The 116660-nt window shown below is 55.2% G+C and overlaps 6 protein-coding genes and 1 non-coding gene across 26 annotated transcripts in view; 4 read left to right on the top strand and 3 right to left on the bottom strand.

Moving 5' to 3' along the window:
- Positions 1-4969: 4969 nt before the first annotated feature.
- Positions 4970-11647, bottom strand: CABP7 (calcium binding protein 7). The gene is made up of 5 exons (XM_062504576.1): positions 11539-11647; positions 7666-7809; positions 6245-6357; positions 5254-5407; positions 4970-5097 (listed from the first exon to the last, which is right to left on the bottom strand). The coding sequence occupies exons 1-5, from the start codon at positions 11645-11647 to the stop codon at positions 4970-4972; spliced, it is 648 nt and encodes a 215-aa protein (XP_062360560.1).
- Positions 11648-18492: 6845 nt separating this feature from the next.
- On the bottom strand, positions 18493-65859 carry NF2 (NF2, moesin-ezrin-radixin like (MERLIN) tumor suppressor). 11 transcript variants are annotated; one of them, XM_062504141.1, is made up of 16 exons: positions 65731-65859; positions 53923-54048; positions 52784-52906; positions 50524-50607; positions 46124-46192; positions 45896-45978; positions 45210-45285; positions 44849-44983; positions 42309-42383; positions 40733-40846; positions 37924-38046; positions 37349-37566; positions 36620-36725; positions 31454-31584; positions 29100-29259; positions 18493-20106 (listed from the first exon to the last, which is right to left on the bottom strand). In XM_062504141.1, the coding sequence occupies exons 1-16, from the start codon at positions 65842-65844 to the stop codon at positions 20056-20058; spliced, it is 1788 nt and encodes a 595-aa protein (XP_062360125.1). In that variant the 5' UTR covers positions 65845-65859; the 3' UTR covers positions 18493-20055. The 11 variants fall into 11 exon arrangements, with proteins under 11 accessions (XP_062360125.1, XP_062360126.1, XP_062360130.1 ...); XM_062504142.1 differs by having other exon boundaries at positions 31454-31581; XM_062504143.1 differs by lacking the exon at positions 18493-20106 and adding an exon at positions 27395-27430 and having other exon boundaries at positions 31454-31581.
- Positions 65860-70538: 4679 nt separating this feature from the next.
- Positions 70539-73793, top strand: NIPSNAP1 (nipsnap homolog 1). Its single transcript, XM_062504512.1, has 10 exons — positions 70539-70621; positions 71974-72101; positions 72227-72272; positions 72538-72632; positions 72737-72807; positions 72899-73039; positions 73186-73217; positions 73326-73420; positions 73505-73588; positions 73675-73793. Exons 1-10 carry the CDS (start codon positions 70539-70541, stop codon positions 73737-73739), a joined length of 840 nt encoding a protein of 279 aa, XP_062360496.1. The 3' UTR covers positions 73740-73793.
- Positions 73794-75028: 1235 nt separating this feature from the next.
- Positions 75029-88027, top strand: THOC5 (THO complex subunit 5). 7 transcript variants are annotated; one of them, XM_062504258.1, is made up of 21 exons: positions 75029-75048; positions 75827-75878; positions 76244-76324; positions 76705-76848; positions 77455-77568; positions 78137-78234; positions 78833-78979; positions 80673-80787; positions 81222-81354; positions 82242-82319; positions 82501-82541; positions 83781-83880; positions 84018-84126; positions 85430-85531; positions 85628-85724; positions 85968-86082; positions 86783-86886; positions 86969-87056; positions 87176-87291; positions 87451-87641; positions 87839-88027. In XM_062504258.1, exons 2-21 carry the CDS (start codon positions 75843-75845, stop codon positions 87900-87902), a joined length of 2073 nt encoding a protein of 690 aa, XP_062360242.1. In that variant the 5' UTR covers positions 75029-75048; positions 75827-75842; the 3' UTR covers positions 87903-88027. The 7 variants fall into 7 exon arrangements, 6 of the variants coding, with proteins under 6 accessions (XP_062360242.1, XP_062360239.1, XP_062360245.1 ...); XM_062504255.1 differs by having other exon boundaries at positions 75037-75048; positions 75827-75938; XM_062504257.1 differs by lacking the exon at positions 75029-75048 and adding an exon at positions 75127-75141 and having other exon boundaries at positions 75827-75938.
- Positions 88028-89364: 1337 nt separating this feature from the next.
- Positions 89365-94173, bottom strand: NEFH (neurofilament heavy chain). Its single transcript, XM_062504345.1, has 4 exons — positions 93381-94173; positions 92028-92227; positions 91176-91300; positions 89365-90868 (listed from the first exon to the last, which is right to left on the bottom strand). The coding sequence occupies exons 1-4, from the start codon at positions 94171-94173 to the stop codon at positions 89365-89367; spliced, it is 2622 nt and encodes an 873-aa protein (XP_062360329.1).
- A 6022-nt stretch (positions 94174-100195) lies between these two features.
- The window catches only part of AP1B1 (adaptor related protein complex 1 subunit beta 1), a 27479-nt gene continuing 11014 nt past the window's right edge, over positions 100196-116660 (top strand). For 2 of the 4 annotated variants that reach the window (XM_062504162.1, XM_062504161.1), the window contains exons 1-18: positions 100196-100310; positions 101446-101508; positions 102397-102502; positions 104908-105043; positions 106370-106615; positions 107362-107552; positions 108012-108233; positions 109231-109351; positions 109523-109618; positions 110434-110549; positions 111184-111349; positions 112199-112297; positions 112811-113070; positions 113462-113663; positions 114819-114848; positions 114954-115103; positions 115240-115385; positions 116528-116657. In XM_062504162.1, coding sequence (XP_062360146.1) covers positions 101472-101508; positions 102397-102502; positions 104908-105043; positions 106370-106615; positions 107362-107552; positions 108012-108233; positions 109231-109351; positions 109523-109618; positions 110434-110549; positions 111184-111349; positions 112199-112297; positions 112811-113070; positions 113462-113663; positions 114819-114848; positions 114954-115103; positions 115240-115385; positions 116528-116657 — 2454 coding nt within the window. In that variant the 5' untranslated portion in view covers positions 100196-100310; positions 101446-101471. Of the gene's footprint in view, positions 100311-101445; positions 101509-102396; positions 102503-104907; positions 105044-106369; positions 106616-107361; positions 107553-108011; positions 108234-109230; positions 109352-109522; positions 109619-110433; positions 110550-111183; positions 111350-112198; positions 112298-112810; positions 113071-113461; positions 113664-114532; positions 114554-114818; positions 114849-114953; positions 115104-115239; positions 115386-116527; positions 116658-116660 lie in introns of all 4 variants that reach the window. The other 2 variants (XM_062504164.1, XM_062504163.1) reach the window with 2 other exon arrangements.
- Positions 115481-115585, top strand: LOC134051157 (small nucleolar RNA SNORD125). Its single transcript, XR_009933765.1, has one exon. It is a non-coding gene; the product is annotated as a small nucleolar RNA SNORD125 (small nucleolar RNA).

Here is a 116660-nt window from a genome sequence, read left to right as displayed (position 1 = left end):
TGATAAATTCAGGGTGTGACCCTGCCTGGGTCCAGGTGCTGGAGCTCCCAATGGAGAGCCTGGGGAGTTTCCCTCAGCCCTGCTCCTGTTGTGCTGGAGGCGAGGGGCAAAGAGGGAAAACAGCCCAAGGTTTCTCCACAGTGAGAGTTTGAGTCATCTCTCCTTGCTGGTAGTGTGGGGTGAGGGAGGCCCTTGGCTGTCTCAGGAAGGGAGTGGGGTGCTACAGCTCCAGGGGCAGGGGGGGATCCTGTCCAGCAGCATCCTGGGAGGCAGCTCAGGCAGTGGGTTTGTCCAGGAGGGCTGTGCCTGCTGCCAGAGCATTCCAGGTTTGGCTGGGCAGGGAGGTGGTGGGTCCAGATTCATGAAGAGCACAGGCAGGAGCCAGCTGCCTATGGCCAAATCGTGCCTGGATCACTCCAGCAGGGCAGGGCTCCCACCTCGGGACATGATGGCAAATTATCACAGGAGCCTCAGCCCCATCCTGAGATGGGCTCTGACAGGAGCAGGGACTGGATGTGACAGCAGCCAGCCTTGGCTGGAGCCTGGATGAGCTTTAGGTCCAGCTACAAAATGTTTTTATCCTTCTGGGTGGGAGCCCTGGGCTTGGGCTCGGAGGACACAGGATCAGCCCTGTGTCCTATCCTCACTTCCACATGCAGGACAGGGGGATTAATAATAGTACCCAGGTGGCTCCTCTTTGGAATGGATGGAAGTCCCTGCAGCAAGGGAGCCCTATCCCCAAGGAAATGGGAAGTGGGGACCCACCAAGGGCTGCAGGATGCTCCAGAGTAGGAGCTGGGCCTGCTTTCTCCAAGCTTGGATGTCCGTCCCTGTGCCCCAGCCTGGCACAGGGGAAGAGTCCTGGGGAATGTTGAGGGGCTTCACTGACTGGGAGGGGGGAACAGTGGCTGCTCTGCTGTTGGCAGCCAGGACATACTCCCAAACACCTGAGGCCACCAGCACCAACAGATCAAGGAACTCCCACTCCAGTCCCTTCCATGGATATTTTTTACCAGTTAAAATAAAAATCCTTCTCTGTTCCACACGTTGAGCTGTGATTTGACCCCCAGGTCTGTCCCTCCTCTGTGTGCTCTGGTCCTGGTGGGTTTTCCAGCTGATCCAAGAGGGGTTGTTTTACCCACCACTCTCAAACTTCAGGGCTCCCAAGATCCAGCTTAAATTAGATAAGAGTTCTCTGGGTCAGCTCTGGAACCAAACTGTAAATGAAAATTCCAGTGTAAAACACAACAGCTGCAGCTTTTCCATGTTCTTCCTTGCTCCCAAGGAGTTGAGTTGCTCTGGAAGCAGAAATTCCAAATAAAGGCTGAAAGGCAAGAGCAGGAGCATTCCCTGCTGAGCTCAAGCTTGTCCAGGGGGAGGTGAGAGGAGCTGGCAAGGGGGATTCGTTAAAATCGGGGTTTTCCCATAAAAACTGCAGGATGTGTGGCTGACGGGCTGAGCCCAGCGTCACCTGCAGGATGTGGTGGATTTGTGGAGCTGTGTAACTCCCCGGGCGTGGAGGAGGCTGGGAATTGCAGGGTTTGTGGGGTGTGTGTTACAGGGGATGGCAGGAAGTGTGACAGTGCCGTGGATCACCGGGGTGGGACACAGCCAGTGTGGGCTCATCCATGGGAAAAGGCTGCCGGAGGAGGACACCAAAGCAGGATGGGGCTCTGGGTCCTTCCCACAGGGATGGCTGGTACCTGATCCCAAGGGATGCTGCAGGGATGGACTCACTGTCCCCACGGTGGGGGTAAGGAGCTGTTGCCCAACAGTGAAGCCCGAGCCAAAGTGCCTTTGCTGGAGCAAGAGCCGGAGTAATTTATCGGGAAGCTTTTAGGGAAATGAGCGGCTGCTGGGCCCCTGCCAAACACAGCCCTGCTGGGCTCTGCCCATGTCCTCTGGCAGCTCTTGCTGGGAGAGAGGGGGATGGGAACGGGAGTGGGAATGTAGACAGGATGTGGACTGAGGTGAAGACAGGACAGAGAGAGGGGTGGAAAAAAGAATTGGAATGGGGGTAGAGATAGGGTCAAGGATGGGGATTGAGGGAGGGGAGATCAGGGTTGGAAATAAGCATGGGAATGGTGATAGGGAGGAGATGGGGATGGGGATGGAGATGGAGATGGGATGAGGGTGGGACAGCAGTAGGGATGGGGAGACGGGAAAGGGACAGAAAGAGAAATGGAAATAAGGATGGGAATGGGACAGAATGGGGTTGGGGATGGAGACAGAGACTGAGACAAGGACAGGGATGGGAATGGGACCAAGACAGGGATGGATCTGAGCCCATCCCACACTTCTTGCAGCACGAGAGAGAAACAACCATTACCAACTTCTTCCCTTCCTATCCCAAACACTTCCCAGAGCTATGGAATCGCAGCCCTGCAACCCCTGCCAGGTCGGCTGCCACTTCTGCTCTGTTGTCCCCATGTCCAGGGAACCTGTGCAGGGTCCTGCTCCCTCCCACCTCCCCTCACCCGCGGCAGCCCCCACCTCCCGGCACATTTCCTTTGTTTTTCCCTTTCCTGGCGGTCCCTTAATTGAATTATCCCGGAGCATTTCTGTTGCAGCAGCCGCAGTGATCCGTCGCCGCTGCGGCAGAGCAGGGACCCCGCTCCTGCATCCCGCCCGCTCCGGGATCGGGAGCTGCCATTCCAAACCTGCCCCAAGAAATCCGTTCTGCCGATTCCCATTAAAATTAATTGAGCAGCTTTGAAACGCTGAGCTTGGGGGATGGCGTTATTCCTTTTATCTAATTTTTTCTTTTATGTTATTGTATTTTCTGGCAAATTAAATTGTCTCTTTTTTTCCCTTCTCTTACGTTTATTCACAGTGTCTATAATAGACCTGGTTAAAAATAAGTATATATGTGTGTGTATGTATGTGTGTATATATATATATATATATATATATACACATGTCTCTGAGGCCACGTGGCTCCTTTGGAAATGCCAGTCCATAAAAAAATTCAAACTTTCTGCAGGGGAGATGGATGAAATTTCATTACGGATGCGGAGCCTCCTGCACTTTGCCAGGCAGCTGGAATTATTTCATTGTCGTGGAGCACTTCCCATTTCCATTTCTCATTTGGACGTTCACTTCAATTTGTTTGATAAATTAAAGAAGATCAAAAAAAGGCCCCACCCAAACCCAGAATCGATAAAATGACACCAATTCCTCTTGGCATCCCAAAAATGGGGTGTGTTGTTCCCGCCCCCTCCCCCCTCCCCCCCCGTGGTGCTGCAGGGTGGGAATTCCCATGCCCATGCAAGGAAATGCATTTCCCCCATGGGAGCAGCCAGGGAGGTGAAGGTGGGGATGTCCCAACCCCAATGTCCTGGGATGAGCTCCTCCAGCCCCGTTCCCAGTGGGACGTGCCCCATAATGGGGGAGCAGCAGCTTTGCCCGATTCTGTCCCAGCCCCAAGCACTTCCCTGTTTTTATTTATTCCTTTAATCTCTTTGCCATTAAAAATGCACTGCTGGGGGCTCAGGGAGGGCGATCCATTAGGTGGGAATGGGCTCCCACAGCACACACAGATGTGAGGTCCTGAGATTCCTTATGTCCCTCAGCTTGGAGGGCTCACACTGGGGCCAGGCCCCAGTGGTGTAAATCAGGACTAACAGGGTGCTCCCTGCCACTAGCCTTGGAGCAGGATCCCCAGCTTGGCCCAGGAATTGTGACTGTGTGGAGCCTCTCTGAGCACTCCAGACAAACCCTGGTTCCTGATGGAAATGTTAATCCAGGTGAAAGCACTTCTGGGAAGGGGCTTGGGCTGAGTGTCCTCCCCATGGAGGCAAAGTGGAGTGAAACATTCATCAAACCCAGCATAAATTATCAGAACACGAGAGGTGGAGAGAGGGATAAAACCACTGGGATCCATGGGAAAAGGCAGGACATCTAGCAGGATCCACAGCTAGAGTGGGATGGGGGCCGTGGGAGCTGCTGGAAAGGAGCCAGGTCCTGCTGCCCCAAAGTTTAGGGATGCTCCAGCCCCCAGAATCCTGGGGGTCACAGCCTCACAGACTAGTGCCAACCTCGTGTGCCAGGAGGACTCGGCAGCACCCACGGGTGCTCCCAGGGTCCCATCCCATTACCCTCCACCCCAGCGTCTCCAGGAGCCTCTGCAGCCCAGAGTGCTTCAGAAATCCCAGTTTTATTTCAGATCGGAAACAACCAACCAGGAAGAACAAAAAAGAAAAAAAAAAAAACAAACAAAAAAAAAAACAAAAGCAAAAACACCACCCCAAAACCTCCAAATAATGAGAAACGGCCCCAAATCCGAACCAGTCCGTGCCCAGATGGGTGCTACATACAGGCTGGGGGGTTCCGGGCTGTGTGGGGCTCCCCGGCCTCGGGGTCGCTCCGGCTCTTCCCAAGGGGGGTCGGCTCAAAGTGCATCAAGCAGGTCAGGAATGTCCCCGCCCCGGGCAGGTGGGGAAACCGAGGCACGGCACGGGGCCGGAGCTTTGGGGGGAACAGGGGGGGGGGCTTTGGGGGGGTGGAAATCCAGCCCTTGGCAGCCAAGTCCATGCAAACGCTCCCGGCTCTAGGAACCATCTCAGGCGCGTGTATTGCTTAGGGGATGATTTGGTTTATCCTAAATATGAGCTCTAACGCTAGATCGGAGAATCCGACGGGATCCGCCGCGGGAGGGGCGACCGGCCCGGCGCGGGGAGGGGGTTCACGGGGCTCCATGCACGTCACATGCACTCACGGGTCGGTTTTGGTCTGGCGAGGGGGGTCGGTGTGTCGGTACCAAAGTCTCCGTGCTCTGCAAACAGCAGCGACGGCAGCGCCCGGCACGGCGGGGCCCCGGCGCGGCTCTGTCCCCTCGGCTGCCCCCCTCCCGAGGGGGGGGGGGTCACGTCTCTGGGCCACAGATGGATGTACATAGAGATATTTATAGATATTTATAGGTGTCTCCTCCTCGCTGTCACTGCGGGTCCCCGGCGGCGGGGGCCCCCCGTTACTTCATCCCGCTGCGCAGCACCTGGTTGGCGGCGATGAGCATCACGCTGATGATGAAGGCGATGGCGAAGGCGCAGATGAGGCTCTTCCGCACGCAGGTCTGGCGGATCTGCTGGCTGGAGCAGGCTGGGATGGGACAAACACCGCGTTACCCCAACCCCAAAGACACTCTCCGATTGTACTAAGGAGAGAGGGGAAGCAGTGCCGTCCCCATGGTTTGGCATCCCCGTGGAGGGTTTGGCATCCCCACGGCTTTTGGCATTCCCGGTGCCCAGCACTCACTCTCCACGTCGACGGGGCACTCCTCGGCTGTGCCCATGTGGCTCTCCTCCTCCGTCATGATGATGTTCTCGATGTCCTTCATGGACAGGTGCTCGCAGAAGGTGTCGTACAGCAGCCGCTTCAGCTCGTCCACTGTCAGCTTCTGCATGTCACACTGCCAGGGAGCAGGACGCTTGGGGTGACCCCATGGCCGGCAGCACAGGGGGCTCTGGGGTCCTCCAGGGCCTTTGGATGTGGTGGTTTGGGTGGATCGCCCTGGAATTATCTGGGAAAGGCCTGGTGTCCTGGTGGCCCCCAGCAGAGCGAGGGGCACCAGAGGGTGCTGGCACCAAATGTGGCCCATTTGTGACAGAGCTCCAGGGGGTGCACCCTGACACTGATCCTGACACTCATCCTCATCCTCATCCTGACCTTGTCCCCAACCATGGCCCTGAGCCTTTTCCTGACCCCAATCCTGACCCTGGCCCCACCATTAAACTTGATCCCCACCCTCATTGTAACCCTGACTCCAACCCAAACCCTGATCCTAAACCTAGCCCTAAACCCGACCCTTAAACCAGTGCTGACCCTGACCCTGACACCAAGGCTTATACTAACCCTAAACTGGAGCCTGAGCTTGGCCCTGAACTTGACCCTTAAACCTAATCCTGACTCTTAAACCAACCCTAACCTCATCCTTGACCCAGTGCCTGACTTTCATCCTCAGCCCAACCCCAATTCCAGCCTTGACCCTCATCCTATCCCTGCTCTCAACCTCAGCCTTGGCCCTGACTCTGAGCCTTCCCTGATGCTCTCAGTGCAGGTTCTGGGCTGCTGCCCCTGAGAAGAGGCTGGGGGTGTCCCTGCCTTCCTGTGGGAGCTGGGGGTGTCCCTGCCTTCCTGTGGGAGCTGGGAGTGTCCCTGCATTCCCATAGGGGCTGGGGGTGTCCCTACATTCCTGTGGGGGCTGGGGGTGTCCCTACATTCCAGTGGGGGCTGGGGGTGTCCCTACCTTCCAGAAGACAGTGTCGAAGTCCGTGCCGTGGAACTTCTCCGGGATACCTGACGTGGAGAGCTTGGGCCCCAGCAATGTCACAAACTCCTCGAAGTCCACCTGCCCGTCACCTGTGGGACACAGGGGTGGCTGTCACCCCCTGCCTGGACGTGGGGCACACAGGACACTACCCGTCCCAAAAAGGGCCCCGTGGGTGGTCACAAATCCCCAAAACCAGTTGGGGACCTCAAGATCAGCTGGGAACCTCCAGCAAATTTAGGGAACTTTCAGCTTTGGCCAGGATGCCCAACATCGGATAGAGTCCCCAGTGCCAACTGGGGACACCCAGTGCGGGCTGGGGACACCCTAACACCACCTAGTCCCCCCACAATGTGATCTGAGACTCCAGTGCTGGCTGGGGAAACCAAACATCATCCACGACATGAACATGGACTGACCCCAATTCCAGCTGGGACCTCAATGCATCTGGAGGCCTCCCAGGGCTAACCTGGGGACCACAAATATTGGCTGAGGATCCCCAAAACCAACCAGGGACTCCAACACTGGGTGGAGACCTCCAACAAAATTTTGTGCCCCCAACACCAGCTGGGATAGCAATACTGGGTGGAGTCCCCAGTACTGGCCGGGACTTTCACTGCTATGTAGGGACCCCCATTGTTGGCTGGGGACCCCCAGTGCCATTTGGGCACCTTTCCAATGGGACCTGGGGACACCCAATGTCCCCTGAAGCCCCTAGTACTGGCTGGGGAAGCCAAACACTGTCTAGAACTCTGAACAAGAGCTGGACCCTGAATTCCAGCAGGGACCCCAATTCCAGCAGGGACTCCAGTGGTGGCTGTGCCCCCGGGGGTGCTTGGTGGCCCTTCTGGCCGTGTCCCCTGGCAGTGGGGGACACTGGCGTGGGGCTGTCAGGGCAGCACTAACAATGAGTAATGAGGGGAGCAGTGCCTTGGCAGTGCTGCAGGAAAGGCTTTTAAATGGGGGAAAAAAAGGAAAAGTAATAAATTAAGGAGCTCTTTCAGGTCCTGATTGGTGAGGGAGGAGCAGGGTCAGGGTGACGGTGGCAGCGAGTGCTGGAGGGTGATGGGTGCTGAGGACAAGAGCGAGGGTGCAAGATCCACCCTTGGGTACAGGATCCAGCCTCGGCAGCATGATCCCAGCAGGTTTAGTGATCCCACAAGCATCCAGGATCCTTAAATCTTCCCAAACAAAGCTGCAGTGGAAGTGATGATGATGATGATGATGATGGTGATGATGATGATGATGATGATGAGGCTACAGCGGGAGGCAGAGCCTGGGTCAGGCTCATCCCACATCCGGTGTAGTGTCCAGCATGTGGGGTGGAAATATGGGAGAACTGTGTGTTTCTCTCAACTGGCGGTCCCGTGGATCCTCGTCCCGGGTTGCCGTGGTCCTACCATCCATGTCGAGGCGCTGGATGATGACCTCCAGCTCCACCTCGTTGGGCATGTACCCCAGGGAGCGCATGGCTGTGCCCAGCTCCTGCTTGGAGATGAAGCCGTTCCCATCGCGGTCGAACACCTTGAAGGCTTCCCGGATCTCTGTGGGGGGAGCAGGAATAAGTCCGGCTGAGCTCCAGCACCCACAGAACCCCTTGTGCGGATCCCTCCTCCCCAGCCTGCCCACAAGGGTCCGACCTCCCCAGCAGACCCCCAATATTGCTCCAGTTCCCGTCACCCGCTCGCCGCACCCACCCCGCCCTTGTTACTGCCACAGCCGAAAAGGCGGCGTCCTGCCCTAAAAAAAAAAAAAAAAACCCAAAAAAAACCACCAAAAAAAAAAAAAAAAAAAAAAAACCAAAAAAAAAAAACCACATCCCTTGGATGCGCCTGAGCTTGGGGTGCCACCAGGTGGGCACTGCAGTTGGGGGCATCCCCACGGTGCTGCAGCATCCAGCCGGGAGCATTCCTGAGGATCCACGGGGTGGATCGTGCCCTATCTCAGGGTCTTAGGGTGGATCTGTGCCCCCATCCTGGGGTTCAAGGGTGGGTGCTGGAACTGTGCCACATTTCACCCCCAAAAAATCCAAAATCTTGGCAAAATTGCTGCAGTATTCAGCCCTGTCTGGTGCAGAGGAGGATGGAAGTGGGAGGTTTGGGGGTTTCTGGCTCAAAATGAGCCCCTGGGATGTGGGGGAAGATTCCTTCAGGGTGGCAGGGGGAGGCTGCAGGGAAACTGAGGCACAGCCTGAGTCCATTTACTCCATCCTACCTCCTGATGCACTCAGGATTCAGCTCTTTTTGGGGTGGTTTCTGGCTTTTTGATACCACCTGATGTGTGAAACTGGAACCAGGCTGATGAAAAAGAAAGATCAGGGAATTTGTACTGGGGGAGAGTGGGAAGCTAGGCCAAGATGTTGATGCCTCTTCTTTCTCCATGCGGGTGCCAGGGGATTCATGCTGGAGGAGCCCAGGAGGAGAAAGGGGCTGTGAGCTTTGGGTTTGGGGGGAAAAAAACCCATATTGGGTCATAGTACTGACCCCAAGTGCTTGGGAACATCCCTGCCTGGATGGTGTCTCACTGGTGACATCTTCAAGGTGTTTTGAGGGAGTTTTGTGGAATTTTGGCCCATCAGTCTGAACCTCTCCATGGCCAGTGTCCCTGCCTGGGCAGGGAGATCCTGCAGCTTCTCCCTGTGCTCCTGGGGGACCTCACTACACTCCAGGTACTCCCAAAATTCATCCTTCAAGGATGCTCATCCCAAAGAGCTCCAAGGTGGCTCCTCATCAGATGGTTCGGGGTGTTAGGGGACAGGAAAGGACATGTCCTGACAGTGGCCAGAGCAGGGTCCTGGCTCCCCATTGAGCTCCCCCTGCCCCAGCTGCGCCCCGAGTCTGCTCAGCCCCAGTGTGAAGCCGTGTCAGGATGTCACTGGTGTCCCCCAAAGCAGGGGGACAGGGGGAGGGAGGAGCCCGTGGATGTCTGGCACCTTGTGGGGTCCCCCTGGGGCTCCCAGCACTTCCATCAATCCCCGCTGCTGCAGGTGGGTGCTGAGGGAGGAGGGGACACGGCACTGGGAGCCCAGGGACTGGGTGAACTGGGACAACATCCAGTGCAGGGACACAGGGAGGGGACACATAGACACCATGGAGAGGTGTGAGCACACACAGACACACAGACAGGCACAGACATACAGACAGAGACAAAGACACACAGACAGAGGCACTTGCACAGACACATAGACACACATGGACACACGGACAGACACGCACATGGACAGACGCATGGACAGACATAAACACACCTCCCTGCACTGACACTGCACACACACACAGGGACACAGCCAGCACCATGGCACAGTGACGCCGCACCTGTGTGGGCACACACAAACCTTGCATAGGTGTGAGTGTGCAAACACACCCCCAGCACCTTGGAGCAGTGTGCTCATGCACACACAGACACACACAGACACACACGTGCACTCACAACCCCCTTGCAGTGACGTGCTGTGCTTTGGATGTGCACACCAACACCTCGCAGTGATGCTGTACCTGTGTGCACACACCTTGCACAGATGCATCTGTGCATGTGCACCCACACACCAACAACTTGCACTGAGGTACTCTTGCATGTACACAAACACTTTCCTTGCAGGGATGCTGCACTTGTGCACACGCACAAACGCTTATAACCACAATGCAGTGGTGCTGCACCTGTGTGCACACACAAAAACTGGCACAGCTACATTTGTGCATGCGCACACACACACACGCAGATGCACACACAACCCCCCTGCAGTAACATTCCTGTGCCTGGACACCCACACCCCCTTGCAGTGGTGCTGCACTTGTGTGTGCACATGCATGGATATGCACAAGCACGTCACAGCAATGCTGCACTTGTGCTCACACAAACACTGCACACAGCTGCACTTGTGCCTGCACACAGACACAGCATCATTGCAGCACAGCTGTGCTTGTGTCTGCACACACACACACACACACACACACACACACACACACACCATTGCAGCGGTGCTGTACTTGTGCACAGGCACACAAACACCCTCTGCAGCAGGGCTGTGCGTACGAGCCCGTCCTGCTGTGACGCTGTGCGTGTGCACGCTCACACAAACACCTCCTGCAGCCAGGCTGTGCATGGGCACACGCACGTGCTGCAGTGACACAAACACTGGCACAGCCACAGGGACTGTGATACACACACAGTGACACTGGCACAGCCACACACACACAGTGACACTGGCACAGCCACAGACACGGAGCCACCCTGCAGCAAGGCCGTGCATGTGCACACAGATGTGTGCACACAGATGTGTGAGCACACCTGCAGCACGGTGTGAAGGGGGTGTGCCATGCCTGTGCACACACACACAGCCCCTGCAGTGAGTCTGTGACGGGCACGTCAGCGCACACGCATACCCTGCAGAGCTGCACACGCACACACAGCCCTTGCACACTGGTGTGAGCGCCTGCTCGGGGGTCCCAAATAGATTTTGAGCTTCCCCTCACCCCCAGCCCTGCGACTCCTCACGGGGATGGTGAGGGCTCCAGGTTTGGTGCTGGGCCAAGGGTGCTCTCCCCAGGCAGAGTGGGGACACGTGCGGGGTCACCCTACCGTGGCTTAGCTTCCCCCCTGGTGCCAGGTCTGGAGCCGGGGGTGCTGCACTCCTTTCCCCCAGGTTCCCCAGGGACACCCCAAAGCCTGGCACCGCCAGCGCCCATCCCGATGCCCCGGCAAACTTTTGGGTTGGAAAAAGCCATTCTGGTGGCAGCGAGCTGAGCTCGGCCCCTCTCATCGCACGGGTGGGCAGAACCCCGCCGGCCGCTCCTCCCGGCCGGAGTCCGGTGACACCGGGACTGCGTGGAGCTGCCGTGACCCAGGGGGTGACACGGGTGACAGCCACCCCTCGGGTCCCCCGCGCCACCAGCCAATGTCATATTATGACAGCGGGGAGGGGGTGACCCCGCCGCGCCGCGGAGGGGAAATCGGCCCCCCGCCACTACCGCCGGTCCCTGCTGTGTCATATTGCCACAGCCGGGGGCCCGGGACCCCCGCACATCTCCCCGCTTCACAGCTTTCCTTCTTCCCCTCCTCCTTCTCCTCCTCCTCCTTCTCCATCCATCCGCATCCCGCTCGCCCTCAGCTTCCCCACGGAGCCGGAGGAACGCGCACCCCGACTCCCCCACAGCCGCATCCCACGGGATGGGCTTCCCAGTGCCCCAAACCTCCTCACCCCACAATCCCATGGGATATCCCCCTCGTCCCCCCTGGTCCCCAGCCAGCCCCCGCAGCCCCCCAAACCCGCTCACCCTCCAGCTCATCCTCGGGGATCTCCACGGGGCGCTGCTCGGCGAGGATGTTGGGGACGGTGTAGATCCCCCGGTACATCAACGCCGCCGTCACCGGGTGGAAAGGCATCTTCGGGGCTCCCCAAAACCCAAAGTTTAAACCCAAATCTCGTCGGGTAAAGGGGGGGCTCCCCCCAGTCGGTACCGCCGGACGCTAAACACAAGTTGCCGGTACCCGCCGCCCCCCGCCCGGTACCCACCGGCCAGGGGGGGCCGGGGCGGGCGCTCCCCGTCCTCCGGGGCCGGCGGCGGGACGGGGCTGGCGGCCGAGCCCCTCACCGTGGAGTCAGGGCGCGGGGGGGCTCCGCTGGGGGTGGCCCGCTTCCTCCGCGCACATGCCCTCCCGAAGTAGAAACGGGAGGTGAAAGCATGCAAACCCCGGTTAAATCCCGGTGGAAGCGGCGGCGGTGGTGGGGACGGGGCTGGCCATGCCGCTCGGGGCCCCCTCTCCACCCGGAGCGCCCCCACCTCCGCCCGGGGCCCCCCCTTGTGCCGGCCCCGGGCCGCTCACAGCCCCCGGGGAGCCGCTGCCACCGGGCCACGCTTCCAGGTGGGGCCCGGCATGGCGGGGCCGAGGCTCAAAGCGGCCTCTTCGTCTTCCACCTCCCTCCTCCTCCTCCTCTTCTTCCTCCCCGCCAAGTGTCCCGGGCAGGCCGGGGCTCGCTGCCGCCGCGGTTCAGCCCCCGCCGCGCACCCGCCGCCCCCCCGCCGCCGCCGGCAGCCGGAGCATCCTCGGCCCCGGCCCCGGGAAGCGGCGGCGGAATCCGGGGAGCGGCGGCGCCGGGCGGGTTTTGAACGGTCCCGCCCGGGAAATGGGGCTGGGGGCGGGGGGGAGGTGGGGCCTCTCCCGGTGGGGGGGCTCGAGGGGGGGGGCAGTGCGGCAATGAGGGGGGAGCGTCCCGGGTCGCGGGGAGGGGGAGTGGGAGATGCTGGTACCGCGGGGGGAGCTCGGGGTGTGGGGGGGGACTGGGGATCGGCAGGCAGGGCTGGGGGGTCCCTGTGGCACCCCCTGTCCCAGCAGGTGTGGCCCCGGGGTCCCCACACGCAGCATTCCATGCCCAGGGAGTTGTCACCCCGAGGTTCCCGCACACGGCGTCCCAGGCTGCCACCACCCTCAGGTCCCTGCACATGGCACCCTGTTCATGGGGCAGTCACCGTCTCAGGGTCCCTGCAGGTTTCTAGGACTGTCACCATCCCAAGAGGCCGTGACCTGCACGTGGCACCCCAAGTCCAGACAGTCTTCACCCCCAGGCCCCTGCACATGGTACCCCAGGTTGTCGCTGCCCCGAGGTCCCTGCAAGTGCCATGCCTGGGCAGTTGTCACCCGTGTCCCCACACTTGGCGCCCCAGGCTGACAGCACCCCAAAGCCCCTGCAGTGCCACCCCGGGACAGCCATCGCCCCGCAGTCCCCAGGGCGCTATGGGGTGACAAGGACCCCATGGACAGACGTCCTGCTCCCACACCAAGAAAAAAAACGAGCCGTGGAAGAGTCAGGAAGTGGCACCAGGAGAGAAACCCTCCATCCCCGTCACCTTTTCCAGTCATCTCCTGTTTCCCCCCAACCTTGGTCACATTTTTCACCTTATTTCTCACTTGGGCGTCGATTGAATCACAGCAGGGCTCCTGTGCCAGGGCAGGTCCCCACCGTGTCATGTCCCCACGGCATCCCTGTCCCTGTGACATCCCTGCACTCAGGCACATGACAAGGAATGCTCCCAGGACCGGGCACATCTTCCCAGTCCCGCTGTCCACCTTCCCTGTCCCAGCAGACCCACTGGGAGATGGGGGACCACAGTGGCCCCTGTGACCGGGTGGCATCCCCAGAGGTAGGGACAGTGGCACAGGGAGGCTGCTGAGGCTCCTGCTCCGCACATTTGGAGGTGCCATGGTGAGAGGGAAGGGTCTGGGGGCCGGAGGGACGTGGTTCCCAGAGCTGGAACAGGATGGGAAGAGAAAAGGAGAACAGTTGGCACCTCCAAGGTTCTCACCGGATGCTAAAGATGCGTCAGTGCGATGGGGAAACTGAGGCACAGCTGGACAGGCTTCACATGTGCCTCTCATCTTTGCATTGTGACAAGAGCCCCAAAAATCTTGGAATAGGATTCCTGCTGCTCCAACCAAATGCTTCTCTAAGCCCACCCTCGCCTCCTGCAGTCGCCGCGGACACGTGCTCAGCCTCATCCAATTCACCGCTGCCGGGAATTTTCGGGCTGCTCCAACCTCCCGTGTGCTGAAGTCTCCATCTCCCCCCGGAGCATCAGCCAGGACCCGGCTCCGGGGCTTCCCAGAGCCCAGCGCTGCCTCCCGAGCGCTGCCGCTGCAGCCGCCGTTGGGTTTAACCAGCTGGGGTCCCCTTTAAGCTATTTTTTAGTTTGGAGAAATTTCCCTCTCTGGCAGCAGAAAACCACCACGGCCGCACTCCCGAGAGGGGATTTCAGGGATGAGCAATTCCCGATCCTGTGGGGTCTCCTCTCTCAGGGCAGGGTCGTTCCTCCCGGGCAGTTGTGGCTTGGGGCTGGATTTTTCCAACTCTGCTAAAATTCCCTCCTTTTCTGGAGCTCGGGATGGGGCTGGGGCACATGGATCTGTGCCCCACGGGGAGTCTCCAGTGTCTGATACTGCAGTTGAGATCCCAGCACTCGAAGGGGAAAGTGCTGATAATAACAAGTGGCTTTTTGGGAGAAACAACCGCCCAAAAAGCAAAGCCTTATTGAAAATTTTCTCCCTTTTTGTTTTGTTTTGTTTTGGTTTTGGTTTTGTTTTTTAAACAGATCAGCTTGCTCCTCGATGTTAACAAAGTTCCCTCCTAGTTAATTCTCCAGAGGCCCTGGGGTGGAAACTCATTAATTTGTCACCACCCGAATCCCAGCAGGAATAACGGGGCCAATTTCTGCACTTTTCCCCTCAAATCCCCAGCGGAGCTCTCTGTGCAGCATCAGGGGCGTCTTGGAGCCTCCTTCCCCAGGGATGGGGCTGCTTGTGATCCCAGTTCCTGCTCCCAGGGGATGGGGGTGGGCAGGAGGCAGAGGAAAATTAAGTGGCTTAATTGCATTTGAAGCCCTGACTGGGTTTTTGTTCATCGGGAGAGCTGGAGCTCTCCCCATGCTCTCCTGGAGCCCAGCTCAGCCTCACTGCTCTCTTCCTCATGGGATGAAGGCTGGGACGAGCCAAGCTGGCTCCCTCTGCTCTGCCCCACGGTCCCAGTGTTGAATTCCCTCGCTGATTCTGTGGGGTTTCCTCAGAGCTCAGTCCTAAGACGATGGGGTGAAGGCAGTGGCATCCCAGGGATTTCAGCTAAAATCCCAGTCACAGCCCCTGGGATGTTGGGAATGTTCCTCTCCACAGTTCCCCCCTTATCTCACCCGGGGCTTGGGCCAGCCCTGCCAGCAGGTCAGTGTCACCTCTCCCTTCTGTTGCTGTCCCTCTGGAGACAGCATCACTTTCCCAACACTCCTAGGTGTTTTCTTAATTATCTGATCCCATCAATGAGGCTGGAGAAGCCAAATCCAGGCCTGGTGTTCTGTGGTTTATTTGCAGCTTCAGAGCAATCTCACTGTCAAGGACCCTTGCTCTGGGTTCACATCCCACCATCAGCATCCTTATTTCTTTCAGGAATTCAAGGGAATGGAAGGGAAAAGAACTGGAGTGTCTCTGGCACAGGGAGGGGACTGATTGAGCTTTAAATAATCTGCTTCTTGTTTATCCCTCCCGTGGCAGCACTGAGGGGCCCTTCTGGCTCCCTCCTGCTCTCTGCCCAGCTGAGACTCCCGGGTTCTTCCTGCCCTGAGGGATGGGATGGGGAAGGGGGTGGAATGAAAGTGAAGATGAGAATGGGAGGAGGATGAGTATTGGGATGGAGATGAAATGGAGTGAGATGGGGATGAAAATGGGCATAAAATGAGGATGAGGATTGGGATGGAGATGACATAGGAACAGGGATAGAGATGAGATGAGATGAGGATGGGGACAGGGGTGGAAATGGAATGGTGTAAGAGCCAAAATGAGGGTGGGATGAAATGGGAATGACAATGAGATAGGGATCCTTCACAGGAGTGGGGAATGGGAGGGATGGGATTGGTGATGGGATGGGGATGTCCCAAAGCCAGGGGAAAGCTGACAGAGATGAGGAAACCTTATGGCTGTGGATGGCACAAATCTGTGCTGGGTGCTCCCAAATCCCTCAGGACAGCCCCGGGGACCTCCTGGCAGACTGAGAGGACTGGGATTTGGATTGGCAACACAGCATCCTCCGGACCTCCCATCACTCCCCCGGCCCCGGGAGGGGACGTGAGCGCCCCGGGGGTGTCGCTGTGACATTTTAAAGTCGCTGGCACCGAGCCCTCAGAGGCGCCGGAGGCATCAATCTCCCGGGGCCGTGCTGTCAGGTGGGTATTTAGTGAAATGTTTCCTAAATGAACGCTTGATGGGAGAAGAGGGATGGCTGCAATGTTCCGAGCCACAAGGTTATCCCGGCCGCCGGCTGCCAGCTCCCAGTGCCCGCTGGAAACCCGGGAAAGGCAGCGGAGAGAGCCCCTGGGGAGGGGTCAGGAGCGACCTCCCGGCGTGGCCGGGACTGTTCCCACACTTCAGAGCAAATCCCACCTGTAATGGGGAAACATTGGGCACAGCTCCAAGCAGCTGATGTGGGCGGGGAGGGAAGGGTGAATGGGTAAAGCTGGGAGAGCTTTGCTGAATTGGGGTTCTGAAGGGGAGAAATAGCCCTGCCAGGGGAGGAGGCAAGAATTCTGCCTAGGAGAATTTTTTCTTTATGGAAAAATTGCAAAAATTCAGATGAGCTTGTTCTTAGCATCCCTCCAAGGGGATGCAGCCCAGGATGCTGAGGGCAGTGGTGCCTCTGCTTGCTCGTGCCAGGAGATGGAGGAGGAAACAACTCCCAGAGATCTCAATCAGAAACCCTCAAGCTCATTAAGAGCATCAGAACCAATGTTTTGGACAGCACAGCCTGCCCAGGGAGGAGTGCTGAAGCACAGGGAGGGATCTGGTGTTTTCAAAAGGAAAGGAGGAGGAAAGGAAAACTGGAGGGAGTTTTGCCTCTGGCACACCAGGCCTGGGTCTGCTCCCATCCTGCTGCTGGTACAGAGCCACATCAGCTCCATCACTCCAGCATGCTGTGACCTGTTGCAGTGGGATGCCCTGTGATGCCAGAATCTGGTGGTACCCACTGCCAGGATGCCAAAATCTGGTGGTGTCTGGTGCCAGAATTCCAGGATGTGGTGCTACCCCATGCAAGGCTTCAGTGGTACCCAGTGCCAGGATGGCCAGAAAGGGGCAGCAGGCACACCCCTGCAGGGCTGTGACACAGTGTCCCTGTGGCCAAGCAGAAGGTAATGGCAGTGGGACTCCAGCATTCCTGCTCCAGATACGCCCCCAGGGCAGGGATGGCTGCACCCCCTGCCTGGTCCTGCACCTCACCACGATCCCACACCCATCACACCTCACCCAAAACCCCACACTCGGCTCCAGAGATTCACCCTCTGCTCGCTGTGAGCTGGAGCTCCACATCCTTTTGATTCCACAGCATCCATTCCCTATCCTTTCCTGGGGCTGAGCAGGCAGCTCCAGTCCCAGGCTGGGGTTCCAGCTCCGCAGCTGTGGCTTTCCAGCACAATAAATCCCTGATTAACCTGGCAGAACATGCAGAATTTGCCAGGTCTCCATGGGGAGTGGAGTGGCCCTGGATGCCCATGCCTATCGTGGCTGCCTCTCCCCTCCCTTCTCCCTCTTAAATTCATTTCCCACCCCTTTTTCTCTCCCTGGAAGGCAAAGGTGGAAGGGTGCAGCCAGTGACGCTGTGCCAGTCATCAATGGGGATGGATGGGGATGATGGGGATAGATGGAGTGGATGGGGATGATGGGGTGAATGGGGATGATGGGGATGGATGGGGTGAATGGGCATGATGGGGATGATGGGGATGGATGGGGATGGTGAGGGCAGCACTGAGCTGGCAGCTCTCAGCCGAGAGGGAATGAGGTCCCCATGTCCTCAAGGAAGCTCAGAAAAGAGCAGGATCCAGCTGGCTGTAACCCCTGGGAACAGTGTTTGACCTCCTCATCCTGCCTGGAGCAGTGGGTGCTGAGCACCCTGGGGTGCCTCTGGGAAGGGCTGAGGTGTCTCATGGGCTGCGTCCCCAATTCCCATCCTGATGTGCATCACCTGGTGCCTCCCTCTACATTCCATCCTTGCACATCCATCCCTCGATGTCCATCCCTGCACATCCATCCCTCTACATCCCATCCCTGCACATCCATCCCTCCATGTCCATCCCTGCACGTCCATCCCTCTACATCCATCCCTCTGCATCCCATCCCTGCACATCCATCCCTCCATGTCCATCCCTGCACGTCCATCCCTCTACATCCCATCCCATCCCATCCCAGCACATCCATCCCCTGTGCATTCCCAGTTTATCCCTCCACTCTGCTGCCCTGCCCTGTGCTGGAGAAAGCTCTTCTGGATTAATTTCAAGATACCAGCGGTGCAGGTAACACACCAGTTGAATTCCTGTCACTGGAGGCCACGTGGGAAATCAGGTCACCCTCCACATCCCTCACCGGCTGCCTTCAGCTTTCCCGAAATTCCTGTGGGTATCCCACTGGCATCCCTCTGGCAAAAGAAACCCCCTCCCACCTCCCTCATCCCTGCTTAAAACAGTAAAAACCGGAAAAAATTCCCCAGGCCACCCGCGGGGATGCGCTCTGGTGAGAAGCTCCGGTGAATCTCCCGGGAATTTGCTGCCGGAGAGCGGATGAAAAGCACATCCAGCGCCGATCCCGGCGGGGCCCGGGAGCAGCTCCGGGGGTCGGGGCTCGCTGGGCTGGGCCGGTTTAATCTGTGATTAATTATAAAATTGAGGTCAATGCAGCAGACTCTTTATTTATTCCAGGCAGGACGGGATCATGAAGCACCAGTGATGGCAAACACCGGACTCAGCCCCTCTGGGCACCCCAAACCCCTCTTCTCTCAAGGAGAGATTGAAAGAACCCCGAGGGACCGGGGACAGCATGAGCCTGGAGCCCTCCCGATCCCGCAGGAACCGCCGGAGGGATCCCAGCACTGCAGCTGCGCTTCCCATTAATCCCGGCACCGCTAACTGCGGCAGCCGGGCTTGGAGCAGCTTTTCCCAAAGAAAAAAAAGCAAAGAAGCCTCAGCTCCCCTCCTAGTGCTGTGAATTTTTATTAAAACAGGAGAAAACAGTTATTCCTTCAGAGTACAACAATCCTGGGAATGGGAAAGCGGCTGTGCTGGGCCACAGCCATCCAAACTGCAGCCACGTGCAGAGAATCGACCCCAGGGTTTAAATAAACAGGATTGGGATGGGATTTACTCCACGCCAAGTCCCGGGCTGAGCCTCCGGTGGGGCTGTGGGTCAGGTGAGGTTGTGGGCAGGAGGAACTGGGGATGCTGAGGGGATGTGAGGGATCCCCGGGGCAGCACCGGCTCTGCTGGAGGGTAAACGCAGCTGGAAGAGGATTCAACCCAAGAGGGGCACGGGATTTGGGACGGAGACAGGAAGGGAAGGTCAGGACATCCCTGTTCCCCTGCCGGGGGGACAGAGCAAAGGCACCCACGATGGGACAGGTAGGAGCAGGCAGCCCCGGGCCAAGCCCAGGATAGCGCCATTCCCGGTGGACTCCAAGGGGCTGGGATGCCCTGGGACCCAGGGAAAGCCCAGCCCAGAGCCCCTGGATCCCCCCAGCCTGAAGCTGCCCAGGTTTGTCACAGTTTGCAGGAACAATAAGGTTTCATTTGGTTGGCACTAGCTGTTCTCCCACTCCCTGTTGCCAGCAGGGAGGAGGAGCCCTTCCTCCCACCTCTCCCCAGGGAAGCAGCCCAGGATCCCCCCAGCCCAGGTCCCTGTCCTCCCGCTCTCTGCTCCCCTCCCACCCTAGCGGGCGCTGGGAGATCCAGCGCGACGTTCCTGATTTACAGCACTCCACTGGAACATGCTCGGGATCCTAATGGAGCTCCCGGCACCGCTGCCTGCACAGAGCTGGAGCGGAGCAGGGGCTCCAGGGTCGGCACGTGGAATTCCAGACCGGCACAAGGGGCTCCAAAGCCAGCAGGAGAAGGCAACCCAGAGGGGTGACAACCCCTCCAAGGGAGACCCTCGGGCACACTCCTCTGCTGGCTGCCAGCGTGGGAAGGCACAGCCACAGACCTGACCCCAGCTCCAGGGAAAAGCCTGGAGGGCCGAGCCTGGAAGCAATGCTAGAAAAATAAAGGAAAAAAAAAGCTGGAAAATCCAGGAAAACAAAGTGTCAGGAGGAGGATGACAGGCTGCTAAGCTAGAGAACATCACACAGTCCGTGGACAGCTGGCCCCGAGTCTGTGCGAGTGCAGAGGCTGGAGCAGCCAGCGGGGTCCGGGGTGATCCCTCTGGGAGCCCCCGGCTCCGGGCAGGCTCCGGCTGGGCGGAGCCGTGGAGAAGCAGCAGCGGTGCGGAGCAGTTGTTCCCTAGAGCTCCTCGAAGAAGGCCACACGGGACTTGGTGCTCTGTAGGGTGAGCTGGAAGAGAGCAGAGCGTGATCAGGAGACACCCCAACCTCCCACAGGGCACCCCCCGGAGGGAGCTGCTGCCTGCATCCCTCTGAAAACACCAGGGAATGTGGAAGTCCAGGGGGTGCAGAAGCCGGGGGTCATGCAGCCCTCACCACAGCAAGCACAGCCCGAGGGAAAGTGAGGGTCACTGGCATGGCTGAGGCTTCCAGGATGTGGAACACATGGGAGACTGGATCCAAGGAGCCCCTGACAAGGAGGACATACAGTGGGTCTTGGGAAGCTGGAGGAGAAACACCTCAATGAGCTGAGGGAGAACCCAAAACTCTGACAGGCACCAGACACGTGTCCTCTCTGTCACCAAAGGGGGCTCATCCTCTCCGTACTCACATCCAACCCCATCCCACCACGTGTGAACCATGCAGCCACCCTGAGATCTCATCCCATCCCACCCTGCTCCATCTGTTCTGCCAGAGGACAGAGCTGGAGAGCCCTCACTCTCAGGACTGTCCTTGCAGGCTCTGCAGGACTCAGAAACCCTTGGAAAGCTTTCCACAGCCATCCCAAAAATAATACCCCATGGAGCAGCCGTGAGCCCGTTTGCTAACAGGCCAAAGAAGATAAAAGAAATCCTCAGCGCGGGGAAGAAATCCCAGGATTTACAGACAATGACCCAATGGAGTGCAGCAGGAGAAGTGCCACCTTCCAGGCAGCTGCTGGATCACCAGGAGTTTGCCAAAGCAACCGGCTAATTGCCAGGGCTTTGTTTCAGCTGGATTAAGCACAGTGATTTCCGCTGGGGATGCCGGTTTTGCTGAAACAGGAATCCTGGGATCACCTTACAGTGAGTTAAGCCCCTCCATGGAGCCATCGGGCACTTTCCCCTCTCCCTGCTTCTCCCCCCTGGTTTTTCCTCAGTAATTCCTTCACAGCTCTAATGTCAGTCAGAAAAAAATCTGTATTGCAGAGGAAATTTCTGCAAGGGCTTAATAATCTTTCTTGGCAGCAGCTCCCAGGCCAGAGCTGGCACCCCTACTCCTCAGTATCCCCCTGGCTGCTCCAGTGTCCCCTCCAGAACTGGCTGGAAGGTGGGTGAGGTGCGAAAGGGATTCTGTGTGCTACAGGCAGCGTTTTTTCTAAGGTTGGTGAGGGAAGAAAGAAAGGAGCAGAGAGCCTCAGGCTGCTGCCAGACCCACTGCTGGGGCCATCTGACAGGAAACCCCATTCGTGGAAGTGTTCCAGTGCCTAAAGGGGTCCAAAACAGCTGGAGAAGGACTTGGAACAAGGCCTGGAGCAACACGGTAAGGGTGGAGTGTCTTAGCACTGTCAGAGGGCAGGGCTGGATGGGATATTGGGAAGGAATTGTTCCCTGGGAGGGTGGGCAGGCCTTGGCACAGGGTGCCCAGAGAAGCTGTGGCTGCCCCTGGATCCCTGGAAGTGTTCAAGGCCAGGTTGGACAGGGCTTGGAGCATTGTGGAATAGTGGAAGATCCCTGCCCATTGGCAGGGTGTGGAATGCGATGAGCTTCAAGGACCCCCCCAATGCAAACCATTCCATGGTCTACCTGCCATCCAGCTTCCCAAGGCTGTGCCTCCAAATCCATCCTTTCTGCAGCGTGGCTGGGGAACCAGAGCCCCCTCCCAGCCTACAGGAGCTCATTCCTTCCCAGCATAATGAGGGGAGTTACCTGCAGGATCCTCCTGGCAAAGCCAGCACTCCACTTGTGGGAGAACAGAGCCAGCTGCAGCTGCTGATGGAGCACAGGGAAGATGTTTCCCTCAGGCTTATCAAGGCATCCAACTGTTTCAAGCCTGGCTCTCTGCCTGTAGCTACACACAGCTCTCCATTAACCCCCAACCTGTTCTGGGGGTCCTGGGGTACCCCGAGGGCAGTCTGAGCCCAAAGCTGTGCCTGCCTCAACCCAGAGATTCAGGAAGCAGGCAGAGGCAGAGCTCCGGAGCATCCAGTACAGGCACAGGGGGAAAGGAGAAATGCAGCCCTGCTCCTCTGCTGCATGCCTTCATCCACAACATCCAAAGGCTCCTAGAGAGGCACAGTGGTACATTTACCTATCCAGGAAATCTGAAGCATGGGAAGAGCAGCCATACGGGGAGTCAGAGCAAAGGTGGGTCTTGAGGAGATGGGATCCCATGGAGAGGAATGAGCACAGACTTCCCAAGAGGGCCATACCCTGTGGGTCACTAGCTACCACCAGTGGCCAGATTTTGCCACCTGAAAAGCAAATGCCACCAGGATTCTTCCCTGTGAGGATGGGCAGGCCCTGGTACAGGGTGCCCAGAGAAGCTGTGGCTGCCCCTGAATCCCTGGAAGTGTCCAAGGCCAGGCTGGACGGGGCTTGGTGTCCCTGCCTATGGCAGGGGGTGGGACTGCTCTTCACTGCACCCTGACTCTTCACTCAGTGCCTGTGCCAGGTGGGAAACTCTCCCCTGCCCTTTTTCCTACATTTACTGTTGTTTTCCTCACTGTGGAGAGCAGGTGGGGCTATCGTGGCTCCCACTGGGAGCACCACACTGGCCAGTCCTGAGGGATGTGCTGGGGGAAGATGGGAAGAACCGAGGGGAGCTCCGGGGCCATCCTGACTCATCCCAGTAGGCGCCTTGCGGGCTGTGGGAGCAGACTGGCACAGGGAGCTCTCTGCAGGGAAATCCCACTCCCTCAACTGGTTCTCCTTTCTTTTCTGTGCTGGGATGTGAAAGCAAGGAGAAGAGCACCACCCTGTGCTGGTCTCTCCATTATCTGCTGATGGGGGCAGGGGGGAAGCCTCCAACACCTACAAAAACTCTGCAGTCTTCACATCCCCTTTTCCTGGCCAGGCAAGGAGAAATAACTATCCCTCCCCATAGCGTAATGCTGTGCAGGGTGATTAAGAGGGAGTTATATCTTCGTCAGTGCAGAGAAAAGGAAAAAAATTGATTTACAAGCAGTATTATGATAATCTCCTTCCTGCAGGAGGGAGGGTGGGCTCCCGATGCTCTACCAGAGCCATCAAGGAAAATTTAGAGGGAGAGAGAGGCAGTGCAATTAGGCAGCCTGAGCTCAGATGAATCAAGATCTGAGAAGGGAAGAGAGGGAAGAGTCCTGCTCTCGGCATTCCTGCACCGGGGCTCCTCCAAGCCTGCTGCTACCCAGGGCTGCTGGACTGATTTGATTTAGGAAACACAAACAAACCAAAGCAACCCAGTAAGTGCGTGGCAAGCACCGGCAGTTTGGAGCAGGTAACTGCAGGCACAGCACTGCTGGGGCTGGGCAAACTCAATCCAGGGAAACCCCCCAAGGCTCTCGTGAGCCCCCGGAACTGGGGCCATCCCCATGCACCAGGGAGGGGAAGGGGCTGCAATTCACCCCAACCTGCCCCAAGCCTCCCCCAGCAGGGACAGGTTTAAGATGTCTCATTTCTTTGCTGTTTCCTTGTTTATCCTGTAGTATGGCCAGGCTGGAGGAGAGGGGGACCTGTGCCACCCTCACCCTGTGTGATGCCAAGATGTTTTCCTGCTGCTGGGAAGATCTGCAGTCCTTGCTAATCATCACCGAGTGCTCCACACACTAAATCCCATTTATTCCCTACTCGCTGCCCTGGTGCCTTTCTATATCCCTGCTCACCCTCCAGTCCCAGTGGTCAGGTGGACCTTTCAATTCCCACTGTTACTTTTGAACCCAAACCCTATTTTCCTGTGATTCTTCCCATTTCCCTCCCAGCTCCTCTCTTACTCCCACGCTGCCGTTTATTCTCTCCAGAGCACAACTGTCCCCCAGCCCCCGACGCTTTGATGAGCCCATTTGAAAGGAGAAGATGACGTTTCATGTGAAGGAAACGCTTTTCAAAGGCTGCCACAGAAATAGCTGATAGGCCTGACGTTTCCTACTTTCCTCTTGTTCCTTGTAAACAAGGAAAAGAGGCTGCTGCGTCCCAGTTTAACTGCCTGCGAGTTTCACTTCCCAGCTCTGAGGAGAACCGGGGAGAATATGAACCTGGAAGGGATGTGGTCTCTCACACGTGGGGGTGTGTAGGCAAGATCCACGTGGGATGAGCCTCCATCTCCTCCTGCACTTGGAAAAAGTGTTCCCAGAGCTGCTCTGCCCACTGCGTATCTCCTGGCTCCCACCTGCACCCCAGCCAGGTGCCAGGCTGAGTGAGAAGCTGGCAGCCTCACTCATCTTCTCCAACCTCACAGCTCCCAAGGAAATGGGAAACTCCGGTGCTGCTGCTCCTGGGAAGTCCCTTGCTAGTGGTGCGCCTGTTCTGCCTTCCCCTTCCAGCTGGGACTGGGTTCTACAGCCCTGCAGGACACTGAAGAGCACCTCATCCCTGTCCCAAGATCCACAGGGAAGAATGGCAGCTCAGCCTGTTCTGTCCCACCCAGGCTCCCTCCTTTTGTCCTTCCCAGGGCATTCTGTTTGCTGGTCCCTTCCCTCAGCAAATCACTAGAGCAAAACAGACCTATTCCAGAGAATTTGCAGTTCCAGAAGGGGGGAGATGAGGAAGGGAGTCCCCAGGAGGTGACAGGAACCCCACAGGAACTGTGATGTCCTCAAGTGACATGTTTCAGTGATCCCTAGCATGCTTCTTGCCCGGTGCAGGTGGAAAATAGAGAAAGTGCCGGCCCCAGCACCAGACTCCCAAAATCCTTCTACCTGTCCAGATGATGAAGGAGCCTTGTGACATTTGGGGGTGGCACATCCTGTCTGCATAATGAGACACTCAGGCAGCAGTGCCATCACCAGGCACCAGTGTCCTCACAAGGACAGACCACAGCTTAACCCAAAGGTGGCAGGAGGGAAGACACAGCTGCAGAACTCCCCTTGGGTCTGCCCCCCTCACCCTTCTGTGTTTCCAACTGAAACTGTACATTTGGCTATATCCAAAGGGGACCTTAAAGCTCATCCAGTGCAACCCCTTGCCATGGGCAGGGACATCTTCCACTAGCCCAGAGTGCTCCAAGCCCTGTCCAACCGGGCCTTGGACACTTCCAGGGATCCACGAGCAGCCACAGCTGCTCTGGGCACCCTGTGCCAGGGCCTCACCACCCTCCCAAGAGAGGAATTCCTTCCCAATATCCAATCTAACCCTGCCCTCTGGCAGTGGGAAGCCATTCCCTGTGTCCTGTCCCTCCATCCCTTGTCCCAAGTCCCTCTCCAGCTTTCCTTTAGGCAATGGGAGGGGCTCTAAGGTCTCCCTGGAGCCTTCTCTTCTCCAACCTGAACACCCCCAGCTCAGACCTCAAAGCATCTCCACAAGGATCATTATCCAAGCCAAGGGCAACACTGTACCACGTCCAGGATCAGAGCCAGGAGAGGAGCCAGCAGGATCTGCATGATCTCCATGAGCCCCAGAAGTGATCCCCTGGGACTGAGCTCAAGCCCTGGAGAAGCTGCTCTCAGCCACGTGAGAGCCTGGGCAGGAGAGGCCAAGGCTGCCTGTGTAAGGACCAGAGGCTCAACGACAAAGCTGCTTGTCTGAGAACAGGCATGGAGATTTGCTCCTTGCCTGGATACTTCAAAGGGCTTAAATCCCAGTAAATAAGCATGACTGTGCAAGAAGAAAGCAACTGGAATCAAAGACCTGATTGTGTTTTAACAGCCTGTCCTGGGAGCTTTCCTGCAGTGGAGGAGATGAGGAAGAAGTGGGTTTTTCACTCTCTACCACAGCCTAAGTGACAAACCTTCCTGAATCGGAGCCAGCTGGAGCCACAGCACCAGCCCACGGCAGGGAGCTACAGAGAAGGGAGAGCAACTTCCAGATGAGGTGTCTGTGTTGTGCCCACAGAGCTCATAAAAAGGGATTAGCATGTTAACCACATAATTAAACATGAAAAACTTAGCAGGCGCTTCAAAGTCAGGCACCAAACCCCAGAGGTCACACTGCAGCACTCACTGTGCAGCTGCTTTAATTATGGGGGTTCCTCCTGGGCACTGGAGTGCTCCCAGCTGCTGGAAGAGTCTTCCCACAACCTGCCAGGGCTTCATTTCACCTCCTTGTGCTGTGGCCACAAGTGGGTTTCACTCCAAATTTACCTGCCATGGAGCTATTCCAGGTGGGATGGGATAATGAGTTTTATCCACAAGAGTCTGGAGATACCCAGCACCTCCCCCATGGTAGCCCAGACTGGCAGGGTCACCCCTTTTAGCCTCTTCCCCATGGAAGTGCTTAACAATGAGAGCAGCCTATTTTGGGGAACACCTGCAGCTCCCCAGAGCTGGCACAGACCCCATGCTCCAGGGATTTACAGCCCCTGGAATGGTTGGTGCAGTGAAGAACAGCACAGCCTTGTGTTGAGCTCTCCTGGGTAAAACAACCTCCTGCCTCTGCTCCCAAGCTCCAAAGGTGCTGGGAAATTGCTCTATCTTTTCTAAAAGCATTTCCTACCAGCTCTGCCATCTGTGAGTGTGGTATCCCAGTACTTCCCTGAGTGCCACCGACTCCAAGCTCCCGAAACCCTGCGGCAATGCAAGAACCTCACCCCAGGGCAGAGCAGGTAAGCTTCCCCAAATCATCTTCCCAAAGGAGGGAGTGGATGCTCAGCACATACAGCCTGCAGGTGGAGGGCAAATCCTTGGAAGAAAGCAGGCTCAGGGAATAAGAGATGTGGCAATAAAGGAGCTGGACCCCCAGATGGGAGGAGGTGAGGGACAGGCAGAAGCAGTACAGGGAGAAGGACAACTCCTGTCCTCAGGTGTGCTGGTGACCCTCCCCTGGCACAAGGGCCACCTGCAGACACCAGCTGTCCTCAAGCCTCTGCTTTCCTGTCCTGGGATGCTTCTCAAACAGGCAGAGCATCCTTGTGCTGCTCCACTCTAAGACAAAGATGCGCATTTTTAGCCTGTTTTGACAGTGTTGGCAGCAGAGTTGATGGGGTTTGGCTGTTTGTTTGGGATATTTTTTTCTACATCCTGAATTTCTTTCTGCAACAAACAAGGGGGGAAGGTGCTGGTTTACTTCATTAAAGGAATCTTCAAAGGCTGCCCTGCACCTCCGATAGACTCCCAACCACCGGTGCAAAAACAGGCTGAATTATTTAAGTGCCTCTACCTGCACTCCCCCCTCTGAGGTTACCAACTCAACTCCTGCCAAGAAAGAAGCTTCCCAGCATGGAGGATCAGGTGTAGGAACAAATGCAGAGAGGCTGGGAGTGCTCCTGAGGGAGGGAGAGCCGGGCTGGATGGGCGACTGTGGGCACGGGGCCCGCTGGAGCGCAGGCAAGCTCATGCACGGGTTAGTGCCACAGCCAGATCCCAGCACCCCCATGCAGAGTACCTTGGAATAACCTACTTGGAATTCTCAAATGCAGATAGGTCTTCTGCCCTGGGCTTGAGGCTAAACCAGCAAAATAAAACGAACAACAAACAATAATAATAACCCCCCCCCGTGTGTGATACAAGGGCAGGTGATTTGTGGGATCTTAGGGCTTGCCTGGAGCAATCAGCAGCGTCCAGGTAAGGTAGAGGGCTGGTGCCATTGAAATATTGCTGGACTGATATCCCATTCCCAGTGCCCTGTGTTTCCTTGCCTTCACCACTGCGAAGACAAAAGCCCTGCTGACCTCCCTGAGCAGAGCAGGCTGTAATTTCCCTCTGATGTCTCCACTAATAGTCTATTATTTGGGAGCCTTTGCTCCTTGCTGAGATGCAGCAGCCTGGCATCCCCCACCCTGTCTAGAAGGGAGGGGACAGGACAAGACTCCATCTACAAAGGGAGGCAAAGTGATGGCACTGTGACAAGCACCATGACAAGCCTTGACAGACATGGAAATGATGGCCCAGCCACCCTCTTTAAGGGGAGACAAATGGGACCATCAGCTCTCTATGAACTCCTCTCTGTCAGAAGTGAAAATTTAGCAGTTTCTGTTTAAACCAAGGACTTGGAACACAGAGACAAACCCTAGCAAAATCTACTGGGAGTAGAAACGCCTCCAGATTCTACAATGACAAAAGGAGTTGTGAAGATTTTTATTTTCTCTGCTCTAGTGTGACAGGAACCTGAATAGCTCCAGGCCAGCACGGGGAAACTGGTGAGTGAGCCTCGCTAGATTCACTGTCCTGCCCCAATTCAGTGATCACAAACTCCCAGCTATGAAAGTCAGCAAGAACTGATATTTCCAAATCCTTTCAGATATTACTCTTGGCTGGGAGTAGTAAAGAGAGCAGGATTTGTTTTTCAAGCCTGCATCCCGTGCCGCACGGATTTCGGAATCCTTCCCCAGGACAGCTGCTAGTGGAAAGCCAGCCAGGAAAAAGCCTTTGCAAGGAAAAAAGCCTTTGCAGGTGAGTGGGGCTGACCACCACCATCCCAATCCATTGTGGATGTGCCCCCAGCCCCTTGTTCCAGAGCCCAGCACCGAGGCAAAGGAAAAAGATGGGATGTAGAAATAAAGAAGGGGTTTTGTTGTGAGCTTTCAGGTGACCCCCGGGTCAGCAGACCTAGGCAGCCTCAATTTTTTGGCTGAAGTTCCTCATGTCAGCCCCATTTCTGGAGGCAGGTGGCTCCAGGGAGCAGAGGTCTCACACCCTCTGCCAGCAAAGGCTTTGCTGTTAGTGCCTGCAGCTGCACTACAGGTTTCTTTAGAGAGATTAAAAGAGAGGAAGAGCTTTTGGGTTTTTCCAGGGAGAGCTCCTAAGCCAGGAGTATTTCTGCCCTCATTATTCACCAGACAAGCTCAGTGCTTGTAGGGAAGGGCTGCAATAGGCAGGGAGGGCTTTTCCTGTTCACTAGGGATGCAGAGCCATTCCAACACCATCCTTGTACAGCTTGTAAGGTACAGCAAGACCTTCAGCCCTGGGAACCTTCACATCCTTTCCCACAGCACTGAAGAGAGCAGGCCGGGTGAGGACACCAGGACCACCAGAAGCTGGAATTCTCTGATCAAAGCTAAGCAGCTGGGGAAGAAAGCCTAGATCCAACAATTTTATTATCAAAAGCAGGGTGATTTTAGGGCTCTTTTTAAAGGGTTTCATCAGGGGAGATACAAGCTGGGGCCCTCAGATACCTTTTTAATTGTGTTGTGCTTGCTGTTGCCCCGGCTGGAGTTCTCATTGTGCAAAATATCCAGAGCTGTCTCTCTCTCCTTGAGCTTCAGTGCCTCAATTTCTGTCTTCAGCTCGTTGAGCTGCTCCTGCAGGTGCTTGCTCTTCTCCATGTACTCCACCCTAAAACACACAAAGAACAGCCCTGGGTTAGCGTTGACCAATTGCATGTGCTGACGTGACACCTGATAATAGAATTATAACAGATTTTTTTTTTTATTAATTATTTTTAACGTGTGGAACTGATAATATCAGTTTATAGCACACAGTGAGCTACACAGAGCAATTATTTGTTCCTTATTAAAGGGACCCAGACAGCCAACCCAGCAATAAAAGTAAGTTACATTATTATACACAATTAAACCCAAGTTGAGTGGTATTTTAAGTCTCCCAATTTGCAAGTGAAGCTGACAGAGGTTTACACCACACAGTGGTTTAAGCAGCTGCTCAGGAGAGCTCTATACCCCTGCACCCTTTCCCAAACTTGCTCCACAACCCAAATCCACAAATCTTTCCATGAGGAAGGATCCTGATGTACTGACTTGTCATGCTTTAGAGGGATACAGCTTGTAAACTGTGTGGGAGCAAGTGCTGTCCCCAAAATATCAGGTATCTTGTAGACAAAGAGCATCCCTGGCAAAGAGAAAGCTCCCCCCCAAAAAAAATAAAGAAAGAAAGGGAAAAAGCCAAGCCCCAAAGCCAGCTATTCCCAGGACTTGTCCTAAACTCCCTTCCACAATGAAAAATCAACTGGAAAAATCACCCCATGAGTTTTGTACCTGTGATTAACCCCCTGAGCCAGTTCAGAAGGCCAGCAGGGTAATAGGAACCCTTTCCAGTGCCAAAATTTGTAGAGAGGTTTATTCCAGCACCCGAGGAAAGAGAACAGCCCCAGAGAAGACAGGAAAAACATCCTATTGCTTTCAGCATTTGGCAGAGGCAGCTCTGCCTGCTCTGGAGAGCAGGATGACCTAGATAGCAACCTGGGTACAGAACCAGGAATTATCCTGTTATTTTCAGCTTCTATATTTTTCCTTCTGGCTTTGGAAAAAGTTTTTAGAAGTTCTTAATCTCCTGTCTCTAGGATGGTGATTTCATACATGGGAGAGGGCAGTGAGCAGAGGCAAACCAAAGCACCCTGTGGGATCCAGGAGTGTGCCATTCCAGCTTCAGGAAGTTTTGGACAGAGCAGGATGACAGAGCCATTGTGGCTTTGATCTCCGACCCAATAGATGAACAAAGCACATCATCACTACAGAGATTAAAATCTGATCTGCTTTGATTTCTGCTCAATTGGTAATTTCGAAGGCTACACTTACACCCTCAGGAAAACACAAGATCAAAGCTCATAATCACATCCAAACTTGATGGGAACACTTTTTTTTATCCAGGAACAGTGACACAAATTCCAAGGAAAAGGGGTTAAAGCCCTAGTACAGGACCTTAACACACCTCAGCTATCATCACATTCCCTGGACACCTGCAAAGCCTCAAGCTCAGGCCTGCAGCAATCAGCCTACTGTTAACCCTTTCCAACCACCGTGGGCAATTCCAGCCTGATTCCTACACAGAGAGGAGCTGCCTAGAGCAGGGCCCTGAGCTCACCTGTGAGCAGGTGGCAGGGACAGGTCTGTGATACCAGGTCCCCACCAGGGAAAGGCTCAGCCAGGACAAGCACAGAATTGTTCAGACTGGAAAAGCTCTCTGAGGTTACCAAGTCCAACCATCCCTAGCACTGCCAGGGCCACCACTGTCCCATGTCACATCCACATGGCCTTTACATCCCTTCAGGGATGGGGACTCTGCCACTGCCCTGGGCAGTTAGGCCAGGGCTGGACAGCTCTTTCCATAAAGAAATGTTCCCTAATATCCAACCTGAGCCTCCCCTGGCCCAGCCTGAGGCCGTTCCCTCTCCTCCTGTCCCTGATCCCTGGAGCAGAGCCCGACCCCCCCGGCTGTCCCCTCCTGTCAGGGAGTTGTGCAGAGCCACAAGGTCCCCCCTGAGCCTCCTTTTCTCCAGGCTTTTCTCATTTTCCCAGCTCCCTCAGCCCCTCCTGGTGCTCCAGCCCCTTCCCCAGCTCTGTTCCCTTCCCTGGACACCCTCCAGCCCCTCCAGGTCTCTCTGGTCAGGAGGGGCCCAGAGCTGCCCCAGCACTGGAGGTGCCCCAGCAGTGCCAGCACAGGGAACGGGCACTGCCCTGCTCCTGCTGCCACCCCAGGGCTGGCACAGCCCAGGTGCCCTTGACCTTCCTGGTCACACCTGGCTCATGTCCAGCACAAATCCCAGCCCAGCCCAGACTGAATGAGTGCCACATACTTCTCCTTCTCTATTTCCATGGACAGCCTCTTCATGTCTGTATCCTTGAAGTCGAAAGAGAGGCTCTCACTGATGAGGTTGAAGCTTGGCAGGTCAGTGGACAGTGCTGTGGTACTCGAGTTCATGGACTGCTGAAGAGAGAGCACAAGTTAATCACTCTGGGCCACACAAGTGTCACTACAGCAAACGTTCTGCAACGCTGACTTAAAATCAGAGCAACACATGAGCCCAGAGTTCTGAGCACAAGATCAGCCTAGAAATCCCCTTGCTCCAGTCCCAATTTGCTCCTCAATTCAAAGCCATTGCTCCTCCAGGACTCTGCAGCCCTAAAGAGGAGACAAATACCATCTGGCTTCAAAATCTATTGACAAAACTCGGTAAAATCAAGGCTTTATCACTCCTGTGTCACTTTAAGTTGGACAGAAGCTGCCTCTTGGGAGTCATCTGTCTGCTATTTAACATTCAATCAGGTTTATAAAGTTCAAGCTGTGAGCAGAGACAATGTAAGACCCCGTGTGACAGCAGAGTCCTGCACTCCACAGCTCCCCAAAGCCTGAGCAAAGACCAATGTGACCCCAAGGATGCCATTCCAGCAAGGTCCATGGAGATGCACTGACCCATTTTTACTTCCTCAGTAATTTACAGTTCCAAAGGTTTAGAAACCAATTCTAGATTCGGTTGGAAATGGAGATAACACAGCAAATTACTCCTGGAACACCTGAGCAAGGATTTGGGACTTTCTTCCTCCTGCAAAAAGCTTTGCTATCCTCCAGTGACACACACTGCCAGGCCCTCAGATTTTATCTTCTCCTAAAAAATGACCCTTCTTCCTCTCAGTCAAAAATTCTGTCACACCTCTAACAAATGGGCTCATTAGGAGGAGAGGAAAAGCCTGCTAGAGTCATGGCTCTGCTCCTGCAGCACGCTGGATGAGGTGGCAAACAGGGCACACGTCAAGGGTGGCACAGCAGCATCAGATGGGGCTGAGTCACAGCTGCTGCCAGCCTGTTCAGCCCTGCTCTGGGATTTGAGAAATCCAGCCTAGCATCCCAAAGATCCCCCACCTCCCTCCTGGATGCTCCTTCTTGAATTAAGGGATTCCTGTAAGGAAAACAACGTGCCCAGACCCGAAATGGCACTGCTGGGTACCTGCTCTAACAAACGAGAGTTTGAGCTTCCATTGGCTCTTTCTTTCCCTCATTTCTCCTATTTGGGATACTCCAGGCAGTGTTTTCAGTTATCTCCTCTTCAGCAAGACCTGTAAGCACTGGGGTGACAGATTTACTCTGCACAATAACCTGCCTCTTCCCTCACCACCAGACTGGAATTCACAAACAGCCAGGGCTCGTTCCCAGCTCGGACAAATCTGAGAGGGACAACATTTCATCGACCAGCGAGGCTGGAACACAAACACCTCGTACAAGCATAAACAAGGGGGTGCCTCAAACTGCACTTGGCCTGGCTGGAGCCTTCCAGGTGAGTTAAGACCCACATGACAAGGAAACCCAACTCCTTCCTCCCCCTTTGCTGCCAGCACGGAACAAAGCCACATTAATTCTGGAGCAGGCGCTGGAAGGGACAGCTCAGTACCTAAATTCCAGTCTCGAAGGAAAGGGGACAGGTCTGCCAAAGCACTTAACTGATTTAAATACTTGCATCCCATTGACATTCAAGTCCCTTCCCTATAAGGAACACAGACATTCCCAAAGCCCTTCCCACTTGAGGTTCTCCTGTCCCTGCAGCACAGGGGAGTCAGGAGCATCTGAGCCAGCCCGCTGGCCTTCAAACAACCTTTGCTTGTTTTTTTTTTTTCAGTACAAGCTTTGTTGGGTTTTGTTTTAAAAACTCCCAACAGCAGCAGTAACAGTTGAGCACGAATTTCAGTTGCTGCAGCCATTAAGGCCTGAGCCAATTTATCAGGGTTGCTACAGCCATTACTTCCTTCTCTTCCCTTGGCACTACTCTGCCATGGAGCAAGCTAAAAATTGGTGGAGAAGCCAGAGAGCAGTAGGAGTGAGGAAGAGTATGGAAAAATCAACGAGTGAGCGGGTTCAGGGCTCTCCAAGGCACAAGGTTGATAGCTGGAGCAAAGCATTTAACAGAATCGTGGAATGGTTTGGGTGTGAAGAGATGCTAAAGCTCATCCAGTGCCACCCCTGCCATGGACAGGGACATCTTCCACTATCCCAGAATGCTCCAAGCCCTGTCCAGCCAAGCCTTGGACACTTCCAGGGATCCAGGGGCAGCCACAGTTTCTCTGGGCACCCTGTGTCAGGGCCTGGGCACTCTCCCAGGGAACAATTCCTTCCCAATATCCCATCCATTCCTGCCATTCCCTGTGTCCTGTCCCTCCAGCCCTTGTCCCCAGTCCCTCTCCAGCTCTCCTGGAGCCCCTTTAGACCCTGGAAGGGGCTCTGAGCTCTCCCTGGATCCTTCTCTTCTCCAGGTGAACACCCTCAGCTCTCCCAGCCTGGCTCCAGAGCAGAGGGGCTCCAGCCCTTGGAGCATCTTTGGGGCCTCCTCTGGACTCTCTCCAGCAGCTCCAGGTCCTTCATGAGCTGGGCCCCAGGGCTGGAGGCAGCTCTGCAGGTGGGGTCTCACCAGCGTGGGGCAGAGGGACAGAATTCCTGTTGCAGATTCCCTGCCATTTGCAACAATCCTGGGCAGCTCTTGCAGAAGGTGCTGTTATTTCTAATCCAGAGCCATGGGATGATAAAAGGGAGAGGGAACTTTTTCCATATGTGTTTCCTCACCTGAAACAAACTGCAAAGCCCTGTTTCTGCATTACAGCAATTTCCTGCTGTTAACAGAGCAAGCACCGTGCTGGCAGTGGTCATGCCTTGGATCCCTCTGGAATACAGAGCAAGAAGGAGGATCCAGAAGGAGGACACAGCAGGTCAGGAGGCTTCCCCTGCAGGGCAAGCTCCTCCTGGTGCTGCCACTTCCTTTATTTTGCTGCTCAGGAATTTGGGCAAGCCCAAACCAACCACTTACAGCTCCCACAGGATCAGAGAGAAGGTGATTGCCTTTATCTGGCACCTGAAGGGCACTGAGGGAAGCAAAGAGCTGCAGCCAAGTCCGTAAGGAATGAGCTGTTCTCCAAGCCCTGACGGCCTGAGACTCAGATGCACATCTCACTTCTCATGCATCACCTACCAGTGACATTATAAAAGCAGCCTGGGCTTCAAGGACTAAAAAGACACTGAAACAAGCTTTAAACAACCAGCATCGGAGACTGTAAAGTTGAAAAGTATATGTATTTAACTGTTTCTTTTTCCTTTACTGCAGCACAGATGTCAGGGATTGGATTCGATCTCTTAAGAGTCTTTTCCAACCTAAATGATTCTACATCCATCCACTCCCTCCTTCCTCTCTAGCTCTTGTGAAGCCCTGCTGAGCTCCCAGTGTCAGGGGACGACACAGCACAAGTCTGGGACCATGGAAAAGAACAAGCCCAATGTTACACCCTTGTTCAGGAAGAGAAAACTTGGAATCCTGCAGCGTTCATTAGAGCTGAGGAACTCAAGTCTCTCAAAAACAGCTTTCAAAACAGGGTCCCTCCATGTGCTGGCAATCCAGGGAAGTGTAACAGAGTATGGAAGAGCCAGCAAGGTGTTTTCACCTGGATATGGACATGCTGGTCACACCAGTCTCCTCCTGACCTTGGAAAACAATAGCCATGGAGTCTGGGCAGCACAGCCCTCATTCCAGGGCAGGCAGAGGGACAGGAGGAGCAGCAGCCACATGAGGGACCCAGCCACTGAAATGGGGAGGAAAAAAGCATTTCCCTTCCCACCAGGCACTGGCAGCCATGTCTGGAAGACCAGGGCTCTTTAGGGAAGGCAGAGGACCATGCGTCTGGAAGTGGCAGCTCTGCCTCCAGGCAGATGCAGCTGGAGGGGTGGAGCTGAGCTCCATGCAATCCCACAACATTCCCCTAATGAGGCTCTAATTCCACAGGAAGGGAACAGAGAGCAAAGCCACCCAGCTGCTCCCCTGCACCAGGATTTTGGCACAAGGGCTTCGAGCTGGAGCTCTGCTGGTTTCACTAAGGATGGACATAGCAACACGAGGGAACATGGATGTGGAAGAGCTGCCCAAATTTTACACTGGCTGGTGTAGCCACACGACACAGTTCCATTGTTTCAACGAGGACAAGTGTCTCCCTGTGCATATGTTAAAGTGAGAATTAAGAAGATGATGCATCCCAGAATTCTAGTGACTTGTAAAAGGAGGAGCACTCCAAAGCTGGGCTTTATCCACCACTCACTTGACTGAGTGTCCCAGAGCTAAGAGCACCTGATTATTTTCCATTACTGTTATTTTTAACAGCTTCCAAATATTCTTGCAGTGAACTCCAGGGAATCAGGATGAAAAGTTGCTTCATCTCAACCCCTCTCTAATCTGTTCCTGTAAAGTTTCCAGTGAAAGGCGAAAGGAGCCTGCAGGTACAAATTCAAACCTCAGTGCTGGTGCGTCCATAACTCCCATGTCAAGCCTATTGCTGATGCTCTTCTCCTTCCCCCAGACCAGGAAGGAACAGGTGTGAGCTGCAGGGATGGGGGCACCTGATGGGGTTTGCAGGCACAATTAGGGAAGTAGAGAAGAACTGCCAGAGAAGTCAGAGCAATGGTCATCTAGTCTGGCTTTTCAGTGCCCAGCAGGAACCAGGACCAGATGCTTCAGAGGAAGGTGTGAAATCCTCTTAATGGACAATTATGGAATAATCTCCCTTCAACTAAGTTTTTTTCCAGCACATAAAGGTCCAGTTTATGCCCAAAGAATGAATTTACAGCTTCTGAGCAGTGTTTATCCCACCTAACAAGAATAAGGACATATTTAACCCTATGTTAAAGGTTATTGCTAAGCCAGTGCACTCCACACGTGCTGGCAATGTGGCTCTGACACAGCTGCTAAATTGGTTTAAAATTTGCTGCTTTAATTTCACCAGCAGCTCCTTTGCTCTCATAGCAAGAGGTGGGTGGAAAAAAAAGAGCATAGTAAAGTTCTGCTGGATGAGATGCAGGGATGAAAAGGGCAAGCACTGCTCAGGATTTCTGAGCAGCAAGGAGACAGCTCAGCCTCCTCCATGGCTGGGACAGAGGAGGCTCCTCCAGGCTACACAGGAGAGCAGGGAATTGGAATTACAACACAGATCTCTCTTACTGTGTAGGAAGACTTGCTGGTGATCTCCAAGAGCTTCTGCTTTGCTCTGCGCTCTGACTCACGAGCCTCCTGCAGGTCCTGCTTGAGCTGATCAGCCTCCTTCGCCCTGCAAAGACAAACAGCAAATATCAGACCGGAGCCAGGAGGAACGAGAGGATGGAGAAGCAGGATCACAGCGTGGAATAGGCAAGAAAAGATGGAGAAGGGCTGAGTTCATCAGAGCAGAAGGGCTGACACCCAGCAGGTTCTCACACAGAGAGGAGTAATCAGCTGGAAGGAAACAAGGCTGATCTTTAACTTGCTCACTGCCACATTCACTGTGGGACCTGGGCTCGGCTATCAGGAGGGTGGAACCACCAGTTTCAACAAGGAGGAAAGTCTCTGTTCAAGGTTAACCTGGAACAGAACTCATGGCTGGAAAGGAGAACTAAACAACTGAGAGGTAAGTAGATGAGTAAGGAGAGAATAGGGAATGTAGATCTACCATCCCGAGGAAGAACAACCCTTAAGTGTTATTATTAACATTGTTAAATACTTTGGGGAATGCAGGGGAGGGTTTCAGAAAGCACCCAAAAGCAAAGCTGGCTTTTGGAGAGGAAAACCAGCTGGGCTAAAGGGCCATTTGCTGTTGGACACATGTGGGAAGCTGAGGGAGGACAACTCAGAGGGGTAACTTGAAGGGGGTGGGAGAAGCAAAGCAGAAGCAGCTGCAAGGTTGGACCCTCTGACCTCCTCTCCGACTCCTCGGCCATTTTCAGTGCCAACATCTCTGCCTCCAGCACCTTCTGCTCCATCAGCCGCTTCTCCTCCTCGGTGCGGATGGCCGTGGCCTTGATGCGCTGCATCTCCTGCTCGGCCTCGGCCGCCTTCTGAGCCAGCAGCTTGGCCTCCTCCTCCGTGATCTGCGCCTTCTCCGCCAGCAAATCCGCCGTCTCCTCCGACCTCATCTGACAATTGCGGGACATGAAGCCGTTAAGCACGGCCAACATCTTCCCAAATGTGCCCACAGCCCCTGGAGCAGGGCTCCAAGCCGCTCGCTCCGACACGCTCCATAGAATCCCTCCCTTCCGTGAAAGCCTGAAGCCGTCTGCCGCCAAGGCTGGGATGTGTCCAGGCTCTGTCCCAAATCATCCTCTTTGTGCTCCTCCCAAGCAGCCCAGCAGGACGAAATAGCTCCATCCAGCCACTGGCATCAGTCTGTGAGCAGTCTTAGGGCAGTCACAGAGCACTTCCAAAAATGCTTCTGCAGTGGAAAGAGTGAGGAGCAGCTGCAGTGCTCGGGAAACGGCCTCCCAGGGACCTACCAGAGCCTCGTTGGCCATTGTTGCCTCCTCCTTCAGCTGCATCAGCCTCCTCTCCAGCTCATCCCTGGTCCTCTCAGCCTCTTCTCTCATTTGCTTCTCTCGTGCCAGGCACTGTCGTTCCATCTGGGAAAAAGGGATTGGAGAAAGTGAGGGGAAAAACACAAATGAGGAAGGTTTTCCATGGATAAGAAAGAGTCACAGGTGCGGTCAGAGCACTGCTGCCTCCTCTCTGCTTACTGACAATGGGAACGTCCCTGGACTGGGGTGACCTGATCAAAGAACAGAATCATGGGATCACTTAGGTTGGAAAAGAGCTCCAAGCATCAAGTCAAACTGTTTCCCCAGCATAGCCAAGGCCACCCCTAACCAATGTCCCCAGGCACCAAATCCACAATTTTTTTAACCCTTCCAGGGATGGTGATACCACCACTGCCCTGGGCAGCCTGTTTTTGATGCTCCCTTAAAAAGTGCCAGTTCTGAGACAACTCCCATCCTCTGCTCAGGCTGTCAGTCACAGCACAGCCATGGGAGCTGCCTGTAGGTGACAATGTCCCCAGACAGTGCCCTCCTAGGCTGAGTCACAGGGCAGACCAGGACAAGTGGGTCTCAATATCTCCAGCTTAACTCTCTGGAGTTTCTTACAGTAGGACTGGGCTTAAGGACAGTCTGAGGGCATCTCCCAAACCACAGCACGTGGCAGGAGGCTGAAGAACAAGTATAGCTGCTCCTTTTGATCAGCTATCCAAGCCAGCATCCTGGAACTTTCACTTCCATTTGTTCACAGGGAGGTCACTGAGGGAGGTTCAGAGGAGTGCAACCACCTCTGGCAATTCCTGAATACAACAAACTCTCTCAGTTTGCAGGGAACAGCAGTGTTTCTCCAGGAGGGGAAGATCCAAGCCATCGGGATCTGCCAGCTCTTCCCAGAAGATGCTGGGAGGGTTGTTGTGCCCAGGGACTGCCTCTTCACTAGCCAAGAGCCCAAGGGAGTCATTGGGCTAATTAACACACTGAGTTTAATCCCTCCAGCCCCACAGGGATGGGGCATTATAAATATCCATGCTGCAGCCAGGACAGGAGACCTGCTGAGTTTAATAAGGGAAGGAAGTGAGACAAGCCACATTTCTCTGCTCCTTGGACACCAGCTGTGCTCTGAAAGCGGGACGCCCACTGTTCCAACCGTTCTGCTTCCTTCTATTAAAGGTTCCCCTCATTAATTATCATTATGATCTGCATCCTGCTCAGGACTTCCATTAACAAGAATTCCTGATCTAATAGGACTATCTGAAACCAGTTAACCACTGTGGATGCTGGGGAGGGAGCAGGGAGCAAGGCAGACAGCACAGTGGCTTGCCCAGGACAGGGCAGCCAGCCCACATGGGAGCCTGACCTTTGCATGGAACTCAAGTGCTCTGGATTTGGGAGCTAAAGTGAAGCCATAAGCTGCTGCTCCCTCCCAGAACCCTCACCTCTTCCAGCAGCCCAAATAAGCACAGGATCTTAGGTGTGGTGTTATCCAAACACATAAAAAACTCACAGATTGTAAAACTTCAAGATTCTTGGAATCACTGAAGTTGGAAAAGTCCTCTAAGCCCAAGCCCAACCATTATCCCAGCACCACTGTGTACACCACAAAACCATATCCTTAAGTGCCACATCCACGTCTGAACTCCTGCAGGGATGGTGACTTCACCACTTCCCTGGGCAGCCCATTCCAATGCCTGACCACCCATCCTTGAGGCTGTCAGCACGTGGACACCCTTCCAAGGACCTTCTGCTCCACTAAGGACATGGCTTAGTGAACACAGGGGTGGAGGGCTGATGGTTAGAGGCCTCAGAGCACTTTTCAAACACCAGTGGTTCTATAGTGCCAACTCCTTACTGACCAGAGGAATCCCTGTGGGAAGCACAAAGTCCCTCTTCCCCAGTAGAGCTTATAGTCACTCAAGTCCAGACTGCCATTCCATGAACTTCACAAGGGAAAACTGCCTCAGGAGGTGCCTGAAGGACAAGTCACATCCCACCTCCAGCCCAGCTGAGCACCTCAATACCACACAATCACCTTGGGAGGTGCCCAAAGGACTTGTCCCACTTCGAGCTGAGCAGCTCCACCCCAAACAAGCACCTCTGCAGCCACACTCAAACCCAGTAACACCCAGACCCATAAGCACAAGCCCCTCCTGGGTGCAGCAACTCCTTTGGATTCTCCTGCTCCTCTCTAGTGGCTTCCCTGCCAAAGGGCCATTTATATTCTGAGCACCAGTGCTCAGATTAGCTGTGTGGGTTTCAATGAGTAGAAAAGGTCTACAAGCAGAAAACAATGATTCATACAATTCAATTTGCTGTTCTCTGCTCGTGGGCTCCACGCTGCTGCCTCCGCCGTGCCGTGCCAGCCGCCCGGGCTGACCCGTGGCACACAGAGAGGCCAGCATGGAATTAGCATTCCAGGCTATACAGCCTGGAATGGCAGGGTGCATCCCATCACCTTGCAATTAGAAATGAGGCAAAGAGCTACGGCAGAGCACAGCTCCCCTTCCCAGCCCCTGATTTATCAACTGTCCCAACACAAGTCTTACCACACACTTGTACACACCCAGGGCTTCTCTTCCCTCCTATCCTCTCAGTTTTATTCCAAACTGGGAGCTGCCATCAAGCTGCAGAGCCAAGCTGAGATGATTGGAGAGCTGGAGAGAAAGCTACTAAAAAATGTTCAGCTGGACCTTCCCTCAAAGCTGCTTTGATGTCTTTCCCAAGCCCTTATTTCTGCATTTCTGATTTTGGCTCGCTGGTTATGGGACATGTGGCTCACCTGCTTCCTGGCCTTCTCCTCCCTGGCCTGTGCTTTCATCTGCTGCACCTCCAATGAGTCTGCCTTCCTCCTCCTCATGAAGAGGTCGTGGTTCCCAATGCACAGCTGAAGAATCTGTTCCAGTCAGGGGTGAAGAGCGGAGAGAAACAGCTGTACACATGATGGCAATGAGGTGGTTTGTATTCTTGACACACAAAAACACTAGAATTGCTTTGATTTGGTGTTTGTTAGTGCTTCCACCCACTGAGCTCCAACCCTGCAAACTCTCACAGCTGTAGGAGGGGCAGGGAACCAGGTCCCACACCAAACACCAGCTCCTGGGTATAGCAGCTCTTTGCAGAGACCACTTTTCTGTGCCTCCAGCACAGCATGGGTGTTGTTTTACACCCACCCTAAAAAGGCAAGAGGCCAAATAATGAAACAAAAATTTCTACAGCTCTGCCCAGTTCCCCAGTTCTCACTGCCCCCTTTCTTTAGGCTCAAGACGAACTTGCACCTTCTCCCCAGTGTACGTTTAAGGAACTGAGATTAAAAAATAAATTAAAAGGGAACAAAAAAGAAAGGAAAACCACTTTTCACTTGGACAAACAGAAGGATTATCAAAAACTTGCTCGGGCATCTCCAGATACCTTTGCTGAAGGGATTTGAGCCCCAGTGTGGTTCTCTCTCTGGTAAGGACTGGGGAGGTGGCAATGCTAGAGGAGGGTTAGCACAAGGTGGGCACACAGAGGAGTGAAAAAACTTTTTGGCAATAAAAGCAGGATTCTAAATTTGGATTATTTTCTAAAGGGCTGATTTGCATGCTCTTCTTCCATTTCATAAAAATCACAGAATCAGAATGGTTTGGGTTGGAAGACACCTGAAAGAACATCCACTGCCACCCTGCCATGGGCAGGGACACCTTCCATTATCCCAGGTTGCTCCAAGCCCTGTCCAGCCTGGCCTGGAACATTTCCAGGGATGGGGCAGCCACAACCCAGGTCACAAATGACTTCTCTGAAGATTTCAGCACTATGAACCTGATGATGCAGAGAATGAGGAAGCCCCATTTCCTATGGAAAATGAAGCACAGCCAACACCCAGGACTGCAAAGGTCCCTGTGCGACCTAACAACGGATCCAAATCCAGAGCCTCAGCTAAAGCTGGTCTCCAACATGGACAGCTCAATGCAGCCCTTCCTTGTCCAAGGAGAACATCCTCAGAGGGGGAAAAGCTCTGGTAAAGGTGCCTCCCATAACAGGGAGAGCTACAACACAGGGCAGAGTGGGAAAGATCCACATGGGAAGAAAGGAACTGAGCAAAGCTGGGAGTTGGATTTGCTAAGTGCTTCCACTATTTAGGCCAGCTGAAAGACAAGAGCTTCAAAAGGGAACACAAAGGTGAGAGGGAAAGGTTCTGTGGAGCAGCTTGTCTTGAGTCTCCTCCTTCCCTCCTTCAGTGAACAGTAGCTGCTACACCCCATCACAACCACACAGCAGCAGCTCCCTCCCAAAGGAAATGCCCCAAAAGCTCCTTGTCTCATACTCTCTGCAGAACCCACTGCTGCAGGCAGTAAAATAAGAGTCTCTGCACTTACCAGCTTATTCACACGCAGCTTTGATGAATTGAATTTAAAAACATCAATCTTTTTGTCCAATGGCTTAATCGTAAACTGAAAAGGAAAAAATAAAGAGAGAGAGAGTTATCAGAGAGTGGTGCATTTAATAAAAACGCAGCTATAAAATTCTTCCTGAAAGCTCTGGCTCAGAGCAGGTCAGCAGGGTCAGACACACGGCTCAGAGCTGTCCCCGTGGCTCTGAGCCAAGGAGGAGGACTCGCATCAAAAGCAGACAAGGAGACAACTGTTCCTTCAGTCAGGAAAACATGGGGACCATAGGAGCTGGTGTCCTCTGCAGAGAACCCTGCAGAGGTGGGGGTTCAGCTCAGCACCTCCCCAGGCAAGGTGCTCTTCTGGGAGCTGCAGGGAACATGGAAACCACAGCAGGAACTCAGGATGCTTCCAAAGGGAGAAGAACCAGCTCACCTGCCTGATGGAACCACAGAATCATTAAGGTTGGAAAAGCCCTCCAAGATCATAAAATTCAAATATCAACCTGACCATGCTCACCCTCAAACCATGTCCCCAGGTGCCACATTCTCAAGTGTTTTGAACACTTTCCTTGGCAGTCTGGGCCAGGGTTTCACAGCCCTTCAACGAAGAAATTTTCCCTAATATCAACTCAACCCTTCCCTGGCACAACTTGAGGCTATTTCATCTCATCCTGTCACTTGTTACCTGGGAGAAGAGCCTGACTCCTACCTGGCTGCACTCTCCTGTCAGGGAGTTAAAAGGGCAGGAAAGCTACATCAGGAACACAGCAAGGAGCTGCTGCCCTTCCCACCAACACCTCCACTCACAAGAGCTCCCAGAAGAATTTTTCATGCATTTTCTTCTCCAGAATTCAGTCTTGTCCTAAGACTTCCCCACAATTCAAACCATTATTCCCTGGCTCTAACTCATATTTACACTCTCTGTGCCAACCAACCAGCTCTACCCATGGCCTGGCTTCACCCTCTCCAAAGCTTTCCCACAGCAGCTCTCTTGACAGGCCAGTGGTGGCACAAATCCCTCAAGGGCTTTGGAAATGCAGCCCTTGGATGGAGAGAAGCCTCTGCACTATCGTAAAGGGCACTTGAAGAGATGGAGTGCTCTGCAAGATGGCATTTTTTAGGAGACATGCACATATTCCATCACTCCCCCACACGTTACAGAAATAACGGGCTGAGGAGCTGGAGCAGACAGTGTGTCCATTAGAGTGGGAGATCTGTCAATACATGGCCCTGCCTGCAAAGGGCCCTGCCCTGGCACTGCCTCGCTCTGGCAGTTTAAGAGCCAATCTTTTAAGACTTTCACAAAAGCAGACGTGCATGAACATCCCTGGATTCAGGCTCCAGCAGAGCCCCCCAGCAGTCTCTGAGAGCAGCAGCAGGAATGTGCTGGGAGAGGAGTTTCAGCTCCCTGTGAACAGTCAATCTTAGTTAGAAGGGATAACCCCCAGTGTGGTGTCAGCAGAGCTGCTGTTCCCAGCTACTGGCCCTGTTTGTATCAGGCCAGGCCTGTTCGTGGGCACCTGATTACACAGATGATTGAGCTGGTGGAAGGGATGCATCTTTTCCCCCTGGAGAGAGCTGTGCTACAGGCCTGCTTATGGAAGGGTCAGTTGCTGGATTCTGGGAGCTCCCACTGCACTGTCACAGGCAGGGAAGCTTTAGAAGTCACTCAGTGCTGGGGTTTTTTGTAGTCATGAAGCTCTTCAAGGAGTAAAGCAAATGGAGACAATTCCAGCACAGATTTACTGCTTATAAAACTTCACAAGACATGCAATAAACGCAGCTGATGAGAAACCTTTAGCTGCTCCCCTGATCAATATCATGTTTAGATTAGAAAACCATTTTTAATTAAGAAGTTAATTCTCTTCCTTACCATGAAGGCAGCTGGTTTCTTTGAGCAGCTCTCAGACTTACAATGGGTAACTACTGAGTCCCCCCTCCTTAGCCAATTGCATTTCTGTTCTCAACTAGGTTTTGGGGGCCAACAATCCCAAAGACCCATATATAGACTCTGGATTTAATAAATAACTATCCCACAGCAGGCTTAAATTGCTCGTCTTCCTAAAAAGATTCCAGCTGCTATGCCAAGCCCAGCAGACTGAAACCCAAGATGATGTAATGAGATGGCAAGAGCTCTTCTCCCCAGGAATACATCTCCCCATATTCCATAATACAGGATATATCCATAGTAATAAATACCATAATATATGCAGTAAAGAAGAGATTTTAACTTCTGAACTCTGGTATTTGGGCTAAGCACATCAACAGCAATTTTGGGTTTTTGAAAATATTATTACATAGAAGGTTTGAAACCAAAGAGGAGAACCAGCTCTCCAGTGACCCCTTGCACGCCCACTCCTGCACAGTTTCAGGGAGGCTTGAATTAAGGTTTCAACTGGAGGAGTTGAGCTGCCCTTAGCTAAGCTGGTGAGAGCAAGCACAGCAGACAGAGAAGCCAAGAAAAATCATTTTAAGTCCCAGTTGTGTTCTTACTGCTCTTAGGGAGGAGGTGAGACACATCCATACCTCTTTATCACTGTAGGAGATATTCCGGATCTCGTTCCATGGGAAGGAGATTTTAGGGGTCAATCTGTTGTCTGGGTCATAAATATGAAGACCCAAGGCATCAACTCCAAGGAGCAGCTCTGTACCCTTTTTATTCTGCAGGAGTAAAGGAAAGAGCAGAAATCACTGGGAGGGTCAGACATGAACCACTGTTCCCTCCTCAGCCAGCCCTGAGCAGTGACCCAGCACTGGGTACTAGGAGCTGCTGCCTCCCCCCAGCACAGGTGGGGTCCCCAGATGCTACCTCCCAGCTCTTCTGGCTCTCTAGGACATGCTGATTTATCCTGGCAGGAAAACAGGACCCCAAACCCACCCAACTCACCCTGATGGCAAAGTAGTTCACACCATACATCTCCAGGTCCTGGGCTATCTTCAGATACTCCATTTCAGCTTCATCTCTGTCAGGCAGAACAGTGTTTGGGAGGATCAGAGAGGAACATGGCTGCTCGTGCTGATCCTAAGCACTCACCAAGCTTTAAAGCTTGGACTGTCTCTATCACACAGGTTAATCCTGTCTTTGCTGGCAGGATCAATAAAATCCAAGAGCAAATCCCACTCTGCAGTTGCCAGCATCTGCGTGGCTGCTGAGATGCAGCACTCCAGGCTTGGCTTTGTCCACCTCCCAATCCCTTCAGCACAAATAGGAGATCCCTGGCTGGGATGCTACTGTTTCAGATCCATGGTTTATCCCCCAAAAGGAGCATTTTGCCACCCAAGGCAGCCATATAGTCTGAATCCCTGTTTCTTCTCCCAGACCCCTGAGGCAGGTGAGTCCTTCCTTTGCGTCATTCCTAAATTCTCTTGAGGGTCTCTACAGTGACCAGGGGACAGCAGAGCAGAAGCAGAGCCATCAAAAAAAGCTTTGAGCTCTTCCCAAGGCTGCTGCAGAGATGTGCTGGGATTAACCTGCTGGCAGAGCTCATCCAGCACCTGCCCAAGATCCCCAAAACCTGGGGACTCTCCAGGGGAGGGGACTGGCCCTGACCCAGCCCAGCAGCACAGGCTCACCTCGCTCTGCCCCGGTGCTCTGCATACCAGGCTGTTATCCTTTCCTCCCACATCTCTGGAGTCATCTGGTACAAGTTTATTACCTAGGATAGGTGGGAGACAGAGACCAGGTCACAGTGCTGCTCCTGCCTCAGCAAGAGAGCCAGAAGCACCAAGACAGGTCCCAGCAGTACGTCCAATCTCAGGACAGCTTGCACACCGACTCCCCGACTCTGCTGAGCTCCTTACCCGCTTGGGAAGCAATTCCTCCTGTGCCAGGAAGCCTCTCTTGTGGACATTGGGATCGTAGTCACCATACTGGGGAGAAGAACAGAAACGGTGCCCAACCCCCGTTAACAACAAGAGCAAGTCAAATTCTTCACCCCCTCACACCCAGCCCTGACAGACAGTAAGCATGGCCCCCTCACCCCTTCACCTAACGAGCACAGAGCCTGGTGCCCTCTAAGGTCAATAACCTGGGTTTCTTCATAATTTCATTGCTAAAGAAACAAAGAGCTTCCTTCTACTCATGCAGCAGAGCTGGAAGCAGAACAAAACTTTCCACCATCACAGAATCAATAAGGCTGGAGAACGTCTCCAAGATCAAGTCCAGCCTGTGACTGAACACCCCTAAGTTCCTCAAGAGCCACATCTACTCAGTTTTTGAACACTTCCAGGGATGGTAACTCCACCACTTCCTTCAGCTTCATCGATGACCATCACCATCAGTCCAGCTGGACTAGATGATGGTTGTCTATTCTATTCTCATTATCATACCCTAATTAACATTTCCCCCAGTGTAGACCAAGACTCTACAGCTGAGAGGTCCTTGCAGTTCCCCAGACAGTGGAAAAAGAAAATATGACACAGAGAAAGACCTCTCCCCAAAAACTGATGGATAGCAGTGATCCAGGTTAGGCAGATGGCAGCTCCTCTGTTGCTGCTCATCACCTTAAAGAATAAGTACCAAAAAAATTAGAGGAGTTTGACAAATTCCTCTCAGGCAGGTGGTGACTCTTCTGTCAGAGGGTCTGTTGCTCAACTGGGTCACGGAATCCAATTCAGATTTGTTAAGCGCATCCACTAATTACTGGTATTTGTTTAGATTTACATCTCTTTGAGCAGCATATAAAGTGACTGAGAAAGAAAACTGCTTATTAACAGATTGAAGAGCCGTGTGTCCCTGTGGTGCATGTGAAAATGAATTTACCTCCTGCACGGCCTCAGAGGGCAGAAAAACGCTGGAAAACGGCTCCTCCAAAAACCCAGCAAGTTCAGGGGGAGAGGAACAAGGCATGTGAGGCACGTACACAGAGTGCTGTGACTTCCACTCACCTGGCAAACAGGACTTCTGCAGTGACAGAGGTGACAGTCCCCAGCTGCATGAGAGACAGTGCTGTTTGCTCGAGCCACTCATTTTGCAAGTGAGGCAGCCCTTCCCTCCCTGCTCTTCTGAGCAACCTTAGCTCAGGAAGTGCAAAATGGTGACAATTTTTAAACACAAGAGGCACCTGGTGATGGTCATGCAACAAGTCAGGAGGCTTTTCCCCTCAGCCTCCTTTTTGTGCCTGGATCATCACACCGTGCCCCGAAACCAGAGCTCAGCATCAAAAGTCTACACACATCCCACCTCTGTGCTTGGGAGACAACACGTGGGGATTAAAGACACAAATATTGATTTGGAGCCAATGCAGATGCAAAAGGAGCATGTAACAACAACCAACACTGACTCAGACTGCAATTAATAGAACAAAATCAGCCCGGACTTCATCCAAGAGCAGCAGCAACTCTCTGTCTTCCAAGGTCTTGGAGCTCCTTAGAATGCAGCACTTTGCAGGCAAACAGCCCCTCAACCCCCCTCAAAAGGAAGCAGCACTAAAAATGTGGCACTGGTGAAGGAAGCAACTCCAGTAACTTTGGACAGGCAGCAAGTAAATCTTTTTAGGTGATGAAAATAATAGCAAATAGGATTAACATGATTATTTTCTGTTGTCATCTTCTGTGGAGTTCCAAGACTAAGTATGGATTATGTGACTTTTCATGTGCTAAAAAATACTGTCATGTCCCAGAGGAATATTTGTACTGAGAGGGGAGTCTGGATGAGAACATTAATTATTCACAAGCCAAAAATCAACAAATGGCTTAAGTATTGCAGGATTTGTTGGCTCAAATGATTTTGCAAACATACTTTCTAAAGGCCTTTTCAATTAAATCATTACTTTCAAACTGTCATGGAATTTCAGCTCTTGCTAATTGAACTGTATGATTAATATTCATGATCGGACATGGAATTCCCTTTATCACATTCATATGCCTGGCTTAGATTGTTGGATAAACACAGGCATGCTCAGCTACAAATTAACACCAAGTGTTGCTTGTTTGGGGGAAAACAATAATAATTAAAGAGCTGTTTGCTGTGCTACAAGATATGAAGTGCTGAGAGAGTTGCAGCACGGCAGTGACCTGCATTTAAGGGGCAAAAAATAGAAGAACCTCCTGGATGTTCCCTTTTTTTTTTTTCAGTTGATCCCACATCTTTCCAAGCTATTTAAAATCTGAACTATCTCCAACCTCTGAAAAGCATGTGGGTGGTTTGAACAGGGCTGGAGGGGAAAACACATAGTAATTCCCCAAATGAACACAATGAGAGAGAAATAAATAAGTTGTTATTTTTATAACCCCCCTGTTTCCTTTGCTGTCTCAGGTTGGTGTGGATGGACCAGCAGCACCTGGCTGTCAATAAGTGGCTGCTGGATGCACACACACTGCTGTGTCAGACTATTATGCCCTTAATCATGCAAATCAGCACGTTATTAGTGAAATTACTGCACTCTCTGCCTGCTTTCTTGTCCAGGAAGGACATCATTATCCTACTTAACTACAAGGAGATGACCTGCAACATCTTTCTTCCCAGCTCCCTATCAAAGATGTGCTTTCAGCTTTCACCTTTGCTGAGAGTGAAAGCAGAAGGGGAATCCTAGGCTGGAGGGGCAGCAAGGAAAGGAACGTCTGAAGAAAAGCCCTTTAGTGAAGAGCAGAAAAGTCATCCCTGCTTCACCTTCTCCTGATCTCAGCACTGCTCTGACTCTGTATGACCTCCTCCCAACTTCCCAGGACATTCAAGGTGTCAAGGGGACAAAGGGGACAGCACAACCAACCTGCACCAAGTCACAGCCTGTTCCTGAGCACATCAGCAGGAGCTGTCCTGGCCACAAGGTAACAGAGCTCAATATTTACCCAATGTTTATTCATTTTGGCAGCCAGAAAAGTCATTCCCTGTGTATCCTCAGCTCAGGTCAATGGAAAGAAAGCCAAGGAAGTGTTTACTCATGCACTCTAAGAAGAGTGATGAAAGTTTCACACAAACAGAAACATTTCTAAAAGCAACTTTTCTTTGCTCAGCTGATGAGTCTCTTGAACAAAATATGGTTTCATCAATACTCTGATTATGAGGAGAAAACACCAATTTCTTGTGAATTCAAACACCATCAAAGAACATGGCACCCAGGGCTCTACTCAGAGCGTGGACTGAAGGTTTATGAGGAAAACTACATGGCCATAGGGAAAAAACCAACCTGGATCAGGCCCTCTCTTCTGGCAACAGGGCCAAACCCTCTTTCCTGCACTGCCAGCAAAGAGCTGCTCCTCCTAAACCTCTCCACAGCCATACCCCTCAAGGACAGCTGGACTTGCCAGAGCCAGGGCATGACCTGTGAGCAGTCCTGTGAGCCAAACCCCCCCAAAATCACACCCAGAATCAGAAGCAACAGGAGCTGCACAAACAACGTGGCTAGACCATGCTCAGACTGCAGTTACTCCTCTCCCTCCCAAAGCAGGATCCTTGCACAAACAAACCAGAGCTGAGCTTCAGGAGCTGTTAACTGAGCAGCAGCACATGTTGTGCATACACAGGGAGAAATTACATCCCTGACTGCAAGAATGTTCCTGCCACTGAACCCTGGGCTGCTCCTTCCATCCCAGGAGTCTCTGCCCTGGGTAAGCCATCCAAGGCTACACGCCCCAAACTAGAAAACAGTGTCCTCTGGAATAAATCCTCAGCAAAACATACCCACTCTGGGCCCCAGAGCAGAATGCAGCAGAAGAACAAGGGGAACTCAATGAACACTGACTTTTCCCTCTCTCTGATGAGGCCTAACACCCAAGATCAAACCCAAGATAATGGAAAAAGCCAAAAAGCCCTTTCACAGTGCAATAAAATGGATGTGGGAGGTCCAGCACTGAAAAAAGTAATTATCAAGACAAGTATTAGATGGGAGCAGTGGAGCTAGGAGTCTCATGACTGGCTCGCCTCTGGCTACACTGGCAAAAGCAGGAAGGAGAGATCCAGAAAACCTCAGGCTCAGGGAATTCACCTGCTCCAGCAGTAAGCCACACTCAAGCAGGCACTGCAGTTCATGAGCTGAATCATTTGCTAAAGAGTCCTGGAAAGAGAAAGCAAAAACCCATCCAATGTCTGGAGGCAGCCAGGAACCAGCCATGTGGAGAATGCAGTGGTGCTGGGGTAGTCCCCTCACTTCCCAAGCTTTCACTGCTTTCCCTGCCTTCCCTTCCCCAGGAAGTGGCTCCACCACAAAGCACCTGGATCAACACTACCCCAGCAGGCCCTTGGAGCATCCTTTGGTGCCTACCTTGGCTTGGACAGCATAAGAGGCCAGCAGAACAGAGGCTTCAGGAGGACAGAAGATCTTCTCATCCAAAATCTGCTTCTTCACCTGCACACAGAGCAGCAAAGAACAGATAACACACGTTTAGCAGAGCACAGCAGAGCATGACTATCACAGCAGATGGCTGCAGTTTGCTTTAACTTGAACTGTCAACCATACAGAGTTAACAATTTTCTTAACACTAATCACAGTCCAGGCCCAGGAAGTATCTGGTGGCTCAGAACAGCTCAGGCTTTCACAGACCACCTTTCTCAGACAGGTTGGTGAGAAGAGCTAAATTTATATGTGGAAAATGACAGCACCTCTATGCTGTTGCTAAAGGCAAGAGGAGGGGGGAGGGGGGAAACCTTGCATGTAAACACAGTGATAAAACCTCTTAAGGCACGAGCTACGGACTGATAGGAATCCAGCCACGCTGCTAAATAAAAGAGCAGCTTGCAGCCAAGTCTCTGAGCACTGCAAGCTTTGCTCTGGGACATTCAGGCCTCATTATGAGTCAGTGCTCACCTGTGCTGGAGGCCAATTCCTTGGATCCCAGCACAGAGAGCTGTGGGTCACCTCTGTGGCAGAGCTTTTAGCAGCAGGCAGAGCCCCGTGTGTGCTCCCGGGAGAGCCAACGTGCAGCTCCCCGAAGGCACAGCTTTACTTCCTTGCTTTCTGTGCATTAAAAAATTAAACCTGTCATGTTCGATATTTTTTGGGTTGGCACACTTAATTTTCCTGATTAAAGATAGGGGGGAAAAAATTTAAAAAGCCTACGATTTCCTGGGAGGCTTAAATGGATTGTCAGAGATGCAGGAACATCAATTTGAATTTATAACGTGCTTTGAGTCCTCAAAGTTGGGTACAACATAATCACAGCAGATATTCTGCTGCATCAAGATAAAAAAACAGGAGAGTTTACAAGCTTAGATGTGCTCCTCTTCCCCAAATGCATTCAGGAGCCTGGGCTCCTCTCAGCACAGAAATCCCAGCAGCAAAGTCATGGTCTGCATTTAGAAAATGCAGCTTGAATGGCTTTTCCTCTCTGATTTTCCTTCTCAAAGATGCCAACAGCATTTTTCCTCACCATGGATAAAGCTCCTGGCAAATGAGGCATTCACAAATAACCCTACAGGGACACCAGTGCACGAGACAGAGCTTGGAAGTTAACAGGAATACTTTGCATTTAGAACACTTTGGCTCTAGAGAAGAAAGATGGACTTTGGAAGAGTGAGGTGCATCAAGAAGCTGGTGAGCTCTCCTGGAAAGGGCAGGACACCCTGCAGGCTACAGAGGTATTCCCAAATCCAGGCTGTCCTGACTGTGGTGTTAAGAAACATAAGAATGAGTGACTTCTTAAAATTTTTGTAGTTTATCTTCAAATGAACAGCCAGAGAGCAGCTGAAACATCCCAGCGAGTACCCAGGGGTTTGACTAGGAGGGCTCTACTCCCTGTAACCATGCTTGACACAAGTCTTCCAAGGAAAAATGTTTCAGAAAATGGATTTTGTGGCAGAAAATTGATCATATCTCTGAAGGAGAGCTCCTGTGATAGCAGCTCCTTGTTACTAGCCATGCAGCATTGCCACATCATCAGCTGAAATGACTTCTCAGGACACAAAGTAGAGTAATTTAAATTAGAAAACCCAACCAAAACATGTTCACCAGTTTCCAAATGCTTAACTGAAGGGCAGGAGTTCCTGGAGCAGGTGAGACTCTGAGGTTCCCCCTTCTCCTCTGCTCTTCCATCAGAGAGCTGAGCTGCTGGGATGTTCTTCTGTTCCAGTTACCTGAAGACTGTTTAGTGAGGAGGGGAACTTTGCTGTACAGCCTGGGAACAGGCTGGCTGCACTCTGCTCTCCAGGATGAAACTCCCCTGCTCCACACAACAATGCCATCACGTCCAAAGGCAGCTGCCACCCCTCAGCACAGCTCATCCCACACCCTGCAGAGGCACATGAGCCTTTGGCTGACAGATCCACGTTCCTGAGCCACCACCCATGGATATTATGGATGACCTTATCATTCCTGACTGATAGTTCAGAGGTCTGCCAGTCTGGGCAGACTGTTTCCTTCACAAAAACCATCCTTCACCTATTTTTGGAAGTTTTTAAGTCCTTTTGGAAAGGTGTGAACATAAGGATGTAGAGCACACTCTGCTGACAAGCACTCTGATCCTGGGACCTTCTGCTCATCCTGGCTCCCTCTCCCTCAGGTTGGATAGCAGTGTATTGACTCCTACCTGCAGGAAGAACAAGTGCTGGGTGATTTCCTGGACCAATTCCTCCTCTGCATTCTCTGGATAAAATTTGGCCAGGAAGTGAAAGGTTTTGGGCTCCTCTGTGGGGACATCATGATCCAGGACCTGTGGGATACAAAATCTATTTGGTTTCTTCAAGACAAGAACCAGATCCCTTCTGTTCAGATCAGCACATCTTCTGTCAGACACTTTTAGACATCTAGAACAGACCTAAATAGTTCAGACACCGTAGTTAAAAAAAGAAAACAAACATTTCTGACACTCCTAATGATGCAAGGGAACAAAAAAAGGCAGAAACAAACAGCATGAGAAATGAGACGGAGACAGTTGATCCTGATCTGCCACATGCTCGTTGCCTCTTCTGATACTTGAGGAGTGATGTTGGATCCTGCTGCGCCACCACCCGACTTTCTCCTTCTTTCCCTGCACTGAATTCAGTGGTGTTTCTTACCACCTTGCTCTGCTACTGCCCAGTTAAATGTTGGTTTAAAACCTCAGCCTGAGAGGTGAGACACCCAGACCTCCCTCAGTGTCCATGACCATCCAGCTGTAGCATCACATCCTTTAGATGTGAACAGAGCCACGTCTGACACCTCCAAAACCCACCCCTCACAGGTTTGGGAAGCATTTCCTCCCTTATCCCCATCTCATTTTCACTCTGGTTTTCCTCCTCCCAAGCTCTCTGTATTTCTCAACAAAAAAACAAGAGTAAACTTTTCTGCTGATGATTTTGTGTCCAGGGGCACAAAAGAGAGAGTTTTAAGTTTCATTTGCTTTGCCTGAACTGCACCCCCGAAGTGCAGCACCCCAGCATGGCTGTGTCCCAAAATATCTCCAGGGAATTCAGAGTGCACAGATGCTGGGATAGGGCATCTCTGCCAGTTTTTACCAGTCTGACATCCCCAGATGCCACGGAGATGGGATTTAAGTTCATCTATCCCAGTTCATCCATCACACAACATCTCACATTCAAAGAAAGAAGAAAGGATATTCTCCTTTGTCATCCCACACAACCTCTCAAGGGAAATATCCCTGTCCATGGCAAGGGCTTGGAATGAGGTGAGCTTCAGGGTCCCTTCCAACCCAAACCATTCTGGGATTTTGCGAACTTTGGTTCCAACCTTCTTGTCCATTTTGAGCCAAGCCACTGTGTCCTTGATCGTGTACTGCAGCCCGAAGAACCAGGTTTCCCGCAGTCCCAGTGTCCTGCACACCAGATCAAACAGGTCCTTCCCTTTCCATTTCACCTGCCAGAGAGCAAACAGGAAGCAGAGTTATAAAGATGGATTTCAGAACTTCTCTCTGTTCAACCAAATACACTGTTTTCACCTCCCAAGGTCAACTTTAACCCCCCTGCAAACACATCTGGTACAGACATGAAAACGCCCTAACAAGGCACACTTTATCTCCTTCCATCTGATCTCATCTGCAGATCACCAGCTCCTCCCTCAGTAGGAAACTGAGATGTGATTTCCCCCTTTTCCAAAAAATGACACTGTAATGCCCCTGTTTCTTGCCCTGTGAAACTAAGGGTTCATTTAGGCTCTTGCTGAACTCAGGTTTAGGCTCCTGATGTCTTTTGGTTCCTGCCTGTTGCCAGCAGGAAATAAAAATCCCTTTGAACTGCCCGTTGGTGGCTTTAATGTGTCTCCCTGCAGGCTCAGGAAACCCTGCACAAGCACTACCATCAGCACCACGGCTCAGAGAGAGGAGCCACAAAATCAGCAGCGACACAACCCCTGCACAGAGCATGTGCATCCAGAGCCATCGACCCTGCATAGAGAGAAGGGAAAAAGAGCTCCAAAATCCCCATCATTACCACTGAAGTCAGCGGTTCTCTGGAAGCACATTTTGATAGTCAAACTGCATTTTCTGCTGAAAATGCTGGCAAAAGCAGCCAAGGGGCAGAGAAAATTGGTTGCTCAAGGACTGTGTCCTTCGAGCAATCCTGCAGCCGCATCCATGATGCTACTGAAGTTTGCTCATAAAACCGGGAGGTGTTGGGAGGCAGAGAGGCGAAGAGGGACATAAACCACATGAATCTAATATGCCAAAGCCACTTCGGTTTTCCATCTGCACGCTGAAAACAATTGCTGGACCGAGACATATGGCCATTACTCCAAAGCCCTTGCGCAAACAGATCCCGCGCACTCTCTTGTCACTACAACTCAATCCCGGTGCCACCTGGACACATCAATAGCAACGCCGGGGCCGCTCCGCTGTCCCCCACTGCCGCCTTGTGGGCAAAGCCAGGCCCAGCTCAGCCAAGCTCTGCCTTTCAGGGATGACTCCGTCACTGCTCTCCCCCTTCCCGGAGAGCACAGACACACCCGCTCACAGTCCCGGAATAGGACAAAGCCGACACCACCCTCCCCAAAAACACCACCCCCGGACCGCTCGCCGCGATTCGGATCGGGCGCTGTCAACACCTCGGGGTCAAAACGCCAGGAGCAGCAAGTGTGGCAGTGCTGTAATTATAATCCCCCTAATTTCACACATTTCACTATCCTCCAGCCCCCGGGATGGGCTCCAGCTCGGCACAGGATGGCTCAGACTGCAGATCTTTCCCTGACTATGATTTTAAGTAGGAGGTTAATTCAAGGGCTCAGACAAAACAGAGTGAGGCCCATTAAAAGAGCTATTTGGTACCGTTTTTGCAGGCACATAAAAGCAGGCTGCCAGCAAAAGGCTATTTCTTCACTAAACTGCTTTGTTTAAAGCATTATGGGCTGTTTTTCCTTCCCGAAGACCATGGAGAAGGTCTTGAGGCAGCAGTGCCTGCACCAAACCTTCCTGGGACGGGCTCCTGCCTGCTGCTTCTGGCAGCGCTGGACATCGCTCCACATCCCTTGGGATCAGTGTGATAAACCTGGAATTTCCACCGGCTGTGACTCCTCAGGTACCCAAACCGTGCTGAGGAGCTGTCAGAACCCAAAGGTTTCCTCTCAAAACACAAACCACCACTTTGTTTTGAAAAGCAGCGCTGAGGATTAAAGCAGGAGCTTTGTGCAGCTTTCATCCCTGCATTTTTGACTTGGTGATGGGAATTTGGAACAGTTTGGGTGGGAAGAGACCTTAAAGATAATCCAGGTCCACCCCCTGCCACGGGAGGGACACCTTCCACTAGTCCAGGCTGCTCCAAGTCCTGTCCAGCCTAGCCTTGGACACTTGCAGGGATCCAGGGGCAGCCACAGCTGCTCTGGGACACCCATGACAGGGCCTCACAGGTGGGTTTCCTCCTGACACCTAACCTAAATCCCTCCCCTCTTAGTTGAAAACCATTCCCCCTTCCCCTAGCATTATCTGCCTGCATTAAAAATTATCTCTCCATTTTTACAAGCCCCCCTTTAAGGGACTGTATTTTAAGTGAGGCTTCTACTGCTGTATTTTACACCAGCACTTTGTCACCAAGTGTTTCTGTGGTGGCAGGAATAGACATTTAACATTAGTGCACAATGCTCAAGACTCCAGCCATAACAGAGCATAGATCCTCTCCAACTGCGCTGAATTACCTTCATTAAATATATCAGTGATCAGCAGCCACCTTTATTCCAACAGACATGATTTCCCTCCACACCTCAGTACTTAAAATAACGATCTGCATTCAAGTGGCATCTTTTGACAGCTGAACTCCAGCAGCTTTACAGACATCCAGGACCTCAGCCCTCCTCACCCATACTTTACAGTTTACTTGTATCATTAACTGCCACATTCCATGGCTGTAAACTACTTAAAAAAAAGCCCTTCCAAGGCAGGAAGGGATGGACAGAGCTGGTGTCCAGAGAGCCTAGAGGACAGCCAGGACAGGCTGGCCGCTCCCATCCACCCTGTGTCCATCATGCCATTCCCTGCATGGCACTCAAGTGACACCTGAAGCACAAAGGTGATTTTACAAGCCATTCTGAGCTCCTGAAAACAAAACTAAGAAGCTCAGAGCAGAAAAATACATTCTCAGTCATATTCTGGCATGATGCTGTAACAAAGCTCCATCTCCCAGCAAAAAGCTACATCATGATAACCTCAATGTGACCGTCAGGATGGAGCAGGATGCGTCACTGTAGAACCCTCCCTGTGCTGCAGGCATCACCTCTGACATTTGCAGCTCCTTTCCCATTAGCAGGAGCACAGCACGGGCGGCTGCAGGAATTCAAGAGTCACAGAAGGGACATGTGAATGAGACACTTTATAAACAGGCTGTTACTCCACCGAGCTGTTTGTTGTTCTTTACTAAGTACAGAGCAGTTACAATCTATCAGCAAAGCGTTTTAAATTAACAGCACTAAACACTTAAAACTCTGCAGCCAGTGGCTAGAACAGAGTATTTCCAGTCCAGATTATTGGCATCATCTTTTTCTCTGGCTGAGACGGCACATTTGGCATCTATTAACAAGGTTTGCATTATTTATTAACCTGCACCGGGAGTCATTTCCAACTCGCAGTCAACTGCACGATTTATTTCGGAGCATAACCTCTCTGTCAGGTTTCACAACTGCTCCTCAGCTCCCGACTCGCTAAAGCAGCTCCAAAAATGAGCAGAAGGGTTGTCTGGTCCCCTCATCAGGGGATGACAAGGAGGAAGGGGGCAAGCCAGGGAAGGGAGCTGTCAGGAGGTTTAGGTGGAGATCAGGGAAAGGTTCTTCCCTCCCCCAGAGGGTGCTGGGCACTGCCCAGGCTCCCCAGGGAATGGTCCCGGCCCCGAGGCTGCCAGAGCTCCAGGAGTGTTTGGACAGCGCTGCCAGGGAGGGACAGGGTGGGATTGTTGGGGGGTCTGTGCAGGGACAGGGGCTGGGCTGGGTGATCCTGTGGGTCCCTTTCAGCTCATGATATTCCATAATTCTAAAACATGGGCAGCAAGAGACAAGGGGGTGCAACCATTCTGCACAGAGAGGGTTGAGTGAGGGGTCTACACAGAAAAGAGATTCCCAAAACATTGTCAGGCTGATGTTTCTCTTCCAACATTGACAAATGTGATAAAGGGGACGCAAGAGAGATGGGTTTAATTTAATATTTAGGTTCCTCACACAAGAGGCTCTCCTGGGACAACAGGAAAGTGCCCAAACTCCAGGGGACAGAACCAGGCTCTGCTCAGGGGGTACAGATGAAGATCTCACCTTCTCATCACAAACACAAACTCCTGAAGCTGCAGCTCTTCCTGGGATCAGGGTGGGTAATGAGGGCAAAAGCAAGGCTCAGCTGCTTCCCAGGGAAACCCAGGGCAGTGGTCCCTGTACACCCCACCCACAGCACGAGGTTAACACACGACCTTGCAGGAATTACTCATATTTACAGAGTATTTTACTGCACCTATTTACCTGTAAGTAAGACAGAGAATGGCTTTTTGCTTTGCAGATAATTTTATTAGGTGTTAGATATGTGCTAGGGATGCAAAGAGAAGCAAGAGCCCCTGCTGTGACACGACAGCCAAAGGACTGCTGTGAAAAAGGGAAAAGGCACCAAGGAAAATGCTCCAAGTGAAGTTACTGCTGTTTAGAATCACATTTTAACAAGAGAACACAACACCACTGAAACAGGGATGGCGAGGGCGAAGGGAGGGAGCTGGGCCTGGGCAGAGCATCCTTCCACTGACCACCTGGGAATGAGAAATTAGATGTAGCCTGTAGCTAGTCCAAACCCCCATCCCACAGGAGATGCCCAAACCACCCAGCCACAACAGATTACAACTGAAATGGAGACCATTTTGAGGCTGCAGACCACACTAATTTCTCCTTCTGGACTTGAATGGCAACCACAGTGCCACAGATAACAATTTATTCAGTTTTAAAGCCCATTTGGAACAAACAGGGAATCAAAAATGTAGTATTTGTCAATTTTGTTTTAAATAACGTGATGTCAAATATTTTCAATTGCCACTTACTGAGTCACAAGGCAGGGCTGTAAAAGTTATTTTTATTTACTAATGCTACATGACAACTCTATAATGAGCTTTTAATTAAAACCTATTTCTGTTAACCACGGAGGAGGCCAAAAACGCGCCCAGGCGTGAGGATGCAGATGGTGCAGCCAAGCACGCTCCGTGGTGTCTGCCTGAGACAGAGACGGAGCAGGAATGCTGAGAACAGGACCTGTGACCAGACAGAGCTTGGGGACAGGCAGGGGACAACAACTGGTGACAATGTGCCCTCTGCCCTGCTCAGGTGAGACCTCTGCAGAGCTGCCTCCAGCCCTGGGGCCCAGCACAGGAAGGACCTGGAGCTGCTGGAGAGAGTCCAGAGGCGGCCACAGAGATGCTCCAAGGGCTGGAGCCAGGCTGGGAGAGCTGGGGGTGTTCACCTAGAGAAGAGAAGGATCCAGGGAGAGCTCAGAGCCCCTTTCAGGGCCTGAAGGGGCTCCAGGAGAGCTGGAGAGGGACTGGGGACAAGGGCTGGAGGGACAGGACACAGGCAATGGCTTCCCACTGCCAGAGGGCAAGGATAGATGGGATACTGGGAAGGAATTGTTCCCTGTAAGCACAGATTGAAGCTGTGGCTGCCCCTGGATCCCTGGCAGTGTCCAAGGCCAGGCTGGACAGGGCTTGGAGCATTCTGGGATAGTGGAATGTGTCCCTGCCCACGGCAGAAGATGGAACTGGATGAGTTGAAGGTCCCTTCCCACCCAAACCATTGCATGATTCCATGTTACAAAGCCTCACCTCACCCTGTAAGCTGGGCTCACACAGAAAAGTTATGGAGTAAAGCAGCAGCTCAATACAGAGCAAGAAGCTCCAAGAGGATGAAAGGAGGATTTGGATCCCGCAGGGATTTCTGCCAAGGATGCACAGACACTGTAACAGGGGCCAGAGTTGTCTCTGTTCTGCACTTACACATCTGCAGCACAACCCTGCTCCCTGCCCCAGGCAGGGAAGGCCCTGGCAAGGACAACCCCAGGCCTTCCCTCCACGTAGGAGCTGACTGCTGATGGACATGGGGCATTTCAGCCCTGCCCGACCTGCTCCCATGAGCTCTTACACACTGCTGAGCCCTGAACACAGACAGCTCACCTGGGCTGGAGAGGGGCAGCAATTGGCTCACCTCAGGGTGATGCCAGGTTACATGCCTCTCTTCCCATTTCCAGGGCTGTGTGATTCCCTGTTAGTGGTTTTGCTTCTTTCTTCTGCCTTCACTCCGAGTCAGGATTGAAGCCTTGAGAGACAAGATTTCTTGTTTGGACTTGGTTGTTTATTAAATCTTATCTAAAGTACAGAGAGTTCTTCAGCACTTCTAGCTATCAAGCCAAAAGTGAGAAAATGGAGGTGACTTTAGCTAGTTACAAGGCCTTTTAAAGCCTGACTATCCAATTAAAAGCTAATATCTATATTATTTATACTTTTGACCCAATAACCAAACACCTGTGGCCCACAGTGCAGCACTAACTATCCAACCAAAAACTACTGCCTGCAACCATGAAGAAGGAACAAGAAGGAAGAAAGAGACAATGCCCAAGAACATCCATTTGTCCCATACCTACTACTATATCCTAAAACCCCAAATTCAAAACCCTTCACCATGTGAAATTACACACTTCTATTCTAATAACACACCAGTGATTCTAACTCCATCACCCAATTTTGGAAGCCTCCTCCAAGGCCTCAAGTCAAAAGCAGTGTTCTTTTGAGGGTCAGTGTCAGAAAGCACAGAAAGTTTAAAGCTCCCAGGCCTCAGGGTTCCAACAATTCCCTACCAGCATTGCCTCCCAGCTTCAAGGAGATTATTCCCAGAGCTGCTTCCCTGTTCAAGTACCTTTAATTTCAAAAACCACCTACTTGAAAGACACTGCCTTTACAAAGGGGAAAAAAAAAAGGTATTAAAGAGCATCAAAACTGGAGTCTACACACCAAAAGAGAAAAATTCACTGTCCCAAATGCCCTTCCTCCTTCCCCTCTGCATCAACACATCTCTGGATTAATTAACAGAGTCTGGGGATTGACAGCAGTTTTGAACAGTCTTTGAGAAGTAACAGGAGTTTCCAGCTGGCTTGGAAGAGGCTGTGATGGGAGCAGGGGATCCAGAGAACTTTTCAGGCGCAGGGTGAGGCACCAAAGCCCAAGAGGATCCATGTCCATAAGTCACAAGTACAACTTAGGGGAATGAACTGCACCAAGCAAGCCATCTCTAAAATACCAACTCCCAAATGTCACTGATGTGAATCAGAAATTCTGAAGTTTTGGGGCATAAACCCGTCCAAGACATGAAAGAGGAAACAGCCCTTACCTGCTGTGTCTCAGATTCAAAGAGAGCAGCACATGCTCCTGTGTGCTGGCACAAGACCAAGACACATGGGCACATGGAGAAACCAAACATTAACTTGACAGCTGGTATCCCAGCAATTTATTGGGGGGCAGGTTGTAGCTGAGGTGGATTACTTCCCTCATCTTTTTTAAACAGCTGTTCCTGCACCCAGACTGGTCTTTTCCTGTTAAGCTTGTGTCCACTCACAGAAGCTTTGCAGCTTCAAGAGGTCACTGTCCTTACCAGCACGCTGCTGCCTGGAATTGGGAATGTATGGATCTTTATAAACCCCATTCCAAGTATCCTGCAATGCAGAAGGAAGCCAAGCACTTTCTGCTCCCTGATTTACTCCTCCTGCCTTTTTATTTTGGTGCAGTGACTGGACACAGCTCAAAACTCAGCTCGGATTTACTGCACCAGCTCTTCCCTCAAAAACTCATTTCCACCCAGATTTCCACCACCAAATCCTCGGTTGTTCCTGTTCCAGAGGATGAGCTTTTCAGCTCAGCTACACAAGTCCCCGTGTCTGGTGACAAAGGGACAGCACTCGGCTGCACATGGTCAAAATCAGGACTCTTCTACTTACAAGGGCTTTACATCCAACCTCATCCAACTAGATCTGCACCGAGTGGGACACTGGACTAAAAGAAAGATCCCTTCCAACCAGGATTATCCTCTGGACAGAGAGGAACAGCTTAAGCACTGAAGCAGTAACAGGATGCATGTTTAGACCAGCAAGTACAACAGCACAAACCTGCTTCTTCTCACTGCTTGAACACTTAAGCTGTTTCTCCAGGCTGGCTGTAAAGCTTTCCCATTCCTTTTTAAGATGCCAAAGGACTAAGGCTGGGAAGCAGCTGGGCAGTAAGCTGCACCTTGATGGAGTGACCATCCCTGCAGGATTCAAGCCCAGATGACAAACACACCCCTTGGAAACCAGGCCGGGGCTCTGAGATGGAGAGATACTAACGGGGCAGAGCACTGCAAGAGGGAGAAGTTGGCAGAGACACCCATGAGGCCAAAAGAAAGATTGAGGGGTTCTCCATCAGCCAGGGAACTTGGTTCTGAAAGGTAAAATATGACATATGGGAGAGGGTGAGACCAACCTGACACCAGCTACACCTCTGCCATCCCACCGAGATGTGGGATAAACAGTGCTTTGGATGTGGACTCAAAAATACCATGGGGTTTTCAGAATTGAATAACTCATGGAATGGTTTGGGTTGGAAGAGATCTTAAAGTCTGTCTTGTTCCACCTCCCTGCCATGGACAGGGGTATCTTCCAGTATCCCAGATGGCTCCAAGCCCTGTCCAACCTGGCTCTGGACATTTCAGGGATCCAGGGGCAGCCACAGCTTCTCTGGGCACCCTGTGCCAGGGCCTGCCCACCCTCTCAGGGAAGAGGCTCCCACATGGCTGTCCAAGGCTCTCAGGAAGGTGAGGCAGCTGGAGTTGCTTTAGCACAGGGACCCAAGAACCATGCAAATGTCTACCCTTCCTCCAGATGTTATCAATTAATTACGCACAGCACAAACCTCCGAGATGGAAGTAACAAAAGGAAGACACTGGCTTCATGCCTCCAAGATTTCCACCCAAAAAATTTAAGTCTTTAAAGTGAAACCCCAGCTGTGATTATTAATCTCCATCACCATGTTAGAAAGATTAAGATTTCATTTCTAGGAATTATTTTAGATTTAGGCTCAATTTAGAGACATCAACTGCAGAATAAACAGATGCAAAGCAGATTTAATCCCTTAAAATGCACAGCTGGGGATTTCTAGCAAGCAGACTGAAAAATTAGCACTGAGAAAGAAGGCAAGTCTCCAGCAGCTATGGCTGGGTCATGGAATCATGGAATATCCTAAGCTGGGAGGAACCCCCAGGCATCATGGAAGACCAGCTCAACAAACATCCAACAAACCAGACCTCTGTCCCTGTCAGCATGAGGTGCCACTCACAGGCCACATCTCAAGAGCCCCCAAACCACAGGATTCCCACTGCACCTCCTCCTTCCACTGATCCTCTCAGGTGTTTGTGAGGCAGATTTCCCTCTCCCAGACTCCTGCTGGAGTCAGCAGTTCTCCTTCGTGGCCAAAGACACCTGAAAGCACACAGAGAGCTGGATAAACAGTGCTGCTCACTCTTCTCCTGGAAAACCCTGGGACAGGGGCTGGATTTCTTCAGGGAAGAGCATGGTCTTCCAAAAATCGACTCTCAGGAGGGCACAAAGTCCAATCCTGGCTCCAGGTCTCACTGTGGGTGTAGAGCAAGCCAAGCCCTTCCCTGGGCCTCCTTCCCAACCCCAGCAACTCGAGGTGTGTCTGATCCCTCTGTCCCCAGATGTGTCTGCAGAGTCAGCAAAATAAGAAGTTTTTCCCAGAGACTCCCAAGTGCAACACAAAAACAGGGGCAGAGATCTATCCAAGGACCTGGACTGTTGGGACGGAGCCTGGATAAAACTCATACTTCAAGCTGGGCTGCCCTGGGCTTGGAGCAAGCCCAGGAGGTCATGGAGATTCTCCAAGGGCTGGAGACCCTCTGCTCTGGAGCCAGGCTGGGAGAGCTGGGGGTGCTCACCTGGAGGAGAGAAGGATCCAAGGAGAGCTCAGAGCCCCTTCCAGGGCCTGAAGGGGCTCCAGGAGAGCTGGAGAGGGACTGGGGACAATGGATGGAAGGACAGGACACAGGGAGTGGCTTCCCACTGCCAGAAGGCAGGGTTAGATGGGATATCGGGGAGAAATTCCTGACTGTGAGAGCACTGAGGCCCTGGCACAGGGTGCCCAAAGAAGCTGTGGAAGCCCCTGGATTCCTGCAAGTGTCCAAGGACAGGCTGGACAGGGCTTGGAGCGACCTGGGAGAGTGGAAGGTGTCCCTGACCATGGCTGAGGGTGGTCCAGGATGAGCTTTAAGATCCCTTCCCACCCAAACCATTCCATGATTCCACAAAAACTCACTCCTCACCTGCAAAGTGTGAAACAGCCCCATCAGCCACCTGCATCCAACCATCCCTTCATCCTCCCATCCTGCTCCAATATTCCATGCTGAATGATGAGGCCTGAATTCCCTCTGCATCCCCCCAGCACCAGTCCAGGAGCCCTCGGCAGGGTCACACTCACAGCTCCTGACTCCTTCCAGCTGCAGAAGTCTTTCTGCAGCAACAAGTTCTTTTGGCAGGAACCTCCCAGAAAAGTCAGCTGGAGATGCATCAGTTCCACATCCAAATCCCACAGGAACGCCGCCTAATCACTGCACAAACACCCCCTCCCCACCCTGATCCCAGTGGGAAATGACACCCAACCACACCACGGAAATTAACAGTTATTTGCTTTCCATCATCAGTTACTGCTGCAGCCTCGGGAAAGTAGGGAAAACACAGACAGGATGTTCACACTCTGCTGGAAGTGGGAAGCTCACACAGCTTCCTAGAGAAAATCCTTAATCCCTAGGAAAAGCAGGAACTACTTCAGGGCTGAGAGATTTCCAGAACAAGGAAATCAGTGATGGCAAACACCACTTGGCTGATAGGCACTGGGGATTCCATCAGGGTTTGGATCAGGCTAATGAAATGAAAACTATTAAATGAGGAGTTTGGAGTGGGATTTCAATGTTTGTGTGGCCAACCCCTCTGGCTCAGCTGAAAAAGCAGAGCAGATCCCAGGGTTTGGCAGCAACGCCCTGGGAGAACGTTTTACAAGTTCCAAGGGCCCCAAAAAGGGAAATTATCACAGAAAGGCCAGGCCCAGCCCCCTGGAGCATCCCTCATCCTCATGGTGAACTAAGAGCTCAGGAAAATGCCAATATTTTGTCCTTAGATGTTTGTGGAACACTTGGGAGTTGGATTCATATGGATTCAAGCATTGACACTGAGATTCCTCAAGCCCTGTGACAGCCACAGTGTAGTGGTGGCTTGGGCTGGGAGGGCAGGATAGCACTGGATTAAAGCCCAAATGAAACTGGACTGTAATGAGAACAAAGCTGAATTATAACCAGGATAAAACTGAATTACACCCAGAAAGAAGCTGAATTGTAGCCAAAGCACAGGATGAATTACAACCAGAATAATGCCAAATTGTACCCAGAATGAGAGCGAATTATAACTGAAATTAAGCCAAATTATAACCCAAATAAAGCTAAATCACACCTGGAGTCAGGATGAATTATTGCCAGAATAAAGCTGAATTATAATCAAAGTATAAACTGAATTAAAACCAGAATAATGCCCAAGTATACCTGGGATAAAACCAAATTATACCCAGAAAAAAAAGCCAATTTATGACCAAAACAATGCTGAATTACACACATAATAAGGATTAATTATAACCAAAATAAGGCCAAACTATAACCAGGATACAACTGAATTACACACACAATAACACTGAATTACAACCAAAGCAAAGCCAGGTTATGACCAAAATAAAGCCAAAATACACCCATTCATAACCAAAGTAAAGGCGAATTACAACCAAAGAAAAGCCGAATTATAATCAGAATAATGTACAATTATAACAACGAAAATCACACCGAAGCACACCAGGACAAAGCTGATTTATAACCAAAACAAGGCTGTGCCGCTGCAGGCCCAGGGCAGACCCCGGGAACCGGAGGGACTGGGAGGGGGGGTCCGGGCCCCTCAGAGGGTCTGGGGGTGTTTGTGGGGGGCCCGTCCCCCCTCAGCGGGACCCCCGCGCCCGCGCGGGCCGTCACCTCGCAGCTGAACTCCATCTCGGCGTCCATGGTGGCGATGCGCACGGTGAAGGTTTTGGGCTGCTTGCGCTTGAGGGAGCTGAAGCTCATGCGGGACGCGATGGCCCCGGCCATGGCGGCGCGGCGCGGTCAGCGCGGCGGCGGCGCCATGGCGGCCTGGCCCCGCCCCCCACCGCGCCATTGGCCGCGCCGCGAGATGCGCCCGCCCCCGCCGCACCTTCCAGCCAATAGAAAGGGATGTGGGGAGAGGCGGGAGCAGAGGCGGCTATGATTGGGTAGAGAGGACGCCACTCAAGAGGAAGGGGCGGGGTGAGGCGTGGCCATTAGGCGAATGGTGAGGAAGCGATGGGGCGTGATGGTGTCGCCCCCTTGCGGCGGGCGGAGCGCACTGCAGGCGAGCGTGGGAGGGGGCGTGCCCCGGTGTGGGGGACACGGGGACACCGGGACACGGGGACACCGGGACACGGGGACACCGGGACACGGGAGGGTTCAGGGGACTCTGGCATGTCCGGGCTCCGTGAGATGCGATCCCCTCAGGATCCAGGGATGTCCGGCGTCTCTGGGCGGTGCGTGGGAACTCCGGGCTCTCTGGAGAGTCAATGGGGTGTCCGGGCTCCCCGGGATGTCTGGGGTCCATGAAGTGTCAGGGATCTGGGGGTGTCGGGGGATCTGCAGAGTCCGTGGGGTATAAGGGACTTTGGGTGTCAGAGATCCCTGAGCTGTGTGGGGCTTGTGAGTCCCTGAGGTCCTTGAGGCGTGCCCGCTGCCGTGGGCTGACCCCGTGTCACGGGTGTCCCCGGTGCCGTGGGTGTCCCCGCAGGACGGGGTTCCCTGGGTGACACGGGGTGCTAGCAGCACCGGGCCGAGGGAACCCGGGTGTCCGGGCTCGTGGGTGGGGACAGAGACTGGGACCAGCGCCCGGGGCGGGCGGGGACACGGGGCAGGACTGGGACTGGGACTGGGACTGGGACTGGGACTGGGACTGGGACCGGGACTGGGACTGCGGCTGGGACCAGCACGGGGCAGAGGGACGGGACTGGCACCGATACCGGGACACGGGACGGGGCAGGGAGCAGAACCAGCGGCGGTAATGGAAACTGGGACCGTCACTGGGATGATGGGACGGTGGCTGGGACCCGTCACCAGGGCAAGGGGACGGGACCGCGACCTCGATCCGTGTGGGATAACGGGCTGGGAACTGGAACGAGCGCGGGTGAACGAAACAGAAACTGGGACCCGCTCAGAGTTACTGGGAAGGAAACTTAGTCCAGCACGGGGTAACGGGAGGGACTGGGATCAGTTCAGGGTTACTGGGATGGGAAATGGGACCTGCGCGGGGATTACGGAGTGGGAATTAGGACGGAGAGGTTGAGGGATACTGGGACGGAAACTGGGACTTTCACGGGGATAACGCGACGAGAACTGGGATCAGCATGGAGTAACGGGACAGGAACAGTTCGGGGCTGCTGGGATGGGAACTGAGATCAGTTCAGGGTTACTGGGACAGAAACTGGGACCAGCACAGGGGGACGGGGCGGATCTGAATCCGGCAGGAGCAGGAGGGGGAAGGGACCAGCGGGAGCCGAGAAGCCCCCCCGACACCCCCGGGAGGACCCAGGCGTCCGGGAGCGGCCCCCGCCCCCGCAGCGGGAAGAACGCGGCCTCTGTCCTCGCGGGGACAATGGGGACATTGACGGGGAACCCCCGGCCCCCCGCTGCCTCTGCAGGACCCCCCATGGCAGAAAGCGACGACCCCGCCCGCCGGGACCCCGCCGCCGCTGGCCCCGGCACCCAGGTGGGCGAAAGGCGGGGGGGACATGAGGGGGAAACTGGGGAACCACGGAGGGGGGTATGGGGGATTGGAGGGGTTGGAGGGGGTTTGGGGAACCCTGTGCGTCCGAGGGAGCTCGAGGGGGGCATGTGGAGGATTGGGGTATAAGGGGGAGCCCAAGACTCCATAGGGATTTATGGGGCACAAGAGGGGAGCTCTAGGCAGCCGGGGGGGCGTTGTGGGGTACGAAAATAAATTGGGGTAGGAAGGATAGTAGACACCCTGGCGGCCTGGGGGGCCGTAGGGGTGCTGGGAGGGGGTCTTTCTTGGCCCCTCGCCATGGGTGACCTCCCCCCCGCCCAGCCCTGCCGGCCCGTGCCGAGAGTACACGACTTTGGAAAGGGGAAGCAGGCGCTGCGGAGGGACACCCGCATCGCGCCCGCCATGCAGGGCTGGTTGCACAAGCAGGTGAGGAGGGGGGCGGGCTGGAGAGGGCGTTCAGGTGCTGTATGGAGTTTGAGGTGCGGGATTCTGGGGGGGTTGTGGGTTTTGGGGGGACCTGGAGCAGTGGGGAGGAACTGAAGGGTGTACAGGGTTGAGAGGGTCTGGAGAGTCAGAGGGTCATGGGGGGGATGTGGTGCTGGGGAGGGTGGAACCAGAGGGAGTTGGGGGGACTCAATGGATGGTGAGGGTGGGTTATGGGGTTTGGGGAGATCAGACACACTAGGCCAGCCCCGGCAGTGTGGGGTGGTTATGGGGTCTGGGATGGAAGAGGGTGCCGGGGCGTTATGGGGTTTGGGGGTCTGGAATGGCAGGGAGTCCTTGGGGGTGAGGAGGTTGGGGGGATCGGAGGGAATTGAGGGGTTTGGAGCAGCAGAGGGTCCCACGTGGGGATGGGCTGCGGGGGCTCAGCCCCCATCTCCCCCCTCCGCTTCTCAGGACAGCTCGGGGCTGCGGCTCTGGAAGCGCCGCTGGTTTGTACTGGTGGATCTCTGCCTCTACTACTACCGGGGTGAGGGGCAGGGGGGTCTGGAGACACCGGGAGGGTGTGGGGACCTGGGGCTAAGGGGGTTGGGTGACCTGATGTCCCTGGGGGGCTCAGGGATCCTGGGGTGTTGGACAGTCCTTGCAGGGCCAAGAATCCTAGTGGACTAGGGGGGTTCCTGGGATGTTGGAGGTCCCTGAGGTGGCCCGAGGTTCCAGTGGGATCAAGGATTCCTGGGGCATTTGGCGATTTCTGGAGCATTGGGAATTCCTGGGGACTGGGGGTCTCTGGATGGATCAGGGACTCTGGCAGGATCCGGGATCTCTGGGTCACTGGAGGTCCCTGGGGGCTTGAAGAGGTCCTTGGTGGGGTTCTAAGATCTGGGGTGCCCCGGGAGGTTTGGGGGCATCCAATGAGATTCAGGAGGGCTCTGGCATCCCTCTGATGGTCCTGGATATCTCGGGGTGCAGATGTGAGCTCTGGTGCCCCCCATTGTGACCTTCCTCTGCCCCCCAGACAGCAGCGAGCAGCAAGTGCGGGGCGGCATCCTCCTGCCTGGCTACAAGATCCGCATCCTGCCCCCTACCCCCCGCGCCCCCCGAGCCCCCCAGTTCCTCTTCACGGTCAGCCCCGGCTCCCTGGGTCCCCGGATCCACGGGTTCCCTGGGTGGGGGGGACGGGACCTGGACACCTGAGCTCAAGGACATCAAGGATCCCCCATTCCCAGGCTGAACATCCCGGGATGCGGACGTACTGTCTGGGGACTGAGACCCCCGAGGAGCTGCACGCCTGGGTCTGCGCCCTGCGCCGGGGGGCATCGCCCCTTCCCGGGTGAGTGGGGCACGGGGGGCACCAGGGGTCCATGGATCCGTGGGGGTGGGCACAGAGAAGGCATCGGTTTCGAGTGATTTATGGGATCCCAAGCCACAGGAGAAGGTTGGAGATTTTGGGGAGGGAGTCACAGAGGGTTTGTGAAGGTCACAGAGCGTTTGGCGGGGTCTTGGGGGCAGTTAACCTTTTAACTCCTGTTTTCTTCCCCCTTCTCAGCTCCCCCCGTTCCCTCTCCCAGCAGACGCTCCAGGAACCCCGGGGTGTGGATCCTCCCTCTCCCCCATTGCCCATGCACTCCTCAGGTGAGGGGCTCGGGGGCCTACCCGTGCCCCCTCCTTGCTGCCCCCCAGTCCCTCCACTGGCCCACGGCGAGGTGAGATCTGTGGGGGGGAGTGCGGGGGGAGAAACTGGAACTACTACTGGACAGGGGGAAATATGAGGGGGGCAAGTACTGGGGTGATTGTGGTCCAGACCTGTGTGGTGAGTGGGTTAAGGAGAAGAGCAGGGGGCTGAGAGGTGGGAGGGGGTAATGGGGCAAAATGGGGGGGCTATGGAGCAGGAGGAGCTATGGGGCAGAGGGGAGGCTCTGATGCAGAGAGAAGGGACAATGGGGCAGAGAGGCGCTGTCAGCAGAAGGGCGTCTGGGGCAGGAGCGGCACGGGTACGCCACGGGTCCGGCCGGAGCAGCGCTCTCTGTGCCCTCCCTCAGGTTCCCCAAGTCCAGGAGGAGCCCCCGGCGCGGGGATGTTCCCCCAGGGCCGGGGACACGGCGGGGGGACCGCGGAGACACCCCGAGCCCGCGCCTGCAAGTGAGACACACCCGGCCACACCCCGACCACGCCCATAGACCGAACTGCCCCGCCCATTCTGACCCCTCCTTCCTAGGGCGGAGCCCGAGGAAGCCCCGCCTCCCTGGAGCTGCGCCGCAGTCCCGGCCGGAGAGAGACATCGGGACCAATCAGCCACCGGCCTCTCCAACCGCCTCTTCTGATTGGCTGCCGAGCGCCGCCGGGCCCGCGGGCACCGCCCCCTCACCTGCATCCAATGAGGCGTCGCGGAGGCGGGCGGGGGCGGGTGGGCGTAGCTGGGCGCGCGAAGGTGCGGCCGGGCGGCCAATCAGAATCACGCTGCTGCAAGCCAGCTTCTGAGGGGGCGTGGCCTGGCCGAGAGGGCGTGGCTCGGTGGGCACACGCCGCGCGCGGCCCCGCCCCGGTGCGGAAGATGGCGGCGGGAGCGCGCGTCGGGAGCGCGGCGCTGCGGCGGCTGCGGGGCGGGGGCGCGGGCGCGGCCCCGCGGGGCGCGCGGTGAGTGGGGATGCCCGGGAGGGGACCCCTGGACGAGGGGGGGGGGGTGTCTCATCCCCTCCTGAGAGCCCCCGCGGCATCCCCGCATCCCTCATTCTCCCTCGGCTTCTGCGTCCGCGCCGCTCCCCGCATCTCTCCCGGCGGGTATACCCTGTATCCTCCTTCCTGGACCCTGCAGCTCCCCTTGGCCCCGCATCCCCCCGCATGGAGACCCCACCTCTGAAGCCTTGAGGCCCAGATCTTCTCCGCTCTTCGCATCATCCGCACCCCGCTCCGCTGAGCCCTCCCATTCCCCCCGGACCCCGCAGTACCCCCGGAGTCTGCATCCTCCCGAGCCGGGACACTCGTATCCCCTCTTCTGAGACCCTTGATCCCGCATCCCTCCGCTCTCCGCACTGCCCCGGAGGGGACCCCCGCTCCCCTGGGCTTCCTGATCCTCCCCCCTGGACTCCGCACCCTCCCCGGACCGCGGACCCTGCATCTCCCCGGGTCGGGACACCCACACCCCGCTATCCTGATTCTCCCCTGGACCCCTCATCCCCTCCGGACAGCACATCTCCCCCGCTCCCCGCATGCCCCCGGGCGGTGACCCCGCACCCCGCTACACCCCCACCCCTGAGCCTCCCCCGGACCCCGCACCCCCCACCCCTGAGCCCCCCCCGACCCCGCGGCCCTCCCGGACCCGGCGGGCGGCCCCCGGAGTGGCCCCACGGTCGTTGCCTCGCTGGGGACAAAGGTCTGGCCGCAGCTCGGACCCGGGGCCGAGGGGCCCCGTTCCCTGCCCGTCACTGCCCTGGGGGGGATCCCGACCTTCTCCGGAGCACCGGAGACACCCTTGGGGCTGATGGGGAATCCCGGCGGACAGGCTGGGGGGCTGGTCCCATCACCCCATTGCCCCTTGTCCCCTTGCCCGTTGAAGGATCACCAGCACTGGAGCAGCCCCTGGGTAAAAGAGATCCTATGGGGGCGTGCCCCTATTGCCCTATGTCCCCTTGGCTCTCCTATGGAGGGGTCACTGTCACTGGAGTGGCCACTGGGGCTGAGTGGGCTCTCATGGAGGCTTGAGAGGGGGTCATGCCCCCCTTGTCCCACACCTCTACACCGGTCTCCTTGCTCTGTTGGGCAGCATGGCTAAAACCCCTCTGGATTCAGGGGGACAGACTGGAAGTGGGGACAGACCCACCCTAGAACTGGAAGAGGGCTCCCAGAATGAACTGAGTGGAAGCCAATGGGGCTCCCTGGATGCGGAACAATGGAGGCAGCTGCCCACAGGACTGGCAGTGAGGTCTCTGGATCCTGATTTGCCATCCAGCCAGTCATTTCTCGTGTCTCCCTGCCCCGCTGTCCTGCAGGGGGTACTCCAGGGATGCCGAGGGCAGCTGGTTCCGCTCCCTCTTCGTGCACAAGGTGGATCCACGCAAGGATGCACATTCCAACCTCCTCTCCAAGAAGGAGACCAGCAACCTCTACAAGATCCAGTGTGAGTGCTCCTGCCGGGAAGAAGGCAGGCACAGATGGGGTGCACCCCTCGCTCATTGGGACCCCCATTCCCGGATCCTTCCCCTTCCTTCCCCCCTTCCCAGCCCCTCTCTCCTGTCCCTGCAGTTCACAATGTGAAGCCGGAATGCCTGGAAGCCTACAACAAGCTGACGTGAGCACACTGAGGGGCCTTCCCAGCATCCCAGCGGGATGTTGGGGTGCTGTTCTGGAGTGAGAGGGGTGGGAGGGCTTGAGCAGAGCTCCTGGGTGGATCTGTGTCCCTGTTCTGTGCCTGAGTTTCCCTCCCTGTGAAATGGGTGCATCTCCCATGCTGCACCAGATCCTGTATGGGCCAACCCTGGGAGAGCAAAGAGGGGCACTGGGAGGGTTTAGGGGTGCTGCCCCCCACCCCACTGCCCCCCTCTGTGCCTCCACAGAGAGGAGGTGCTGCCCAAGCTCCACTCAGACCCTGACTACCCCTGTGACCTGGTGGGCAACTGGAACACGTGGTACGGCGAGCAGGACCAGGCAGGTGAGGGCAGGCAGTGGTTCCTGGTTCCTCTGCTGCCAAAGGCAAAGATTTTGGTGGGATTTTGGGGTCCTGCTCCTCTTCCCACCCCAAAACCCTCTTTGTAGTGCACCTGTGGCGCTTCTCGGGCGGGTACCCAGCGCTCATGGACTGCATGAACAAGCTCAGGCAGAACAAGGTACCACTGGGGTGGGGGCGAGACCCCTGTACCTGACACCCCCGGCCCACGTGGCCCCCACCTCGAACCCCCTGGCCGGGGCTGTCCCCAGGAGTACCTGGACTTCCGCAAGGAGAGGAGCCGGATGTTGCTGTCCCGCAGGAACCAGCTGCTCCTGGAATTCAGCTTCTGGAATGAGCCCCAGCCCCGCCAGGGACCAAACATCTACGAGCTGAGGACCTACAAGCTGAAGGTGGGGATCAGTCTGTGCCTCGGGGGAGGTCTTCAGGCTGGTATACCCCAGGTTTTGGGGGACAGCCCCCCCAAATTCCTCCTTCCTGGATGAGGAGACCCCTGACGCTGAGCGAGCAGGGGCGTTCTGATTTTTCTCGTTTCCAGCCAGGGACCATGATTGAGTGGGGCAACAACTGGTAAGCTACTGGTTTCCCAGCATGCAGGAATCCAAGGTGGGAAAAGCTCCCTCTGGAGAAGGGGAGACCCCTGAAGCAGAACCCCCATGTGTCCACTGCTTTGTGCAGGGCTCGGGCCATCAAGTACCGCCAGGAGAACCAGGAGGCTGTTGGGGGGTTCTTCTCCCAGATTGGGGAACTCTACGTGGTGCATCACCTCTGGGGTAAGGGGTGTCACCCCTGGGGGACCCTCAGCCTGGGGCCTGGGCTGGAGGGCTCAGGATGCCAACCCCATCCTCTCTCCACAGCCTACAGGGATCTGCAGTCCCGGGAGGAGACAAGGAATGCAGCCTGGAGGAAGAGGGGCTGGGATGAGAACGTTTATTACACTGGTGAGTGGGACCCCCACCTACTTTGGCAATCTCCTGCCTGTGCTGGGAACCCCCTGCCCTCACCTGTCTCTCCTTTCCTTCCCCAGTCCCACTGATCCGGACCATGGAATCTCGGATAATGATTCCCCTGAAGATCTCCCCACTGCAGTGATTGGGGGGCCCTGCTGGGGTGTATCCCTGCACCCCTGGGGCTCCCTTCCTGTGCCCTGGCCCTGGTGGGGAAGGGCTGGAGGGGGTTCTGCTCTTCCCAGCTCTCTTCCCCACCCCGTTTTGGGGTGCCCTGGGGAGGTTGAGAGCAGGGAGGAGAAGGTGGGAGCCCCACATCCTGTGATGGGTCTGCAGGGTGGTGCTGCTGGGGTGGCTGAGCAGGCTGTGGAGTTGGGGGGGCTTAATTGCTCCTGATGAACCCAGCGGGTGCCTTTGCTGCCAATTAAATATTTAATGTGCTAAAACCTGGGCTCCTCTCAGGGTGGGGAGGGCAGTTCTGGGGGTGCTTGGTATGACCCCCATAAGCTGATGTCATCCAAGGGGCTGCCCTGCCCCATATCATGGGTGCTTCCTGCGCCAAAGGACCTCCCTCCACCCATGGGTGCTATGATACACTGAGGGAGCCCCTCAAAACCCCAGTGTACCTCCAGTGTCACTGGGGACCCCTTGCCGAACCCATGGATACCCCCAGGTGCCATCAGGGACCTCATCTCATGCTCCCCTCATGCTCACAGATACTCCTGGTCCAACCCAGCCCATGGATACCCTCCAGGGACATTGGGGACTTCATCCCAAGCCCATGAAACCCCCCAGTGCTAAAGTGGACACCACCCCATGAGCCTCCAAGCCTATGGATGTTCCTAGTGCCACTGGGGACCTCTTCCTGTACCTTTTTGAGCCCATGGATCTCCTCAGTGCCATTGGGGACCCCATCCCAAGGCCCCTCACCAAGCCCATGGATCCTCCCACCATCATCAGTGACTCCATCCTGTGCCCCCCACCCCATTGGGGATCCCATCTCAAACCCATGGGTACCCCCAATGCCATCAGGGATCCCATCTTATGCCCCTCCCAACCAATGAATACCCCAATGTCACTGGGGACCCCATCCCAAGCCCATGGATGTTCACAAGTGCTTCTGGGACACGTATCCAAGCTCTCCCTGTTCCTGTAGGTGCCCTTCTGCACCAAGAATCCCACCAGTACCCCCAGTGTGGAAGTCTCAGCCCCAGGCCTGCCCTTTTCCACCCTCCCCCCCCGGATTTTTTTTGTGAATGGTGCGGTGGCCACGCCCCAGTGCCAGGAACCACGCCCACATGCAGAAACCACGCCTCCAGCTCGACTTGCGGGTCCTCCAGCATGCCAGGTCCACTAGGGGGCGCCTGTAGCAGTGGAAGCCTCTGGCAGTCCCTCCGCGCCACGCTCTATTGTTCCGGGGCGTCACTTCCGGGAGGCGCGGAGGCGAAGGCGTAGTGAGTGCAGGGAGGGAACCAGGGTCTTCGGGAGGGGGATTGAGGGGGCGGCCCTGAGCTCTTTGGGCTGGGGAGGCTCAGAAGGGGCGGAAGGTCCGTGACCCCGTGTGCTAGGGGCTCAGTGGAAGGGTCCTGGTCTGGAGGGGCTGAGGCCGCGTGATGGAGGGCTAGGGGAGATCTGAGGCCTCGGGCCCGGTGTGCTGGGGTATGGGGTGCTGTGAAGGTGCAGAGGCCCCGGCGTGAGGGTGTGGGAGGCTCTACAGGAATGAAGGGTTCTGGGCCCGATGTACTGGGTTCTGGTGGAGGGTCCTCTGGAGTGGTGGAGGATTCTGGGTCTGGGGGACTCGGAGGAGCTGACACTCTGGGATTGATGTGCGAGGATCTGGGGTACTCTGGAGGAGAGGGGGTCCCGGATCTGTGGGTCTGTGGAGCTCTGGTCAGGCAGAAGCCACAGTCCGATGTGCTGGGGCTCATGGGCATTGGAGCCCCCGAGGGATTGAGCACTCGGGCTCGGGGTCTCGAGGGAGCTCCGTGGCAGTGGGGGGTCCGGGTCGGACTCTGGTGGAGCAGTGATCCCGGGTCCACTGTGCTGTTGAGGCTCAGAGCCGGGCTGAGGGGCCTGGCAAAGGGTGGGAGGTACGGGATGGAGGGAGGTACGGGATGGAGGAAGGCACAGGGGACACTGCAGAACCCAGGCGGGGCTGGTGGGGGGAGCCCGGGAGAGCCCCGGTCCAGGCAGGTTTGGCCCCCACAAACTCCCCCTGTGCCCCCTCCCCAGCCCTGCCGGCAGTGCCATGTCCTCCGAGTCCAGCAAGAAGAGGAAGCCCAAGGTGATCCGCACAGACGGGGTCCCAGTCGAGGGCAAGCGGGGCAAGGGCGACACGGACCAGGTACAGACCTGCCCAGGGACCCTCCCCCACCCCTCTGTGCTGGCCTGGCTTTCCCTGCTGGAAAACAATGCCCAGAGAAGCTGTGGCTGCCCCATCCTGGCAGTATCCAAGGCCAGGTTGGACAGGGCTTGGAGAGAACTGGGATAGTGGAAGATGTCCCTGCCCATGGGACTGGATGGGCTTTAAAGTCCCTTCCCACCCAAACCATTCTGGAATTCTATGAATTGTGAGACCCAGTTCCCCCAGCTTCCAATGCCTCTTAAACTCCTGCTGTGAATTCCTAAACCTGCTTCCATCTCTTTCAGGAGACACAAACACTCCTCTGGAGAGTGAGCACAAAGCTGGAAGATCCCTCAGGGATTTGCATGGTGCCTTCAAACCCTCCCGTGAGCAGCAGGATAGTGTAGGATCAGCCAGAGTGGGGAGTGGGGTGGAGGAGGAGGAGGAATCACCTTTCTGGTTTATCTTCTGTGGTCATGTAGATCACAGAATATCCTGAGTTGGAAGGGATCCACAAGGATCCTCTAGTCCAACTCCTGGCCCTTCACAGGACACCCCAACAGTGTCAATTCAAATTTTTATCAGTAAAAGACAACCTGAACTTGCCAAGTGTTTTAGTGACTGGTGGGTTTGGGATTGTTGGAGCTGAGTCCTCTCCCTGTGTAAAGCCATGGGATTCATGGGCAGAGCCAGAAATGTCAGTTTGTCTCCCAGAGCCCTTTCCAGCAGGAGGGATGAGCCATGGAAGGTGTTTTTGCCTTGGCAGGATGTCAGGTACTACAGTGAGGAGAGTGAGGTGGATCTACGCGACCCCATCAAGGACTACGAGCTCTACAGGGAGACCTGCCAGGAGCTCCAGAGGCTCATGGCAGAGATCCAGGAGCTGAAGAGCCGGGGCATCAAGGAAAATGTGAGGAAAGGCCTCCACGTGTGGTGGAACATGTCTGTCATTTGGTGTTTCCCCATTAATCCCAGAGGAAAGGCAACAGGAGCTGTGATGTCTCCTGGGCAGAGTCAGGGTAATGGAGCAGCTTCCTTTGTCCCAGGCTGCTGGGGCAGGAATTGAGACCCAGGAAATGGAACAGCTTCCCTTGTCCCAGGCTCCTGAGGCAGGAATTGAGATCTGGAAATGAAACAGTTTTGCTTGTCCCAGGCTCCTGGGGCAAGGAATTGAGATCTGTAAATGGAACAGTTTCCCTTGTCTTGGGCTCCTGGGGCAGGGATTTAGCTCTGGAAATAGAATAGCCTCCCTTTTTCCCAGGCTCCTGGGACCCATCAGGTGCTTCAGGCTGAACCATCTCTGTTCCTACTGACGGAAATGGCTGGAGCGATTCTTTGAGGAGCCTGGACCCCATCCCAGTTATTCCCAGCGGTGCCCTGTGATCTGGCAGTGGGAGGCTCCCTCAGAAGCCCCAGTGACATAGCAAAGCTTGGAGCCCCTTTTGTGGCAGGAATTCCCTGCAAAGATAGTGCCAGCCATCCCTCCTGCTTCCAACTCCTCTCTTCTGCCCCTCAGGCCTCGGAGATTGACGAGCGGCGCGTCCAGAGCTGTGTCCACTTCATGACCCTGAAGAAGCTGAACCGCCTGGCTCACATCCGGCTGAAGAAAGGCAGGGACCAGACTCACGAGGTACCCAGGAGGGGCTGGGAGTGAGGAATGCAGCTTGGGATTTAGAGGGGTAAGAGATGGGGCAGGTCCTGCCTGTTCTGTGTGCGTGGTGTGAGGAGTTACAGCTCAGCCAGGTTGTGGGGTTAGAGTTGAGGGTTTGTTGGGAAGCTCTGATCCTGATGAACTCCTGCTGGGTGCAGGGGAGCTGTAATTAGATAAATAATGAAGGACCAGTCTCTGCTTTTGTCTCAAGTATGATGAGAGGTCAGAAGCTCTGTTTAAAGGGTCTAGTGTTGTGCAGATATATAAACAGGTGGACAATTGGCCTGGAAGCTCCATACCCAGAGTTATCAGACTGTGTACCCTAGCAAAGGAGTCCTGTCCTGTGTCTTGGCTTTCAGATGTGTAGGAAGGAGCTGGATCAGTCTCATGTCACATTTCCTTTGCTCTTCCAGTCCTTAAAAATGTCATTCTTGCACCAAAAAATGGTTGTATATCCTAAATCCTGCTGTCCTAAGCTGCTGTAGTGATGGGGTTTTGGTGCTTTGGGTGTCTTTCCTGCTCCATCCCTGCTCTGGCCATGTTTCAGGCAAAGCAGAAGGTTGATGCTTATCACCTGCAGCTCCAGAACCTGCTCTACGAGGTGATGCACCTGCAGAAAGAGATCACCAAGTGCCTGGAGTTCAAGTGAGCATGGCCAGGGAGCAGAGGGATCAGTGGTGTGTCTGGGATGGGTGGATGATTCCTGTGTTTGGGAGCTCTTCCAATGTTCCCCAAGTTCACTGGGGGAGCAGAGCGGGTGCTCCAGATGCTGTGTAATCATGGAATGGTTCAGGTGGGAAAGGACCTTTTAAAGCTCATCCAGTGCCACCCCCTGCCATGCACCGGGACACCTTCCACTGTCCCAGACTGTTCAAGCACTGTCCAACTTGATCTTAGACACATTCAGGGATCCAGGGGCAGACACAGCTTCTTTGGGCACCCTGTGCCAGGACCTCCCCACCCTCCCAGGAAACAATTCCATCCCAATATCCCACCTAATCCTGCCCTCTGTCCATTGGAAGCTACTTCCCCTTGTTCTGTCACTCCAAGCTTTTGTCCAAAGTTACTTTCCAGCTCTCCTGGAGCCCCTTTAGACACAGAGGAGGAAAAAAGTTCAGCTCACTGATTGTGGTGGCTCGGTAGCAGAGGGGAGTTGGGGCAGGAAGCACCAGTGGGACACTCCCCTGTGGGACACGCTGAGCACTTCACCCTTTTCCCTGGTGTGATCCATGTGTCCTGGCAGATCTAAACACGAGGAGATTGAGCTGGTGAGCCTGGAGGAGTTCTACAAAGAGGCCCCCCCTGAAATCAGCCGTCCTGCCATCACCCTGACAGAGCCCCACCAGCAGACCCTGGCTCGTCTGGACTGGGAGCTGGAGCAGCGCAAGAGGTAGGTCAGTGGTGTTCCCATTCCCTGCCCCTGCTCCAGGGATCTGGGCAGACACCTGCAGTTCTGGGTGTCCCCACTCCATCTTCTAGCTCCAGGAATCTGGGCAGACACCCAGAGCTGCTGGGAGAGCAGATGTAAGGCTGAAGTTTTTTCACACCCTCTTGGATCAGTGTGGAACAGGCATTTATTGTGTGGCTGGGAGATTCCCTCTGTGCAGAGTTGGCCATGCTGGGATCCATAGGTCAGAGAGTTCTGTGTCACTGCCTGATGATCCATGGAGCAAAGGAAGCCCATCCTGGCAGGAGCTGCTGCCATTCCATGCCATGGTGCGGAGCTGCCAACCATGCCAAGCTGGGGCAGCCCTGTGTCCTGCTGCTGCCGTCACCGCTGTCCCAGGGGTCAGCTGCTCCCTGATTCTTGCCCTCTGGGAAAAGCAAACATGGCACAACATTCCTGTGTTTGGATAACAGGCAGGCAGTGTCCAAGAACACCTTCTGGGAAAATCAGTTGGAACATGTTGGTTGGTGCTGCCTGAGGGCAGCACAGCAGAGCAGACAGTGAGAGGTGCTGGGTGCATTCTTCCCTTTTCCCAGATCCTTCCCCTAAAATCTGGCTGCTTTTGCCTTGTGGAAGGCACAGCTGTCTCTGCCTGTGTCACAAGCAGAGGAGTGTTCAGCCTGCAGAACTCTGAGGGTTGTGCTTAAAAATGATGATTGCAAACCTTATGGAGACCCTCAGCTGCACAGTAAATTGCTGAGAAGCCTTGGAATTCATAGTCTTCACTCTGTAGTGTCTAAGTAATGTCCCTGTCCATCTCCCACCACTACTGAGGTGGGATATGGCCTGTTCAGCTGCTCAAGAATGAATGCCAGTGGTGCTTTGGGCATTTTCTGATGTTGTTGGAGTTGTTGACAGCCATCCATAATTTATGCTGGTGTTTTTAGCTGTGCAGCCCCATTGGATTGGCTTTGGATTCTTCTCCACCTTGTGTGAGATGCCTCTGGAGTGGTGTGCAGGGATGTCAGTAGCTCTGTTTTGGGAAGGTGTGTGAACAGTGGAGGTCAAAACTTGCGTAGGAGCCTATTGGGATGTGCATTGATCCCCACAAATGCGGATTTACTTGGAAACAGAATCCAGGTTCTGAAATGTCAGGTCTGTTGCCACTTGGAGAATCCTTGTCCTGGGCAGGTCACTTCCATGCCCAGGAGCTTCCCTGGTCCTGCTGGGAAAGGGCTTGCAGCAAGATTTGGTGTGTTCTTCCTAAACATGAGTGGGTCCAGGGCTCGGAGCATCGTGGTGGGCTTGCATTTTCCTGGCCTTTCTCTATTAAACCTTGACTGTGTGACTCTGGGGATATGAAGTGCCAAAGCCTCTTGGGGAGCTTGGTGGGGTCGTGGCTGCTGGCAGCAGAGCCTGGTGTGAGAGCAGATCTCCTGAGGGGAGATTCAATTGCTACTCCTCCATGGAACACAGCACAAGACTGAACTTGCCATTTTCCATGTTTGTTTTCCATGTCCAGTCAGTTCCTTCCTGCTTCCACTTGCCCTTGGTGTTAGGAGCTCTGTGTTTGTCACGTGTCTGAGCTCTCCTGTTTCCTTATGTCAGGGCAGGAATGCTGGGGATCATCGTTTAGGTGGACCCCAGCAGGTTTAGAGTTTGTGGTAAGTGGCAGTGACAGAATTCACATCTCTAGGCTGGCAGAGAAGTACAAGGAGTGTCTGACTAGCAAGGAGAAGATCCTGAAGGAGATCGAGGTGAAGAAGGAGTATCTGAGCAGCCTTCAGCCTCGACTCAACAGCATCATGCAGGTACCTGAGCCCTGCAGGAGGTCACACTCCGAGGGGCAGCTCCTGGGCTGGTTTGGCTTTGGAGATGTTTCATTCCCACTCAGGGTGGGCAAGGGGCAGATCTGAGACCCCTCCGTAGTCTCCTTTTTTTTATTTATGCGGCAGTTCTTGCAGAACTGCAGCTGCAGGAGCTGCTAAATGGGCCTTTCCCTGGAGAGCCCCACACAGTTCCAGCCCCCTGTGACTGCCTTGGGAGGGAAGAACAGGAGAAGGAACTGGGTTATTTCCAGATCCAAAACCTTCCCAGCAGAGGCAGCTGCCAGCCCTTCCCTGGGGCTCTCCGTGTTTAACCCTGCACCACCACCTCTGTGCCAGCTTCATCTCCTGCTCTCTCAGGGCGAGGAGGACGAGCTGTTCCCTTCCTAGTGATGAAGGCTCTCCCTGTCATTCCCCAGGCCTCCCTGCCTGTCCAGGAGTACCTGTTCATGCCCTTTGACCAGGCTCACAAGCAGTATGAGACCGCCCGGCACCTCCCGCCGCCTCTCTACGTCCTCTTTGTCCAAGCCAGTGCCTATGGACAGGCCTGTGGTGAGCACTGGGGGAGCAACATCCCCCACGGGTCAAATTTCACTCCTGCCTGCAGGAATCACCACTTTTTGGGGGTCTTTCCCTGCTGTCTGCTCTGCTGTCAGATTCTGCTGAGCCCAGAGCAGCAGGGTGGCCCCACGGTGCAGTGAGCCAGCAGCATTTGAAACCTTGTTTGCTCAGCTGCCTCGCTGGAAGAAGTGCTTGGGAAGCTCCATTCCCACCCCTTCCCAAGGTCAGCAGAGATGTCCTTGCAGCCTGTGATCTGGATTAGTGCTGTCACAGCTTCCCCAGAGCTGTCACCCCCTGCCTTGTGCCACCTGTGGGTGGTGTAGCCCCAAGGCCCTGTAGAGACCACTCCCACAGCTCACCTGGAAACCTTCATACCCTCGGGAAGCTTTGTATTTTAAGGGGATTTCTGGAGCCTCCCTGAGTTGGGAGGGATTTCCTAGAAGAGGTCAGGAATCCCACTGGCCTGTGCACACCTCCTGTGTGGTGAGGCCTGTGGTGTCACCTGTTCCTCTCAGTGCCAGAGGAGCATGGAAGGACACGGTGGTGCTTGGCCACACCAGGTCCCTGCTGCATCTGCAGCCACTCCTCAGTCCCTGCTTGTCCCAGCCAGACCCCAACCTCTCTTAGCTCTTAATAAAGATTTGGCCTTTATGGTTTCCAGGGAGAGTCCCTCAAAACCCAGTGTTTTCCATCCTCTGACCCCATCCTGCCCAGGAGATCCAGCCTAGGGGTGGCCTCCCAGAACCTTCCAGTCAGCTGCTCTTCCCACTGGAGCTTCCTTCACCAGGAACCAGGAGCTTTTGGGGCAGGGCTGCTCTGCCTACTGCTTTTGCAGCAGGAGTGGGATTCCTAACTCAGTTTTCCCATCTCCTCTGCAGATAAAAAGCTGGTGGTGGCCATTGAAGGGAGCGTGGAGGAAGCCAAGGCCCTTTATAAGCCACCTGAGGACTCGCAGGGTGAGTTGTGGTGTTGCCCTGGGGACTTGATCCTGTGTGTCTGCAGCTCCTGGGACCCAGCTTTTGTTGGGAGAGGGGTGTCAGGGATAGCCCTGGGCTTGGAAAAAGCCCTGGTGGTCCTGCTGTTGGTGGGAGAGTTGAGCCCTGGGTGGTCCCTGCTGACACCCCTCTCTCTGCACAGATGATGAGAGTGATTCTGACGCAGAGGAGGAGCAAACCACGGTAAGGGACAGCACTGTCCCCCTCTGGGTCCTCTCTCAGCACTGCACTGGGGGAGGTACTGGGAGAGCTGGGACTGGCTGTGGCTGGGAACTGCCTGTGTGTGCTGTGAGTATGTGTGGAAGTGCAGTGATGTCAAATCCTAACCTTTTTTGGGAGGAGGGAGCTGCCATTTCCATTTGGTGTCCCAAATGCAGGAACAGGCAGGGACAAACAAAGCTGCTCCTCTCGTGTCCCATCCCGCCCTGCAGCTCTCCAGCTGGAGCTGCTCCACTTTGTATAAATAGCCTGAGGGCAGGGAACTGGTGTCCAACAGGGAGTGATCCGTGTCCATCCTGTGCCAAAAGCATTCTCTGCACCAGGGCTTGTTCCTCCTTGGAGGAAGTGTTTCTCCTACAGATAATTCCTGCTGGATTCTGGGAAGAGGCTGGAGGTGCTGGTTGCTCCCAGCAGCAAAGCCTGAAAGGGGTCTCCACTCCCACCACCCAGCAGCAGAGCCAGGTTTATGGGGCTGTTCTGTGGGGAAGGATAAAGGGAAGGACCTCAGGTATCCAGAGAAAGGAACAGAACTGGGGAAGGGGCTGGAGCCCCAGGAGGGGCTGAGGAGCTGGGAAAGGGGCTCAGCCTGGCGAAAAGGAGGCTCAGGGGGGACCTTGTGGCTCTGCACAACTCCCTGACAGGAGGGGACAGCCCGGGGGGGGGAGGCGGGGTCGGGCTCTGCTCCAGGGAACAGGGACAGGAGCAGAGGAAATAACAGTTTTCCAGAGGCGGATATTGGGAACATTACTTCACAGAAAGGGCTGTTGAGCCTGGCACAGCTGCCCAGGGCAGTGGAGGAGTCCCCATCCCTGCAAGGATTGAACAGCTGTGAGGTTGTAGCACCTGGGGACATGGGTCAATGGTGGCCTTGGCAGTACTGCAGGAGTGGTTGGTCTTGATGCTCTCAGAGGGATTTTTCAACCTAAAGGATTCAGTGATTCTAGGTTCTACCTCTTGGAGTGGGAAAGGTTTTGGGCCAACAGGTCCTTGGCTTTGTTTCCCAGGAGTGGAAACATTCCTTGGAGCTGAAAGAATGACAGGAGCTGAAGCTGAGTGAGGGTTTCCTGGTCCTCTCCCTCCCCAGGGCAGCTGTGGTGCTGGGGAATTGTGGAACTTGACTGGAGGGGAAGAGCTGTGGGCTGGGTAGGTGCATGGGTTGTTGAGGAGCAGGAGAAGGCTCTGAGAGCTGTTTTGCCCCCCCAGAAGCGGCGCAGGCCCACCCTGGGTGTGCAGCTGGACGACAAACGCAAGGAGATGCTGAAGCGACACCCCTTGTCTGTCACCCTCGACCTGAAGTGCAAAGGTGAGGAGCTCTGGGGTGTGACAGCAGCTCAGGGACTGACCCCAGCAGCACCCTCGGGACCCTGGGGGAAGCTGGAAGTGTGGAAGTGTTTCTCTGAGCTGGAGCAGACACCAATGTCACCCCTTCTGTGCGGGCAGATGAGAACATGCTTCACCTGACCTTCCACTACCTGATGAACCTCAATGTCATGACAGTGAAAGCCAAGGTGACCACTGCTGTGGAGATGACCACGGCCATCAGTGCTGGGTAAGGAGGGCCCTGTGGGCAGCAAGTCTGGAGATCATTGGGCAGTGACTCCCTGGGCTTTGGGAGCCCTGCACAGCCCAGAGCTCATCAGGCACTGGTCCCATAAGATCCATGCAGCCTGGAGATCGTTGGACAGTGATTCCCTGGGCTTTGGGAGCTCTGTAGAGCCTGGAGCTCATCAGGTACTGTTCCCGTAGGATCCGTGCAGCCTGGAGATCTTTGGGCTGTGACGCCTCTGCCTTGAGGGGTTTGGGAGCCATGCACAGCCCAGAGCTCATTAGGCAGTGACTGTGGGGTTTGGGAACCCCGCAGAGCCTGGAGCTCATCAGGCAGTGATTTCATGGGATCCAGGAGCCCTACACTGCACAGAACTCATGAAGCAGTGACCTCTTTGCCTGTGTGGGTCCAGGAGCCCTGCACAGCCCAAGCACCTTCCTCCCCCTCTTCCTCTGCCATGACAAGCCAGAGTCAGGGAGTTTGGGAATCAGCAGTGCCATTGCTGTCAGGAACTGGGGGAAAGCCTCTCCTGCTGACACATTCAGCCTTCCTCCCACAGGCAGAGCCTGGCAGCTCCCTCACCTGACTGCTCCTGAGGTCACCTTGTTCTGAGCTTCGGAGATGCAGCTGCCTCTCCCTGTTCTCCCCAGAGCCTGCTGGAGCCTGATTGGTGTGAGGAAAAGCTGAAGTGGCAGCTTTGGGAGCCTGCCCAGGGAGCTCCCAGCAGCTGCCAGCTCTGTGATGGCTCTCCCTTGGGACAGGAGGTGCCTGAGGAAGAGGGAGGTGGGAGAGGCTGATCTGGGCTTGCCCGGGAGCAAGTGCTGCCTCCCAGCCTGTCTCATCTGCAGCCTCCTCATCCTATTGGGGTTCTTTTCTTCTTGTAGACACCCCAATGACACCTCTATGACAAGAGCTGCAAAACTGTGCAGGGTGTTCCCTCCCTCCAGGTGCTCTTGGCTGTTAGCCAAGCCAGGAAGGCTTTGCCTTGAGCGAGACCCCAAATCCCGCAGCCCATTATGCTTGGTCGGTCTTGTGAGTACAGTCAGGCATGAGGAATTTTGTGGCACTGAACAGCCATAACAGCTGTTATGGAACAGCTTCCTGGAAGAGCAGGAGCAGGTGCCCTGTGATTTTCATCTTCCAGGCAGGGAGGAGACAGCTCTCGTTTTGGAGTGTAATTGGGGGAAAGTAATTCTGGTCTTGAGCTCATGAAGCTCATAATCCCCTTCTCTGGGCTTGAAGCCTGTTCATGGAGGGATGAAGAGCCCAGACTGCTGCTGACTGACCTCTCCCCTCTTTCTGCCAGGGACCTGCTCTCCCCAGACTCCCTCCTCAACTGCCTCTATCCAGGGGACCACGGCAGGAAAACGCCCAACCCGGCCAACCAGTTCCAGTTCGATAAAGTGGGGTGAGTGCCACCCAATCCATTGCCATTAGTTCCTTGCTCCAAAGTCACAGCAAATCCTTCCTGGCTTGATGTGACCCTTCCTCATTGTCCCCACAGCATCCTGACCCTGAGTGACTACGTGACAGAGCTGGGTCACCCCTACGTGTGGGTACAGAAGCTGGGCGGCCTGCATTTCCCCAAGGATCAGCCTCAGGCATGGCACAAACCCCTCACAACACTGGGCTGAGGTTGGAGGTCCTGTCCTGTCCCCCTGCTGGCACCAGCTGCTCCCAAACCATGGCTGGGACAGGCTGAGCTGGGCTGGATCTGTGTGTGGGGCCATGCTGACATTTCATGTCACACACGTGATAGTCCGAGCCCTTTTAGTGACACTGAATGATGGGTGCCTGTCCCTGTGTGCATGTGGCTCCTGGCCTGACATCCCTCTTGCCCACAGCACACGGTGGCTGCTGACAATTCCCTGAGTGCCAGCCACATGGAGCTGACAGTGAAGCTGCTCCGGAGCCGCCTGCAGTCCCGCCTGGCCCTGCACAAGCAGTTTGCATCCCTTGGTGAGTGCTGGGCACCCCACCCTTCCCTGGGGATAGGGGTGCAGTGACAGGGTCCTGCCAATCTCCCTGCCCTTCCCTGGGGACAGGGGTGCATTGGCAGGGTCCTCCTGCAGGGAAGCATCTATTCCCTGCTCAGCCAAGCTCCAGGTGGCCATGGACCTGAATCCCAGTTATTCCAAGCTGCTGCCCATCTTCAGCCAGTGTCTGAACTGGAAGGGAGAGTGGAAGAGCAGCAGTCACAAGAGAGGAGACATCAGCTGGCTGATGTCACCTTTAATGGGTGGCAGTGCCACCCTCAGCATTCTCGGTTGTTCCCTCAGCTTTTGGGAGTTGCAGGAATGAAGGAACTACCCTATTTTGTGTGGCAGAGAAAGGCTCTGCCCCTTCCAGTGCCCAGCACCTCTTTGGGAATGGCCATGCCAGTGCTGGGAAGTGATCTGGGACATGGTGGGAGGTGAACTACACACCATGCATGTTGTATGCCTGTCGAGCAGCCCAGGGATCCAGTGGGGCTGCAGGCCAGGGATCCTATAGGATCACAGTCCAGGGATCCCATGGGACCACACCCCAGGCCTCTGCTGGGCACCTTATGGAGCTGCTGAAGGGAGCTCATCATCCCCAGGTCCCACTTTGGGAGCAGGACAGTGACAGAGCTGTGTCCCCAGCCCTGCCCTGCTCAGGGCTGTGTCCTTGCTTTCAGAGCATGGTGTTGTGCCCGTGTCCAGCGAGTGCCAGCAGCTCTTCCCGACCAAAATTGTCTCACGCCTGGTGAAGTGGACTGCCATTCCCTATGAGGATTATGCTGTAAGTGCTGAGCATGAGCCTGAATCCCTCCCTTCCAGCTCCCACATGACAGTGGAGCCATCACTCCTCCTTCTCCTCTCAGGAGCTGCCCTACACTAAAGATGTGATAGAGGCTGGCTTGGCTGAAGACACTCACCTCTACTACATGGCCCTGATAGAGAGGGGAACAGGTAGGCACCTTTCTTTCCCTTAGGAATTCCCAATCCCCATCCCAGGGCAGCTTCTAGGACTCTTCATGGATAATCCACCTGGCTGGATGCCCTATGAGTGACACCTTTTCCCTGCTCAGCCAAGCTGCAGGCAGCTGTGGTGCTGAACCCCGGTTATTCCACACTGCCTCCTGTCTTCAGCCTGTGCCTGAACTGGAAGGGAGAACGGAACAGCAGCAACGACGACAACATTCGGGTACTGTGGGGTGTAGGCAGAGGGGGCTGGATTTTTGGGGGTGTCCCCAGCAGTTTTGTGTCTGTAACAAGGGAATGTTGGGGTGAGTTGATGGCTGGACGCTCCTGGGAATGCTGAGTAGAGGTCCAAGCCTGTGCCAACCTCATCCCTGTTTTCCAGGCTATGGAGAGTGAGGTCAATGTCTACTACAAGGAGCTGTGGGGGCCCAAACCTGGCTACCAGCTCCTCACCAACCAGCTGCAGCGCCTGTGCATGGTGCTGGATGTGTACCTGGAGACAGAGCCCCACGATCCCAGTGTGGAGGGGCCCAAGGAATTCCCCCAGGAGAAGATGTGTCTGCGCCTGGTCAGGTGGGAGCTGGCTGGGGGCTGAGGGTGCTGGCACGGACTCTGGTGGCATTGCTGTTCCATGGAGCCAGTCTGGAAGCCTGTCCTAGAGGGATCTACCCCCACAGCTGGGCAGTAGCCCAGGAACTGGGCCTTTTTTCTGGGTGCCGTGGGATGTTCCTGATCCCTGTGGGTCACAGCCTCTCCCTCTTCTCTTTCAGGGGTCCCCTGCGCCTGAAACCCTTCAAGTTCAACTACCCCCAGGGGTTCTTCAGCCATCGCTGAGCAGGCCTGGGCATCATTCTGGGATGGGACTCGTTCACTCTGTGGGAGGGGTGTCCCCATCCTGACATTTCTGCTCCTTTTACAATATTTTGGGTTTTGTAGTCAAAGGGATTAAACTGAGCTAAAGAAAAAATGTGTGGGTGCCTTGTCTGTGCAGAGGGCTGAGATGAGGGATCTCTGAGGGCTGCAGCAAGCCCTGTATCCCAGCCCTGGGCTCTGACAACTTTTCCAGGGATGCTCCCTGCCTTCTGACTTCCCACTGCAGGGTCTGGGTAGCTGAGATGGCTAAAAACTGAGGCGGCTAAAAATAGCCCTTTTCCAAAGCCTGCACTGCAGCCCCAGCCTGTCCTTGCCGGCTGGCTGCCATCCCACTTGGCACAATCCCTGCATCCTGGGGGGCTTCTCTGCGCCCTGGGCTTGGAGGGAAGCAGAGCAGAGTCCTGGGAGAGGCAGGATAAAGGTTGGGACATCCCAGCTTGCCCTGCTTGGCATCAGAGAGTTGGGATTTGCCCCCTCTGTGGCAGTGCTCTGTATGGGAGTCCTACACTGGCAGAGCTGGGGTTCCATCCCCCCTCCCAAGGTCACTGTCCCTCCTTTATCCCAGCCTCCCCGTGTCTCCCCTGGAAGGGATTTCTCCCCCAGGAGAGCTGACAGCCCCTCTCCTGCTTCCCCAGCCCCTGCCCTCGGTGCAGTGCTGCAGTGCTAGGCTGTGCTGTAGCCCTTGGGTTAAACCAGGCTCTCCTAGTCCCTTGGGAATCACACTTTAAAAAAAGAAGGAAGGGAAAAAAGCACACTAGAATCCTTTGGAAAGCATGGCAGAGCTCGCCCTGTTTCCATCCTCAAAACTCAGGGTCCTCCGTGCTTGCTGTGGAGTGTGTGTCACCTCTGGAAAGCCCCATGTCACCCACACCAGCCCTGGGTTCCCACCTTCCTTCCCTGTCTTCTCCCCAGGACAAGCCAGCAGAGCCAGGGTGTCTCTGTAAGCACTTTTATTTGATTATTGCACAGAAAGCAAAGATCAGTGGGCTGAGGTTCCTGGTGCACCGTGTGTGTCTGTGAGCATTCCAGCAGCTCCCAGCCTCTCCCACCTCTGCCCAGAGGGACTGTCACCCCCCAGGGCAGGGCAGGACCCCGCCAGCCCTCCAAGCAGCTACAGCTCTGCATTGCACTCATCCATCCATTGCACATACATTAAATAAATGCACTTAGAGGAGAAGGGTGGTGGGGTTCCCCTGGGGGTCCCCACTCTTCTCCTGGGTTATTCAAGTGTTTAAATGTGGCGCTCGGCGAATATCACGTTCTGCGAGGGAAGCAATTGCCCACCCGAGGGGCTCTCAGGGGCCTATTGCTAAGGGAAAGCCCGGCCTGGGGAGCCCTTGAGGTCCTACCCCAGGCCCAGCCACTGGAGGGAGCAGAGCAGCTCCTGTGCCCGGAGGTGCCTTTGGCGCCCGGGACTCTTGCATCACTTCTTCCCTGGCTCTGGGGCCGTGCCCTCCTTGCTGGAGGGAGCCTCGACTTTGGGGGGTTCCTTACTGGCTTTGGGCTCATCTTTGGGTTTTGCTTTAACTTTGGGTTCCTCCACTTTCTTGGGCTCCTCTGCCTTCTCCTTCTTGGATTCCTCTACCTTTTCTTTCTTGGGCTCTTCTGCCTTCTCCTTCTTGGGTTCCTCTACCTTTTCTTTCTTGGGCTCCTCCACCTTCTCCTCAGCCTTTGGCTTCTCAGCCTCTTTGGTGGCTGCTTTGCTGACCTCTTGCTGAGGTTTTGTTGGAGCTTCCTCAGCTTTTCCCTCTTCGGTGGGTTTAGGGCTTGGCTTGGTCTCTTTGGCCTGTGGAGCTGGAGGCTCTGGCACAGCAGCCGCTTTCTCTTTGCGTTTCTCCTCTGTCTTGGCCGGAACGTCCTTCTTGGGAGCTTCCTCCTTCTTACCTTCCTCAGGCTTGGCGGGAGCCTTCACTTCCTTGGGCTGCTCCTCTTTGGCAGGGGCCTTTGGCTCCTTTGGAGCAGGGCTTGGCTCCTTGGCCGGGGCCACTTCCTTCTGTGGAGACTTGGCCTCCTCCTTCATGGGAGATTTGACTTTCTCTGGGGACTTCACAACCAGGGGCTTGGCCTCCTCCTTTGAGGGGGCTGGGGGCTTCTCTGGGGATTTGACAGATGGGGGTTTGGCTTCCTCTTTTGAGGGAGTTGCAGGTGGCTCTGGGGACTTCACAGCTGGGCTCTTGGCCTCCTTGGAGGAGGCTGGGGGTTTCTCTGGGGATTTCACTGTTGGGGTCTTGGCCTCATCCTTTGAGGGAGATGTGGGTTTCTCTGGGGACTTCACTGTCAGGGTCTTGGCCTCCTCTTTTGAGGGTGTTGATGGCTTTTCAGGGGATTTGACAGCTGGAGTCTTGGCTTCTTCCTTTGAGGGTGTTGGGACTTTCTCTGGGGACTTCACAGCTGGGCTCTTGGCCTCCTCCTTTGAGGGGGTTGCAGGTTTTTCTGGGGATTTCACAACTGGGGTCTTGGCCCCCTCCTTTGAGGGGGTTGGGGGCTTTTCAGGGGATTTGATGGCTGGGGTCTTGGCCTCCTCCTTGGAGGGGGACTCAGCCTCCTCCTTGGAGGGGGACTCAGCCTCCTCCTTGGAGGGGGACTCAGCCTCCTCCTTGGAGGGGGACTTGGCCTTTTCTTCACCCTCTTCTTCAGCTTTCTCCTCTTCTTCCTCCCCCTCCTCCTCCTCCTTCTCTTCAGCTTTTTCCTCTTCAGTCTCTTTCTCAGTCTCCTCCTCCTCTGTGACCTCCTCAGTCACCTGGATTTCCTCCGTCTGCTCCTCCACAATCACTGTCTCCTTCTCTGACTTTTCCACCACCTTGATCTTTTCCTCGCTCTTCACCTTGATGCTGGTGGTGATGCTGGGAGGCTTGGGGATCACCTCGGGGTAGGAGAGCATCCCAATGCCAGTCTCGAGCCGATATTCCTCTCCTTCCAGGAGCTTCCTGCCGGGGAGAGACCAGAGCATCACTCAGTGATGGCTTCTCATCTCCTCCCATGACCAGGAGCTGCCAGCAATGTCCTGCATCTCCTTCTCCCTCCCTGCCCCATCCTGGATGATTCTCCTGCTCCTGTGGTCTGGGATGAGCAGGTTTCCTTGCCCTTCCCTGTATGGGTCACCCAATTGGATGTTGCACACCATGGCTTTGGAGGATGAATGATTTGCTTACCAAAAAGAGCCCAGGTGTTAACAAGGGACCTTGAGCAGACCTGTCTAAGAACCCACACACACCTTCCCTGCTCCCCCTGTACCTGTAAGCAGCAATTTCGATGTCCAGAGCCATTTTGACGTTGAGCAGATCCTGGTACTCCCGGAGCTGAGCTGCCATCTCCCATTTGGTGTTCCTCAGCTCACTGTCAAGCTGCTGGATTGTTTCCTGTCAGCAGACAGAGCAATGATGGGGGGAACACATGGCACAGTCCCTAGGAGCAGGGGGACACAAAAGCACCCCGAAATTGTTCCCTGTTCTCCAGCACCAGTGTCCTCACAGAGGAGTCTGCAGCCACCTCCTCCTGCGGACACACAGGGAAGGGGACACAACCAGGGGTGGTCCCAGGGTGTCCAGTTACCTTGGGGGCCCAGACAGGAGCCCTACATGCCCTGAGCATGCCTGCACCCCAGCTGAGCCCCTGGCCCGCTCCCAGCACTCCCTTCAGTAGGGATAAGCTGTGGGAATGCTTCTAGGACTTGGATGAATCCAATGGCAACTGAACTCCAGCTGGAGACTGATGGGACACCACCCTGGGGACAGCACTTCATTCCAAGGCCACCAAGGCAGCCCTCACTTCCCAGATCTTGGGGGCAGGATATGCCCCAAACCCTGGATACATTTCTGTGGTGTTTGTGACCATCTTCACAGGCAGCTCAGTGGCAGACAGACCCATGGGGCAGCTCCAGGGGTGCTGAGGGACACAACAGCCCGGACACCACCTCAGGCTTTGGGTTCCTGATCCCTGTGGGCTGGGGAAGGCCAGTTCTGACACAGCCCCGAGCATTTTCCACAACTCCTTCATGTCCCTGAAGCCAAAATTCCAGTGCTGCTCCTCCCCAGCAGCTGGATGATCCCACCCCAGCCTGGGCCACTGCCCAGTGCGCTACAGTACCTGGTAGGACAGGACGTCTGCATGATGGCGCTCCTCCGAGTCCTGCCTCTGCCTCTCCAGCGACTCCTGGGTCCCTTTGAGGGCTTCCAGCTCGGTGGTCTTGGCCTGGAGCTGCCGGCGGTACTCAGAGATCTCCTCCTGGGCCAAGCGCATGGCATCCGTGTTCACCTTGGCCACCTCCGAGAGCTTGTCCAGCCTCACTGCAATGGAAGAGGGAAGCTGCAGGGCGGGAGGGAAGGAGGCTGCACCCTCCCCTCCTTGTAGTGCAATACAACAGGAAAACTCAAACCTGTCCGTGTCACTCATCCCTGTCCTCTGCAGAGCCATCCCAGGCTCCCTGAGCACTTTACCTTCCCCACCCCTCACTCCATCCCTGCCAGGAAGTGAAGGAGGACGGGCGAGACGAACTCGGGGGCGTTTCTGCCATCCTGGACTTCACCCAGTGCAGATCCTCGCTGCAGATCCTCGCTGCAGCCCCTGCCTCCCCTTCAGCTGTGGCGCTGCCCCTCCCGCTGCATCTCGGACGCGCCATCCCTGCCCCAAGGCGGGGGGGTTTTGCCGCAGCGCCCTGCGGCCACCTCAGGGGACGAGGGGGGAGCACAGAATGAGGGGACAGGAATGGAGAACACCGATCCTGCGGCTCCCGGGGCAGCCCCCGCCCCACGGGACGGGCTCCCCGGGGTAGGCGCTGCCGCTGCCCGCGGTGCTGAACCGCCGCTGTCCGCGGTGCTGGACCCGCCCTGCACGCCCGGGGGGCTCAGTCCGGGGTGCCGACCCCACCCCAGCCTCCCCTGGATCGTAATCTCCCCCTCCACCACAAGAAGGGCCACTCCCTGTCCTCCCCCCACCCCGCGTCAGGGATGCGGTCCCGCCCCCCTCCCCCCCGCACTGCAAACACCCCTGACTGAGAGGGACCAGCACAACCCCCTGCAGCACCGACCCCAAAAACTTGAAGTGTGTGTGCCGAGACAGTGACCCTGGGACCCTTCTCGAAACTCACTGCGGGACAGAGGGGGGTCGGTCAGCGCACCCGCAGGCACTGGAGGTCTGGTGGCAGGGATGGGGTCACCCTGAAGCCTTCCCAGGGCGCTGGATATACGAGAGGTCCCTGCACACTCCTAGGGCGACGGTATCCCAACACCCTCCAGAAGTACAGTAGAGATGGGAGGGGTCTCTGCACCTCCCGGGGTGGGGTCACCCTAACACGATATAGAGAGCGGGGGTCCCCGCATCCCTCGGGATTCCCTCGTTCCCTTTGCTCCAGCCCTCTCCCAGAGCGCGGCAGCCCAGATGGTCCCCGGGGAGGTCCGGAGATGCTGCCGGCGCGTTTGGCCGCCACACCCTCACACTCACCGCGGAACCACTCCTCGGCCTGCAGGGTGCTGCGGGCCGCCGTGCCCTCCAGCTGTGCGCGCAGGTCGCGGAGCGCGGCGGTGACACCGGGGCGCAGGGACGCGGGGGGCTCCACGGGCAGCTCGGGGCGCGCCCCCCGCAGCAGCGCTCCCACCTCGGCGCGGTGCTGCCTCCGCAGCTGCTCCGCCTCCTCCCGCAGAGCCCGGGCTCGCTCCTCCAGCGGCGCCCGCGCTCGCTCCTCCTGCGCGGAGCGCTGCGCCAGCCCGCGGGCCGCCGCCTCCAGCTCCGAGCGCTGCCGAGCCTCATCCTCCAGCCTTCCCCGAAGCACCGCCACGTCCTCGGCCAGGCGCGCTCGCTCCAGCCGCAGCTGCCCCTTCTCGGCGCCCAGGCGCAGCACGGTGCCCCGCATGTCCCGCAGCTCCCGCGCGTACAGCTCGCCCATGGCCGAGCGCCCCGCCTGCTGCTGCCGCAGCGCCGCCGCCTCGGCTGCCAGCGCCCGGTTCTGCTGCTCCAGCGCCCGCACCCGCTCGATGTAGCCGGCGAAGCGGTCGTTCAGCACCTGCAGCAGCTCCTTCTCGTTGCGTGCCCGCGGTTCGCCGTTCAGCGAGTCCAGGCTCTCGGTGGAGGACGCGGCCGCGCTGCCGCCGCCGCCCCCCACGCCCCGTGCCCGTCCGACCACCGGGGCTGGCCACGAGTAGAAGCCGCTGGAGGCTGCGGAGCGCGGGGGAGCACGGCCCGGCTCCTTGCGGAGCCCCCCCGGGGGGCCCAGCAGCGTCTCCAGCATCAGGCTCATGGCGACCCCCACCCTCGCTGCGGCACCGGCGCGGCCGCCAGCTTTATAGCGCTCGGGACGGCCGCTCCGCCCCGGCACCGGCAGCAGAGGTGGGCACCGACACCGGCACCAGCACCGCCCCGCGCCGCCGCCGCAACCCCGCGGGTGGGGGGGGACCCCGGTGCCACGCCCAGGTGAGGAGCGGGAGCCGCACCAGAAGGGAGCGGATTCCTCCTGCCAGGAGAACGGGGCTCCGGGAAGCAGCGGGATCCCGGGAGGAGAAAATAGGACCACCGCGATGGGAGAGGAGAGCACGGACAGATAGCGGGACCCTCGGGAATGGAGGAGAGGAGAGTGCTCCTCAAGGGAGAGCATATCGCCCGGGCAGGACCTCTGGAAACAGAGAATGGGAGCCCCGGGAAGGGAGCAGGAACGCCCCAGGACAAAGTGAGGACCCCGTGGGAAGTGGAAAGCCCCTGAAGCGAGTATGGACCCTCCAAGCAGAGAGAGAGACAAGAGGAATAGAGGGTGGGACCTTCAGAAAGCGAGGTGGAACCCCCGAGGACAGGGAGAGGACCCCATGGAAACGGAGTGGGTAGCCCACTGATGTGACCGTGAATCCCCTGGGCAGAGAGGAACACCTGGGAATAGAGTAGGATCCCCAGGAAGAGAGAGCGGGACGCTGGGAAGGGAGTTGGCAACACCCAGTACAGAGCAGGTCCCCACCCCGGTGTGAAGGAGAAAGGGGAAACCCTCGGGTGGCACAGACCCCCTCCAAGGGTGGGATGGATGACAGAACAGCGACCGGTACTTCATGTCCCTCCGGAGCCAGGCACTGACTGGGGCTGGTGGAGGTGGGTTTCTGCTGGCTGGGGGGGGGTGGGTGCCAGGAGGGTCCCCTGGGGGGACAGGGGGACATCCTTGAGGGATGCTGGGGGGCCCAGGCAGGGAGGGGATGGCAGGGCGAGGTCTGCCATCCCAGCTGGGATGGGGATGGAGACAGGGATTTGGTGCGGAGATGTGACCTCCTCTCCCTCCTCCAAACCTGCCCTTGGGACCTGGGCATGAACAGTCCACCCAGCCAATCAGCATTTGGGTACCATCTGACCAATCAGTGCCCAGGTGGCATCCAGCCAATCAGTACTCACAGACAGCCTGGCCAGTCAGCCCATGTGGACCAGCGTCCAATCAGCACAGCTGCTGCCCAGCCAATCAGCACACACAGAGCTCAACATGTGGGCAGGTACTGACACCTGAGCCAATCAGCACCGACACCTGGGGATTCCAGCCAATCAACACACAGGTCTGGAAATCCCAGCCAATCAACAACCAGCTCGATGGTCACAGCTCTAGCCAATCAGCAGACAGGAGCACAGTTCCAGCCAATCAGTAAGCTGGTGCATAGGCGTCCCTGTAGCCAGTCAGAAGGCAGGCGCACAGATCCCAGCCAATCAGCACACAGGTCCCTGGATCGCCGGAGCAGCCGTGGTGTTCCCGCTGTCCCCACAGCTGTCCCGTGTGGGAGCAGGGTCCCACCCCATCCCTCATCCCACAAAAGCCATGGAAGCAGCTCCGGGAGCAGCCAGGATGCACCAGGAGGGAGAGGGAGGCTGAGCACCCCCAGCTTCGGTCAGGCCGCTGCTGACACATCCTTGAGAAGTGCTGGGGACGTGGGGACAGCAGGCATCGGCCTCTCCTGAGCTGATCTGTGCCCCCCTGCTCCCGCTAGCCACCACCGGTGACCCTCTCCCGGCCATTCGCCCCCAGCCCGGGGCCATGGCGGGGACCCGTGGGTGGGGGACAGGCGATGCCCTCGAGGGTCCTTCCCACCCTCCAGGAGTGGGGACACCCAGCCGAGAGAGGGGGACACGCCTATGGAGGGTGTGACTCTGTCCCCCACGCCCTGTGTGACCCCTGTTCCAAGCCTTGTCATCTCTGTCTCCAAGCCCTTTTCCCCGTATTTCCATCCCAATCCCTGGGACGTCCCCTGTCCCTATATCTCTCTGGTCCATCCCATGTTCCCATCCCTTGTCTCTTTCCTTTGTCCTCAGCCCTGTCGCTATCCCTGTCCCTATCCTGTGTCCCTATCCCCTGTCCTTATCCCCATCCCCATTCCCTGTCCTCATCCTCTATCTCCATTTCTTGTCCCCATCCCGTCCCTATCCTCCATCCCCTTTCCTTGTCCCCATACTATGCCCCATCCCATGTCCCTATCCCCTGTTCCCTGTGCTCATCCCCTGTCTTGACCCTATCCCCGTACCCATCCCATGTCCCCATTCCCTCTCCCGCCCCGTTCCCGTTCCCAGCCCCGCCCCTCCACCCCTGACCCCGCCCCTCACCGAGGCCCCGCCCCGCCCCGGAAGCGCTCCCTGCTCCTCAGTTCCGGTGGTGGCGGCGGCAGGTACGGACCGGGCCGGGCCGGGCCGGGCCGGGCAGGGCAGGGCAGGGCAGGTACGGACCGGGCCTGGGGCTGAGCCGGGACCCGCAGCTGCTGCTGCCCCGAGCGCCTTCCCCGAGCTCCGCCCGTGCGCACCTGGGGCGCGCCCCCCGCCGGGGTTCGGGCCGCGCTGCGTCCTTCTGGGCCCGGGCCCCTCCCGCCCCCCACCCTGAGCTGTGTCTCCTCTCTGCCCCTCTGCGACCGGCTGTGTCCCCACCGTGACCCCTGGCCCAGCCTCCGCCTCGCCCCGGGCCCGGGCTGTGTCCTCCTGCCTCGGGCTGCGTCCCTGGGCTGTGTCCCTGTTCTGACCCTGTGTCCATATCCGCCCCACCTCAGTCCGGGCTGTGTCCCCTTCCCACGCCCGGCTGGGGCTCAAGGGGATCCCCGCACCCCGCAGCCTCCCCCGGGTCAGAGCCGTATCCCGCCTGTCCCCGCGGCAGCTCCGTGTCCCCTCCCGGATCCATCCCGGAGGGATCGCGACGGGACCTGCTCCCCTTCCCAGTTGCCCGGGCACCGTGTCCTGGCCACAGCCAGAGCCCCGACGGGCACCGCACTGGGGGCAGGACACTCTGGGTGGGTTGGGGGACACGGGATGACCCCTTCACCTGCCTCAGGATATGGTGCATCCCTAGGGAAAGGTCTTGGCTCTGTGTGGAATAAGCTGGGAACTAGGCATGGAGCTGACAGGGAGGCAGCTGGGGTGATACCTAGTGCTCGCTGCCTCTTCCGTGGAGATTTTAGAGGGAAAATCCCCAAATTGGATAAAAAGGAGCTGTGAGACAGCTCTACCCTGAAGGAGCTGTGTTGTTCTTGCAGGTGTTTGTGTGGAGTTTCTAACACCTGTCAGGGGTCCCATCCCCAGCGGCAGTGGGTGGGGGGGGTTCAGATGGGGGTTTTGTTTCTGCTCTCTCTTGGGTGACAGAAAATGGGATAAGCCATGGATGAGCAGTTGGAATGATGTGGTTTGTGGCTCCCACGCCCATTTGTGGGGTCAGACTACCAGTCTGAACAGGCTTTGGGACTCCAAGGGGCATTCCAGAGGTGTTGGGCCTTGCTTGGATCAAGCCAGGCTGGGAATTCCGTGGCAGGAGGTGTCCACCTTGTAGAACCTATCTTTCCCAGGAGGAGAACATTCCTTCTGCCATGGGAACCTGATGCTGTGTCCAGAACAAGGTCCTTGGTGTCTCTGAGGATGCTGAGCTGGAGTTTGGGGGTAGCTCCTGTGGGTGCCATCTCTATTTAAGGTGATTAACAACCCCCCAGCTCTAAGAGCATGCTGTTTTGGGCTCTGTGGCAGTGGGATACTGGCAGTGTGTCCTGCAGGGGACACCTCAGGATTGTCCTTTTTCCTCGAGTTTATTCCCCAGTTATTGGTTGATTTGCTGTATCGATTTCAGCTCAGTTGCTGGTGCCACTGCTTTGGATCTGCCATGATTTTGGGGACCTTGCTGATGGCACAGTGAGTGTGGCTCCTACCTCTGAGTTATCTCTGTTTGATGGAGATGGAGCCTTTTGGAGTGCCTGTGGATTGGTCACTAAGAGACTTGTGAGAGGATGTGGATGGTCCTGATTGGGATGCAGTGGAATCACAGCCCCTCAGTGCTGCTGCAGGGCTGAGTTGGAGCAAGACCTGGCTCCATTTAGGCCAGGTGGAGGAACAAGACCTTACTGGGATCATGTGTAGGGCTGGTGTGAGCCCCTGGGGGTTTGTGGTGGCCAGGCAGGGGTGGGATGAGCACAAGGATGGGAGCTGTGACCATGGCTGTAGGATAGAAAACACTGCTGTGAGTAAGAAGAGAAAGAGCTGGGGCCAGCACAAGGCTCTTTAGCTGTTGGGTTGTGTATCCTCAGCCTTTGGTTCTCTCCTCCCACCTTGGGGTGTTCCTGTCCCTTCTCTGGTGCTTGTGGCAGCTCCTGGGGTTTGTCTCTAGGGCAGGGATGTGCTCAGAGCTGTGGGAGCCATCCCCACCTCACCCCTGCCTGGCCTCTGCAGTACCCTGGAGCTCTCTCACACCAGCAGGGAACAGTTATGTGATTCCCCACGGCTCCAGTTACCCATTAATTTTTTTAGAGTCTTCCGTAATTTCCTTAATTATGCCACCTTGGCCCTCAAGTGCTTCATTTCTAGCTGAGGTGTTTGCTTGTGGTAGTTGCCTTTCCCCACTAACCTACAGCTGCTCCTCTGCTTTCCAGGTGAGCCCTTTCCTATGTGCTTGCCCTTTGAGTTCCTGCTCCTTTCTCCTCTCCCTGGCTTTAGGTGCTGGCTTCATCCCTGAACAACAGGAAGTGTGTGCAGGGATGAACCTTCTGCCTTTGCTCCTTTCCTTCCTTCCTTCCTTCCTTCCTGAGACCTGGGTCAGGCTGGGCAGATCAGAACTCTGGCAGGCAGAGAACTCCTGGGCTGGGCTGGGCTGGGCTGGGCTGGGCTGGGCTGGGCTGTTAGAGGGTCTGGAAAGACCTGGGAGCTGTGGTAGGCTGGGATAAGCAGGGATGTTGGATGTTGTGGGCACAGGTTAAAGGCTGCATCCTGTCCCTGGCAGTGGGTCTGTGTTGGTGAAAGCTGAAAGTGAGTCCAGAGGCCACAGAGATGCTCCCAAGGCTGGAGCCCCTCTGCTCTGGAGCCAGGCTGGGAGAGCTGGGGGTGTTCACCTGGAGAAGAGAAGGATCCAGGGAGAGCTCAGAGCCCCTGCCAGGGCTTAAAGGGGTGCTCCTTTCCAGCAGCTTCCAGATCTTTATGAACACTTAACTCCTTGAAACCTGTGTGCCAGACCAGCTTAAAACAAGTTTGGTGTGAAGATGGGCTAAAATCTGAGCCATTACAAGGTCAGGGGTGCTCAGTATCCTTTGTTTTGTTGGTTGCATCATGCTTTTTGTGAGTGAGGAGCTGCTCCACTCAGCCTCTCACTGGGAGATCAGTGTGGAAAGGAGCTAGGAATTGCTAGGAATTCTCTCAGCTCCCAGCTCTGCACCACACGATTGCATCCTTGAAACCAGAGCCAGGCAGCAGCACTGGCCCCTGCCCAAGCATTGAGCTCTGGGAATTCACCTGTGGCCATCTTGTCCCGGGCTGGCAGTTGGCCTTGCCTTGTCACCCTGGCACAGCCTGGGGGACACACAGGGTGCAGGGTGCTGAGCACTGGGGTTTGGCAGGTGTTTGGGTCCCCTGATCACCCTGCTCCAGGCTCTGGTCTGCTTCCTGCCAGGAAGGTTGAGTCGGTGTGATGAGTGAGGGTTGCACCTTCATTCCCAAGCTGGAGGAGCCACTTTCCTCCTTGGAGTTGCTGCAGGGCTTAAAGGAGTGGGGGGGAATAGGTAATATCTCAGCCTCCAAAATCAGTGGGGTTTTGAGTGGCTGAACCACACCTTGGTGGGGTTGCGGATGGGAAAACCACAGGCTGTGCTTTCCCTGGCTCTGGGAGAGTTGGAAGCTGCAGGGAAGTGGCTGGTGTGATTCATGTCTCCGAGCTGCCTGCAGAAATTCCCTGCTCAGCTTCAAGTTTGCTTTCCAGGCACTTCTGCTGAGCAGGGCTGAGTGCGAGCCAGGTCCTGGAATTGGAGGGACTGCAGTGACTCCTCTTTCTTTCCTTCCTTCCTTCCTCCCTGTCTGGCAGGACAGGATCTGCAGTGAGGTGCAGAGAGCTGCAGCACAGCCCAGAGCTCCTGCTGTTCCCTGGAGAGCCATCAACTTAGTGGGATAAAAAAGGCTCTGAATCAATCCCAGGTAACTGAGGCGGGGAGGAGTGTCCTGTCTCACGGGGGGGCAGGGCTGTGGGAGTGTGGTGACAGGCTTCCCCCCTTTGGAATAGCACCAGGATCATGCTGCCAGCCCCCAGAGCAGCCCCAAACCCATGCAAACTCCTTCCCTCTTCCTCCCTGCCAAGCTGTGTGCTCTACCCAGTGTGCTCAACCCCCAGATTTCATCCAGATTTTCTTTTTATCCCTGCTGGGGATCCCTCTCCAGCTTGGACAGGGAACAGAGGACACAGTTCCTCTGTATTCCTGCTGCGTTTGGCTTTCAAGATGCTCATTTGCATTTTAAACTCATCTGCAAGCTCTTTTTTTTTTTTATTCTTTTTTTTTTTCCCCACTTGGCTTTGGTTCCCATATTCCTGCCCCTCCAAAACAGCAAGGCCACTGCAGGCTTTCAAGGACGAGCCTCTGGTTCATTCCCTGCTGAAGGAAAACTGGAAAAACCAGCCATAAAAGCCAAATCCCTGCTGACCTTTCGAAGGGCTGCACATCTCCTTCCTCAGCCTGCCAAGCCCTAAATCTGCTCTAAACTGCCTGAATTATATAATAGAGCCTCAAGTGCTGGGTGGAAACCTCGCACCCTTGGAATTTAAAGCAACCCTGCGGGAGCAAGGCTGGTTTGTGGAAGAGGCTCCCTTTGATCTGGCAGATCTGTGCCCCTCGGCTGCACTGTCCCATTGAGCTGAGCCTCAGGTTTGGCTCAGTTCCTCTCCCCAGCCAAGAGCTGCTCCCTTTGTAGGTGTGAGGGAGGGCTGAGCGTGAGTTCTTAAGAAAGCATTTTTTGGATGAGGAGAGGCGAGTCCAGGGGGGATCACTCTGCCCCTGCTCTCCAGCTCTGTGCAGGATGGGATGAGCAAAACCAGGGCTGCAGCCCTGGAATCTTCAGTGATTCCCTTCCTCCTCCACATCCTCTTTGGAGAACCAGCTGATTCCCCATCATCACAGAGCTGCATGGTGCTCTCCCTCCCTTAAGGATTTGGCTTCTCCTTGTGACTATTCCCATGAGGTCCCAAACTCTTTCCCTCCCCTGGCATTTTTCCTTCCCGGAGCTCTCCGTAACAATCCCTGCAAGGAAATTGAACCTCCGTGCACTGCCTCTCCTCCAGGGCCGTGCTGCTGGCTGGAGACCACCATGACAGACTCCAAGTACTTCACCACCACCAAGAAAGGTAAGGGAAGGAGCAGGAATATCGCAATTCATCCCAAAATCACCAGCTGGTTCTTACACCTGTATAAACCAGGTGGGGAGGGTTGGGAAGCTGCTGCTGGAATGCCCCCCCCCCCCCCCCCCCCCCCCCCCCCGAGTCCCTGTGGAATGCTGACCCCGCCCACCCTGCTCCTTGCTCTGGAGCAGCTCCTGGGCTGCTGTGGGGTCAGGACACCTTGTCTCCAGCCCCCTGACCCTGGCCAGGGCTGATGGCAGCTGGTGATCAGCTTTAGAGGCTCAGGAGCTCCCCTGGGCAGTGCTCGGGGCCTTAAGCGCTCTCCAGACCAAGGAATTAATGTGGAGAGAAGCCATGTGGCATCTTCCTCTTCAATCTGCCAGCCCAGGAGGGAATAAGGAGCTCAGCGAAGCTTCAGGAGGGCAGGAGATGGTTCCCTGGGTTGGGGGGATGCTGCCACAGGCAGGGAGGGATTTGGGAGCCACCTCACCTCGTATGGGCTTGAGGAGCAGTGCCCAAAATCCATCTGCTGTCATCCCTGTGAGAAGGGTAGGGCCTCATGGGACTGGGATAACCACCCCACAGCCAAAAATACCCTCTGGATAACCCCATCCGGTGCCTGTGGGGTGCTCCTGGTTCCTGCAGCATCTCCCATCCCTGTGGGGCTGGAGGAGCCACAGGGATTCAGCAACAGGCTCATCTCCATTCCTATGGATGAGAGCTGAGCCCCCGGAGCAGCCCCAGCACTCGGTGGGATGTTTGGGAAGTTAAATCCCTCTTTTCAGGGGTGGCAAATGAACCCTCTCACAGCAGGTGGAAGCTGTGCTCACCCAGGAGAGGGGTGGGGTACCTCTTCCTCTAATCCCTGAGCTCCCACTTTTCCCATTTTTGCAGGGGAGATATTTGAGCTGAAAGCTGAGCTGAACAGTGACAAGAAGGAGAAGAAGAAGGAGGCTGTGAAGAAGGTGATCGCATCCATGACTGTCGGCAAGGACGTCAGGTGTGCGGGGGGCTGCATCATGGAATATCCTGAGTAGGAAGGGACCCACAAGGATCATTGAGTCCCACTCCCAGCCCTGCACAGACCCCCCAACAATCCCACCGTGGGCATCCCTGGCAGTGCTGTTCAAACACTCCTGGAGCTCTGGCAGCCTCGGGGCCGGGACCATTCCCTGGGGAGCTTGGGCAGTGCCCAGCACCCTCTGGGGGAGGGGAGAACCTTTCCCTGTTATCCTAAACCTCTCCTTCATTCTGTTCTCCCATGTGCCCAGGCCAAGCCCAGATGGCTTTTGGGTTCCCTTTTCCCCTGTTGCTTCCAAGGGGGTTTCCATGCTGTTTTTCCCCTCGGGATTCACCCAGGTAGCTCCTGGCTGCAGCTCTACCTCCTGGAGTGCAGTTTGTGTCCACGTGGCCACCTGGCAGGTGGGGGCTCTCCTGGCTTTTGTTGTAATCTGGCTAAAAGAGGATTGGTCTGGCTGCCAGATCAGTTTGTTGGGATTATTCCTACTTCCTTTGTTACTAAAAACAAGCAGGACCCCCTCGGAGCCTTTGTGGCTGAGGGTTGGTGGCAGTGCCTGGATGCTGATAAACCCTTTGCAGCCTCTCCAGCCCAGAAAGTTGCTGTTCAACAACAGCCCAGGCTGCTGTTCCTGCTTCCCCTTTTCAATCTGGCTGAGTTGCACATGCCTTTTCCTGCATGGATCTGTTCCCAGCACAGGCAGCATCAGCAATTTGGTTTTCATGGTGCGTTTGAGAGTAAATGGAGAGAAAACACATTCAGAGTTGGGAGAACTCGGGCATCCTTGGCTCCCAGAGCAGCAGCAGGGAGTGAGTGTCCATCTTGGGACCACTGTGGAAATCACGTGGCAATGGCAAGAGCTTCCAGTGCTTGAAGGGGCTTAAAAAAGAGGGAGAACAGCTTTTTACATGGACAAATAGTGACAGGCCAAAGGAGAGTGGCTTTAAACTAAGAGAGATTTAGATGGGATATTTGGAAGGAATTGTTCCATGGGAGGGTGGGCAGGCCCTGACACAGGGTGCCCAGAGCAGCTGCGGCTGCCCCTGGATCCCTGGAAGTGTCCAAGGCCAGGTTGGACAGGTTGGACTGGGGCTTGGAGCAGCCTGGGACAGTGGAAGGTGTCCCTGAGCAGGGTGTAGAACTTGATAAGTTTAAAGATTCCATGATTCCCAATCCATTCCATGATCTTGTGGCTGTGTCAGCCCATTTTCTTGGTGTGTGCCTATTTCAGGGTGCAGGGAAGCAGTTTGCTGAGTTCACTGCTTGCCAGGAGGTGCCAGCAAAGCCCGGTTTAGCCCAGGGTTAGACCAGCCCAGGTGGGTGGCAGCTTTGCAAAGCCCAGTTGCCTGGATATAGGGGGCCCCTGGATTTGATCCTGCCAGGGCTGGCTGGGTTTGTGGGGGTGGAGAAGCGTCCAGGAGCTTTGGGACATCTGTCAGGCTGGAATAACCCCTGTGTTAGCCCTGGGATCTTGATTGCCTCTCCTGAGGTGGTTTAATTGTCTGATTAGTCTGTCTTTGGATGAAACAGCATCTCTGGTATCCCACAGCTCCAGGATGTTTGGGAAGGGGAAGCCCCAGCTCTGTGCAGGCACTCAATCCACTCCATTTCCCTCCGTCCTGGTGCTCAGGACTCACCCAGGGGAGTGGGGCTCTTCCTTTTGGCACCATCCTGTGATGATGCATAAAACCCTGGAATATCCTGAGTTGGAAGGAATCCACAGGAGTTATCCAGTCCAGCTCCTGGCCCTGCACAGGACACTCCAACAACCCTATCCTGTCCCTGAGAGAATTGTCTACCACCTTCTCCCAGGGCAGTGGATGTGCCCTGGAGCAGAGATGCTGTCCCGTGTGGGAAAGCTCAATTTTGGTCCATCAAGGGCTGGTTTTGGTACAGATCCATTAAAAAAATCCACTGGGGATGGGCATTTCAGCCATATCTGCTGCAGGGTGGGCTCAGGTCATGGAATCATTGAATCATGGAATGGTTTGGGTGGGAAAGGATCTTTAAAACCCATCTAATCCAACCCCCTGCCATGGGCAGGGACACCTTCCACTCTCCCTATATCCACTTCACGTTGCTCCAAGCCCTGTCCAACCTGGACTTGGACACTTCCAGGGCAGCCACAGCTTCTCTGGGCACCCTGTGCCAGGGCCTGCCCACCGTCCCAGGGAACAATTCCTTCCCAATCCAGCCCTGCCCTCTGGCAGTGGAAAGCCATCCCCCCTTGTCCTGGAGTGCCAGGTCTTTGCCCCAAATCCCTCTCCAGCTCTCCTGAAGCAGCTTTAGGCCCTGGAAGGGGCTCTGAGGTCTCCCTGGAGCATTCTTCTTCTCCAGGTGAGCACTCCTGGCTCTCCCAGCCTTACACAGAGCTCTCTATGTTCCAGCGCTCTCTTCCCAGACGTGGTGAACTGCATGCAGACAGACAACCTGGAGCTGAAGAAGCTGGTCTACCTCTACCTGATGAACTATGCCAAGAGCCAGCCAGACATGGCCATCATGGCAGTGAACACCTTTGTGAAGGTGAGGAGACAGGGCTCCATGTCCCAGGGCCACAGGGGACACTACGTGCCAGTTCACCATGCCAAGCTGCAAATCAGAGAGCGTGGGCACCTTTCCAAAGCCTCTCCCTTCTGGAGGAGGGGTTCTTCAAGCTCTAGAAAACCAATTGAATTTGTCCAGTAATGCAGAAACCCAGTTTTTGGCAGCCATCCTGTGCTACTTGCTTTGTCAGGGTGGGGGCAGCTCCCATGATCGAGAGCTGTCATGTGAATTTATGTGCTGAGAGATCCCTCGTGATCTTCCTGTTGGAGTTGGGAACTGAAGAGTGTGTTAGGAACCAGGATATTGCCAAATCACTCAGTTAAAAGGCCTGGTGGGCTTTAGAGGGAATTCAGGCTTTTTTGGAAGGATAAACCCCACATAATAATCCTGATATGTGTTTCCAACATCAGGTTGGGTTCAGGTACCTGGTGTAAGTGATGAGGACCTGGGATTCCTGGATGGATTGAGGAGCTCTGGGAGTGAGGATTGGTGCTGTTGGAACTCAGTGGGTGCAAGACAGGAGAGACACTTCTCTTGGGTGACTTGTTCTTGAGAGCAGTACCCAAAAGCCATGGGATTTGAACCCAAATCCTCCAGGAGGACCTGAACCCACCAAGAGATACCTGTGACTGAGGAGCCCAGGATATCCAACCTCTCCTATGTGAGAGCCGAAAGGAGGATGGAGGGCTCCAGACTGGCTCTTTAAAATGCTGTTCATTGTATCCAAATGATGCAGCAATTCAGGGGTTGAGGGTGACAAGAGCCCAGCCCACAGCCTGTCAGCCTCAGCTGCAGGCTCCTCTGAAGCCACTCTAGTTCTGGTTACAACGCATTATAGACTTTTCTTTGCTGAACATTCTAATACAAGGCAACCAATCAATACTTTTGCTGTTACCTATAGCCTATCATAACTACTAACATGACCATATTCACGTTACTATTTTCCAATTACAAAAAGTTAGTATGTTACAGTTTAAGTTAGAAGTTGTTTTTCAGTTTCCTTGCAGTGGAAAGTTTTGAGACTTTTCTTTCTACTTGCAGCATGGCATTTTTGTTTGCTTGTGAAATCATTTTGCTTGGTAGAACCATCTTTTGTTTGAGGTGGATTTATCCTTTGCTCTGAGCCATAAAAACCCCTTCCAACTCACCCTTTGCTTTCCATTGGCTCAGCAATTCTTCTATATCAAAACTTGTTATCATTTCTATTCCTTCTTCAAATTCTACATTCAAAAATCTTTCTGTTATACATACACATCTGTGAGACTTTCTTGTTAAACTTTCATCTCCCAACACTCCTTCCTGCAGGACTGTGAGGACCCCAACCCCCTGATCCGGGCTCTGGCTGTGAGGACCATGGGCTGCATCCGTGTGGACAAGATCACAGAATATCTGTGCGAGCCCCTGCGGAAATGCCTCAAGGACGAGGACCCCTACGTGCGCAAGACAGCCGCCGTCTGTGTGGCCAAGCTCCATGACATCAACGCCCAGCTGGTGGAGGACCAGGGCTTCCTGGACACCCTCAAGGATCTCATCTCAGACTCCAATCCCATGGTGATTAATTTTTGCCTTTTCCACCTCCTCTTCATCCAAATGGCGGTCACCACTCTCCCGTCATGTTCACGTCCAACGCCCTTCCTCCCAGAGTTTCTTTTTGGTGTTAACAAACCACTTTTGGGGAATTTTTGCTTCTCAGGACTGCAGGCTGTGTTCCCTGCCTTGTAATCCTGTGTCCTAGATGGAGGGTTTCTCCTGTCCCTTAGCAGAATGTTGTTCCTCTGTTCCTAGTGGGAAGGAGGCTGCTCCAGCTGCCTCAGGGCAGAGGGAAGCTGGTGCTTGATTCTGATACCACAGAGCCAGTGCCTTTTGCCTCTGGTTTTCCTGGCAGCTGGGCTTTGGCTTCCCTCCTTTTCCCCAGGCATGGGCAACTTAAAAACCACCTTTCCGCAGGGTTTCTCTTCCCACAGCCTTTCCTGCTTTTCCAGTCTTACCCTGGACATAGTGTTGAGCCTGTGAGCTGTGTGGAAAGTTCTGGGGCTCCTGGGAGCTGCCTGGGGAAGGGAACTGGGCACCAAGCCAAGGCTGACTCCCGTGAAACACGTGGGAGCCATTGGAGATGCGGCGTGGGTGGTGGGAGCATGCTGGTGGGGATGGCTCATCCATCCCCCTCAGATCTGCTGTGGAGAGGGAGAAGCTGGAGCCCAGATGTAGGTGGTATGTGAGGAGTCCATAGTCAGGAGGCAGCCCATCCCCTCATGCCACATTTGGCGTCACAAATCCGTGTCCTGTCCCCCTGGCAGGTGGTTGCCAATGCGGTGGCGGCGCTGTCGGAAATAGCGGAGTCTCATCCCAGCAGCAACCTCCTGGACCTCAACCCCCAGTCCATCAACAAGCTGCTCACAGCCCTCAACGAGTGCACTGAGTGGGGCCAGATCTTCATCCTGGACTGCCTGGCAAACTACATGCCCAAGGATGACCGGGAAGCACAGAGGTGAGGGGACACTGGGCTGGAGAGAAGAGGGGATATGCAGGGCCTGACACTGCCCCTTATCCTCTGAGGAGAGTCTTCATCCTCCTGACCCTGCTACAGTAGGTGGGACAGCAGGCATCTGCTGGACCTGTGCCTTGGGCATGGCCATCTGGAGCCTGCCCTGGTCCCATAGTGAGCCCTGGCATTGGAACTGTGCTCCTTGAGCTGCTTGAAATGTGGCTGCAGAGGACAGTGGGCACCGGCGAGCCCCGAAACGGGGTCACTGCCAGAGGGTTCTATAGGGCCCGGGGAATAACCTTCACTGGGAAATTCAGGAGCCAGTTCAGCCCCTTTGAGAAGTGGCTGTGCCACCCAAGTGCCGCTCGGCTTTCCTGCGAATCCTTCCTCCATGCTGGCAGGAGATTTTCAGCAGGAGGGAGGGCTGGGACCAATTCCTTTCTCTCCTCCTCACCCTGGCAGCATCTGCGAGCGTGTGACACCACGGCTGTCCCATGCCAACTCTGCTGTGGTGCTGTCAGCTGTCAAGGTACTGATGAAGTTCATGGAGATGCTGTCCAAGGACCTGGATTATTATGGCACTCTCCTGAAGAAGCTGGCCCCACCACTGGTCACTCTGCTGTCCGCAGAGCCCGAGCTGCAGTATGTGGCCCTCCGCAACATCAACCTCATTGTGCAGAAAAGGTGGGTGTCCAGGTGGCCTCTCTTAGCCACAGATGCTTCAGTCCCTCTGTCACAACACATCATGTAGGGTGTTTTCTTCTCTGTGACTTAAAATCCAAGGAGAGTCATGGAATCATGGGATGGTTTGGTTGGGAGGGATCTTAAAGCTCATCTCATCCCACCCTCTGCCGTGGGACACTTTTCACTAGACCAGGTTGCTCCAAGGCCTGTCCAACCTGGCCTCGAGTCAGTCAGGTGAAGGCATGAGTAGGGAGCTAAACTGGGATCTCTAGTTTAATGTATCCTTTAGTTTAATTTGTTCTTTATTTGGGGCAGCAAAAGATGGCAAAGCCAAAAACTGAGACTTTGGAGTAGTTGCTCCATGTGTAGGGAGGGATTTTTGTGCTGCCAGCTGCTTTCTCCACAGTTGTCCTCTTAGAACAACTGCTCAGACTCCTTTTGTCCCTTTGCTGATCTAAAATCCTGGTGGGCAGGAGGTGGCTGAGGCCCCACACGTGTGCCTGGAGCAGGAGTGGCAGCTGGAGAGCCCCAGCCCAGTCAGATGATTTGTTGTCCTCCCAGTCAGCGCTGTGGTTGTCTCTTAAAAATAGCAGCAATTTCTGGGAGAAGTGGAAAGTAATTAGCGTCCCTGGGAGTGGGAATGTGGAAGGCAGCTTGAAGCTGGACCTGGCCTAGCTCTTTCCCACCTTAGAGAGAGGGTGAGCTGGTGAGAAAGGTCTAGCCTAGCCCTGGGGTCTGGATTTGTGTCCCTGCTCCCACTAATATGTCCCTTCCAGCCTTGGCAGGACAAACGTTCCCCGTCGCCTTATGTCTGGCTCATGTTTGTGATAAGGTTGTGCTCTGTCCCCTACATGCCAGCAGAGGGGAGCCAGGGGACAGAATCCTGGGGGATAATCATGGTGACTTGGATTCATTAGCCTTGAATAGGCCCCCAAAACCTTGGGATTGTGGAAGTGAGCGTGTGTCCCCCACTAACGCTGCCTCTTGCTGCCCCCAGGCCTGAGATCCTGAAGCATGAGATGAAGGTGTTCTTTGTCAAGTACAATGACCCCATCTATGTCAAACTGGAGAAACTGGACATCATGATCCGCCTGGCCTCCCAGGCCAACATAGCTCAGGTCAGGAGCTGGGGCTGGGGCACCCAGGGGTATCCAAATCCCAGCTCTGTGGGATGCATCCAGGAGCAGCTGTCCAACCCAGCCTGCCCATGCTGGGTCACGAGCTCAGCCTCCCTCTACTGCTGCCTTTGCCTTGCTGCCAGGCTCTCAGTGTGCTGTGCCGTCCCTCAGGTGCTGGCAGAGCTGAAGGAATATGCCACGGAGGTGGATGTGGATTTTGTCAGGAAGGCAGTGAGAGCCATTGGCCGCTGTGCCATCAAGGTGGAGGTGAGGGCTGGGACATGCTGGGGCCTTGTGACACCTGTGGTTGGGCAGGGAAGCACTTTCCAGCACGTAGTAGGCATCTCATACCAGGAGTTTGCAAGTTGGAGTCTTCCCAGGCATGGGGATGAGCCATGGTTTTTCCACAGGGATCAGTGGAGTGCCAGGAGGGTATTCCATCCCCTTATCCTTTGCAGGATCCCTGCCTAAAACAGGGCCAGGAGTTCTGGATGGATGATACCAGTGGCTTGTTGGGGACCAGAGTGGGACTGCAAGGGAGCTGATCCCTTCCTGCGAGGGAGCTGATCCCTTCCTGGGGGGCTGGGAGGGAGCTGATCCCTTCCTGAGAGGGAACTGATGCCTTCCCGGGGGCTGGGGGGGGAACTGATCACTTCCCAGGGGTTTGGAAGGGAGCTGATCCCTTCCTGGGGGGCTGGGAAGGTCCCAAGAGGCTCCCGAGAGGCTGGCAATGAGCCAGTCCCTTCCCAAGGGGCTGGGAGGGAATCCATCCCTTCCTGAGGGGCTGCTCAGAGGCTTTGCTTCCCTGTGGGGATAACTTTCCAAAGGGGGTTATTGAAAACCTCCCTGTAAAGGTGGCTCTGCATGGCTGGAATGCTTCCCATGGGAAGAGAAGAGCCTGTGGGAATGTGCAGAGAGGATGAAGAGAAGCCACACCAGGATGTGAAGGGGAGACCACACTCAGTGTCTCCCGTTCTGCTGTGGATTTTGGGGGGATGATAAGGGGAAGTGAGAGGTTTGGGATGGGGATGTGAGGGGTCACTGCCCAGGACTGTCCCTTTGTGACCGAGTCCCCCTGACAGCAATCGGCCGAGCGCTGTGTCAGCACCCTGCTGGACCTCATCCAGACCAAGGTCAACTACGTGGTGCAGGAGGCCATCGTGGTCATCAAGGACATCTTCCGCAAGTACCCCAACAAGTGCGTGAGGGTTCTCTGGGGTGCTCCCGCTCCTGCATGAGCTCTTCCCTCCCCTCTGTGCTCAGGAGGCCACAAACTCTTGGTGGGATGAAGCCTCCGGAGCCTCCCCCCAGCACAGGTGGTTTTGGGTATTTTTGTCCCCAGCCCCAGGATCAGTCCCAGAGACAGGCACTCAAATGGAGAGGAGCTGCCAGGGATGTGCAGGTCCCTTGCGTCAGCAGAAATTTTCCCTGGCTCTCAATCCAGCTCCTGATGCTGGAACAAGGGCAGCAAGAGAGGGGAGGGAATGTTCTAGCTGAGCCAGGATGAATAGGCAACTCTAATCAGGAAGTCGGGGGACTAATAGTGGTAATAAATACTAATGAACTGAATTGGTAATGAGCAGGGCTCTGCAGGAATAGCCGGTGGCTCCGGGCTGCTCTGGAGAGGAGCAGATCAGACAAGCAGGGTTAATTCAGGAGCAGGAAATGTGCTCTGGGATCAGTGTGGGGTGAGGGGACAGCCCCAGGCAGGGTGCCCTTGGCCACAGTTCTGCTGTGGGCAATGGGATATGCTTTGGAGTTTGGGTGGATCTGGGTTTGGGTCTCCTGCTCTTGGTGAGCTTTCTGGTGCTTTTTGTCCTGTCCTCGGGCAGGTACGAGAGCGTGATTGCCACGCTCTGTGAGAACCTGGATTCCCTGGATGAGCCCGAGGCCAGGGCTGCCATGATCTGGATTGTGGGGGAGTACGCCGAGCGCATCGACAACGCCGATGAGCTGCTGGAGAGCTTCCTGGAGGGCTTCCATGATGAGAGCACCCAGGTGTGCAAGGGGGACCTGCTGGCTCAGAGTGACACTGTGACACAACTCCTGCTAAGTGGGGGACAGTTTTCTCTGAAGGGATTGTTCTTGCAGATGCTTGGAGCAGCCATGTCCCATGGCAGGTTTAGTCCAGGCATGGAGTAACCTGGAATAGTGGAAGGTGTTCCTGCCTGTGGCACGAGGGAGAATGACGTGGGATTTGAGGTCCCTTGCAGCCCAAGTTGTTCCATGGTTCTATGAAATGCCACCATGGTATTGTCCTAAGTGCCTTCCCTATTCCATGGCTGGAAGTCACCTGGTTATCCCACTATGCCAGCACAGGATCCCTTTGGAGCTGGAAAACTAGCAGAGGAAGCAGTGCCTGCCCTGTCTCCCAGGGCAGCTGAAGCCAGTGGGTTTGCCTGTGGAATTTTGGAGGGTTTCCATCTCTGGGAAACCATGCAAAACACCCTGTAACCAAGTGACAGTGAACAGGGCAAAGTCTGCAAATGCTAAGCAGCAAAGCCAGAGAACCAGGCTCCCTGAGAGGTTGGGAGGGAGCCTCACAGGGGATTTCCTGCTTTTCATCCATGTGGAAGTCAAAGGATGCTCTGGCCTGTGCCCTATGGGACCATGTAACCTGCTCTGAAGATCCTGCCCCATGGGGTTGGGGTCAGCCTGTGTCTGGAGGTGGGGAAACTGGCTGGAAAGGGGCCAGGTGAAGTGCCCTGATGTGTGTCACGTCCACTGACATGGTCATTGTGCCTTTGATCCCTTGAAAGGCAGGCTGAGGTTAGGTCCTGGGGCAAATCCATGTGTTCCTGCACAAACCCAGTGTGACCTGTCTGTCTGTCTGTCTGCCCCCCACAGGTCCAGCTGCAGCTGCTGACTGCCATTGTGAAGCTGTTCCTGAAGAAGCCCACAGAGACACAGGAGTTGGTGCAGCAGGTGCTGAGTTTGGCCACACAGGTGGGTAATACCTGGGAGAGCTTCCCAAGGCTTCCCATCCCCCAGGGCTGTTGGAATAGCTTTGTCATGTGGCAGTAGGCAAGTAATTGGAGTTTAATTCAGAATGGTTTGGGTTGGGAGGGATCCTCTTGTTCCAGCCTGCAGGGACACATTCCAATATCCCAAGTTGCTCCAAGCCCCATCCAGCCTGGCCTTGACAACTTCCAGGGATCCAGGGGCATCCACAGCTTCTTCTTCTCCCCACCCTCCCGGGGAACAATTCCTTCCCAATATCCCATCTAGCCCTGCCTTCTGACAGTGGGAAGCTGTTCCCAGTGTCCTGTCCCAAATCCCTCTGGGAATGCTGACAGTTGAAAGCCTGGAGATTGTGGACACTCTCCTTGTGGCCTGAGATCCCTGTGATCCCTCCCAGCAAGGCTTAGATGGGAACAGCAGCTCCGAGTAGCTCTGTAGTAGCTGCAGTTGCTCCAAGCAGCACCGTAGTAGCTGCAGCTTCCCAATGGCTTCCCAAAGGACTCGGACAACCCCGACCTGCGGGATCGTGGATACATCTACTGGCGCCTGCTCTCCACGGACCCCGTGGCAGCCAAGGAGGTGGTGTTGGCAGAGAAGCCGCTGATCTCGGAGGAGACGGATCTGATCGAGCCCACGCTGCTGGATGAGCTCATCTGCTACATCGGGACCCTGGCCTCGGTGTACCACAAACCTCCCAGCGCCTTTGTGGAGGGCAGCAGGGGCGTCGTGCACAAGAGTTTGCCCCCACGGACGGGCTCGTGAGTATTCCGGTGTCCCCAGCCCATGCTGGGACTTGCAGGGCTGTGGATGGAGGGCTTGGATGTGGAGCTGAGCGGTTGCGGGGCTGCTGTGGGGCCACTGGGCTCAGAGCTGAGCTTCCCATCCCCAAGGGATGTTCTGTAGGAGCAGGGCTGTGTGGGTTCAACCCTGTCCGTAAAAAGCTGAAGGGGTGATCCCACTGGAAGGTGATGTCCCTGAGAATGTGTTGGGAGCCATGATGGCCTGGGGGAGGTCTTACTTGCCATTGAAGTATTGGGAGCCAGGATGGGGTGGAGGGTCCAACTGGGCCAACTCCTGTCTGCAGTTGGACATCCTGTCCCAGCTGGAGCTCCTCACCCTCTCCTGTCATTCCTGTGCCATTCCTTTCAGGAGTGAGAGTATTGAGAGCCCGGACACAGCCCCGTCAGGGGGGCCGGCAGCAGATCAGCCCTCTGTGATCCCCACCCAGGGGGACCTGCTGGGGGACCTGCTCAACCTGGACCTGGGCCCCCCAGTGAGTGGGCCACCCATGGCCACCTCCTCTGTACAGATGGGTGCTGTGGACCTCCTTGTGGGTGGCTTGGACAGCCTGGTACGTCCCAGCTCCTGCGCTCCTTCCCTGATTCCAGGCTATCCTGTTGGCATTGTGCTGGGCTTGGTGCTAGCTCTGGTCTGGGCTGTCCTGGGATGGGACAGATTGTCAGCCTGGGGACATCTGGGCTGGTCCTTTTCTGCAGTGGGTGAAGGCAGAGAGCAGTGCACCCTAATTTATCCATTATTCAATGGAGGGGTCCCACTCACCACCTCCCAGTGCCTTTTCTCTCAGTTGGTGTGGATGTTCCCATTCCATGTCCTGTGCTGCAACAGTGGCTGCTCTTGGGGGCCCCTCTCTGACCCCCAAACTGCTGCATGCCTGGGCCAGGATGTGCCCACTCGCAGCCTGTGGGATACTTTGTGGGGTGTCTCCTGTGCCAGGAGATGTGGAAGTGATAGCATGTCCTCCTGGGAATGTGGCCTAAGCAGTGGTTTGGCCTCAGGGTGAGGCAGGATGGAAACCTCTCCATGTGTGGGAACACCTGCCCTGTGGGTGCTGGAGATGGGCCAGGCTCCCTGAAGGAACAGAGTTTGGAGTTTCCTCCATGACTCATGAAATCCAGCAGATTTATCCTAAGGGAAGGGAGTGTCGCTGCCTTCCCTGTTTTGTAACCCTGCAAGTGCTGCCCTGGCACCTCGTGGCTCACAGGGATTGATGGTGGGCTGGCACTGAGGCTGAGAATGAGGTCTGGCTCTGTCCTCTGGCTCCAGGACAGGCATTGACAGACAGATGGATGTGTCAGGACTAACCTCTGTCCCCTCCTCCCCTTCTCTTCTCTCTCTCTTTTCTCTTTTTGTCTCTTATCTCCTGGCTTCTCTCTGCATGTGGCTGGCTCTTCTCTCCACCTTGCCTGCTTCTGCTTGGAGATGGGGGACGAGTCGGAAGGGGTATGGATCACCCTGTGCCCAGCCCTCCAGCCCCGTGCCCATCCCTGGCTGCCCCTGCTCCCTCCCAAGCCCCAGTGAAACCTCGCTTCCCTCTGGGGACAGCCAAGGCCCCTCACAGCTCCTGGTCTGGGACCACTGGAGCATCCTGACTCCAGGCCCTTGCTGCCCCACACTGCTGCTTCCAGGGAGTGTCCAGAGGGGACATTTTGGGGACCACTGTGCCCTAAGCCCCTGCCCCTGCTGATGCCCCTTTCTTCTCTTACAGCTGCGCAGCGATGTGGGAGGCAGCCCTGCTGTGAGTATGCGCTCACACCCAAACCCTCTCATTCTCTGCATCCTCTTCCTCCTCCTGCCTCCCCACCCCGTGGTGCCCCCTGTAATCCCTCACTTGTCTCCACAGATGGGTGGCAGTGGCAGCAGCTTCATAACAGCTCCCAGCACCACGGCACCCACAAACGTGGGGGCACCCCTTGGCAGTGGCCTGGGTGACCTCTTTGACCTCACCGGTGGGGTGGGGACCCTCTCAGGATCCTACGTGGCCCCCAAAACGGTGAGTGGGGCAGCCAAGCTTGGGGTTAAGGGGGGCACAGATCCCCGTGCCCACTCCCCACAGCAGAGGAGGTGGGGAAGCATCAGAGGGTCTGTTTTGGGTGACACCCCAGGGGTTTCTTGTCTCCCTGGCCCAGGTCTGGCTCCCTGCCATGAAAGCCAAGGGGCTGGAGATCTCTGGCACCTTCAGCCGCCAGGTGGGCTCTATCTCCATGGACCTTGTGCTGACCAACAAAGCCCTGCAGGTCATGTCTGACTTTGCCATCCAGTTCAACCGCAACAGGTGAGTCCCACCTGGGCTGGGGTCTCCTGGAAGCCGTGGAGATGCTTCCTGGAGCAGTTTTCTGTGGAAAAGGGCGTGAAGAAGGAGCTGCAAGGGCTGGGAGCAGCCTCTGGTGATGACCCTTCTCTCTCTGATGGCTATGGTGGTGATGAGCATCAAAGCAAAGCCTCTAAGAAGTTGGCTGAAGAGGCTGTTCCTCAGGGGTCTGACCCTTGTCCTCTTGTTTGTCCTGGGCAACTGATGCTTCCTTTTCCCTCAAAGGCACTGAGGAAATGCTGCAGGAATGGTACAAATGGGGGGTGTAGGAGGAAGGGAGGAGATTTTGGGGGTGGCCCAGGGTGGGCAGGGCAACAAGATGATTCGACCTGGACAGTTCAGGGGCAGCAAGATGATTCCAGGATGCCAGTGGAGGAAGGCAGGGAGCACCAGGGTCAGAAGGTTATTTCTTGGTAGCTGGTTGTATGGTGGGTTTTTTTAGTAAGTGTTATTTGGTTTTGGGTTTTTTTTTTTGTTAGTGAGAGTAAAGTTTTTATTTTTGGGTTAATAGTTTTTAAACTTTTAGGGTGATTTAGTTTTTTAATATGGATGTGTTGTGTGATGATGATAGTTTATTTGTTTTATGTGGTGTTGGTGGTGTGGTGGGTAGAGGGAATTTTTGTTTTGAATATTTATTTTAGTATGGTAGTTGGGGTGTTAGGAGGAGTTGTGTTTCAGTGTCGATTATTTTTGAGGTGGCTTGAATTTGTTTATAGGTGGTTAACATTTGGTTTATTTGTGGGAATGTAGTTGGTTTTAGATTCTTTGTAATTTTGATTTTAAAATTTTACTGGTTGATTTTGAGTTTTATTAGGTATTTTTTGCTAAAGGTATTAGGATAGATTATGGTTTTTGGTGGTAGAGTATATTTTTTATATCTGGGGGTTTTTTTTAATTGGGTTAAGGGTTATTGTATGAGGGATTTTTTGTTTGATTTGGGTGAAGGTTTGTTGTTTAGGATTCTAGTGGAAAGAGTAGGTTTTTTTTATTTTATGGATAATTAGGTAGAGAGGGTTTATGATTTGGTTGTACTCAGGAATGTGTGTTGTTATTCTGTCACCTGCTGTCCCCACCCTGACCCCCTGCCCTCCCTGGTGTCCCCCCAGCTTTGGCCTGGCCCCGGCAGCTCCTCTCCAGGTGCACGCGCCTCTGGCTCCCAACCAGTCCGTGGAGATCTCCCTGCCCCTGAACACCGTGGGCTCTGTCATGAAGATGGACCCCCTCAACAACCTCCAGGTG

The sequence above is a fragment of the Cinclus cinclus genome, chromosome 17 (assembly GCF_963662255.1).
Source record: "Cinclus cinclus chromosome 17, bCinCin1.1, whole genome shotgun sequence".
NCBI lineage: Eukaryota > Metazoa > Chordata > Aves > Passeriformes > Cinclidae > Cinclus > Cinclus cinclus.
The sequence above is the reverse complement of the archived record's forward strand: the minus strand, read 5'-3'. Positions and strand labels throughout refer to the sequence as shown.

Coding starts and splice junctions, on each gene's coding strand:
- THOC5 (XM_062504255.1), top strand. CDS start 75,843: ATGTCCTCCGAGTCCAGCAAGAAGAGGAAGCCCAAGGTGATCCGCACA. Junction 75,939..76,243: donor GCAAGGGCGACACGGACCAG/GTACAGACCTGC, acceptor CATCTCTTTCAG/GAGACACAAACACTCCTCTG. Junction 76,325..76,704: donor TGGTGCCTTCAAACCCTCCC/GTGAGCAGCAGG, acceptor TTGCCTTGGCAG/GATGTCAGGTACTACAGTGA.
- NF2 (XM_062504141.1), bottom strand. CDS start 65,844: ATGGCCGGGGCCATCGCGTCCCGCATGAGCTTCAGCTCCCTCAAGCGC. Junction 40,847..42,308: donor AGCTGCGTGTGAATAAGCTG/GTAAGTGCAGAG, acceptor TGACTGGAACAG/ATTCTTCAGCTGTGCATTGG. Junction 31,585..36,619: donor CCAGCAAGTCTTCCTACACA/GTAAGAGAGATC, acceptor CTCTCTCTTCAG/CAGTCCATGAACTCGAGTAC.
- CABP7 (XM_062504576.1), bottom strand. CDS start 11,647: ATGCCTTTCCACCCGGTGACGGCGGCGTTGATGTACCGGGGGATCTAC. Junction 6,358..7,665: donor CCAGCGCCTCGACATGGATG/GTAGGACCACGG, acceptor TGTGTCCCACAG/GTGACGGGCAGGTGGACTTC. Junction 5,408..6,244: donor TCGACACTGTCTTCTGGAAG/GTAGGGACACCC, acceptor GCTCCCTGGCAG/TGTGACATGCAGAAGCTGAC.
- NEFH (XM_062504345.1), bottom strand. CDS start 94,173: ATGAGCCTGATGCTGGAGACGCTGCTGGGCCCCCCGGGGGGGCTCCGC. Junction 91,301..92,027: donor CAGACGTCCTGTCCTACCAG/GTACTGTAGCGC, acceptor GTCTGCTGACAG/GAAACAATCCAGCAGCTTGA. Junction 90,869..91,175: donor ATCGAAATTGCTGCTTACAG/GTACAGGGGGAG, acceptor TCTCCCCGGCAG/GAAGCTCCTGGAAGGAGAGG.
- NIPSNAP1 (XM_062504512.1), top strand. CDS start 70,539: ATGGCGGCGGGAGCGCGCGTCGGGAGCGCGGCGCTGCGGCGGCTGCGG. Junction 70,622..71,973: donor GCGGCCCCGCGGGGCGCGCG/GTGAGTGGGGAT, acceptor GCTGTCCTGCAG/GGGGTACTCCAGGGATGCCG. Junction 72,633..72,736: donor CGGCGAGCAGGACCAGGCAG/GTGAGGGCAGGC, acceptor CCCTCTTTGTAG/TGCACCTGTGGCGCTTCTCG.